The sequence below is a fragment of the Periophthalmus magnuspinnatus genome, chromosome 9 (assembly GCF_009829125.3).
Source record: "Periophthalmus magnuspinnatus isolate fPerMag1 chromosome 9, fPerMag1.2.pri, whole genome shotgun sequence".
Classification (NCBI taxonomy): domain Eukaryota; kingdom Metazoa; phylum Chordata; class Actinopteri; order Gobiiformes; family Gobiidae; genus Periophthalmus; species Periophthalmus magnuspinnatus.
Window position 1 is genome coordinate 12,290,251 of NC_047134.1, and position 144,179 is coordinate 12,434,429.

The following is a 144,179-nucleotide window of genomic DNA, read 5'->3' on the forward strand; positions in this document are numbered from 1 at the left end:
TTTTTTTTTTTTTTCTGAGCGCAGACAGCTTGTAAGGATTTTGGTGTCTCTGTACCCTTGAGTTTTATGCTTACTTTACGTGTACATTAATTCAGCATTACTGCATTTGTTTCTCTATAGACTAAATTCTCAGTATTCTCAACAAATATAGTGTGCACTGGCAAGACACTGGTTAAATAATGTTACCAAATAAAAATCTAATCTTAGTTCTAATGTTCTTTGCTGCATTGTATTAAACAGAACATTTCTTTCTGCACTGTGAAAAAACAGCTAAATTAAAGTGATTTGCTATCATGCTGCATTGATATCTTATATTTATGAGGGATATCCTGATTTTAGAGTTACAAATACACAACATTTAGCATTTATTCATAATTATTGACACCTCGACCGAACAACAGTGGTCCTCAACTACATGAAATCGAACTTTCTGAAGAATAAAGTGAAGTACAGATGTCCCTCGCTATAACGCGGTCCACCCTACATGCAATTTTTCAAGCTTTTTTACAGAGTATGGACGTGCATTGTGTTCTGCGTCTCCTCCGCGCCGTGTCTCCTGTACAGTACAGAATGTGTTCAGACAAATTTACATAAATGTTGGATCGCGGTGTGACTCTGAAGTGCTGTATGTTTGCAATTTGTTTTCTCCCCGACAAAACCCACAATGTCGATGAAACGTTCTGCACCGACAAAGGCGCCGACGAAGGTTTGAACTTTGAGAGCGTTTAAACAAGAGAGAAATGTGAGAAAATGTTAATGCCTGTGTGAGAAAAGTGTATAAAGTTCAAAGCGTTTTACAGCCTTAAAACATACAATAATTGTTAAAAATAAAGCTGATACTTCGCGGATTTCACCTATTGCGGGTTATTTTTAGAACGTAACCCCCGCGATAAATGAGGGACCACTGAAATGTAAACTGCCAGATTAAAAGCACTTTATATGTAGCTTTAATTTTTTGAGAATAACTGAATGGAAATCACATTTTACTTCTACAACTGTCTAATATTTATTAAAAGTACTAATGCAAAAATTACAATAATGATTACTCCACTGACTGCTTATTCTTTTCCTCTTCTTGTTCCTTCTTCAAACTCAAAATACTAAACCTGCAGCCAAATAAGATATCACAATATTTTCGCCATCGCTTTTTAACACCCCTAATGAATGTCCATTGGAACTTTCTATACGCTCTCCTTTACTGTAAACACAATTAATTGCTCATGTCTGTTGTGTGGTGTGGGTGTGACAGTGTAGCTCTGTCAGATGGTGCTTCTGTGTGTGTGAATGTGTGCGTGTATGGAGTGGGCGTGCGTGCAGCGTTCTTGTGCGTTTGTGTCGCACCTCTCGGACCCCCTGCTGTGTCTCCTGCCGCGTGCTCAGGTCCTGGATGCTGTCTCACTATCACCAAGCAGGAAAGTAGGCGTCTGGCAAACGGAGCACTCTGATAGAGCAGTGATGGACAGCCGGGAAACTTTCTCTTCCTGTTGCTCTTTTACCCTCCCCAACCTTCTCCCACTACAAACTACTCAGCCCATCCACAATAACACGGTAATGGTCTTTACATGTGCTGCTTGACAAAAGTGGGGAATTTGTTACAAGATACACAAGATATAACTTGATTTCAGGTTGGTTTTCAACTTTTTGTGTCTACATGGTTATTTCTTAGCCTGTAATGTTCCACAGCATGGTATTAAGCTTGTCTATTTTGCACTTACTCAATTACAGGCATTTATATTGCTAAAAATAGATTCCTTGAAAAACATTTGATCACATTTGAAAGTGGGGTTGGCTCTCCACCGATCAGACTTGGCCTGGTGGGTCACCTGGCAAAGCTTTTAATGGAAAAATGTAACATTTTTGGGAGCAATAACATCACCATGGAAACAATAACAATAATGGCTGAATCAGTATTGGCCACTTCGATCTCCATAGATGTGTCTTTGGGCTCTGGTGCACTAGTTTACTGGGGCCTCCACTGAAGATCCAACTCCTGGTGTGTCTGAAAACATCTATCCATAGTTTTTCACCCGTCTTGAAATAATCTCGGGCTACATGACTTCCCGATACCCGTCTGAAGCTCTGCAGTGATGTTTCTTCCAACCTCAGGCTCCTGGTCAACTGGTATCTATAATCTCCTCTGGATACTCAACTGCTGAAGTGTCTGGTATCTCTTGTCTTGTCTTGTCATCCATCTTTGAATGACAGTTGACCTCAGTGACTTTCTGGACAATTTCTGGAGCTTCAGTTTGGGGATCTGAAAAAATTGGTGCCATGACAATCTGCCGTGATGCTGAACTTAACTTCATTTGCGTCCTGCCTCTCCACCTCAGGAAGTCAGTTTGAGTGTCTGTCTTCCCAATGGCCTTCACTTCGACTGTATTTCAGAAAGACTGGGTTAATGACAGAGGAATCTCTTTGGTTACCATGATGCGCTGCCAGTTGGATTTCCAAATGGTCAACTTTCTCATGTGGTTCCTGTCATTGGTCATGATATCCTCTACATGAGCTTGGAAATCTGATAGTGAATCCACACTTACCTTCAATAAGGACACAAGTTTGACCTCTCACCTTTGGTTGTCCTCGCTGCTCCACACTGTTATTTAATCCATAATCTCATAGAGCGGTGTATCACAGAAGAAACATATCTGCCTCACTGTTAACTTGATATTTTATGCCGCTGGACTTATTTTCTCAGCTAAAGCGATAGAACCGCTGCACGACATGTAAACAAACAGTGTTATGTGATGACGTCACCGGGCTGTGGTTGTGCAGGTGTGAGTGTGGGACATAGATGCTCTGCAATCGGCACGGTTCAAAAAGCCTAGTGGGAGTAGATCCTAATTGTCAATGATATGAGGTTGTGAACTTCCCCTCTGAGAGTAAAAGCATGTGGTTTGGAGCAATGTTGAGACTTAGGCAGGGACTCATTAGTAAATAGTTAATTACAAGAATGGGAGATCTCTTCAGTTCTCTTATCTTCAATAGAACTTACCCTGGAGCTCTGCAGTGATGGTTATTGCAGCTGCATTTGAATCTGTGTATCCAGTGATGACATGTCCATGTATTGCAGTATCAATCCGAGACAATGATATATAGTAGTAAATCATGGTGGAAAAAATGATGAATTCCAGTAGTGGAAGTCAAAGGTCGACACAATGAACAGAGCGTGTTGCATTACTGTTCAAAGCTGTTATTTTCCTATAATCACTGACTGTAGATTTTGAATTACTATCCTCATTTACTTGGCCTTTCTTTTTCTTTGTTTTCTTTACAAGTTTTGTCTGTTCTCAATTATTCCACAAAGCTTTAGTGTGAACTTGAGTGGCCAAGTTTCAGTAGTTGTTTGCCCCTCGCGCGTGCCATGGCATTCCTTTATTCTTTATACTCTGGGTGGCCTGTGGGGGAAAGGCTAATGTCTTGTGTGTCAGTTCACAGCATGGGACTTTCAGATCTATATAAGGTTACTCATTGCACAACTGATTTCTAAGAGAAAAAAAGGAATCCATTATTTATGAACATATTCCCAGTCCATGGCTAATTGTTTATTTTCTTCACAATTGCTTTGATGTAACCAAAGAGACTTATAGAAGTCTGTCGAACCATGAATATTACACTCTTACTTTCTAATTATTGTAAGTCATTGCACAAAGTTTGGTTTAGCGCAGATAGGATTATGATGTCATTTTTACATTTTCTTATCTTCAAATATAAATGTTTATTTTTTCAAGGTATTGTTCCAAAAGAGACTGGTCATCCTAACTTTATATCCTAGCTTTATTGCCATTAAAATAAATATGAGGCAATAAGTGAAAATGTATAATTGAGCAGTTTTTTGTGGTTATTAATTAGCACAATAATTAGCTGATGGCATGTTTTCTGGGACATTGCATTTCAAAGTTGTATGATTAGCATTTAAAATATAAACTGACCATGAAGTCATTGAATTTTACAGAACATGAATTTATCTTCCATGATTTCTGACCACAGTGAATACTAACAGCTATCCAAATTAACTATATATTACATTTTTAACTGCTTGTTCATCATTCTGAAACCCATGAAAAGGCCCATAGTCTTTAGGAAACGTCCTGGACAACAGACACTATACTCAGTAGAAAAGACAGTAACCTAGTTTTGAAATGTTTTGGTGTTTTACAAATTTTAATTCGCTTTAATTTTCATTTTTGATACAGATTAACAGATAATGACCTTTTTCATCGAGTTTAGTCCTCACTGAACGTGGAATTTGAAATTATAGTTTCATTCAAATTCAAATCACTTCAGTAGAATAGTCACACTATTTAGCACACTCAATCTCCACGCTGTTTTCTACACAATCTCAGGTAAGACTCTTGGGCTTCATACCAGCGCTGAACCTGTCTAGACTGAGCATTCCCACATGGAAGCCAATAGGAGAATGGCCCTTTGCACCCGGGCTTTACAGGGAGCCATGTCGTTCAAATGCCAAGGTGCCCGGTGGCAGGATCGTCGACTCTGTTCTGGATATCAGCTTTCATAGGATCAAAGCACCGACAGCGATATCCCTACCCCCTCATCAGTCGAACAGCCCCGCACACACCCGGGGGATATCCAGGGAGGCGAGGCAGAGGGGAGGGGGAGACAGACAGGAGGGGGCAGGGGAACGCCAAGGCTCCTTCAGCTGGTTGTATTGTGATGGGGGGTTTAAGCGAGAGGATGGCAGATGAGAGCGAGCTTAAGGCCTGCAGGGCCGGGCACAGGAGATGGTTGTTAGGGATGTTTGAGGAAGACAGAAGGGAGAGGGGCACCACAAGGGGGATAGAAGGACTAGCAGAGGTACTTTTAGAATGTATAGAAGAACTGAATATAGCAAGGAAATTGTTTATGTTGGTATATAATATGTTTTGCTTATTTAATATGCATGGTCCTACAAAACATAAAACCAACTGGATGGTTTATGTTTTATGATTGCAAAGTGTAAATGCCCCGATCAAACCCTGCATATTCTATATTTTTCAACGTTTTCTCCTACAACAAAATATAGAAACATGTATCTTGGTGGATAATAAGTTGGTATAACAAGTTTTGCTTTTCGTTGGGTAAGATGTCATTATATTATCCACTTCTCAGTACAGTATTTATTGCAATATTACAGAAATTCTTACTTCTGCAATCTTGACGAAGACATTTTCTCTTTTCTAATGAACTACGCAGAAGTTGCACTCAATTCCTTTCTCCAATTTTTGTTATTACAGAAACATATATTATACTTTTACCTGTCAACATTACATCTCTCAAACTTACATACAAACATATAAGACCCTGAATATGTAGATCACTGATCCCTAAGCACTGAATTCCCCCACAGCACATCGGCATCTGCATCCCCTCTTCACCTCCACCCCTCCCCACCAGCCTATACGCCCAAGAGTCTATTTACTCACCCGCTTGTTTGCCGAGAGCGACAGCACCCACCCTCTGCACCACCCCCACCCAGACTCCCCAACTCCCCCTCCTCCACCCTCCCTATCCGTTCTATCATCTTCCTAAGAGATATGAACAGCGAGGTGCAACACTTCTCTCTTCCTCCTCTCCTCCCTCTCTCCAGGCACTTTTTGGATTTCTCTCTCTCTTTCCTCTCACCTTCTCTTCTCTCTCAATCAGTTCTTCTCGCTCTCTCCCTCCTTTCATATCCCAGTGTGCCGCTTTTCTTCTGCTGCCTCGTCTCTTCCGATTGCGGCTCCTCTCCTCAAGGTATCAGTGTGTGGTATGGGGAGTTGTGGCGGAGTCTGTTCTTAAAAGTGCTAGCTCATTAAGGAGTGCGAGTGTTTGGATATGCGTAGTTTGTATTTTTAGTGTGTTTGTTTGTGCCGCCGTGCCGGAGCTGTGTTCTCGGTGCGCTCTCCGTGTGTGTCCCTTTGTGTAGTTGTGTGTACCTTGTGTGAAATGTGTGTGTGGCACGTGTAGAGCACAGGTAGGAACACTGCTGACTCGGGTTCTTTCTGTTCCACTGTGGCTTTTGGGAAGCACAAACTTTTATTCCTGTATAGCAATAACATCTGTTTACAGTGTTAAACATATCCAACACGAGGCGAGGTGAAACAACAAGATGTTTCAAACTAGTAACTGCATAAAGCAAGGACGCGCAATACAGTAGACTATGTTGATTCAAACTTACTTTAAAAGTGTTAGGATTGAGAATGATGGGTGCTTGTCCTGACCCAATTAAAAAGAAGCAACTCCCAAGTTAAATTTTTTTTTTTATAGTTTCAGAATTCTCATCAATGTTTTTCCCACTTAAGCCCATCGCTGGTGGGATTTGAACCCCGGCTTTTCAGATGCAAAGGAACTTGTTCATATCAGTTTCCATTGGCTCCATTGCTGAGGTGATCGTTAGGGCGGTTGGTAAAATTTTAGAAAAAGCAGTTTTACATGACATTATATTGATTGTGTATTACTCTGCTGCACAATATGTATTTATCTGTTTCTTGTAGAACAGATGCTTACTAGTGTAGGGATGCTCTGGGAACAAAACTAATGGGATAAAATATTTCGATGTTTTAAGTCTCCAAAACATATTGTGTTTTCGTGGGAATGTTGAATTGTTGTCATGTGCAAATGTCCTGTTTTCTTTTTGTTGACTCAACAAGTTGTGTCCCTGTGTCCTTCATAATGACTGAAAAATTATATGGTTTGCTGCCTCTGTTTAACCACACAGTTACGACGGGAAGTATTTTTGTCAAATGCCGTCAAGATTTGGCACTATGATTTTTTATAGCAAGGAAAAGTGACCGTAATGTTTTGTGATTATAGCAATAATTAAATACATGGAAATAAATTTATGCAACATATTTTTTTATTGTAGTGGATGAAAAAGCCATGACAATTCTGACTCTGCAGCCAATGTATTATTAAATATACATTATTTATTGTTCTTTTCCTAATGTTCAGTGTTTCACTATGGAAATCACCTTGACCATCCACAGAAGCTCCAATGGTACCACACCTGTCTCTGACAGACAGGATGACTGTATGTGGGGCTTTATTCCCTCGAGGAAGCCACAACAATAGCTCCCTCTGTGCTTCGGGCCAGTTAGCTGGCTTCTGATTAACAGCAACAGTTGCCGGCTTTGGCTCATATGCTGGGTAAGTTCTCACAAACTCATTACTAGTTAATAACGGTAGTTATGGGCGAGCTGCTCTTTTTCTGTTATTCGTGCAACAGGTCAGTTGGCATTTGGGTGCTGACTGTCCAAGCACGTTACACTTTGCTTCGTTAGTTAACATTATTTTCTTAACTTGTGTTTTAATCAGGCTATCACGTCAAAGGAGGCCTTACCTAAGTGGTTAGCATTAATTTGTTGACTGGTTCAGACTGGTGTGTGGCTCTGCTAACGTGTCACAGTGAGCAGACTCCTCCAGAACTGAACAGCCTGGCTTAAACCCCAAGCTTTGGTTCTCACAGTCGTGTCGCGAATTGTGGCTAGACTACATACTACATTCTGTCTGGTTCTTCCCCCTGTCTCAGGCATTATGTCAGCTCCCATCCTCGCCAAATGGTCCCTCCAAGAAGGGTCCATGGAGCCTGTGCCCATGTGGGGCCACCATATTGGACAAGGACCCTCATCCAATGTGCATTGCTTGTATGGGTGCAACAAAGCTGGAGAAAATATTAGAGTGAAGTCTCAGAGTTGGGACCTACAGAACCCATGTCAGAGAGAGGCCATGCCTAAATCCACAGCCGCCACCCAACAAACACTAGCTGCTAAGAACTGGGCGGACATCTTGGATGATTCCACTGAGATGCCACTACTGTTCAAGGACCTACTTGCCATGAAACCAGGTGAGGATGTAGAGGGTGACGCCTCTTCTGACTTCCTCAAGGCTGTGGATATGGAAGATGTAGAGGAAGACTCCACATTTCCATCTGCCCAGTCCACACCTCCCAGTGCCATCAGTGTTATATCCCTGTGGATAACAAATTGTATGAAGTGTGCAAATGCACTGCAGCTGGCCTTAATGTGCCCTGGCCGGCAGCTGTGGACACAGATGGAGGGGAGAGGGACCTGTATGATGGCAAGCAGGTCCCACCAGCCCAACCGCCTCCTCCTCCCTGTTGTACCTGTTTATTTGGAGATGAGGCAAAGAGATTAGGTGCTTCTGGACCCAGTTCAGGGCTATTCTCAACTGGAGATACATGGCTGGGGTTGGCTGAACCCTCAGCGTTGGAGTCCTCAATGGCATACCACCTACATCACTGTGCCACCTCAGCTTAAAGTAACATTCCTCATCCTAAAAAAAATGGACATGGTCACATCCTCCATTTTACAGCCATGTAAAAATGTACAACACAGAATGAAAGTGCACTGAATACTGTGTCTTTACTATCTGGTTACTAGGGGGAAATATTTGAAAAAAATTGGCCAACAATTGGACTTGGGGACTGATCAATATGCAGAAAACAGAGGACATGGAATGGGCCTATGACCCCATCTGTTCTTCAGGTGGGGTCATGGGTCAGCTCTAGAAAAAATTAAGGAGACTAGCACCCTCCATAAGCAAGAGGATGAAGGACACCAGAGCGGGTGGGCTGCAGTGTGTCACTTGGCGTGAATCAACTCTGTGCGTCAACACACACTGAATGCAGCACCTTCATGGTTTTTAAAAAGGCTTTAACACAAGTCTTGCTGTTTTACAAATTACCATTTTATCTGCAAATTACTTATGAAATGAGAGACACTGCGAAAGGACAGGAAAGGAAGTGGACTGAGGTGGTTATAGTGAGCTTTTTGAAAGATGAGAGTTTTCTTCCACTCAAAGTTTACAGCGCTCCTTTTGTCGGTCACAGAGCAGAGGCGTAGGTCGTCATCGCAGGAGTGCAAAAAACATTTTTCAGATGTGGCACCGCGTCCCAATTCAACAAACTTCAATCGAGGTGTGGGGTCGAGGGCCGCCGCGCCTGGTGTGCATGTGTGCCCACCTAATGTAGGTGGCAATTGTGTCAATTTTGCGGCGCATCAGAGCATCTTGCTGTGCAATGGCCTTTAAACTTATGGCTGCCTCGCAAAACTGACTTTCCATCCAGTGCAAGCCCAGAGAGGGCGCCCACTGGTCCAACAGGCTCCAGGGTGTTCAGAGCAGACACTGGGCCACAGAAGACCGTCGGCGGCCTGGCCAGCAGTAGTGGTCAGGCAATTCCAAACCATGGAGCAAACACTCCTTTGCAGCAGCTAAAAACCACTCCTCACTCCAGAGGAGGGAAAGAAGAAGCTCACAGCATAACAGTTGTAACCTTTCACTGTTCACATTGCTCTAAAAAGGAGAAAAACAGAGTTGAACCCCAGTTCAGGACCCTGGTCAGTTTAACAGACACTCTCTTCCATTGCGTGTTGCAGGGGATGAGCCAAACTAAAGCCTTCATACTCCAGGCCACTGGCTAAGAGTGAGCTCTCTTTCACAAAAGATAATTCAATTAGTTTTGAATTCTCCTCGGTCTTCGCCACAAGAGGGAGTTCATGCTCTTTTTCAGGCAGGTGTCATTACTCCTGCCGAAGGAGTGACGCCACCGAGGATTGTCATGGGATCACTCACTTCCCAGGTGAAGACGCTTTGCTTCTTCTTTTGACATCTGCGAAGTCTGTTAGTGAACTGTAGGCCTTGTTGGTTAGCCCATGTTTGCAGTTTGCCCCTGGGATGTCCAGAGTGTGCCTGCACCTTAACCTGGCTTTGTGCTGTGTGGATATGGCCTATAGCTCTTCTACTTTCCATCCTTGGCGTTTCTCCTTTTCAGAGGACTGTCAACTTCACTCCCTGTCCGAGCATTGCAAGTGTATGTTGACAGAACAGCTTCTGAGCTTCTCCTTGTTGAAGCCATCTCCTTGGCTTACACCTACAGCGGCATGGAACATCCGCAGGGGTTGAGGGCACACTCCCCCAGGGGTGCAGCTACTCCACGGGCCCTGTTCAGAGGTGTACCCACCCAAGATTTATGCACTGCAGCCAGTTGGGCTCCACTGCATCACCTCTGTGGCACAGGTGGTCCTACAACAGAGGGTATTCGGCTTTCTTTAAGATCACTGTCCTGCACAACAGGTACCCACTGCTTCAGGAGCTTTATTTTCAATCTGGGAGTGGGCCATATCTCCTATAGTGAAACAATGCTATAAGAAGAACTTAACATGAGTGAGATGTTTCACCTTCATTACCCACGGTAAGAAATTGCTTTAGAATGATTACAGTAGGAGCCCGAGATACAGTCTTCCTGTCTGAGACAGACGTGGTGCCAATGGAGCTTTCATGGATGGTCACACCTAAGGCGATTCCCACACCTCACTCTGATATCAAAGAACTAGGGTTACGTTAAATAACCTTGAGGATTCTTCTGCTGACCATTCCACACTATTAGAGTTAACAGTCTGTCCTTTAACTCTGGAGCACACAGGACACCCCACAGTTCCCTTTGTGTGAGCAAAATTGGGATAAGTCACACAATATGGAGTGTTTCAGCCTTGACCCAGTTCTCAGTGTTAGGGATGTCCTGTCTTTACCAGGGGAGACATAGAGTCACTTATTCCAGGTGGTTTACTGAGTCACTGTGCACTGTGCCTTTTCAAAGACCTTCCACTTAATTAATATGCAATCACAATTATCCTCAATGACTTCTAATACTGTCCAGGCCTACCGAGAAGCAGAGATTTGCACCAGCGTAACAGCTTATATAATGCTGCTTCTTGTACAGAATACAAGATATATTTTTATTAAGATTTTCTTAAATAACACTGCAACACAGATACAGTTTAAAAAAAGTTTACTGATATGCAAGTGGTCGAAGAATGTGCACTTTGTTGACACATAATGGTCGTCCGTTTTGTTAATGGTTGTCAATTTTGTCGTAAATTTTGTTGGTTGTTTTATAAAACTCAACATAATTCAGAGGGTTTCATTTTTGTTTTTTTTAACACAGAGGAGTTGGACTACAAAACAGCTGATCCATATGTTTTAAGTTCTGAAGAGCAAAATATTCACAATTATTCAAAACAAACCTAAGTACTTGGACGAGAAAACATAGTAAATGATTACATGTAAAAACTATGTATGGTGTTTTCCCACTTTTTCCCCAACAGTCTATATTATTGTGTCCTTGGGCAAGACACTTCTTCCAGTGTTTGTGTAGATTACTGTATGACTGTGTGGGTGTTTTTGAGTAGAGTGAATGTAGAATAGGACTACGGATAGAAATCAGAACTATAGGCTACAATTTGATGTAGCTGAACAATTAGGTAAAAATAACAGTAGGTCCTAATTGTAGTAGCTGTAAGAAAACTCCACAGGCTGCAACATTTCATAGTTTGCCCAGATCGATCTACCTTTCTACTTCCTCTTCCCTTTATGACCACACTTTTTTCCTTTTTTAGTTTTATCAATCTTGAAACTTCAATTTGAAGGTCAACTGTACAGACTTACCTTATCATGTCTGATTGTAATTAATCTAATTTGTCCTGAATCCACACTGTCCAACATACAGATGAAGTAGGGTACTGCACATTCAAACCTTCAGATCCCTTAAGGTGTCTCCTGTATACTGTATGTAGTCTTCCTGGAAAGAGGAAGGTAGCAGTAGCTGGCAGGCTCACAGCGCTGGATCGATACAGGAATGCTTTTACTGCTGTTTGTGGACGCCTCCTCGCTGCTGTGTTATTTTATCCTTCACTGAGTCCTGTTCATTTGTTGTTCATTTGCTCGGTCGTGTTGGTTCAATAAATCTTATATCATCTTTGTTTTCCCCTATTACAAATACAGTAGCCGGCTCTTCACTTGCCAGGACGGCACAGTATGTCGGTACTTACTGTCTTTCCAGCATTATCCCTGTGGCCCATCTGTGTGTGCTGTGTGGACAGATTTGATGGAAATATGTGATCTACAAAGGAAATTCAATTTACATACCACAATTACACATGCAAACAAGCGCCACATGATAGCAAATAATACAATGCATGAATGAAAGATAAAGATGCTCCATCCCCCAGTCTGCTAATCCACATCCACAACATTATTGACTTTAACTTGTATCTAGTTTACCCTACACTGTTTCTGGCCATAGTGGTGTTGTGTTATTCAAAAGGAAAAAGGTATAGTCCCTGTCCCAAGCCAGAATAACTTTTAACATTTACATCAAGCTCTAAATTGTCAAAATATTATGTCTGAAATAGAAATTTTTGCCTAGAGCCAGACTAGAACCACAATACAATTATGTATGAAGAAACACAAAAACTAAATCAATATATGCCTCAATCCAGCGCACAGTTCAAGACAACAATTAAAATGAGCCCTATTACTTTTACTGCATTCAGTCACTTGGTCATCTCTCAAAAAACTAGAGGAAAGGTTCGATATTCTGATCTCACAATATGAATATTTTGAAAGCAACGTTAAGCAATAAGCCACAAATATAAATTTGATTTTATGTTGTCAATAAACCAAGATGAATTTGATAAAAATGTCTCCCAGGGGAATGCACTGATTGTATTTTGTAGGCAGACGAGAAGCCGAGAGTAGAATTTCTGTCCACCAGACTTTGCAACAGAGGGTGCCATGCAGGCCTGCCAAGGAAACTGTCACCGCTCTCACTCCTGACAGCCATGGTGCCACCCGCCTCTGTTTGTGTTTTATTCCACTGCTTCCTTGTCATGGCAACCTGCTATGTTCTTTCTCCACCTCTCTGTCTTTCTTCTCCCGGGCCTCTCCCTCCACCTCAAGCCTGTTTTCTCCATGTAAAGTGATTCTCCAGGTGGATGGTGGCCATTTAAAGGGCTGTGGACTGGCAGTTGGCTGGTGAGTGGTTTCTTTTTCTTAGCCCGGGCTCACCCGCGGGACTGAAGCCCAGGGCTCCTCTAGCTCAGTGTGGCTGTCATCCAACGTCTCCTCAGTGAGTAAGACTATGGCCAGGCAGGAGGCTCTGCTTACAACTCCAAACAATACATGGGCTTCTGGTGAATACTGTCCAAATGAGTTTGGACAATAGGCTATTCCCCATATGAAATCTGCCATCTCAACAATAACATATTGTTGAATTTTATTATATTTGGCAAATAAATGGCATCTTGGGCATTTGTCAAAATATAAAATTACAAATGAAATATGTAAGAAAATTTGTATCTATGCACATTATATTTATGAGCATCTTAAAGGCCACAGTTGCAAAATAAGAAGCCAATGTTAAGAGAGAGTATTAAAAGAAAAACAGCAATTCAGCATAATTAAAATATTTATAAATAAATATTTGGATAAGAAACGGTGTTTTACATGAACATTTTTATTCATGCCTTTATTACCAAATGAGTGATTTTCTACTTGTGCACTATGGTAAAAATCTGTTCATTTTCACGGTGCGTGTAAATGTGTGCAGAAGATCACCTTGACTGTGGCCAGTCGGAGAGAGCCGTGGGCACTGAAACAGAAGAGGTGGGGTTCAGTCTTTTCCCAGAAGGCCATTCTGTTCCGCACAAGCGTCTGCGCTCTCTGTCTCTCATTTTCTCACACAGGCACACAGACCCCTCCAGCTGGGACGTCCCCAGAGGTTCTGAGCCTCACTGACTGATTAGGTCCCAGGTAAAGCACTGCCCGGGAGCCTGCTATAAAGCCAAAGTCATTGACAACACTCAAGTGAATACAGCACACATGCAGCACACATACACTGCTGCTGCCGCGTGGTTCCTCGCTTGGACCTACACACACATGAGAAATGTGCCCGCCTACTGTCTCCTCAGACAGCTGCTTATGCAGACAGCACACCATTGGGGATTCCCTCAATTGTATATGATATAATGATATTATTCTCCCTATTTTCCGAGTAGTTAGGCACAGCGCCAGGTGGATCGTTCATAAAATGGTGTATAAGCTCAAAGAGGCTACAAGACAAGTCTATTCATCACAGCACAATCTTGAATCTCTTCCTGCTAGAAATGTACTATGCTTTTTCTCTTAGAACAACATAATAAAAGGGTTTAAATACCTATATATCCACATTTATGAGCCATTCACCAGAGTCCACAGCAGGAAGTATACAGACAATGCCAGGAGCCTCCACCAATCCACATGCAGTAAAACCATCGCAGTCTGTCATTCTGTTCTATGAGCATTTTACACTGTATCCGCCTGTGAGGAGCTCTGTAGTGAAGCACAGACCGGAATACTTGAGTGCTATTTCCAGGCCTTCTCTGAAAAGCCACCGTTGTAGAGGTCTAATTACAGGCCTTTATGTTGTGCTTAATTCTCAAACAATAGGGTATACTTTTACACAAGGACATGAAATTACTCTCATTCAGAACATGTTTGACAAGACAACCGAGCTCTACATGTTCACTGGACAGTGAAATAGAAGTAAATGCAATGTTTTGTTTTAAATATTTCCTTTAAACTGATATGAATCCTGTTTTGATAGGAATATCATGCAACATTGAAATAAACTGGATACTGTTAAATATAACACCATCCATGTCTTAATTGACAGTGACCTTACCTCATACTTCACCACTCACCACTAACCACATTAGCTGTGGTTCTTCTTTTAGTGCGCTATTATGTCATACTATTACGTCTTTAATAATGCTTTCCAACTGCATTTCTTGTATTAATTTGCTTCCTATACATTGAATGCATGCCTTCTATTCTTCACCTCATGCAACACAGCACACAAGCCAAATGCACACTTAGCGATGTTCCACATATCATGATGTTTGCTTCTCTTTTAATACCTTCCATTAAGCAAACATTATGATAGGCATACAGGCGCGGAGCAAACAGCGTGTTCAAACTGTGGTGACCAGCGGCTCCTGCCTGTCCGGGGTCTGCGCCCTCAATGATCCCATTCAGCAGCAAGACGCAGGACTCTTCTCTGTCAACACGGCCCCTCATTCTGGGGCTGTGTGTGGACATGCACTGTTGTTTCAGCCAGCACTAAGATGCACATGAGGAGGTCACGTATTATGATTTGATCTGCCCATTTCTTTTACTATGTTATGGTTCTTTTATGTAAACTGACTTTGCAGGTTTTGGAGACAATATCTGTTATCCCATTCTGGCCGTTACTATTTAATTAAACCTCCCCAATACAATGCATGAATGAATAAAGGCAACTTTTCTTTCATGACTGCTGGCTTGTAGATTCATCTTGTTCCTCATTGTCACTGGGTGAAGAAAGTTATTAATATTTTGGAACATGCAAAATTCAGAATTTAATTTGTAAAAAAATAAAAACAGGATACCATCACAAGCACGACTTAAACCAACCTCCTTCCTTACACAAAATGGCACAGAGATGGTTCAAGCTTCATCATTCAGTCCCTGAGAATGTCAAGATAAATGTAGAATCCAACTGAGACATATGGTATAGGCTTTAAATCAATACTAACGTGGTTAAAGACACTATTTTAGTCGATTTCACTGAAAGGATTTGTGTTCAATAGTTTTCATTGATAATGTTAAAGTACATGTCCTTGGAATGCACTTAATTGAAGTCCTAATTTTCCCTTCAGCCTTCTGCTGCTGTAATTGAGTGTGACACCAGTACTGATGGGTGTATTTTTACAGTGTCGACAACAGCATGCAGTGGTCTGAAGCCTTTCCACATTCATGGAGCATAATTGGTGCTTAAAGTCTTAAATTATTTATTATTGTGAGATCTGACAGCACTGCTCAGAAGCAAATTGGGATCATCTTCCATGACCACCAAGGATTTGCAGATTGGAGGCAGAACTAAGTTTATTTCCTGCGCTCTGCTTTTATCCCTGCAAACCAAAGCGTTTAAACGGATCACTCGAGACAGATAACCGCGTTACTGTACAGACGGAGAACGCCGCTGCTCTTAAGATCACCCTTTTTTTCTTCCTCCTCACCCAAGTCTAATTGTGCCGATGCTCTCCCTGTGGGTTTTAATGTTTGACACGGAGGAACGCTCTTAAATCCTCCACACTAGACTGCCACACTTAAGAGGGCCACTATCTTAAAAGCAAAAAAGGATGTATGTCTAATTCACAAATTTATCACGTCACAAAATGATGCATTAAATGAGAGGGGACACGCGCCGATTTGAAATGCTGACTTTAGAAAATAAGTTGCGCTTTAGCTAAATGAGTTTGGATGGGTTCCCCTGTCCCCCCACATCCGCCCACTGCCTCCCACTTCTGTCCATGTTATATCACTGGCTCTTCTGTGAGATTGGAAGGCCACACAGCTTTGTCTACAGCTCCTGCTCACTCCCGAAGCTTAAGACATCATTTCATGTTGTCAGTAAACGATTTTATTTAAGAAATCCTTAGACAGTAGCCCCCAACAGGCCTGACTGACCAATGAACTATTAAAATGTATGTTTCAGAGTCTGACGAAGGTGTCGAATGACCAATAAAAAAGAAAGAACAAAATCCAGTTGACCTAATAATATTCCAAAGACAAGCTGACCCATTAATTTGTTGGATTATATTTAACATCACAGCATATTAAAATGTGGTTAGCGATTAAGTTCAACCATCTTAACTTCAGTGAGTTTAATGTATCGCCAGACATATTCCTCGAACGGCAAAAAAACTCTGACACAATATGGTCACTTCAGTTATTTACCAGGTGCATGATCATATGGTAACGCAACATTCTCTTTTTTATGCACGCACAGGAGTAGTAGACGCACATACATATGCATTAGTGATCAGAACTGGGCCTACTTCAAAACATGCTTTGTATACATGTTGTTTTTTCTGCATGTGTATTGGCTGTGCGAGGGATCCCAGAGGGTACATCATAGTCTGTGTTGCAACATTGTTTTATCTCCCATTGTATATGACTCAAAGATGGCTGTTTATGCACCCCTCCCTCATTAGAAGAACAACAGAGTAACGTACACAACACAGCCCACACACACACACACACACACACACACACCCCCACACACACACACCCACACACACATGCAGCTAACATATATTAGCGCAAGGATGATAAATAAGGCTGTCCTCTCCAGGTTCAAGAGATAAGCTGTAGCAACGACAAAATACCTAAAACTGGAATACTTTCACATTTTTTTCCTCTAATTTAAAATAATCACCAATGACCCACGTTGAATCAGTGTCTTTGTGCATTCTGCTTTAAGTGTAGGCAATATACCGGTTCCGATATCGAAGTGTTTCCTAGATATCAGTATCGTCCAGTTGAAAACGTACCTGCAAGTTTTTCTACGCTGCGCCAGTCTCCGTGTGTTTATACCCTTATTTTTAGCGTTTTTTTTATTGTAAATCACACGCTTGATACTCAAATCTTGCATATTTTCAAACCCCCATTCATTACTATTGACATTTTGATATTCTACCCACCTCTAATTGTGAGAACAAGGGCCCCTGCGTAGAAACATGGTATTTACCTGAACCGCATGCGCTGAATGTTATAGATTTGCAACAATTCCAGCCAGATGGTGTTTTCTCAACTTTATATCTGAGATGGAAAAAAAAAAAAAAGAAAAATCTATGTGCATGTGCAAACCCAGTGGGTATAGGAGCGGGTGGGGGTAGAGTTTGAAGCGACTATGGAGGTGAACAGGTGAACGCAGAGATGTAGCTTTCTCCTGCCACCTCTGCCCCCTCCCCACATCCCTGCCTCACCTCGCCTGGGGGGGCTCCAGCTACTGCTCTTGATGGGGGGGCAAATGTTCTCTCTGTTCTCTCTCTCGCAGCCTCCGGGTGTACTACCGACTCCGTGTTACCCTGGCGATCTCAACACATCTCCGTACTTTCCACACACACCTACAGCAAGGAATTTGAACTTCTCTCTCTTCGCCTCTGCCTCTCATCTTCCTATGTGGGGCTCTTTGTAACTTCCACAGCCTTAGCATGGCGTGGAGAACAAAGTCGTGGAAGAAAACCAGAGGAGAGACGGGATGAATGAGCTGAAGTCTTGCTGGTGGCGTGGCGTCGTTGGGTTTTGTGTGTTCTTGGTTGATAGGAGGAGGTTGTCCCCAGCTGCGATAGAAGACAGTAGCTTATAAGGAGGTGGTGGAGAGTCTAATTAGGCAGGCCTAAGTGTGCTGAACTGTGGGAGAACCCCGGAGTGCCAGAAAACAGAGAAGGGAGGAGACCAACACCGTCAATAATTACAACGTTTCACAAACCAAGCAAGACACCTCCGGGAAGTTTTCAATCAGAAAAAAATCCTCGCTGCACTCAGCTGGGAGCGTGAAGAGGAGATGCATTTCATTAGCCCTCACCATAGGCAGCTTTTAAAAGAAGCTCAAATAAGCCGTTACAGAGAGGAGGTCATTCTGTTAGTGTTTTATAATGTAATACCGTCAAGTGTGATTCAGCTGGGAGGATAAAAATACGTGTGCCGCGCTACAGACAAAACAGGAGCTATAAATTACATAATGGAGTTTTGAATTTGTAGACTTTTGTACTGATAGGGCATGTGGAGTAACTGATAAGTGTAAATGTGTACGCAGCCCAAATCTCAATAGCATTTAAATTGATCGTTATAATAATTAGGCACTGAATAGTTAAATTGTACCAAACCATCCTTAAAAAAGGAATCTGTAAACATCACTTTTTCTCTCTTCATTCATGATTTATAATTTAAGTTACAACAGAAAACACATTTTTTTCATTTTTGACTTTAAGTATATAAGTTTGCATTCTCACACTATTTGTTTTTAAGTCTCAATTGCTCAGTAGCTTTCCCCAAATCTTAATTTTTGTGACAGCCGTGCCTGAGCATCCTCATCTAATCCCGACAGGAAAAGCACAGATTAGGCAATTTGGTACCTGCTTAAATAATTCTCTCGACTACACCTGAACTGATGCCAAAAAACACAAAAAGTGAAGTGGATTGACATAGTGGAATGATAAGGAGGACATAATTATTCCTTTCTCGTTTAAACGGAGCGATGTTGTAGTGGGATAATTGATGCAGCGTTGCTCCTCGCACATCTGTTGGTGACACGCACATTGCAGCATGCATGTGTATCTCCGTGTATGTGTGTCTAAGATTCGCTCTTAACAACTGCAGACAAGAGACGGGGCCTTCACGCTTTCAATGTTTGTGTCGCACTTCAACAATACATAGGCTACTGTGTGTCAGGAAGTGAAAAGAAAATGTAATGTTTAATATACAAAGTGAAATTAACATGTTACCGCCAAAAATGTGTTGTTAAAGATCAAATCAAACATGTGTATCAGGTAATTTAAGTGTTTGCAATATGCCTTTTAACTTGATATATGTACAAAATGTACATATAATGTACATCATTAATTTACATTTGGGTTATCTCAACTGGCATGCTAACGCCACACTGTGTTGCCAAGCGGATAATGACAATAGGACTCAAGCGTATCTAAAAAAATAATTAATATCAAATGTATTTAGGTTATCCATTGCTAAAATACAGGGTGTTTGCATGTTAATATCACACATTAAAACACATCCCTGCAATTCAATTACTGGTGAATATCATTAAAGGCAGCAAATTTACAGTCTAATCTGAGCGCACTATTTAAGTCGCTGCAGAGACACACAATCCCTTTCCGATGTAAGTGGATTAATTAATTTGAATCAATAATGTTTCAGACTCCCAACATTTGTGAGAGAAAAATAACTAACTCCATGAAGCCTTATCAGCTCCGCGAGAGGTTCAGGGCCCGGAAACAGATCAAAACTCTGCAGAGACAAAGGAGGAAAACTGTCCAGATGCGTTCTCCTCGTTCATTTCTTTGTACAGTACGTTTGAATGAAATATAATGTGTTATCTTTAATTTCTGACATTGGTTTATGACATAAAACAACACCCTGACCACTACTGGTTGCAGAATTTAACTATCACATCGATGTTTTGGCTCTGTCTGTGCATGTTCTTCCACTACTGAGCTGTGTTCCACCAAACCCTCACATGGATTAAAGACACACACTAAACACTTGACAGATTTTGTGCTAAACAGCAGGAGACGATGTCGCTCTGTGAGTCACTATGACGACCATGCAATGTAAGAATCATGCAAGGAACAATATGCAGCCTCCATGTGTCAGCTCCCAACACTGGCTTTCCTCTTTTTATGTCATTTTATGTTTTTTTGGATGAGCATAAACATACCGCACGATGTTATGACAGAAGCAATGGTTTCTTTAACATATTTTCCACTCTGTAAACTAGTAAAAGGGATCATTCATGCTAAAATGGATGTTGCTAGTCAAATAAAGCTTCAGTGCAGCTGTCTGTGAGATTATATTTGTGAATTTAATCATAGTTCTAGTCCCGAGCCAAAATTACCTTTACTTGGGAAGAGAATTAGAGTACTTCATCCACATTACAGTAGGATCAGTGGCCTGTTGTTGCAGAGTTGTAGCCAGCTGTTGGTGTTCCTGGTCTATCTTTAGTTTTTGCAGCACAGAAAAGATGGAAGTCTCAATGTGTCAAACGCGCTCCTTGAGACAGACTGGAAAAGGAAACACAGTTTTTGATGAGGATGTGATTATTTAAGTGATGAGCTTTGTACACAACGGCCCCAGGGTGTGTGTGTGTGTGTGTGTGTGTGTGTGTGTGTCACTCACTTCTTTCCTCACACTAACACTGTTCGAACACTTATTAATTTACACTTGTTTACCTTGATTTAAACATGTATGATATCAGTAGGATTTCCAGAACAAATACAGTTGTCATGCAGTGAGGTAAAGAAGTACTCCAAATATTGTTAATTGAAATACTGCAAATATACTAGAATAACTACAATATTATACTGTCACTGCCACATTTTACCACATATGTTGCTAATTGTGCTAATTGCTCATACCCTCTAATAAAGTGCTCTTGATTTTGAGGACTTTTCCACATTCAAAATATATAAAATTGTGTTTGTAAGTTGTTTATCGCTATGTCAATGTTTGTAATTTTTCATAATACTGAAACCCATGAATATTGTTAGTACCGTCAGCTGAATATTTTCAAAAATCTAAATAAAAGCCTGAGTTCATTACACAGAGACAGATGGCTACAATAGGTAAACATTCGCATGATGATATCCTGTATTACCTTATTTAATTACCACATCTGCGTGCCACTCCTCCTGACATCTCATCAAGATCAATAAAGACCTGTTTAGAGAAATCTTACTAGACACCATCGCTGCCAACCTCCAACAACGCCAGAGAACAAAGCGTTGGAGCATTATCCCTGACAGGTTATAATACAGTATTTATAAAGCTCACAGCGCCTCACAACAACTAAGACGTATCATTTGCTTGTTATATTTGTGTTATGCTTGATTACAGCAACATATTTCCTAATTTTTGCATTGTCAAAGAAATTTTCAGTTTGATTTTTATTTCTGGAATATATTTCGGCAAACTCTCATGACCACAGAGATCCAAATAAACATCCATTGACTCGTGTTTATATTTTATACAGTGGGAGGTGCTCAGTAACCCTGCGCACAATCAAAGTGTTAATGATAAATCAGTTATTGAAATGCAGAATATAATTTTTAAATAATAATAAGAACAACAACAAAAAACTCCAGGTTCCCCCTACTCCCCTCAGAGGGATTTTAGAGCCTGAAGAGTGATGTGTAGTTGAGCACTTTATCCCAAACACCGTAAATGGGTGATGCATCAGTGCTCCACCGGCACTCCATATCCATCTACTCCGACGCAAAAACCAACCTCAACCACAATGCCCTTTAAAAATGCTTTTCTCTCCAGTACCTCCACAAAAGGACCGGCAAAATTACACCAAATCTATACTTTGCCATTTGGGCTCCTCCAAACTTCATGTAATTGGTTTTTATAATAGGTCACAATAAGTAGCCAGTGTACATCCTTTTTCTGAACAAATAGAGCAACATGGTGTCTTGGGTCTCTTGGCCATCCATTAGCTGTATAGTTCGAAACGAGGAAGACTTCATTGTAAAGCAGTTCGATGTTTTTAGTAGTAATGATGTTAAAAAAGTACAGGGTTGTAACGCATACGTGGAATTTAGATGCCTGCAGAAACAGAAAAAGTAGTAGCCAAAGCGTATTCCACTAAAGTGCATTTAATATTCAATAGTTATTAGTGGCGCTAGAAACTTCAAGCAACTTAGCATTCAAGAAACTCTTACTAATATCAATTTTGATGACCACTGCTTTCAACACATTTTTTCTCAACACTTTAGCCGAACTCTCCTTCAAAGCACTCACAACAGTTTGGAGCCGTAACCCAGCTATAGGGAACTTCCAGCCGACATATAGTGCAGTATACGTGGCCCAGTGCGTCTCCATCTTGGTGGATCCGTGTGTCAGTCTCGTCTGGTGCTTTGCTGCTTTATCTGGCACATCTGACAGCTCCACGCCCCAGCTCGATTAGAAAATTATACAAATGTACGGGTGGAAAGGTGTAATTGAAGATGGCAAAAAGGGCTGATTGGGGGGACGTTGAAATGATTATTCTGCAGTGTACAACATGGAGGGCGTGGAGCGGAGAAACGCTTTGAAATGATTAGTGCTCCTGACAGGTGCTGATGGCTCTCTCCCTCTATGTCTGTGAGCCTGTGCGTTCACTTATATAGAAATATGAGCGTTCCACTATATTATAATGTATATCAGTGGATGTAACCAAGTAGAGCTGTGCAAGTAGTCACATTTCAACTACAACAACTCTTTCTCCAATTATTTCTAAACATTGTAGGATAAAAAAATAAACAACATTATTTATTAAATCGTGTTCTGAATGATAAATGTGCTCCCGCAAGACCAAGACAAGATAATGACAAACTAATATGTCGTAATAAGCCTGTGGTTGCATGACAAGATACACTTTTATAACACATAACACTTTTAAATGTACAGTGGACAAAATCCGCGAACTAGTCAGATTTTACAATTATCATATATGTTTTAAGACTGTAAAACCCCTCACCACACACTTTATACACTTTTCTCATACAGGCATTAATATTTTCTCACATTTCTCTCTTGTTTAAACACTCTCAAAGTTCAAACCTTCGTAGATTATCTCCCTGTTCCTCAATTATCGCTTTAAATATGTTGTTCACATGCCTCTGCTCCAGCGGTGTCCGTAGAGGCGCTTCTCCGTGCACAGAAACACTTAAAAGTCCAAAGTGTTTCTGAAATTTGTCAGTGCAGAACGTTTCATCAACATTGTGGGTTTTGTCGGGGAGAAAACTTGCAAACATACAGCACTTTAGAGTCACACTGTGATCCAACATTTCTGTAAATTTGTAAAACGCACAACACAATGCATGTTCATACGCTGTAAAAAAAACAATTACACCAAAAAAATCTGCGAAACAGCGAAAGATGAACCGCGATATAGCGAAGGACAACTGTACTTCACTTAGGAACTCAAACTGATTTCTTTTCCGCACAATAAAACAATATCGGACAAACGTAAAGACCAATAACAATGTGATAATTTTACGATTATGTGGACAAAATGTGGACAGAGGCCTTCTGTGAACTGCGGCCTAACCTGTAACTCACCAGACAGCGCAAATACCTGTCATTTTTAGAGTAAAACTAACCCTATGCAAAATATTACACTTAAAACAACAGGCCATTTTACTGTACAATAAGAGCAGACAGTTTCATAAGAGCACCCCAGGCCACTTCAAACAAGGTTAAGGCTACTGGTCGGCTGTGTGCGTGGCAAGCGTACAGTACTGGCCACAATGAAACAACTGACTTATGAGTTTTTCCCCTGACACAGTGAGAAGCTGTCTATCTCTGTGCTGTGACTCAGTCTTGTGTTCTGTCATGTTAAATGCAGTTGACAGAAGAGGCAGACTACACCCTAAACCTCCGGCCGACTGTTTTCTCTGGGCATCAAAGTCCTGAACTACGGTTTGGAAGTTACACACGCCGGCTGACCTAGTACACTTATTTTAATCTGTTATGTCATCATTTTGTCATCTAAGCTTATTTCAGTGTGGATCTGGATTGTCAAAAGTGCAGTTTCTATGGTGTAAAGTCTGTATCTTGTAATCGATTCGGACAGATCGGTAGGAGTCAGAAATGTTGAGTGAAAAGAGTAAATCTGTCACTTTGAAATGAACAAATGACATATTAGACACATGCATTTATAATTGCGTAACAGTGACAAAAATCAAAACATAACTACAACTACAATGTCTTCAAGAATCTACCAGATAAAATTCAACAAATAAAGTGCATGACTATTTCATTACTTACTAAAGGTGGCAAGTTACCTCATAGATCCTGATAAGGCTCTGATCCAACAGGCTAAGCATTGTTGAATGATCATACCCCACAGTGCTCTGCTGCTAAATATAGCTCCACTTTGAAAAACACACTAATAGAAATACGCTTGGCTTGATTTCAAAGAAACTTGGGATCATGCTGTTATTTAATGTGGCATTATCAGTCCACAAGAGCATGTGCGAGTGAAGTTCAAATGGCATCTTAAGTTCATTTGTGTCGCACTTCTCGTCGACTTTCAAGTGAAACCATCCACATGAAGTTTACAGAGGGCTTAATAACCTCCAGGAAAATGGGAGAGAACACTGCATTTTAACTGTATAATTGATTCATGAGAAAGTGTGACTTAATTATCCCCTCATGACTACTGTGCATCTCTCCTGTCGACGTTTTTGAAGTGACTAATCTAGAAGGATGCCCGGGCCTGTCTCATTTTTCATTTTTTTGACTTTTTACAACAGCTAAATCACAGTTCTCTATCCCTACGCTGCGGCCTTCACCATAGATTCAACCGTAAACAAATGCTCAACTACTGTGAGTCTAGAATGCATGTAAAAAAGAGAAAAAATACATTTCGAACATCCACAGACAGCAAACAAGTTGTCAGATTAACAAGTGAGATATTTCAGTTTGAGATTCAGACTTGGATCTGTGCATCAGGCAGTTTTACCGTAGCGCAGAGGTACACCGCTCTGCTGTGTGTTGGGATGTTCTAATTCGGGGTTAATGCGGTCCTCGGAAACTCAGGAAAATGAACTTTTTTTGAACCCAGGAACTCGTTTCGACACCTGCGGCCTGATTTTCATACTGGACATTGATTGACATTGCTGAGACGGTTGATTTGATTTGTCCTTTTATCTTTAACATTTGAGCTCTTTGTCGTTACTACATTTATGGGATTACTCAAGCTGTCCATGCGCACGCTTCTGACTCCATTGACTCTGGCTCCGATTAACTTTCTATTGAAAAAACGTCCTCTCTCTGTATTTGCAGCTGTGAGTCTCGTCATTTTGGTGATACAATGTTCGTATTAACCTGCTTTACATGATACTCGTGTTTTTACTTCACTATTTAGTTTGTAAATCAATAATGGACAAATCAAGTGCCTTCTTTCCCCAAGGTCCCTCCTAGAACGGTTAACAACAGCTTTGTAAAGCTAACCCCTGTCAAACCAGCTCTACGAGTGGGAAAGCAGATTACGTTCAACAGCCTCGCTCCGTTTTGGCTGTTTGGTTTCTATGATACTTGCCGTCGGAGTTCCTAATACGAGACTCGACTGCAGATTCACCCCTATAAACGCTAGCCTCGATGAGCTTCATCTGGCTGGAGCCGAACTCGATCGGTGACGTCACACTCCCTCAGTCCACGTCTTTATACAGTCTATAGCTCTATTAAATGCTGTTTATGAGCGGACCCATTCATTTTATTATTGGTGACATCAAGAGATAAAAGCTTATGAACGCAAACAAGTTGGAACTCCGACTTCTCATCTCGGAAACGCAAGGACCACATGAACAAACTAAGCACATTTGCGATAAAAATACATAACGCACAGCTCCTTATTGCTTAATCCTTACGTAATACACATTCAAATGTTTTAACTAACCACTGAATATCCCATTTTTTTCAGCTCATTTGAAAGAGAAGAAAAAAAGAAAACACGAGGTAGTTCCATGTATTCAAGTCAAACAGTGTGCAAGGTTAAGTGCTCTGCTTTGTTACCATGGTCACCTGAAAACGCATTGTGCTTGTCTGGTGCACAGAGCATGTCCAGGTTCATGGTTGTCTTTGTGTTTAAATCTGAAGTAGACCACAAATTGTGACCTGTCAAAAAACATATCCTTGCACAATAGCAGTTTTTATTGTTTTATGTAGAAAAGCAAATGCAAAATCCCCAGAAAACATGTAGTTGTAAGTTAAAAACGGCATATGTTGTTGTTGTTTTTTTTTTTTACATGTGTAGATTATTATTTTACATATTGTTCATTGTAAAATAACAAAAATAATTAGACATTAGAAACAGGTCCATAGACATTTTAAATAATATGTCCTCTTTAAACTCCAGTTATCTATTAAAAATATGAATCTCACATGAATGAATAGCTAGTTATTAGTAATTCAATTGATTGGGTTTTGGTTTCAGTCACTCTTGAGCTCTTCAAATGCCCTGTAATCGGAATCTCATTCATGAAATCCTTACTATATTCCACATTGCTTATCACCATTGTTGCGCAGGTCTAAAATGCTTTAAAACTGCACCAGGTCAAAAGAAAATATCTGCAAGTGGACTTACAGAAGGAACAGTGTGGAACAGCATCAGCCAAAGCACCAGTCATAATCCGCCCTTCAAAAGAGCCAGATGGAGAGGCTAAGGTTTCAGTCCAAATATTGTTTTTGGAATAGGGGTGCACGCTTGCTCACTTCTTATTGCTATGTCTTCATCACTCTTTCTTGCTCCTTCTCTCCCTCTCTCTGTCTTCCTCGCTCTCTTGTACACTTCAGCCTATTTTCCTATCATTTTATCAGATTTTCTCTCCGGGGGCGTCTTATAAAACCAACACAAGCCATCAGCAAAAAGGCCCAGTTTACTCAACCCTTCCTAATCCACTGTTTGAGAGGATTGGGTTAAGGCCTTCGCTTGTATTTGTCGACCATATCTGATTAAAAGTCAGCACTTCGCGTCATTCTTCGTCTGAGCTGATTCTCGATGAAATAAAGGTTAAGGGTATACTTGAGTAGTGGTCTTAAATCAGCAGTCTGATAAACAGTGGAGCTCTGGGGTAGAGAGGTATGCGCTCCATTCTGAGAGGCCAAATTCACACAGAGGGACCTTGTTTGCAGAGCAGGGCAGGCCAGACACGCATGCTGTGCACTAAAAGCAATACAAAGGACATAATAAAACAAATTTCTCGGGACAGATATTTACCATAACGCATGTAAGTATAGGCAAGGGAAAAATAACACATGATACATACACGCAAGAAGAAGAACTTTAAAAAGGGGCTAAAACGTGTAAAAATTTCAGGGTAATCTTGAAACGATGCTAACTTTTCAAACCTAATTTTAATGCTAAGGAATAGGCTTGATATTTGATACCATGATGATAATAAAAATGCACTTATTCTTATGTTCAATTCAAAATAATTGCACTTTCTTTATGCTATCATGTCGTCTTATACTAGTTCTTCTTCTCTTCTGGGGGCAACAGTGGCTCAGTGGTTAGAGTGTTGTCCCCCAACCTGAAGGTCGGAGGATCGAGTCCCCCTTGGACCAAGTTCTGTCGTTGTGTCCTTAGGCAAGACACTTCACCCACATTGCCTAGTATGAAAGTGGTGTGTGCGTGAATGTAAGGCATTATTATTATAGTTCTGATAAAGCAAAGGTTAAAGTTGCCAATTAGTGTCTGATTTTGATGCTTTTTGCACTTCAGTAGAGCCTGAGAAAAGGTATATTCTGGAAAATGCCCATTTACTTTTGACATAAAGAGGGAAAAACAGTGGTTCTCCAACAAGATAAGACAAACAAGGGCCCAAAACATCTCTGCGACACATCTAACCGCTGTTTAACACCCTTAATCAAGTTACAAATTCTACTAACATGATACTGTAGCTGTCAGCAGGATGTTTATACCGGGTTAACAAAAATAGTTACGTATTGAGCAAATGTAATGGCCTTTTCTAACATGGCAACAACGTATATAGTGTTTTCAGTAAATTTTTCAAGTCAAAATATTCACAAACAAAAAGAAATATTAAAATAAATCAACACAAATGATATATCTTGGCGATTGTTTGGTCCCTGATCCCTCATAATTCACTTTTCCTCTGCCGGGATCTGTCCACCCTCACCCAGAAACCAGAACATTCCTGTTGATGACATCACTCACATTCTCACCACAGCGAAATACGGTGGAGCAGGTAGAAGAGGCTTTTCCCAAAATACTTAATTATCTGAAGCCCATGACATGAAAACAATACAGACAAATCAATATAAATGACATTTTACTCTCAGACAAGTGTGAACACAGTGTCAAGGGAATGCTACTGAAATTTATCTGTCAGATGTATTCTGGGAAAATCGACTTATATTTCCATAATATGATCAAAAGTTTGATTCGAGATTTTTTTTTTTTTTTTTTTTTTACTGCAATTGTCAAATAAAAGAATAGGCTGAATTTTGAAAGTACATGTCCACAGTTGCGGCTTGAAAAATGTAAAGACTCTTGGCAACACTTAGTACGATAGATCAATCATTTTTAATTAACCAGGAAAATACTTTAGGTCTTTAGGTGTTTGACCGATACCACAATGATTTATGTCTTTTATAAACATGTGCAACTATAGACGTCATAGTAAAATTATCTTAAAATGAATTCAAATGCTTTTAAAATGTTTATTCCTGATTAGCATCTATGCGTGTTTATGAACAGGGTGTATGCTGCGTTATGTGCTATGGTCCATTTGTTGTGCGGTACACTAAGTCAGCAGGTTAAGGAAATAATGAGCTCCCTTCTCACACAAATCACGTGTAATATGTGTCAAAGGGTTCTGACTCATTTACACTTATATTTTCATTTGGAAGAAACGCTGACACTGCACATGCTAACCAAAGCCACCCCAAACACCATTGGGTCACAGCAAAATAAAGTTGTATTTCGTTTTATGGACACTGTACGCAATAAACAAGTTGGAGAGTGTGGGGCTCTGTGAAGATGGCAGCATTCTTGTGGGGGCAATAATCCAGGGCACTGCTGACAAAGGTCTAAGTCTGTGCACTGGTGTGTCTATGTTTGTGCGTGTGTGTGCTTGTTTGTGTGTGTGTGCGGTGATCACTGATCCCCATGAGGCTATTTTTAACAGGAGTGACTGGAGCAGGTGGACCGGGCTGGGACAGTGGGGAGGGCACAGTGCTGGACTGGACCAGACCTGGTTTCAGTTCAGATAGAGATCGGGGGCAAACACACTCAACCCAAATCGGGGTGTTTCTATTCAAAGCCAGCTGGTCTGGCTTTAGTAAATGCAGGACATTTATTTGTCTCTTTTTTATTATTATTTTTAAGAGTTGGGCCTCAGCTGGTGCTGTGACTCAGAACTTCCTGGAGAAGTATTAACGGCACAGGTGAGTTTTTACAAGATTTATATCTTATATCTTTATTTGTAAGTCTTTTGTAAGATATTGAGCCATCTAGGGTCACATCCCATTGTATTCTTTATGCCACTCCCATGCCTGGATAGACGGAAAGAGACTGGTCATAAAAAGTCATAAAACCCAAGACTTGGAAATAACAACAACATGTCAGGACGCTCGCTCTTGGATAGAAAATATCATGTGGAAGCACACAATAAAAGATAAAAAGCGAAAACAATTTAACACATACATTTAATGTATGCTAATTTATGCATTTTTTATTACAAATATTGTTTGATATTTCAATGATATTTTGAACTTACCAGAATAAGCCACACACCTATGAAGGCGACTGATACATTGACTGATACATTTTAGTGCTGTTTAATTGGAGTTTTCCTTGGGCTTGTAAACAGCAGTGAACTTACTCAGTGCGTCCAACAGGAGGAGTCAGGTCCCAGCTGTTACGATTCAGGAGATCGAGTTTACAATTAGATCAACATTTTTATTCCTTGGAAGCTTGGCAATTGGTCTGAGATTGTGTAAGCTCCATGGTATATTGTGTATCTTATCTGTTTGTAACTCACAGTCACTTCAAGTTACTGTTCCTGTAAAGAGAGATGCCACGAATATTTCATTTTGCAAATGTTTACCAGAGGATGGAAAAGAATGGTGCTAAAATACTTTTGGTTTGGAACTACTTTGATTTCTGGATGGTATCCGAAGGATGCTTGGAATTTCAATTTCAAGCAACACACACTGTATTTTGAAGCAGATACATTATATTGGATGGTCAACTGCAGACTTTTCTTTCCCAGTTTGATGAAGCTTTAACCTTTCACTGAATTTGAAATATTATCCATCCAGTCTCTTGTGTGACATGACATACAGGCGATGTACATTAAGAGAACAGAAGATATAACTTGGATTGAAAAATGACTATATGAAAAGTGCAGCAGTTGCAGCATCATTTGGTTCCCCTGGTTTCCCAGAGTTCATTGTTAATCCAGACGCTACTCTGCAAGAAAATGGCAGCTCATTCTGTGAGTGATTGAGTAATGGATAAATTTCTTGTTTATTTCTGTGAATTAAATGGATTTCTGAAGCATCTGATTTGTTTACATTTACAAATGAGAAAAAATTTTGTATGGTTTTGTTTAATCCAAATGACACAGTGTAGTACTAGTAGGCTTGATAGAGTAATGGGGGCGTGGGTGGTTGCAATAGTAACAGTATGGGCCATAAAAAGCAGAGACAGCACCCAGGTGGTAGTTTTTGTGACTATCTAGAATTGTGGATTTCAGCTTCAACAGTACAACATTTTGAGGACTTTTCCTATTCAAGCGATATAATATTTTGTTTAAAAATATGAACTGCTATGACAACAATCCCGATTTTTCATCACTCTAAAACCCACGGATGAAAGTTGAGGAACGGACTTTAAATAGTTTGTTTTTGTTGCACAGATTTACTAAAATTCATAATATTTTAACAGTCTATTTATTTAACAACTGGCTTCGAATACTTTTAACTTCTGGCAAGTTCTACGGCGGTAAATTCTGATCTCCTGTCTTCATTATTCAACATTGGCATTTATCTAGCAGCTGCCTGGGTTTGTGTGTGTGAAAATCTCTCTCCATCTCCCCCTGAAGCACTGCTGAGGCCTGTACACAGTATGACGCAGTGCTGCCACTACCCAGCGCCTACTAGGTCCGCCTAAAACCTACAAAACACCAGCGATGGCACGAGGCATCGCTTTGATCTGCAGCTAATCTGGGCTGCCTGCATCCCCTCTGATCATGTCTGAATAAGAATGAGTTGGGGTTATCCTAGAGGCACAAAGCTTTAGACTGCGCCGCGCGTCTAATCGGCACATGCGGTGTAATACGGGCCTGTAGTCACTAAAGGCCTCGCCGCACACTTCATTTCTTCACAATAAGATGCGATCGGCTGCCTGTTGAGAGTGTGGGAGAATTTGCAAGGCCGTCCTAAGTGATCTTTAATCGTCAGGAGGATTGGGGTGAGGTCAGCAGCTGTGACAGGGTCTGTGTGATAGAGATATAGAAACACGTTAACAGAAGCATGGAAATTAAGAATCACCTTTGTACAACATGTATTTATGAGGCATGATGTACATATGGCTTGTCAAAATAAACATGTCATCTAATAAACAAAAATTGGTTTACTATAATGTCTAATCATATCTAAACTCCGATTCCCCTAATTAAAATCAACATTGTAATCTGTAAAAAACAAATATTACAAATGAAATGAGCTATATCTTGCCATTTTAGTTGAATAAAACATGATATACTTAAGTTAAAAAAAATTATAATTATGCAGTAGCGCAGTTTCCACACTGAATTAACTGGGTGCATCGCTCTATACAACCAGCACATTTTCTAACTCTTTTTTTCTACTCTAAGTAAATCCTTTGTGTGTTGTGAGTATAGATGTACATTGAGAAGGAGACAGAGCTCCCCTACAGGCAGCACGCTAAATTACAGAGCACCAGGGGCATCATGAGTTTGATTTATTGTGCACTACCTACAAAAAATAAATAAATAAATAAATAACTACATGTAGAAGTTATGGGATATTGACATATACATTCAGTTTACATAATGACAAATAATAACTTTGAGTATCTGTAACAATAACACAATATAATGCAAAAAATATATATATAACTTAACCAATATAGTTTATAATTAAGTATTTGCTCTTATGGTTGAAAAGTTCTACCGTTACAACAAAAAGAAAATGTTGTTGGTAAGATTATAGCTGCATAAAGTTTTGAAATGAAATATTTATGGTCATACATAATTTGTGGGGGGCAACTACCCCTAAATTGCTAATAAATAATAGAGTAAACTATCAGTAATCATGACTACATTGTGTGCTGTGCGTGCAACCGGCATCTGCACTACGCTCTTCCCTCCTTCACATGTCAAAGCCTAATAGTGATGTCCCATGAAGTTCAACAGGTGTGATGGTACAGAGGCAGACACCGTGTTCTCGCAGAGCAGGCAGGACCAAAGAGCTGCTCCTGTGATGTAACAGGAGCACCAGGAAGCACAAAGGCACAGCTTGTTGTTCAGCTTGTGCCTAATGAATTATTCAGCAAAGGTGTATGACAGAAGCCTGTTGGTTAAACACAACACATGCAAATCACCAGCACTCTCTTCGTGACATGAGAGAGGGGTTATTAGGCTGAGAACAACATTTTGACAACCGTAAGATTTAGTCAACTCTATGAAAGGCCTTAAAACTTGAAATAGGTGTAAATATTTTCCAAACATGTACAAAACAAAGATTTAGTGTCATACAGGATGCTTTTACTGTTTACTTGGGCGTGTGAGAGTAGATTGGTACAAATGGCCACTGGGTTGTGACTCTTCACCTGTGTCTTTCAACCTAGTTCTGAGGTAAATCCAATACAATCCAATTTGATTTACAAAAAAAACAAGAGTACAACACTGAAGTTTGCTCCACATAGACTAATAAAGCTAATGTAAGCTCAGAGGAAATACTAGAAAAGCTCATTTGAAAGCACAAATAAAAATCTCTGGAGGATCGCAGAAAATTCTTTGTTTTTTACGTTTTGCAATATGAGTACATATGAGTTAATTAAAAGTGATTTCCCACCTTTGCTCCCCTAATTATACTGTACACTGGAACAATTCCTGCAACTGTAATTACACATGATATTGCCCTCTGAGTTTCATTAGGAACCTTATTAATAAGGAGCTCCAATTGTGAGTAATATAACACACCACATGACTTATGCAAAGACCAAATGCCACGCTGCTGGAAAATGTCTTGCATCTCACAGGAAAAGTGAAAATTTGAACAGAATAGTGAGCGCACCAATGTTTCACAAGGAACCTACACATTTGGGCTGACCTCAACATGAGTACTCCTTATTGTTTTCTTTTGAACATTAAAAAGTATAAACTTATTTCAAATTTAAATTATCTTTATTCATGTATTCACCTGTTATACTATCTGTTATGTTTTCTTACATCATCTTAACAATAAAAACACTTAACAAACCATGTTCAAATCATATAAAAAAGTGGTTTAATTTTCCCATTAGCACGTCTCGGTTAGCTGGATACACAAGTGCAGAACAAAGATCCATAGACTCCAGCTGGGCGTGTGACTCTAATTGGCCCGTGGCCCTGACACTGCCCCCTGCGAAGACTTTGGTAATCACATCATGTAACATCAATCCACTGTCACATCTGCGAATCCTTCACCAAATCATCCGGGAAAAAGGACAAAAACAAGGGAGTGAGTGAAGGAATGAAGAAACAGACTGCAAAGAGATGCTATAATCGTTGGATAATTCTCAAGAGTAGTAGTGCAGGGCCTGACAACATCATGTACAGTGACAGGCAGACGGTTTTCCACATGATTGACGACAGATTGCACCCAGCCCTTTTTGCCAAAGAAATGTGTTTGTGTTTATTAGTTGCTGGAGAGGAGGACTGCACTGCCTTCTTTAAAACATTTGGGTTCTGGTGTGACACATGCTGTGAAGGGACTGTGATGACAGGTTGAGTATGATCAGTGTAGCAGACAATCTGTTTAATCACAGCATTAATTCTAGGCTCGCATCAAAATGTGGTCACTTCTATGTAATGTACGATTCAGAGGAAAAATATTATTGCTTAGGCAGCTGCAGTATCCTAATAAACAGCTTTTTGAAAGGCAAAGAAACAAATAATATCTAAAATCCAATGAGGCACGCCATGTTGTTTTCACTTATACTCTGGCGTTTTGGACATTATAAAAGAATAGTATTTATATATATATAGTGTACTACATCAATCGGAATTAGACAGAGAAGTCCTACAAAACAGCATATTCATCAGTGCAAAAGACAGATACTCCCAAAACTCCAACTAACTTAGAACTTAGATGGGAGACTGCTGGGAAATTCAGGTGCCACAGTGGGGCGCTAGTGGCAAAATGTGTTGTTTTGGTGTTGTGTCTTTGGGAAGACACTTCACCAAAATTGCCTAATATGAAAGCGGTAGTCAGAGGGGCTGATAGCGCAGAATGACAGCCTCGTTTTCATCACACTGCCTCAGGACAGCTGTGGCTTTGATAGTAGCTTACCACCATCGAGTGCGGAGGGAAGGAATAATGCACGAAACTGTAAAGAGACTTTGCATGTCTAGAAAAGCACTATATGAGACTAATGCATTATAATTATTAACTCACTCCATGCCCTCTCCTTTCTGTTGTCCATATAAACTTCATTGACTAAGACACCATCGACTGATTAATCAACTAAACAGCTAAAAGTGCACAACCACATCAATGTCTATGTAATATAAATAGTAATGCACTTCCATTTAGTGCTCGCTGAGTGTTGGCTGATTGTGGTAACAGTATTGTGGTACCCATTACAACGCAATAGACTTGACCTATTGCCACATAAGCTTCGATATCACACTTTGTTAACTCGAAGATTTAACCTTACATATTAATCTTGGCAGGCAGGAATCAACACTGCAACTTTGCCTTACAGCTTCACTATGTCCATCCCTGCAGACAAGTCAGACATGCATGTATGAATATGCATGAGGCTATGTTTTCCACGTTTAATGATTTTATACCATTCAAATATATTCAGTCCACCTCCCCCCGTTTTTATCCCCCTGCATTTTCTATGGCTGTTTAACACACACTTATACAAAGATGAAAAGTCCATGATGTACATTATGCTAGAGCAATTACCATTTTGCTGGCAGGTTCTCCACTCATCTCTCCTCTCCTCATACTCCTATATGTGTTACTTCCTGCAGGTGCCAACCAAGACAACCTCAAGACATCGCTAACACTGCACGGACCTCTCACGCAACTCGCTAACGCAAAGAAAGCTACGAGACTGAAGAAGGAAGACAGAAAGTGGTAAGTGCAAATCTACTGTAGATGTCAATGCCAGTGACACTTTTCAAGCCACTCTAAAGGTGAACGTGTTTTGCTGATATCTGATGCTATTCTTACTCGCCATGTTGTGATCCCGTGGCCTACGTGTCAAACCAACGACATCTACTATCGATTATTATAGAGATCAGAGGGGCCAGAGGAAATGCTATTAAAGATTAAAAGGTCAGGTGATGTGAAGGTGGTATCCCGAGTCACCAGACACCAGCAGCTCGAGTTACCAAGGCTGAAATGTGCATCCGTCAAGAAGATTAGCCAGCTTGATTTATTCATCGACACAAATTTATTAGTGCATCAGTGGGGGGAGTCAAGGGGTACAGTGAGTCCAGTGATAAGAAAAATATTCACCAGGATCAATGTATTGTTGACAAAATATTAAACAAACCTGCTAACTTCATTACTTTTTAACATGGTAGCGAAGTATTTTTACATGTTATAGTCAAGTTTATTTACCTAACTAACATCTATGAGTCTTTAAAAGTAATTATACCAAAAATATGATCAGGTATTAATGCAAATGTATCTTCACAATGTTTATCCTATGTGTATAACCCCACATCAATGACAGACAACTATCCAAATGCAAACAGTCTGTTGTTATGTGACACAACTTTTCATTTTCACTTTTGTCTTTTGCTTCTTCTCGTCTATCTGCTGAATTTACTAATAGAGCATCCATACAACAGAAATCTATAACAGAAGACGAGCCATATTACAAGGTCTATCTAGGACTCATCTCCAAATATTAAGATATCCGGCGTCTTATCTGAAGTGGCAAACTTGCTGCTCTAATTGTTCTTGTCACAGTGAGAGTCAAGTGGGTGTTTTGAAAATCATTTGGTTGGATGGATAAAGGCCTGGTAATTTCCCCCCATGCATGGTGTCTCTGTGTCTGTGTATAGCGCTTATCTGTATCTGGAGATAGTCAAGTCTTGGAGAGTGATTGGCGGCATGCAGCAGGAGGTTGGAGACAATGGGAATTTGGAAAGCAGATAGCACTTGTCCTGTAAAGACAAGAAAACACACGAGAAATCACTGCAAACTGTTTTGTTTTGGTAGAACTGATGATTGAACTCACTTTTGGAACCAACTTTATGTCTTCATTTTATTAATAACTGACTAATAACATAGACAAACAGGAAAGAAATATGCTTCTATTGGTGTTTTATTGCATTATCAGAAAATAATGTGTGCGCAACATGTGCGTAAAAGTAAAGAAAAGTTTGTGTTAAACGTGGCACGAGCTGCGTTTTCTGGGCTGGCTGCTCAGAACCAAACTGTGAGTCCACTCTACCCTGGGCTGGAGCGATAATAAAAGCATTAGTGGCTGTGCCTATTTCATTAAGTTGGGAAATGTTAGCCCGCCCCCTTTTTACAGAAGCCAAAAGAAAAAAAAAATCGATTACTTCTGCTTGCACGGGGGAGAGACGAGAGGGGCTCAGGCGTACAGTGTGGGTCAGGAATCAGGACTGTGCAGCGGAACAGTGAATAGCAGCCCCCCTGACAAACATTACCACGAGCTCAAGACGTCCGGCAGTTTAGAAGAGCACCACCTTCAGCGAAGCACACAGCGAATCCCTGCGCAGCGCTCACCGGCGACCAGTCCACACCAGACCCACACCTCAGCGCGCACAAGGAGAGAGAGAGGCAGACGGCGACACAACAAGACACACAGACTTTTCACGCAGACAAACTAGCTCACACCATAGCTTACTTTTTGCCAAGCTTGCTTTGTTATAAGTTGCGCTTCTGGATTGTAAGTGCGCCTGTGCCAGAAGTCCTCCCTGCCCTTCAACCAGCGGCTTCTTTTGGTTCTTGTCATCCGCCCGGACCGAACTGCGGGGCGGACTTCTTGTTTTACCTTCACCTCAGCGTCTTCTTCACATGAAATGAAGTAAGTACACTCACTTGGCACGCACTTTTCCACCGACACTCGCAGCGACGTGTGTTTTTTCACGGACAAACTTAACGGTTGATTGTGGGGAGCGCCGCTTCCTCTACAAAGTACAGTAAGTGCGTCTATTGATTTGTTGTGACCCCGATCGACTTACGCCCGTGACAGCTATGTCATATAATTACACGCTGACATCAAATAGCTCTTTATGGGCTTTTAGGAGAGTCAAGGTCTGCCTCCTGTCTTACCTTATTGTGGCGTGTCGACCTTGTGTGGCTTTCTCGTGTCTCCATGAGGCGCACACAGATCTGACAGCAGCGTCCTGTTCATCATGTGCTCTGAGATTATCAAACTACACTAAACTATAAACGCAGACATATGTGCTGATTAGGAGTCCTCAAGAGCTGTCTAAATAAGAGCAAGTCAGAAAGTGAAAGTTCATTTCACTTTCAGTAGTTTTAGTGTCAGGAGCCCAGGATTTAATTAGAACCTAATATAAGAACCTTATAATAATAAAACACTTGTGTCTTGAAGCTCTTGTGCAGATAACTGTTTGGTCTTAGCTACAATTTGGAAACATGCATAAATTAATAATTAGCACTTTGATTGAATAAGCAGTTTATTACAACTTTTTCTGCTATTCACAAGTTTTTAACTTATTTAATTTCAACTTGATTAGAGTTTATACCATATTTTATAAAACATTATTTTTAGATATGAAGCATTTAAGACTTTAAATAATATATTTTACACTTCTAAAATATGCATAATAATATGTGTCAAACACAACAACACCATCGAGTGTGACTTAAATTTTCACTTTTTGCATTTAGAATGTTTCTTTATTAAACCTGTTGCAGATGATTAATCGTGACACCAATTAACCTCTGTCACCTTTCAAAGGTGACATACTTAACAATAAAACCACACTGCATTGTTTCTTATTAAACACAATAAAATCATCTTGTGAAATTAGACAGAACAAGAGGAAAGCTGCCACACAGTACTTTATAATTTACAGCGCCTGTGATACGAACTAATGTTTACCTGTATATGATGTTTGTACACGGAGGCTTTAAAAAGTAAATAACTACTAATAACTACTAATTACCGTAGTGTACAGTTCATATGTATTAATTTAAATTATGTATTGAGGTATTTTGTATTTATTTAAATGCAAAGCAAAACTATTTGAAAGTTTAAATGAAGAAGATCGTTAAACTGTGTTCTGTTCATTAATGCATTTATTGACTTTTATTCACGTTATAGATATAGGACATAAATATGAATTTATCTAAATTATTGCCAATTTATAAAGCCCGAAAAGACATAGTATTACACTACATCTGTAGAAGTGTAGTGCACTTTGATACATCTAAGATAGACACTTTTTAATGTACATTTCTTCTGGAGACCAAGCCCATTGCCCACTGTATTTAATTATCATTCTACACATGAATTTACCCCATTATTTCCTAATGACTAATTAGTTAGGTTTCTACTGAAGTAGTTGTAGTTCATTATGCGTTTATAAGAAAGCTTTCACACTTGGCCTCTCCCCTTGTGCCTATGGTCAATGAAGCTGTTCTGTGTGGCCTGTCTGGCCTGTTGCTCTCTTGGGATTTAGTGTTAGGTTAATCCGCTCAGAGGAAGGTGAGCGCTCCTCGCATGTGGACCTGCCTCTGCACACACACTTACACACACGCAGCAAACTCAAATACATTATACATATAAAACTCTAGTTCCCTGATATAATGGGCTATTGTCTTAAGAAGTTTTCCCCCTCTTGACAAATCATTTCGGATTATAGGCACTGATTCACAAAACTAACAGTGACAACACTCTTACCCTTTCTTACAGAGGGGATTTAAAGGGCACGTGTGGCTGTGATTGGCCCCAGCCCTGAGCCGATTGTCAGGGCACTTTGCTGTACACGGGGGGCTAAGGGAAGCTTTACTTAAGTGAGGGGAGGAAACGCATCGAGCCATGTGAAAAGAACGAAGGCTAATATTTGTGATTTAAATGTCTATTATAAAGGGGTTGAGAAGGGCAAAGACAAAAACAAGTTGCCTCGGGCTCCACACTTGATCGTAAAGAGAAAAAAAAGGAGAAGGGATTAAAGTTTCGCTAAAGTCATGCGATACACTACACACGCCAGATCTGTAAAAACATCTGAAAAATGTCAAATCTGTAAAATTTACATCTAAGCAAATAATTAAACGCTCCCATTTTTTCCAGCACCTTCTTTTCAAGCGTTTTTTCTTTCCACTAATGGTCTCAAATATTTTCAGAAGGGTTTGCCCAGTTTGCACAGTTAAACATCAGTAAAGTGCTCATTTGCAGATTGCAGGTTGGCGAGATCGGGCCGGTAAGATATTGGAAGTAGTGTAATTGGACTTCATGCCCTTTGGCTCAAAACGAGAAGGTAATATAAAAGTCAATTCTGGAAAATCATATTTACTTCTTAGAAAAGGGAGCGCATAGAATCAGTTAAACTGTCTGGAAACATTATTGTGTATCAAGCAATTTAGACTATGTTTAGACTCAAGCTCTTTGGACACAGCAGAAGTTTAAGAGTTTACTTTCCCTAATTTTTTGACAGATTTGTTCGTTAAGTCCTAAATATACATTTCTTACTGTAATTTTTAATTTGATGGAATCATAAAGCTTTCCTATTATCTTGTCTGCACCAGTCCCATCACATACACTGCAATATCTTAAAAAGTAATGATCTAAAGTAAATAACATAAGCAGTTAGGGAGTTGCGGTGGATAGAATGCATACATTTGAATACGTCTTGTTTTTTGCATAATGATGAATAGATTTCTTCAGTCTCTATCGAGTAATTAGCAGTGACGTTGAGCACTTATATGTGCGTGTGTCTGTGAGGATGTTTGGGGCTTGTACGCTGGGGTGCTAAGGATCACAGAGGAATATACCCCTCTTTGATGTTTAATTGTATTGTAAAACACACTTTAGAATATTTCTGCATAAAGTCGACTTCTGGCTGCGCTGGGCTTTGTGTTTTCTGGGTTTCTTTGTTAGTTTGTGTGTGCGCGCGTTTCCCAGTCTCTTGTCTCTCTCGCTGTTTGTGTGGTGGAATGTTTATGCCCTTTTTTCTTTTCCGAGTTTGTGTGAGGTTGTTGCTGCTGTATATTGATATGAAAATGTTTTTTTGTTGTTTTTTTTTGTTTTGTTTTTTTGTGTTTGCTGTTGCTGTGATGATAGGATTTGAAGTGTTGAATGATGGAACAGTCATAAAACTCGAGATGAACACAAGCTAGAATACTGAATACAATGCTTGAATAACTTCCATACAATAAAGAATATAATTGTTTAGTTAAAAATAAGTCTATAATAAATCTATTGGTGTCTTTTGTTTCAAGTCTGATTTACCCTAAATAGTAAAAGAACAGTAATTCAGTAAAAACGAAACATAAACAGCATATAAAACATATACAAACGTGTGCAGATATTCTTCTACTCCTTATGATGTCATGATGGACAGGATACTGCGGGCCCTCTTTCTACTTCCTGTTTCCTACTTCCTGCCTGGCCTGTAGGTCATCGTAGCTCCAGCTGCTGGGTGGTCTGGCTCAGTTGACACCCCTGACCACACAATGCTATCGTCAGCTGTGGCCCACCTAAAGAGACACCTCACCAAACTTTGAATAACTTTGAGGCCTGCTCCCAGAAATATTTGGAAAAGGGGAGAGAAATCTATGAGTCCGTTATGAGCAGCAAAGTTTGGAATGATAAGACAAAAAGAAACAGGACGGATAGGACCTCTTTGTGTAAACATGGAGCAGGATGAAGGCCTCTGCGTGAATTCTGTTTGAAAAAAAAAATGTATGAGTTATGTGTCGCTTTAAATCTGTCGAAAAGCGAAACAGACTTATTGCAAAATTAACATTAAGTTTATACTATTAAACTATTCTAACTAAATTACTGCGCAAAAGGTTGTAATGCATGATATGAAAACAGAGGTACTAAAAATTACCAAAAAATATAAATAATAAAAAATTTTTCCTGTAAAGAAAGTTTAGTTTCCTTCATTGCTTTAAAAGTTTTTATAATTTAAATTTTTTTGTATTTATTAATTTTTTTAATTACAGAATATAACAGTTCAAATTAAAATAAATGATTTAAAATGCTCTCAATTTCTCACGCATAACTAAAACCTTTGGGTCATACGTAATCGAAATAGTTTCAAACCCGTTTTAATTCATTTCTGGGGTCACTTGAGGGTAAAAGCGTTACAGTATCGCCATATATTCAGTTTTAAAAGACACGTGTCGGAGAACTACTTAATCTTAATATATCTTTTCAGAAAACCCCTCTCCTCACCTCCCCTTTTACATCTCTTTGGTGTGGCACATTTGGACTACACCCAGTGGCCCAAAAAAGCAAGTCAAGGAAAAGGAGAGAGAGAGTGTGTACCGTGTGTTTAAAAAAAATGTAGAAATGTTTTTCAGTGGCGGTAATTTATCTTTGTCACGGCAGCAACATAGCCTAGTCATTCTGCAACATGGTCCGGTGAGATGCACAGAGGTAGTACTGTGCTTTGGCCTCACATCCATCTGAAAGCCCTGCTCACTCACAACCTGCTGCTGCCGCCGCCACGCCACTCTCTGTATGTTCTTGGTATTTTTAGCATGTCTTCACACTTGATAGGGAATTCTACCCAGTCACACTCTTGTAACGCGCTACAAATAATCTTTTTAAAGCTTCTGTAAACGTCTGGTTGATTGCGAATGTTTGGGCCTATAATGCAAAATGCTACAAACGCTGTACTTTTTTCGCAAAATATGTGGCAAATTTTTAGTTTTAGTTCAATTTCACGCATCAAATTGACTTCATATATTTCCGTGATGGACTTAAATCTCCATTTGACTTTTTGTCCAACAGTTTTGAGAGTGAAACAAAAAGGCAAAAGCTTAAGGTTTTTTTTTTTTATTGGTCTTAAAACATATTGTAGTGTCTTTCAGGTCAAGACAATACATTATGTTGACCTTTCATTTTCACCATTAAAATGACGTAAAAGCTAAAGCAGTTTGAGTATAAACATTCACTTAAAACATAGGAGATCACAGCGCTTTTTCTGTCATCTGTGTCATTCCCACGTGATTCTTGAGAAGAATGCTCCCGGGACAGGCTCAAAGTTCCATACCACTAAATACTTTAATCTCTTCATTGTATCCAACCTGTTCTTTTCCAATCAGTGGAGGGTGAAGGAACGCCCCCTCACACCCCTACTCATTTCTTTCCTTTTTGGCCAGTCTCCTTCTGCCCTGTGATGTATGGCTTTTTCCTAACAGTGGCTCTTCCAAAGTGCAGCTCGTGATGTCATTAATTTTATTCATACTTTATGGATGTTCTGTCTGGAAAAAAGAAAGAAGAGAGAGGGAGAGAAGAGAGGAGATGGTGTTGCGGAAGGAGATTTTCAGTGCAGTTGCATGTATAATGAATGAGGGGGCACTTTGTTTGAAACTCCAGCCCTCCCGATTCACTTCAAGGTTTGCTGGGCAAAGTGGGGGCCTCGTGATCGCACACCGCGCCACACTCTCCTCTCTCGTCCTGCCAATAGATGCTTTCACCTGGCACTGTGATTCGACCCGCTGGAAAAACAAATAACCTTGTGTGTATACAGGGCACGCACACTCGCACACACACACACACACACTCACACACACTTACAATGGAGGCTGGAGAGTTTGTATAACAGTGGGAGCGGTGCAGTGACGCCCAGACGATACTGAGGAGAATACTGGCACCCGGCCCACACTTCCTAAATAGTGCTCTCTACAGAAATAGCTCAGCCTTGATATTGACTTTTGTCTGCTGGGTGTATGTGTCTATGCGCTCAAAGACAAAAGCGCTTGATCACTGTCGAAGGAGGTTTTAACTTTGTTGGTCTTTGTAGTTGATTTTCTTGATGGATATTTTGAGCCTTTGTGTTTCAGCAGCAGAGCATTAGAGCGTTAGTGAGCTGTACTGCCGCCTTTCATTATTTGGGATAAAAATGGACTGGGTGTTATTTCTGGCCCCCGTGCCGGACTTTATAAATAGCTGAGGAAGTGTGGGGGATACCTGTCGTGGCTCCAGTCTTACAGCACAGACCTACGTCACTTCCATCCTGCTCCAGCCTACGACAGAGCTGGCCTCTGGGCCCAAAGAAAACAGGAAGAGTCCAGAGACTTGGAGGGTCCAGAGTTGAACTTTACTGACACTTCTTCAGTTTGAAACCAAGTGTCAAGGCAGCACAATGGAGCCTTCAAATCACAAGTGTTTTTGCAACACTTCTGCTCAGAGTGTAAGGTCACAAGGTGATTTTCGCTCCTCTTTGCCATCTGTATGCCAAGATGTCTTGTTAATTTCATTTCTGCCACTCAGACATCTGTCATGTGAACAACACGCCAAGTGTTAACTTGCTGTCTTTTCTTCACATTGTCTTATCCGACTAGGCATTGAAACCAAAAATCAAAACATTTTCTCCATCATATAAAAATGTCCTTCCTACTCAAACATCCAATCATCAAACTATTAGTTTTTTCTTTCAAATATGAACATTATCCATACCTTTGTGCTTCATGCCTCCATAATCGCATTAAGAATCGGGCAGAGCTGTAAGAATAAGACCACTAAGAGCTCTATCTGCAGTAGAGGACTACCTCTTCACACATGTAAGAAATCATTCCCTTTTACCAGTGTGCTTTCTCCCTCCACTCGTCGCTATAAAGGGAATAGTGCCTGCCTGTTATTAATGTGTTTTTGACAGCTTAATTTGATAAGCGGGCCACTTGTTAAAGAAGACTGGATTGTTCTCATGGAAAGAACAGCTCTTTCTCTCCCATGTTCTTCAAAATGCTGCCGCACAGTCTGTTGATGACCCAGTTCTAAGAGATGGTCGAAAAACAAGGAAGAGCAGAGCAAAAACCCCAGGGGACAAGATGCGAAGGAGAGAAGGCTAGAGGGTAACAGGAGGAGAGGAGAGAGACATAGGATTGAGGTGTACACTGTAAGTACTTATGTGATAGCAACTTATACTGGCTCTACTTTCTTTCCTCTTGCTCTCGTCTATTGCTTTATCGGGAAAATAGAGGAAGGATAACTAGGATTTGCTTCAAGTCTTTGCCAGCGCCCTTTAGTTAAGCACATGTGTAATGAGTTGTTTATTTGAATAATGCTCTGTAGGTGAAGAAGAAGCCTGTGTTCAAGCTACTGCTGATTCAGACAAAACACATTAAGCACAGATGCATTTAACCTATTTTTACCCCAGTTTTAGGAACATGCCCTTATTGACAAAAATAACATGGTGGAGAAATGGCAGACTTTAGGATTGAAGTGTGAAATTTGGCAACTACAGCTACAAATTATTTCTATGAGGAGAGAGTTTTGTATATTCTGTACATTGCACATTTTTCTTTAGACAATAGAGACACCTGTGTACAATGAGTCTGTATGAGATCTGCCCTCTCTTTAATACATGGCCTCTATGACCTCCAGCCCCTTCATTAAAAGCCTTATCGCATATTAAACAGTTGCGTATATGCTATGAGCCGACAGCTGAGGAACTCAAAGCTTACATGTGCAGGTAGGTACAAAAATATGCATTCACACAGTGGGTTGTGGTAGGAACACAGCCACCAGTCCAGCTTCCCACACACAGCTGTGATACAGGTCACTTGCTGCGCAGGGTTGTACAGAGGGGAACTGTGTGTTTGTGTGTTACATTCTCAGGCCCGCGCTCGTCATGAGGCTAGGGGGATTTTTCTCAGGACAGAGGCATGGGGGAGAAATTGAATGATATGAGAAAAATGAAGAGAGGAAAGGGGATAGGTTGTGCCCACTAGTTTGTGTCCAGTGCTCGCTGCGGGTTTGTCTATGTAGAGTGCATGAAGTGGAAAAAGCTGTTGCCTTGTATAGGGGACGTGCTCTGCTATCATTAGCTTGGGGGAGTGGGAGGGGGCAGGCGAGGTTATGTGAACGGTGCAGCTGTGCTCGCTGCGCAGGGAGTTGAGTGCTGGTAGCGCTGGTGGGGGGAACTCCAGGCAGCCAGGTCCTCCTCTCAACCAGCAGCTTCTGAACCAAACATACTGCACCAAGAAAGGAACATGTAACCAGGCCCTATGAACCCCTTCCACCCCCCACACTCCTCCGCTCCATTGCTGTGGCCTTAGACTTCCAAATATGAAAATAAATAACAATTGGTGCTTGATGCCTTGGATAAGGACGAGAAGGAAAAAGAAACATTCATGATTTATCAATAGATCATGGTATGTTCTCCATTTGTGGTCTCTATTTTAATCCCTGTTATGGATTTGGAAAAAAAAAAATCACTTCTCTTTTTGTTTGGGGGACTTCCCCATGACTTGATGCACAATTCAAAAAATACTCAAATTTGTTTAAAGCTTTTCCCCGCCTCCTTTCTTCACCTCAGTGGAAGAGTCATAGCCATATGTATGGTGAAGGATCGGCGCAGGAGACAAAGAGCCAAAGATGCGTGTCAGGCTGTGTGATCAGCTGCTGTGGAGAGACAAGGCAGAGGTGGCTGAGAGACGGCACTACACACAATACCATCATCGTGCACTGCTAATGCATTCAGCCTGCCACCGAATGCAACAACAAGGCAAACTATCACACAAGTCACTTCACAAGATGTTCCTACAACAACAACATCCCCAATAACAGACATGCGCATGCACTCGAACAGAGACGACGCGCTCACCAACATGCATAAATAAGTACACAATGGCAAAAACCCACCGCAACAAACAAAGATTTGAACGCAAACAAACAACTCTGAAACTTGTATGCGATCTTGGAGAAAGTGTAAAAAAAAAAAAAAACACACTTTGGTTTCAACAAATGGCTTTTTTACCAAATGCATCAATCATTTTTAGAAGATAATGTAAGATTTCCAAAAGGCTCCTTCTATGATGGCCCTTAAGCCAAAAATAGATTTTGATCAATGAGGAGTGTTGTTTTGGTAATAGGGGTCATCTTGTGTGATTCACCGGCTTTTGCTGTAGCCACATATTGAGATGTGAGGCATCCTGCCAGAGCTTAGTCTCACAGTAGTAATTTAATATTTGTTTGTCTATTATTTCATTCGCTCGCTCCATGGCTCTTCCACTCTCACTAGCTGATGGGGTTAAGTAACAGTAAGCTTTATCAGATTACTGGGGCTGAGGTCTCTCTCAAACCTCTCTTTGCCATCTTGATTTCATGCAGCTGTGCAGACTCTTTAATCATACGCTATCTTTTTTCACTCAGCCTCCCGTCTTCTCCTCCCTTCTTCTTGTCCTCCCTCCTCCCTTAACATATGTTAATTGGCTGCTTTCTGTGACAAATTACGAGAGCTCTCTTTGATGAGGTCAGGTTGTGATGGCGCTGGGAGTGGAGTACAGTGGAAGTGCCAGACCCTCGCCGGTTACCCCTTAACCACTCCAAAAAGCAGTGCGGCAGCCGGCTCATGACTAATGAGAGGCTAGGCCTGGCTCTGGCGTGGCTCTGGCCTTGGTGGGGGCCACTCCCCTAAACACAGGCTCATGTGTAGGTACTGTATGCAGCCACACTCTATACAACCTACTCCTCTTACACCCACCACTCCTTTGGAAACTTGAACCTCTGACTGCAACTCTGTGTTATTAACATCAAAATGGTATAGTGTAATTTCTCTGAAAAAGCCAAAATGCATGAATAAATTCCAAGATTGTTCCTAGAATTTGTGCACGGAAATCATGGAATCTTTCATGTCTTGTTTGTGGAATAGCAAACTGTAGTCTTTAGGATTCATCACTGTCTTGTTCGTTTTGTCTCTTGCTCGTCTATGATCTAGGTTACTTGGTTTCCGTGGAGAGCACAGGGACCAGAGACAGTAGAAAAAAGCAGAAGGTCAAATCAGTGAAGGACATCCCTGTTCATTTTGCCTGCATTACACAGACAGAGGTGATTGCCAGTAGGCATGCTGTAGTTGCAGGTTTATCTCAGTCAGTGGCTTCCTTTTGTATGTTTTGTGTGTTTTATTTTACATATTCATTAAAATAGCACCGCCACTTCCTCTTGAACTGTGCTTATGTGCTAGTGTGGACAAATTCTGTTTTTATGTCTTCCCCAAAGTTTATTTTTTTCTGAGATATAGCATGTTATCTTTAGTGCTGTGATCTGCTTTTAGATCTGACAACATTGTAGAAGTGTAGGTGTGCCCATACCCAACACAACTCTGTATCCAGTCCTTTATCCACAGATATTTTCTCACCAACATCTTCTTGAAATTGTTTTCTTCCCATCAGCAATTACTGTTTTTACAGAGGCAAACCCGATAATAAAACACAAAGTTCATCTGAGCTTAACCATTCTGGTTGGTTGACACAAAGTACCTTGTAAGCTAATGGTTCTATATGGTTAGCCACATTAGCATTAGCCTGCGGCCCTCAATCAAGGCCAGGAGGGAGCATTTAATAATTGCTGTCAGAAGATCAAATTTAATTCTCCTCTCCTCACAGCCACCACTGCTGTAGGGGTAGAGTGAGACAAATTGTCATCAGAGATTTCTAAATGAACAAAGCTTTTAATTAGGGTGATTAGAATGCCGTGGCACTGGAAAAGTGTAAGGGATGGGGGGAGTCTGTGACGAGATCATCAGTGAGATTGTTGAATGCGATGTCTAGAACTGATAAAGTACAATAAGGGGTAAGAGTAGGCCTGTGTACAGTAATCCTAGATTATCATTGTGCATTCACCATATTCAGGACCTCGAGATACTGAATATAGTACAAATTTACTGTTTGATAATTGTTTGAATAATGCTTCCTGCAATATTTCTATAAACCAGCGTGAAAAACATGATAAAAATGGTATTGCACATATTGTAATCATAATTCCATTTCATTTCTTCTCATGTATTTCCTTCATTGTGGACATACCTAATATGAAGAGTTACGAGGTCAGAGGGAACATTCTTATAGTGCATGGATGCAAATATACACATATATAGGCAGTAATTTGACCCCTGACGCACACATCCATGCCGGCCTTCTCTCCCATCAGTGAACATTGCTAACATCCTGAGACATTGTCATACACGGCAGGGAACATAATTGGGTGAATATGTCAGTGCTTTGTGTTCTTAGTGACATGACTCCCGGCTGTTCCTGTGGGGGCAGGGTACAGTCACCCAACGGCTTTTTCTGCAATCCCACCGCATGCTTTATCCTTCATTATTGTATTTTCTATTTTTCTGTTCATAGAGTATAAGTGGGGGTGGGCTTAGTCATATAGGTAGTTGACAATGGAACGTATTTTTTATAGAGGAATATAAAATTGAAGAAGTGAAAGTGACTATACTGATAAATGAAACTTAATTTCAGCTGTTTTTGTTTTACCATTAGATGTCTACACTCTCAGTGAAACCACTTCCATATTCCATTCAAATCTTAGCACCTTGGGTCTTAAATTGGTACTTTGACATAGCATGATAACATTTTTTGTTTTGTTTTGTCAATTGGTGTTTGAAAAAAAAAATGACCAGCATTCAACTTGGATTTTTTTTATCACTCCTGCTACAGTAGCTGCCCTAACTCTCATTACCTTCTACCTCGCTGCTTCTGTTTGCCTGCTTTGCCCTCTTGTTGGTTGGTTTTGGCCTGAGCAGCTGCAGCCTCACAAGCCCTTGGCCTCATTTCAAAGGGGGGACTTGATGTGTCGTGTCAAGTCATTTTGTCCTTGGGGGGGAAGTCAGCAACGGGCTACGGAAAGATTGCTCTCACCTGCCTGTGCGCGGGCTCTGACTGATGGCTACCTGTCTCCATTGCAGCTCTGAGGGCCTGTATGCTGGTGCTGAGTGAGGCACGCAGCTGCTCAAACCAAGGGCACGCACCACATTTTACATCCTTGTGTGTCTGGTCAACCCTTGATGAATACACACGATTAGATTATGACAACATATGAAGCATCCATGTTTTTTTTCTTTTCACTACCTTGTATCTCTAGTTCAAATATTTTATGATATCAATTGACACGAGTTATCCAAGATTGTAGGGAGATTCATCAGTTAAAATATGCACATATCTAAAATACAGGACATAGATCTGAGGTTCAACCAAGTTTAATTGACATAAAACTACCATATATTTACGTTAATTTAGTTCTGTAGCAAAATGACATAATTATATGTACAGCAACAAGAACCACTAAGTGACTTCCCAAAGTTGTAAACAGGAAAGGCAGACTTAAAATGACCATAGTAATTACATATTCAAAACAAGTTCAGTGTGCTTGCTTAATGTTTCAAATCTCTGAAAACTGTTCTTATATGGCCTTAAAATGTAAAGCCCCCTTCTCACCTTGTTCTTCATGTTAAGTATACTTTCTTTATTTTTGTCTCCAGATCCCCAGGACACAACAAAACAATAATTAATCACATTGAAAGTTCAGATCTGAAGTCACCATGGGCTTCTTTATTTTGTCAATCGCACTTATGTGGGGCTTGTTAGAATAGTGTCAAATAGCAGTGCCAAACCGTGGGGCTATTGGCTCGGTCTCATCCTCATCAATAGGCAGGTGTGTCTGTTCTAAGGCACTCGGAGATTGAAAATAGAATACACGTGAAACGCTCGCTGTCTTGCTAATGATCCGACTAAACCTTGAGCTAATAGAGTGAGACAGGTGAGATGTATCCTCTAACACATAGAAGACACACATTTTACATTCAAGTTTAGCCAGAGAGCGAGAGAGAGAGAGAGAGGCAAAGCAACATTACAAGATAATCCACCACTATCACTCTAATCCCTGCATGTACATGTTGCCAATCCCCTTAGCTGCTAACATGTTAAATTAGCTCTAATAGAGAAGCCACTGACGACCACCTACAGTTGGGATACCACCCAGCGTTCGGTCACTCTCTTGCCTTAAGAAGCAGACATTAATATGTGTGGGACGAGGGGCGTGTGGGCTGGGTGTAGGTGGCAGTAGGGAGTAGGGATTTAAAGAAGTATTGCAGTGATAGCCATTCGTCACCCTGCCTATCTCGCCATGACAGATGGGAGTGCAGTGCAGCGCTACCCAAAAGAAGACATAGCCTATAATGACATTAGGGGGCACAATACAGTATATAAGACCATATTTTCTGTTCACTAGCAACTTGGTGGTTAGTGATTTTATACTTACCCCATACTTTCTTTTGTCTCACAACATTTATGCTCATTGTCAAAATAACTTTTCCAATTATATATTTGAATAATGCTGCACTTTGCATGTTTTTAACAAGCAATTGATAAAACTTAATGATAAATAACATGATAAAAGTCAAATCTTTGTTTCTGGAGCTGGTCTTATACTATTGATCTCACAGTAGTTCAGGGCTAAATGCTTTCCCATTTAACATATCTCACATTATAATGATCTGTATCAGTTAATCAGTCAAACAAGTTAAAGCACGGTGATAATATGTAACAGTACATTTTTTTCACAGTAGTGTAGATCACTGTTACTGATTTTGTGAACTATATTAAAGTGCTTTTTCATTGCTGTCTACAAGGAAACGTGAGTTTATTTGAAAAGAGACTGAGTTTATTTAATGTACCATACACCTCCTAAAAGGTTTACCCACTGCACTGTAATATGTTATTTCAAAATCCTCACCACCACATTTCCTCTGAGGATAGGGGATACTTGTGTTTTCTTATATTTTATGGGACACATGCTTTAACTGAATGTGCTGCAGATGTACCATGAACTGGGTAGGGCTGCAAACTAGGTGGGGTTCTTAAGAAAAATATAGATAATCCCTTCGTGATAACCACCTTCCCCAAATTGGCTGTTGCATGAAGAATTGGGACTTGAGAATATCAGAATCAGCAGTATTGCACACTTTTAAGTGAAAATGCACTTCCTCCCAATTCTTTGAATGGAAGATTTTTTAACCAAAGTTTCTCAGAATTTGAGTTTCATCTAATTCTCTATTTTCTCATTAAAAAAGCTGCTGTTTTTCCAAGTGACAGAAAAGTCCCGAGCATGAGTCAAGGTAAAGTTCCTCTTTGTGCACTGTGGGTCTGCCTCCAGTGTCTGTCCTCAATAACAAAGCCACATTAACAAGCACCCTACAGACTGTCTATTAGAATGTGAAAAAGCGGCATGTGCTGTATATTAGTTTTTAGTGACTAAACACTTGGGAGAGAGGCGACCTAGAATCACGCCTCATGGTGTGCCGAGTCTGGATGTTCCCATCGTCCTCTCAGCTCCACTTTTGAGACAGAGAGAGAGAGAGAGCTCATTACATCTATGTGCTGCTGAATCCTCCCCCAACCTCCATCCTCCCTCTCTTCTCTCCCGCTCTGCCTCGCTCTGTCCGTCTGCTTAACAGATGGGAGGGTCGTGGGTACCGCTCTTCCCCTCCCCCTGGAGAGGCCTGGTGCCTGTTCAAAACCCGCTGCTGCCTGCTATCTTTGCCATCTTCATACTGTATTTACTCTAATACTTTGTTTCATTTCAACCTCTTCAAAGAGTAGATACTGGACTTCAACTGTGTATTATGTTAAAGAACCACGTCTGAACTTTCTGGTACAGTCCATTTTATAAAAAATACTTTTACTGTGAATAATCAGTTTGCTTCTTACTTTGAACAGTATCAATCAGTAATGACAACAACAATAAAAAAAAAAATAATAATAACTGTTTACCCTTCATAAGCAACGTTGAGATACTTTTCTTCATCTTCTTTTGCCAGGGCACTTATTCAGTTTTATTAAAATGCCCTTTTTCCTCTTAGATGACATTACAGCTCTTTTGCCCTGTCAAGGTCAGAAGTCAGTGTCAGTCCCTTGTGAGAAATTCCTTGCTGAAGACTATTGCCCTGCGCCACTTGACCACATTTACTAAGCCTACAGTTGTTTCACTCAGTTTCTCCATGTTTCACTGTCTTGGCGTCATGAGGCTAAATTGGATTGGAATGAATCAGTGGTAATCGGTTAAGTTAACCAATGCTCTATGCAAAACCACTGGGGGAAAGGGAACATGGGACGCGTGCCCAGTGAGGAGGTGGGCAGTCTTTATCCAGAGGCTGCCTTGGCATTTGTGTCGGGCGGAGGCGGTGAGAAAGTGTGGTGTTGGAGGCGGGCGAGGGGAAGACAAGTGGGGACTGAGAAGATGACACATAGAAGAAATAGACGGGGCAGGAAACGGATGATCAGATTTACCTGTGTGTTGACATTTCTTCTACATCTTTCTAGTTGGCATTTTAGAACCAACCACTTTATACATTGTCCGAGCCTTAGGGAAGAGACTGGGACTTTTCAAAAGGTTCTGTTTGTATAATCAAGAAGAAAATGTATTTTAACAGTCAGTGAATTATATGCAGGGTGATTATGTTGAATCAAATCTTACAGCTACGCTTCATCAGCCTTTGTCGGACCCTTAAGGACTCTGGAAAGATATTCCTGGAGCATTCGATGATCCATAGACAAATAAAGGGGTGTTTTGCGGATGTGCCTGGGCCTGAGAAGCAGCGGCAGCAGTGGCTCACCTCAGGGTGCGCTGGGCTGGAGTTGGGAGCCAAAAGCTCGGATTAAGTGTTCAGGACACGGGCTTAGACTTAGCATTTCTGTTACGTAAGGCCCGAGGTGTTGCCCCAGTGGGTGTTGACATTGAGAGGTTGAGCTGTGTGCACTGGGCTGAGAAGAGGCCAGAAGGCAAGGATCACAGAGGTAACTCCCCCTTGTTTGGACCCGTGCCCGGGCCCTGTGTTGTTGGGAGAGGGGGGAGGGGTGATCCTGTCAGCCTGTGATGGAGGTGCTCTGTCTTGATTGATATCCTTGTCTGGCTGTCTTGTGCCAAGCGTCTTACTGTTGCCTTGTAATCCGAGTTTGTCTGACAACATGCCTCTTTGTTTTCTTCCAGGGGGCAGCTCTTTGTTTGTCTATGGATGGGTGTGTTTAGGCGCAGCTATGCTAAAATGTTTTTGGATTGCCTCTTCAGAGCTGCCACCAAGTTATTTTAGATCTTGTTGTTATTATGATGACACACTCTTGCTGTTGTCCAAACTGCCAAATGATGCATTTATGTTTGTTTTATTTCCGCAAAAAGTGGGCGTATTCTGAGCCATCAACTCGAAGAAGTTATTGTCATCTATTGCGTTATTGTTCTCATTGTCTGGTACTTTTCTCTTTTGGATGATGTCAAATAGAAAACACACACAACTTATGTTAGTCAAATATTGTGGACAGTTAGACGAGACAATTTGTTTCTACCGTGTATTGATTCTGCATAGTTTTATTTGATAGCAGATGCCTTTGCTGATGCAGCTCTTGTCTATTTATGTAGGCATGGGGCAGGTACAAAGAAATCTGCCTTGTGATCGCTTATGTCTAGGTTTTGCTTTTGTCTCAAGTGTCTTTCATTATCTATTTACTTGTGTTTGGAGGTAGAGTCCATGGCATGTTGTTGACAAGTTCAAGGGATATTTCTTGCTTCTTGGAGCATGTCACCTCTGGTTCATCAGGAATCAGGTTAGAGGAACAGCTTTGAACAAGAAGAGAAAGCCTGGCAAGTGCATTTATGTGCAGGAAACTATGCAATGACGGAGTGGTATAGAGCGCAGCGGTTGGAGAGAATACAGCGTGAGAGTGATAGAAAGAGAGAGTGAGACTGACATGTCTTTTGGTGAAGCAGTGTCGTCTTCCACATTGCCGTCTGATGCTTGTGCTGCCAGGTGCCGGAAATCTGGTTCAGAAAGGAGAGATGCGAGAAGAAGGAGAAAGTCGAGGTAAAAAGGCAACGTAGATGGAGTTTTCTTTTTTTCTTCCGTTTTTTTTTCATGTGACGATGCTGACAGCTCCCCTGCATTGCACTGAGCTTAAATAATGGGTTGCTCATTTGCATAACGAGGGACGTTATCACCTCTACTGTCAAAAGAAAACACAACAACAGTTCTTCTGCTCCTCCCTGAGATAGATTGGGTTGGCCTACTTTAGCACTCTGGAGAGATGCACTGGAGCTCGGGCTTAGCCAAGCTCACAGTCCAACACACACCCATACATCCAGTACAGCACAGGCTCGCTCCGGACAGTCACTCACTCATGCAAACTTTTTTGTGCAGCTTTTTGCACATGCAGCTCTGTTGTCTGCTGCGGCTGGCTTCTTCTCCTTAGTACAAGTAATCCACTCGGCTTCTTGTTTCCAGATAAGCTTGTTATAAGTTAATTTAGCAGCATTTTGTTTTATATCTATCGCAGAAGTTTTTCAGAAAGATTAAATGAAGATTAAATGAAGAGGATTAGTGAAGAAAATATGCCAAAACGAGACGCAAATCACTGTATGGTGCTGAATATGTCCATGTAAACAAAATACATTAAGGGTAGACTTTGTGCCAATGCCAATTCATAACATATAGAGATGGTTTCATCAGTAACATGGTGTCTCTGGCAGTTTCATTATACAAATAATTACTTAGATATGACTCACATGTTGTGGTAGCTTAGGCCAAGTGTAAGAATGATATGTGTTACATAGGAGTGTAATATAATACCAAATGATTTATAGTATTGTGAATGTTGGTTTGAAAAAGTGTATGAAGTGATAGTTCTGTAGAGGGATATTTACAGTCCATTCACATTTGTCTGAAGCTTAAACCTCAACTAATACATTTAATGACACACATGATGCATTTTGGATAGCCAGAATATTACCACTATTAGGATTAGGATGTTCATCAATATCACCTACCCCTGGCACGCAGTACTGTTTTTGTTTGACTGTGGTTTATGTGATTGTCGTGACATCTATGGCAGCTCCTTGCTTGTTTAGAGATGTGCTAAGACAAAGTTAAAGAAAAGAAGCAGACTCCATTTCCAATATAACAGCAAGAAACAAAATGTATTTCTCAGTCTAAAGGTAATGTTACAGTGTTGATGATTAGAGCATTTAAGTTAGCGGCAGTTCCAAAACACTGTCAAAATCTCTGTGAACGAGGCAAGATCCTGACAGCACTGTCTCCTCTCATAGTTGCTACCTGAACAAAAAAATATATAAAAAAGACAAGCGAATGCAAAAAACTGATTTGCATGATATCGGCACTGAAAAACACAGCACTTCTTACAACATTGTTGACAGATTCTTTGTCTTTCGTCGCCCTCCCTTGTGGCTTCCATGATGCCACTTTTATTTTTTTCAGTATTTTGCCATATTTCATTTTATTTAATGCTTCCCTTCCCCCTCTTTTCTTCTTTCTGTTTTACAGGTACGAATGCTGGGATCTTTGAATTGATTGGAACAAATAGAAAGCTGAGACAGATAAAGAAAGAGCCAGAACAGTGACAAGAAAGAAGAGAAAGAAAAGAAGGGAGAGAAGAAAGCATAAAGTTCTTTGGAAAGAGGAGAGATAGAGAGAACGACGGGGACGATGGGGAGGAAAAAGATTCAGATCACGCGGATTATGGATGAACGCAACAGACAGGTAAGCCCCAGGGGTACGGCACGATGGATGAGAGTGAGGGTGGGGGGAAGGAGGGGGGACACCCTACACCCGACATAGACCTCAACAATGACGGTCTACTGGGAGTCTGGGCAATATCTGAACCAGGCACAAAATACAGTGGTACAGTGTGCAGGGCCGTTATTGCCCCGGGTAGAAGTCTTACATTGGATGTAACAGCTGGCTGCTTTTGCTCTTGGTTATAATGCACTGATTTAACTAAATAACACGTTAAAATATACGTATCTTGAAAAGAGCAATCATCACAAAAATCATCAACAGCAATAAATCAAATAGTCTGTTTTGTAAATTGAATAGAGATGCAATTTACGACTACCATTTCATAGTTTAATGAATCAATAAATATTTTCACAGTTAGTCAAAGAAAAATGTAAAATGCATAATACATTTTCTGACTCATTGCAAATCTCAGTATCATTTGGTTTATTTTTGTTTTGAGGGGGTGAAATCAGTGACACACAACTCCATCGTACAAACCATAAATGGTGTGCAACATGTCTTGGTCAGACACAGCGCTCTGTTGCAGGAAGCAGATAGAGACAGAGCTGTCTTACTGCCCCCCAGGCCCACAATCGATCACATCCTGCAGCGCAACTGACCACTAACACTTTGTCAGCTTCCTGGCAGTCCAATTGGATCCATACGCTGCTACTGTGGCCCCTGGTTCACAGGTCACACACCACACAAGGAGTCTTATGTACACCATATCCTTTGGCCCTTTCTCTCCTTTTAACTTTGATTTTATACAATGCAGCACCAAAAAATATGATGAGATTTCATTTTTCCATGGAGATGCTATTGCTTTGACCTGGAATCTTCCACATGGCATTAAAGGGTGTTGCTACTTGAAAAAACATGGTTACTATGAGCAAGGTCAACTCAAAAAATCCATCTTCCCGCCCGTCTCCATGGAGATAGATATGTTTAATCCCGTATTTTGGAAAATTCTAGGTAAAGCAATCACATCACAAACAGGTGGCAGACGCTCAATCAGAAAAGTTGCATATTGTACCTTTAACACTGAGTGTCTAATTAAAAGTCTGCATTGTTCTTGTATTGTTCTTTTCCTCTTCATTTTGCCAAACAACTTCAAGTGGTATGAAGAAAAGCAGATCAGAGGTCACCAAGTTTTGAGAGAAAGGATTGTGGCTATCGAGTTGCAGCAGCACCCGCACTTCCTCCTCACTGTTATCTCAGCCCTGCGCTCTCTCATCCCAGCGCAGACCAGGCCCACCATTTGCACTAGGCACTCCGGCTCCTGAGGATAAGGAAGGGAGAGGGAGACAGGAAGGACACCTGAGGGGAATCGATGCCTCAGATATCCGGGCTACACTGACGGAGGAGAGAACGAGGCGGAGGAAGGAGAGGGTTCAGGGAAAGGCAAATCAATAAATAACCTTGTTGTTCTATCATTTAAAATACATAACTGTCTGGTTTGTGTCAGTTCCACCGTGCTTCAAATGATGAAGTCACCAGTGTAGAGGAAGACGCATACTACTATGGGACACTATGAGGCATTCTGTGTCATTTAACCTCTGACCCACAATAATGACATAATTTCAGATGTAACAAGAGGCCATCACACAGAAACAGACAGAGGTGTCTAATTTCATCTTTACAAAATGGAAAGAAAACAGAAGTTTTGGCTTTGCATATTTTCACTTCCTTTTTGAGGAGATCTCCCGGCAATGCCAAAACCAAATAAACACTAACAATTTTTGCATACTTTTAACGTTTGATTCTTCTCATACCATTTGGTGTCTGGTTGGCTGATTTGCAATGGTCTGAAGAACATAAAATAACCCAAAATTGTACAAATAACTGTACACTGTTTCCCCCTGTCAGCACCACTTCTCTTCTGTGCAGCCTGCGTATGGAGTGGCACCACTCTGTGTGGCTGTCAACACCACCTTGCTACCTACAGGGCAGCTCTGCCCGTCTGGACTTGGCCTGAGAGCATGGCAGACTTGGACACGGGGCCTGGCTCTCTGGGCGGCCACTTTGGGCTACCACCTCCAGGCCTCAGAAACACTTCCCCGGCGCAGGGCTACAAGGGCCAGGCCTCCCTGCCGTTGACTGGCTGCCCAGAGCTGTGGACAGTAGACAGCAGTGTGTGAGCTCTGGCTCCAAGCCCCCCGACCACTCAGACCCACTCCCAGCCCCGGGCACATGAAAGGGCCCCCTGTGCCACGGATTCAGGGCCGGCACATAGGTGCACACACTAGAACCACCACTCGCAGCCGCGCTAAACATAGGGACATGTTCTGTACAGTGTGGTTTAAAACATACCAGATTATCAACTCATTTACACATATGAAGCATGTCCACCTCTCTGGAGACATTTTGGACAGAAAAGATGAATTCTTTTGTACAAGTAACTAGCCTTGCGCTGCCTGGTATTCAAGTGGTCAAGCTGCAGCTCATATGTCGGGCTCTGGTTGATTGATTCCTGGATCTCCACTCTTTATACTGTACCTTTTTCACACTATACTGTCCTGTCAAAAAAAGCCTATGAGCTAAAAAAAAAAAAAAGACAACAGCCTTTTTTAACTGTGACACAAACCCTGTGTCTAATCTAAGCTAAGGATTTAGACACATGTAACATCATCATCTAGAGCCACTACTTGCTCTTCAGAAAGTAAACTCATTGCACTCATTTTGGGCTAGTTGTTTTTAATCATTGCTTTCTGTGAGTTGGACTTTGGGGGGAGGGACATAAGGGCCAAAGGTTAAACAAGGATCAGGTCATCAGCAACAGGAAATAGCAAGAACTGGATCTCCAAACTCTTCCCAGACTTGTCCCACCACTCTCACACAGTCGGCGCAAAGGGAAAAATCTAGTTTTATGTCATATTGCAGGCACCTCACCATGTTAACTGCATGGAAACTGAAAAAGGGGTCTTTTTGTTTCAACGCCAAAGCACTCTTCTTTCCAATCAACAGCACTGGGGTGAGAAAATATGTGAGTGAAATTAACAGCAGGAAAATAATGAGGCCCACAGGGTAGCTCCTCACCCCTGCACCCCGGCACTAATTCCCTGTTTCCCACCTTCCACTGTCTGTGTCTCTTCCCACAGCAAGCGGCGCTGCTCGTCGTATGTTCTGCTGTTAGACCTCACCTGAAAAGGGCTCTCCAGGCTCTCACCTCCTCACAGATGTATTTTTTAAGTCTTTTTTTTGCTGTTTCCACTTAGTGCTTGTTATGTTTTGAGTTCACGTGTTTTTTTTCACCTCTTTTTTTTTTTTTTTTTTTTTTTTTTTTGATGACGTTTAAGGGTCCATACAATTTCCAAAAATATGGCACAGAATTGTTGACATTTTTATAAGATGCTGAGAGTTGCCTTTAATCTCCCCAGCTCAAACATTAAAAATGCTTTTTTTTTTTTTTCTCTCACTGAATTGACTTAGGTCTTGTCCCGTCTCTCAAAATCCTTATGTTATATCAGCAATATCTGAACACTATATTTTTGTAGAAGACAAAAGTGTTCATTTTCATATATTATAGTTAAAATGATCGTCCCAACAGATAAATACACTGATACATTTATTTTACTTAACACATCTAATTATTTTCTACCTTACTGTGAATGATGTCTGTTTTTCCTGTGGAAACAGTTAAAAATAAAAACAGAAAATCTATATTTGTCTCAAATGGAGGATGGTCAAGTTATTTTTGCCATTCCGGCCACTAGCTGTGTGACATCCACTTTTGACCAGTGGTTCTGTCTTCCCCCGCTTGAGTGTTTTTCCATAACAGGAACATACAAAGCATCAGTGTAGTGAGTTCAAATAGTAATTCATTGAATTGTGATTACATGGTCTTTTTGGAAAGTGGAAAAAAAACAACAACTGGGCAATATTTATACCACAATTTACCAAATAAGTTAGGTCATGTAGGGTAATAAGATCAACTCCTATGCACTTCCAGGGCACTTTGTATACATTGTGAACTATGTGAAATATATTTTTATATTTAGTTGTTGCCTTTGCACACATATGTATCTACATATACTAACTAGTGGTGTTTGGTGCCCTCTCCTCCCCCTCCTTCTCCCCCAGGGATTCGGGGCAGGACGAGGGAAGCAGAAGCGAAGCCATTGTGAAGGGGAAGCCACCGGCCTCTTCCTGTTATGAGAGGAAATGCATACAAATGTGCTTCCTGTGCGTCTGCCCCCAACTCTTCAACCCTACCTCGCCAATTCTTCTTCTTCTATTATGTCGTCTGCTCTGTGCGCACCAGTGACACTTTTATATTGATGACGAGGTCGTACTATTTTTCATCAGAAATATAGTATGATTTCTGATTAATTAAATCAGTTCAAAGAATAGTTACATGTTGACCATGTGCAACATATTCTTAAATAGTACAATTTTTTTATGGAGTTAACTTCTATGTTCTTAGGACATATTACATACCGGCAAGCACGGATTTCCTGGTTGATTTGATGAAATTCCTGTTTGGAAGGACAGTATAACTTATGATTCGCTAAATACTGGGCCAAGAAAGAAAAAACCAGTAGTACGACTGACTGTTCAGATGACAGCATTGTGAGTGTCAGTTACTTACGATTAGTTGGCAGAGATGACACTGTCTGTTAAAGTGAATATCAAGCTCAAATATAATAATATAACATTCTACATGGTGTGACATTAACATTAGCACTTGAGAGCGGCCATTTGTCCTTACTTATCTAAATCTGTGCATGGCGTCAGTGCTGTTATACACATATATAAATATATATATATATGGGTTGAGGTAGCAGGTTGTATGTGTCAGGTGGAGATATGGGGGAGGAGTGTGATAATTATGTAGGTGTTATTATATGGTCAGCTAAGGTTTTCATAATCATGCTCATTCTCTTCCTGTGGTGATGCCAAAGTCACTGTGAATCATAACAAATAAAAAGTTTCCCCTCATTGTTCCTCATCCAGTTTTCGACTATCTAATTTCAAATGCATATCTGTTTTCTGTGGCGTCATAGTGTACAGTCAAACATGGATTGATTTGTCATCCAGTAGGTTTAAGCCATGATGCCCTCCTCCATTCAACCCTTTCATTTATTCATGCTTAGTACGGCCAAATTATATACAGTCTAGTGACTACTTAGCCGCTCTAACATCTTAATAATACAAAAAGAATATGAAATAAAAGAGACTGCCTTATTTGCTGGTTCCTATAGAGCAGTTCTAACATAACTGACCTTTTTAGTTGGCTTTCACTTTTGGAGCATAATATATCTCAAAACAAGGTGGATATGACAATTAATCTTATTGTCACAAGATGCTTTTTGATCTCATAAGAATCAAGCTTGTTTTTTATCTTCACATTTCAGCTATGGCTGTGTAAATGTCAGCATGGTATTTAGAGCCCTGGGGAGTCGTATCTCCGTATGTTGTGTGTGAATGAGATGAGAGTCAGTTTTGGAACTAACCTTGACTTTGCACGTGCATCGTGAGTGTACAGTGCTACGCCTATGTCTCAGGCTGGTTTTTAAGGTAATAAAATACATTAACCTGCTAATAGAATATGTCATTAAAATGCAGTGTCCAAATGTATAATAAAACATTAAGATCTGTTTGTAAATCTAAAATTAAAATGGTCATTTAATTGTGTGACAAAGCAATGCGTGGTTTGGCTTGAGAAGAGGAGAGAAAAGCTGGAGGCGAGGGGTAGTTTCATATTCAGTTTCCCTGGTGCATCCTGGGAGATGTAATTTCAGGAAATCCAAAACTATCTATCAATATCCATTTAACCTTATATCCTCTTACAGGCCTTGAAGTTGTAAGGAGCTCAGAAGAATATGTGAAGGGCAGTGGATAATACATTCACAATATTAGTCTTTGTGTGGTGTATAGTTGAGACCATTTGCTTTAGAGGGTGTTAGGCTGTGTATTTTGGCTCACAGAAGTGTCAGAAAAAGAATAGACAAACACACAGATAATCAACAAATGGGATCTTTAGTTACCAGCTGGGCACAGTTTTGGCGCATATTCTCTTCTAAAAGGCATTGTTAACGCAGACGTCCAATGTAAACGACAAAAGTATTTTAATAATTAAGTAACAGATTTGCTCCAAGAGGCAGCCTGTCACTGACATATTTTCTCTTTCTTAGTTTGTAGACGACTGTGGAGTCTAGACACATGGCTTGGAAGAAAGCACAACTCTCCAAAATCATGTATTTTCAGTGCTTTCGTTCAGATCCAAACAATAGAGGAATAAAATCTGTTCCTTTTGAACAAAGCAGGCACTCTTTGTTTTCTAAACGAGCCTTTTTACTCAATAACCGTATACACACTGAAAGATGAAAAGGTTGCCATTTCTGGGGGTTATTTCTGCTGTTTATCTGAGCACACTGATGCTATTGGAAATTACATATTGCCTGTGGCATGAATATTGGTAGATGTTATGATGGGGGTATGTCATAGACTCTATATAAGAATATGTACATTGTATATACACAAAGAGGTACATACATTTTCCTTCATAAACATCACTGTTTAATATACTGCGGCTTAACAAGACTAGTTTTGAGTTGACACGTGTTCCATGATGAACCACTGTGCTTTGATCTACATGCATTAACTGGTCTTTTTACCGTTATCTGTCTGAGACAGAGTGTTTTCAGTTCCCTAAATGAAGCGAAGCTTCTTTTTTCCTGGTATAGTGGATTGTTTGTTACAGTCAGAAAGTGCTGAACCATCAAAAACAGCCTCGTTGCCTTTCTAAAAGAACTCAATGTAAAATCTTTTTTTCACTTATGAACCATCTGGTTACCCTTTAAGTTTTAGCTCGTTTTCATGATGTCCTTTTCTTCTTTTTATTCTCTGTTACCAGGTGACATTTACAAAGAGAAAGTTTGGCCTGATGAAGAAGGCGTATGAGCTGAGTGTTCTGTGTGACTGTGAGATTGCCCTGATCATCTTCAATAGCACCAACAAGCTGTTCCAGTACGCCAGCACAGACATGGACAAAGTGCTGCTCAAATACACAGAGTACAATGAGCCGCACGAGAGCCGGACCAACTCCGACATTGTGGAGGTGAGTGTCCCTGTCTCATTACTGCACCATATTCTCACCACTCTACACCTCTGTTATTGAGATCAGTCTAACAAGCAGTACAAACAAAATGTGACAGAACCTTTATTTGCATTGTAAAACCTCCTTAACGGATCCTGCAGGGTGAGACAGCAGCTGAGCGTGTGTCACCTCTAAGGAGGATGTTGATCTCACTTGTATTGGACACATGCAGTCAAGGCTAAAGGCCATGTTAAAAGCCGCAGGTAGATAATGTAGGAAATGACGCTGACAGCCTCCTCCGGCTTTAGGCTCAACGTGAACCTGTTACATAACCTCCTGACGACTGTCCAGGCAAAACTGTCAGGTCACACTCGGACATGCACTATTTCTTAATTAGTGTTTACCACTGCCTTTGGTGCACTTACAGAAAAAGAGGAATGCAAAAAACAACAGTATGGCACGCATTTCCTCACAGTATCAGGGTGTTGCTGGGCTTGTTGCCCACACACGGGTGTAAAGGCCCACAGGGAGCGCTGCCATTCCAGATGGCATGCTGGCCCAGGCTGGATACATTAGAATGTGAACTGTAAAACCACATGTTTCTCCTTAAAGATTTGACCTTACATTATCCTCCTCTGCTTCCTCTTGATACCATTTTAAAGGTTAAGAATTCACAAATTAATCTGGAACATGAAACATATTGAATTTCCGTAAAAGCTGATGCACCGCACTGTGTCAATGTAGCAATAAAACATACTGGCCACAATGATCTGTAATGGAAATGAGAACAGATCCAAAGTGATCATGAACCATACTTATTTTTGCTCTCTTGAAGAATATGGGAGATGTGTTGCTGTACTGGTGTAACAGGGGGCTTACCAACAAATAAGCATAGTTTTCCTAGCTTTGTTAAGTTGTATAAATAAAGATAAAGGTGCATACAATGGAGACTGTGGTCATCAGTGATGGAGTGGCTATAGGTTAGGGTTACAAGTAACACTACAGAAGAGGGAAATACAAAGAGACTAGTGATGCACTAACTACACTGTTATCCCTGGAGGACTGAGTCACTGAGGAAAAAATTGATCTGAAGAGGCCTTTATCCGTAGCTGCCACGCGCTAACAGGATTGACCACACTGGCTGACACTGGAGCGTTTAGCCTGGGTGGGTAGAGGAGCATCGGAGGTCGTCGCCTCTCGCCAATCCATGTATGTGGCTCCTGAGCTGTGTCACAGCTGCAAGAACGTAGGTGTCTCGTTCAGTTTGAGGGAGGTGAGTGCCGGAGCGAGGCGGACTTCCTGTTTTGTATGGACAAATGGGATAGAGGTCAAGAACTTGATAAAGGACTGAATTTAGCGATGGAAAAGCAACCTAGATGTCCCCAAAATGTGACAAATTTTCTGTGACATATCATATTTCATACACTTGTCTTTGGAGACTCTATGAATAAGTCTGCATTTCTCTGGCATGTTGCTGCTGCGCCTGAAGGTGTAGTGGGAGGAGAGCAGAGGTAGGGGAGCGGAGCTTACAGTGTGGGCGGCTGGCATACAGGCCTGCTACATTAGCAATAAAGCTCTGTGTAATTAGCATGTCTTTGGTTGATAATTAGCGTTGTTGAGAGAGTGGCACTGAGAGCGATGCACAGCCTCTCTGCTACAGCATGTTTACAAGAGGCTGCAGGGCTTTTCTCTCTCTCTTCCTTGGACTATTTCTGTCTCAGTACTGCTGTAGGTTGCGTATATATTGCAGAGCACTACACAAACTAATATTTTAGCAATCGAAATGGTGGACATTGACCAAATACAATTTTGTCCACTTAAAATGAGCTGATTGTTCAAAGAGCCCTTGGAGGCCTCTGCTAAAGCACATGGACTGTGTACTGTCCTAGCAGGTTGCATGCATGTCATGCTGGCAGCTCTACAGTGCAGTCGAAGGCTGGCTGCAGATAAAATAGTCACACACGCACATAGATTTCCTATACTCGCCATTTGCCAAGCTGGTTTCCTGGACATGTGAACAGCATTAAAGGGGAAAAGGGAACTGGTGTTGGGAAATGACAAGAGAATAGATTTGCCTCTCTGCCTTTATTCCGTGTTAAGAAAAATCACTTTGAGCTGTTATTGTTGATTTATTATGCAAGTGCTAGGCAGCTAATTACACATGAAAGTGGTCTTTTATTTCTCTTTCCGAATGGTTTCAGATCAGGTCCAAACGTAAGCACCAGCTGCTCAGTACCCAATCCCTGTTCTCACAATGTGTTTGTAATCCCCTATTTTACAACAATGAACACAAAGCGAGTAGATGTTATTCACTCAGATGCTCAGTCCAGGATTACATCAGAAAGGAGAGCAGGCACTGATATTATTTCACTATCGCTATGTTTCAATATTTTTTTTTTCACATTTTACATTTTTTAACTTGGGATAACTACATCTTTCACAGCACTCACATGAAACTGCACATGTTTTTTGGTCTTGAGTTGACCGGGACACCTGCCTGTCTACCTGGCCAAATGAAAAGGTGTGCATCCAATCCCATTTCCAAAAGATTAACCTAATCTGAACATTCACCTTGCTATGTAATCTCCAACATGGGAACACCGCCTGCTCCCTTACATATACTCTTGCCTTTCCATAGTTTCTGTATTTCTGAAAGAACTATAGCACATAAAGAGGGGCAGGGGAGGGACAGGGGAATGGATGAGTGTGAGAAGAGAAGGAGGGAGAGAGGAGGAAGGCTGGTAATTATTTCCAAAGGTCATTCTGTTAATGACTACCCGCTTGGCTAATGAGATTCAGCAAAGCTCCCTCGCCATGTTTCACCCTGGCTGCGTATGTTCAGCCGTGTACGGAGGAGATGTGAGAGGAGCACAGGTGTGATTTCAGCCCTATGACAGTCCGACTGGAACAGAACAAGAAGGTATAGAGCGGCCGGTATATGCAGAGCAATGTAAAAGGCCATGCACTACATCGTATGCTTTGTTCAGTGTGACTGTAGCAATTAGTTAAATAAAAGTACAGAGGGCAAGACGTCTGGTCTACTGAGTACGTTTTAGCTTGACGCATGACTAAATAATAACAAGATCCACTCTCCAATGAGTCAAACATATGTGTTAACTAAGGCTGCACATTACAGTGTAGTGCTAATAGCCTGTTATCACAATATCTCACAGTACCAAAGAGTATTACTAAAACATATTGTTCTATCAAAATCACGGATACATCTTTCAATGCTAGTAGTGTAAACACAACATGATCATTTACAATATAAACTTAATTTCTCAATCTTATTCATATTTTGTTATATTTGATTCGATTTTCCCAAATAATAATTACAATATTCCAATCAATTAATTAGACATTCATCTTTATTTTACAGTATTATTGTTGGATATATTATTTTGGACTGTTATTTGGATTTTGTCACTCTCTAAATGCAAAACAGGCATCAAACTGCAGCAGCCAGAGCACTGGCCTTGAGGAAACAATGTAAATGATCTTAACGAGGATGAGGATTTGAAGATATGTGTTAAAATAGATTTGATCAACTTCATACACATCCTCCCATAGAAACAGTGAGGTAGCTGGTTTTCCGCTCCCTGTCCCGGGCCGTGTACACTTGGTGGGAAATGGAGCAAAGGTTTGAGGCGGGACAGTCACATGAGCACAGTGCACGAGTGAGTTTACTAATGACAGGCACATCAGCAACCTGACTGATTCCCTGTGAGCTCAGGATTAAGGAGTACTGGTGGATAGAGTGGCTTTGACTGGCTAAGTACATTAACCTTTGACCCCAGCTGGCAAGGGTATCACTGTCTTTAAAAAACAGGTAGTGATGCTACATGTATTTACACTTGTTTGTATAAAATGGGCATTACCAGTACTGTAATACATTTGACTTGTCTTTCTAAATATTCCAATACATTAATATATTTTGACGGTGAAAATGCCGCACTTAACCAGTTTTAGTTACCACGATCGTAAATTATTTAAAGTTTTAATACCCCCCCTTTGTTAAAATTCTAAAAACAAGACAAAAAAAACTTCAGTCTTCTAAAAATAGTGTGTGGTAAAGCTAAAAATAGTCTGACTGGTGGTTCTTGCTGAAAGAGTTGAAGAATAGGCTCTCCTCCTGTTTAATTTGAGGGGGTGGAGGCTGTTTTGAGACGTACAAGTGTGTATGTGTAGTGTGGAGTTTTCATTCATCTGCCTCTACCATAAAAAAAAAAGAAAAAAGAAAAAAAAGACACCCGCCCCAGGCAACTACACATCTAACTGTCAGGCTACTAATATCCTGCTCTCTGACTTCTGTCTTAATTTTACAACTTTAGAGAAAAATCGAATGTTTTATTCTGACGCTGATGAATTTTCAAGCTCCTTTTATCGAAAATTACACTTATTTCTATATCACCTTAGTCTAGTTCCCCATTTTTATTATTTCACCAACTTATTTTGTCCCATCAGTGCTGTAAAATACTAACTTTGTGCCCATTTTCACACTGAGACTTTTAAATTGAGGGTTTTGTTTGGGATTTGATCATTGTAGATACATAATCATCGCGTTAGCCAAACAAGAAACTGGGTAACATTTGGATGCCGGTCACAGCTGTTTGTTAAGGTCAGTATACTTGCAGAGGAAGTCTGACTTACTCACAACAACAAAAGGAGCTTTTAAAAATAGCCTTGTTTGAAATATGCCAATATGTGGTCCCTGTGGTGTGAAGCGGTGAAAAAGGCAAGCCACTTCAGAAGCCACCACGCTCTAGCAGAAGGAGCCAAGGCTTTTCCACTGCGCTACCCAAAACAATTCATGCTCGCTATTAAGATGAAATGATGCCTTGTTCTTTGAAACTATTTGTGGAAAATTTGGAATAATGAAGATCTATTTTTGGAGATGGCATTCCCTGCCCTCTCTCCCCTCTGTGCGGCCTGTCGGTGTTATAGGCTGGGTGTGGAAACTCAGGGTCGCAGTACAGAGGTCGGGTGACTGGTCATTGTTACTTGTGACCTCCCTCGGGCTCCCTTTTCCTGCTATGGCCCCACATGATAAGACTCTCTGGAATACTGGGAATACTGCAGGACAGCGTAGGATAGGCGTCAACAGTAGCGGAAACTCGCAAAAAATCTATCCGTAAAATGAACGAATATCCTTTATGTTTGTGCGTAAGTTCAGTGTTAGAGTTGGGATTTTTTAGTCTCGATTTTGCTTTTTAAAGTTTTGTTTTATGGGCAAGCATGGACCAGTGTGTTCCTAATTCAAAAGGGACAAAAAGGACGCAACAGATTTTCAACACTTTCTGTTTTTCCAAGCGTAGAAGCAAAACGTGCGAGCACCTTTGATTGAAAAACAAAAATATCAATTAGCATTACTGTACCGCGTATGACGAAGATAACATGTAGTGACTTGTCGATTTGGATTGTATCGTATTATGCAAGGGGAGAGCAGACAGGATGAAACATTAAGAGATGGTACAGAGAGGGCACAGAGATGAGTGCCCCCTTTATCCAGTCTAACTGAGCTGGCATTGTGCACTATAGTGTCTATCTGGCTAATTATACACTGTAGTGACTGGCCTGAATGACCACTTTGTTCCTAGGGCCGGGATGCTGCTGTAGCAAACAGTGTTGGATTCTGACATGTGCTTCGAGTGTGTCTGCTCCATATGGGAAACACTGCACCATCTGGTAGTGTGCTGTGGACTGGCTAGCTCTGTATTCATATGAGTGGGCTTAGTGCTGTATCGGCCTCTCAGCTCAGTAGAGATTTTGCTATGCTACTATTTGACCTTCTTCTCAGCAGTATATATAGAGTTATTTTATTTTCAATATTTGATACACCAATCGTTTAATCATACCGCTCCAAGGCACTAGTGAAAGTGCTGAAAAAAAGTTGAAAAAAAAGTTAAATCCAGTGTTAGTAGACAGGAGACACTGTTTAGTTGGCTTTGTTTCACTAACACTTTGGCACAGTGCTGTATATCAAAAATCCCAACAAGCAGACAGGACGCCACTGGGGTATAGTTGCCCTAGGCTTCACAATGATAACCTACAAAGTCAACCTTCTCACCCAAATGCTTGCACACACACACACACACGCACACCGGCCATGGCCATGCAGTCATCATCCATGGACATGCCCCTCGACGTGGTCCTGGCATGTTCGAACCACGCTTCATATAACTGTGGCCTTCTTGCCTTTGGTCTGCCATCTGCTTCCAATAAGCTAAGCCAGCCTGATCCCTCTGATGTTCAACTCAAATGCACAAAGAGAGTGAGGGGGCAAGTACACGAACCCTGACTGACAGAAGAAGAAATGGGAATATAGTACTAAGTAATGTGATTGTGCGTGTTGTACAGTGACCATTAATCGGCTATAACTTAACCACCCAGACCTTCTATTTTAATTTAGATTTTTTACCAGTCTTCTCCCATCAAGGTGCAACTTTTTTCATTTAGATTTGTCAACGATAATTATATGAACAAGCTCTGAAAAACTCCATAATCCAAAATAGCTCTAACTAGAAAGACTGTAATATGCCTTACAAAACTGCCAAGCTAATTAAACATAAGTGTCAGAGTTGAGTTTTTTCCATGCTCACTGTTGTATAATTTTCTCTCAAATATTAAAAGAAGCTCCAAAACCTCAAATTAGATTTTTTTTTTTTTTTCTTTCAGTTACACAATTATTTTTTGTGAGTAATCTGGCCATACTCCAAAAGGTTGATTATGAAAGTGCTGTTTATGAGACAGTCCTGCGATGGGTTAAAGGCGCTGGGACAAAATATTGAACGTGTCACACCCTAATGGTCAGCGATGGCACTTATTTCTAACAAAACTTGAAACCGTTTGTGTCCATCTAAAGTGAAGACGTAACTATAGCAATGTTTTTGTTATCATGGAGATGCCAGCGCAGAGGATAAAAGTGGAGAGCGGGGTCATGGTGACACGGCGACTAGCAGACTGAGACACAACTATGGGGTCGGAGTAGACGGATGGGGACAGAGAGGTTGCATAGGGTGCCAGAATGTAGAGCAGAAGGATCCTGGTGCGCTGCGAGCTTTGGGCGGGCGTCAGCTGCTCCTCTGCGACCCCCTGGGGCCGCTCGCAATTCAAACCAAAAAACAAAAAAGTTATCATTGTTGTTACAGATATCAGAAACGTTTAGCTCACAATTCAAATCTGACAGTTTTTTCTACGCAGTCAGACTTAACCTGTAGAGAAAGTACTGATTTAATATAAATTAACAGTAATGTTTTGTGACACTTTTATATAAATTTGATGACTGGCTTTGCTGCAGGTTTAACGAGGCAAAACGAGCACAGATATCACTCTGAACAAGTTATTCAACTGTAGTTTCGATTACAAAATGTTCATTTAATTGAGCTATAATTGAAATAATGTTAAATTTGACTAATTGCGCAGCTCTATCATACACTACGTTTACGATAAAACCTACCGAGCTGGCCCAATTCCTCTGTAATTTGGCTACTTAATATATCTAATGTTTCCCCGTCTCTCTCCTCTGAACACATCTTTGAATACGCTGCTAAATCCCAGGTCAGCATTACTTTAGGTTACTGTATTCCACCTTTAAGCCCGGCCCAGTCTGGACCAGCTTGGCAGTACTGTATATGAGGCGAGCTGAAGGGTACAAATGAGATGGTGGTCTAAGTATGTAGGACGCCATGTCTGTGCTGCGCCTGCTTTCACACGGGCCCACTGACAAGTCGAGTCATGAGGGAGCGTCATGAAGAAGGAGTTTAATTAGGAGCACGCCTCCGAAGGGACCAGAGAGAAAGACACCGAGCCAATGCTGCACGGCACTGCACAGAGCTCTTTCACTCTCGTCTCACTCTGTTTTATCATGCAGCACCCCACTAACTGTCCACATGCTGAATAATATACTTTTACTACAGTGGACTAGTTTCACTCTGGACTTCTACATATACAGTACTGTGCAGACTTGGGTTATTTTTAAATATAAATGAGAAGATATAGGTGTAGATTTGAAATTTGGAATCAGTAACATGTATTTCAGGGTATTGCGGTCTCTAAATATCCCGTTTAAGCATTGATTAGCTAAATTAATTCAGCATACAGTCAAAAACAATTGACTTGATTTATTTTGTTAATGTGTTCGACAAACTTATCTTTGGATAGTTTGTATTCAAGTAAATATCCTCTTACCAAAGTCATAAAAAGAAACGTTATTTGTATTTTTACATGTGAATTGTGCAATAAGCTGGTTTAGAAATCATAAATTGGACACAAATTGGACACAAGTTCCACAATCTTTCACTGACCACTGTAAAAAAAATATATATATATATCAGGTTTATGTTTGTGTTGTAACATGCAGAAGCCTTAATCATTAAAAGTTAGCTGCGCACATTTTAGGTGTCTAAGAAAATGAATTTATTTGGACAAAAGAATCATTCGGGACATATTTGTGCACTAAATTCTTGGCATCCATCATCTACGCCAGTGTTTTTAATCCGTATCCTATTAGCATATTCCCCAAAGACCCCATTTCCGTGCCAATGCCTCACATCCATACTAGTGTTTTCTTTCAATATTGAAGTATAGCTCTTATTCCAGCATATTGAATTTGAATTTAATGTCTTTTGATGTCTCTCATATGTGGGGAGGTCACAGAATAATTTACAGAAGCCTGGAAGTTACAAAACAAGTCTGGAGATAAAGCTTTGGCGTATATGGGTGGTAGATGGAAGCAGGGTGCTGCAGGGAGGAGGCCTTGTATGGAAATGCTGGGCACCCAATGCGTGTGATTGGTCAGTCGGTGGTACGTTGGGCCTTGGCAACAGGTGCGATGTGTTTAAACAGGTGGGCATAGCCGGGATGAGTGGCATTATGCCCTTGCACCGCACCCTCCGAGTGGAAAGCTGAGCCGCGGGCCAAATGCTTTCAAAGTCATATAACACTAGCAACACCCCAGCACAACTTCGACCGAGCCACCAGTGTGTTTGAGAGCACTTAGTTATCTGCTTCCTGTTATTTGTGACAATTTTTTAGTAAGAAGGGGGTTCCCTTTTAGTTAGAAAACAGGGCTTGAACGGAAAATAAAGGCCCAATCTGATTTCTTCTGACTATATACAGATACACATTTATAGTTTTCATTACAAATAGAACATTTTTTTAGTTTTCTTGTTTGTTTTGGTCCGTGCTAGCCCATAAACTAAATTCTAATTTTATTAACATATACCGACATTGAATCAATCATTTAATTCAAGAAGTGTTCCAATTTATTTATATTTATGGCTGAACTCTGCTCAAAATTACAGGCTTTTACTGACAAAGGATAGGCTTTATACCTCTTGGTTAAAAAGCCCCAACCTTCTCATTGACAATTTGATAAAAATTCAATTCTTCGCACAGTCCTACTAATAATTCATCATACTGTATAAGGAAAGTTGTCCAGTTTCTCCATATGGCCGTTATTGCCATAGAAGTAGATGTCTTATTGGTGGTAGGTGGATTTATGAAATCTATACAAGTCCAAAGGAGCTGTTGTTTTGTGTATGCGTCCTCATGTGAACAGAAGGGCCACTGGTTCACTTCTTGTCAGCTCGATATGATGCATCGCCAGGCGCAACACAAAGAGAAAAAGTTTTACATCTCACGCCTTTGCTAAAAAAGACAGCGTGCTTAAACCTTTGCTTTATCTGACTCATACACCTTAGACAGAAGTACAAGAGTTGCCCGTTCACTCCGGGATGTCAGATCTCCTCCATTATTTGGTGTGATTTCCCGAAGACTGTCAAAAGATGTGAGTGCTTTCAAACACATTCTTGAATTCCAGATTTCCAGTGTGGGGGCCAAGTGAGGATTCGGAGGGGAGAGCCAAACGTGACTGTCGATGCGCTTAGTAGAATCAAACGGTTATCGCTCTCACAAAAGGAGCCCTCTAAGTTCACTACCACACTCCAAACGCGCTCTTTGTTGTCTTGACATGAGAGATGACTGGCTTGTTATTTGTTTTCTAAGCAAGCAGAACTCTTCCCTGTCACTAGCACGTGTGATGGAGTAGCTAGCTTTTCCTGTGAGTGAGCGCTGACAGAGACAACAACAAATGAGATGCTGAAGTTCAACCAAGATTAACTTATCGTAGCATCTATCATCCTCATCTCCCTTCTATTGCTCGTTCACTACTGACTTCCCTTTCTTCAGACACCCACTCGCCCACACCCACTCTTTCACACACACACACACTTCACAGACTTGATCGGCATCAAATACAGGTTGTGCTAAAGTAAATTTAATTACGTTTGTCTGATATGGAGCTCCAGATGAAAGCGGGCGCGCGCACTGAAGAAGCTGTACGGCAGACTGCAGCGAGCCCGTGATATTCCTCCTCTAGACTAATCTCCCTTTATTAAAGCCAGGAGGAGAAGTGAGGGGGGTCTGAGGGGGGCGGGGAGGAGGGAGGAGAGGAAGGGGGCCTTTGATGAGAAGTGTCATATACTGTACTTATTTTTTCTCCTTTGTCTGATGAAGTAAATGAAGGCAGCATGGATTCATCGGAACATGCCAGATAATCACCAGATTATTCAAAAGATTATACTAAAATTTACCATATTTTTCAGCTAATCAAAATAATTTAAGGGGTTGTTCCGTTTGACTTGTAAGTCAGTACTGTGCAAGCGTGCAGTCTCTGCTGGCCTGCTGTGTTCTGGACACTCTAATGGGGGCAGGTGGCCATCAGGTGGCCAAAACAGAAACTGCCGTACACAAAATAACTCCACAGTCAGGATCTGTACCACTTCCACTCATGTTTGTTTCTTATTTAAACATATCATTTTGGTTTTAAAGTGTACAGGGCATTTTTTCTTCATGTCTTATAACAATGTTTGTTGTTTAATGAGTCTTTTAACTTAAAGGACTAACAGGCTCACAGTTTTTGCTAATGTTTAATTGTAATCGAAATTTTGACTCTGTAAGTGCAAATTATGTTTAATATCTTACATTCACATGCTGCTGCAATTTTCCTGAGGGTCTGTGTAATAAGTACCTCCTTGTTGCCATCTGCCCCACACACTTGGTTTGGGTCACAGTTCTTCATCCCAAATCCCTTCAATTTGTGTTGTGCAAATGCTTTGTTTACAGACATTGAGAAAGAAGGGCCTAAATGGCTGTGACAGTCCAGACCCCGACGCAGACGACTCGGTCGGCCACAGCCCCGAGTCTGAGGACAAGTACAGGAAAATAAACGACGACATAGATCTGATGATCAGCAGACAGAGACTGTGTGTAAGTACATTTCATAAAGCCCAGCCTTCCTCACCTTTCTCTCCTTTCCCTTTTCTTCTGTCTCCTCGTCTGTGCCTGGTGTCCATCCCTCCATCCTGTCTGTGGTTGTTGTGTGGGACCTGACAGGCTTTGAACAAGAAGGAGAACAAAGGTGGTGAGAGCCCAGAGCTCGAGCCCGCGCTCATGCTCACTCCACGCACTGAGGAGAAATACAAACAGATTAACGAGGAGTTTGATCACATGATTAAAAACCATAAGATACCTGTAAGTACTGGGTGGACTTCTGGCTGCATCCTCTGTGAGCTAAATACTGTACTGACAAGCTATAGCTCTAACCCAGCTAAGCCTAATGGTGCAACAAGACTATGACTAATAACATAAAAACCTATTGTGTGGGAAACAGGTTTGATTTAACATCCGTGTAAGTGGTATAAGCTTGTGATCTGCATGGATTTCTGGAGTGGAGTTGTTTGAACACACTATTTTGAAAAGAAAGTTCCCAGCAGGTTCATAGGCCTTTGTTTTTCACTGTGCTTTGTCTTTTGCCACGCCATAGCCAAACCATTTTACTGAACTGTAGACATCATATTCTACTACAAATAGATAAATATATGTTTCAATGTAGATGAGATAATTTAGTCAGTTCTATCTCAGGTGAATCTGCAGTACTATTCAACAGATAGATCTCTAACAAATGCGAGTTTGCACCAAATGAATAGCTGCTGGTGATGCCAGTGCAAAGTGCTCTAGCATGCACACAGCAAGTGGCAGTTCAGTGTGGTCAGGGTGGCTGCCAAGAGCCCTGCCTCCGGATTGCAGGGGACTGTTGGAGAGACCGCTGGGTAGATGAGTCAAAAACAGGAAGGATGAGTCTAGTTAAAGGACTGTTTAGTGAAGGAGCCCGACTGAGTGCATGAAGCCAATGTCTACTGCGCACTGCATTAAAAAGAAATGCCATAGATTGCTTATTCTGAGGTCTGCTGCTAATATAGAAACCATCTTTTCCACTGTATGTTGTAAAAATATTTTGGTTCTCTAGAATATTAGCAGAGGTTAGAAAATTGAAGGTGGTTCTTCGGTTGTAATTCACGGAGCCAGGCTGATGTTGGTTCTGATGAGCTACTTATTGCTTTAAGACACATGGTAGTAATTTGAGGGTATATTTTCTACTTCCTTAAGCTAACAGGCAGGAGCAACCACTTCCAGGGCACTCCCAAGGTTAAAGCCTTTTTGCCAAGTGACACAATAAACATGACAAACTAGCCGCCTCAGGGAACCGTGCAAATCTGCTCCCGTTACTGACAAGTCGTTCGGTTCAAATTGAGCAATTAAAAATACTATTTGTTTTGTTCTATGAGACGGTTTAGGTAAATTCTTCCTCATTTTAGCCATCTTGAAAGACTTGGTGGTTTGAGTGAGGTGAGGACAAGATGACTTATTGAATCCACTTCTTTAAAACAGCGGGACGACTTTGACATTATTCCCAGAAGTTTTATTGAGTGAACTCAAAAAAAAAAATTCTGGAAATGTGATCGCAATGCAGCATTTTAAATTCAATAGTTTCAATGAAGTTTCAAGTTGTTTTTTTCTTTGCAAATATAAACATAGTATTATAGTTGTAAAGTTGCCATCTAACACTAATAATATACCCATCAGCTGTATATTTATTCAAACTGTTCACCATCTGTCTCTTTGTCTGCTCTCTCCCTTTGTCCCAGCAGGCTGTGCCCCCGTCCAACTATGACATGCCCGTGTCCATTCCTGTAAGCAACCAGAACAATCTCATCTACAGCCATCCCGGAGGTTCCCTAGGAAACCACAACCTGCTGCCCCTTTCACACCACGGACTCCAGAGAAACAGCATGTCCCCAGGAGTCACCCACAGACCTCCCAGTGCAGGTAACACAACAAAACAACTGGTATCGTGTGTGTGGGCTTGTTAACTGTATGTTGCAGTTTAGTAAATATGTTATCTTTTACATAAATCAAAACCTACCAAAATCCTGCAAACCACATTTTGAGCAAAACTGTGATTTGAATTATCTCCACAATTAACTATCTTGAAATTTCTGACAACTTTCAATTTCTTATAAAACTTATACTCTTTTTTGTTCACACTTGCACACCATTCACAAGTGCAAGACATTTTCAGTGACAAAGCAAAGTGTTCCAGATTGGCCTGGCTGGTTTGTTATTGTCGTCAAGTCTGGTTCAGCCTTTTGGATTCGAGTCCACTGCCCACACTATGGTCACCCTGTCATTACTTCTGGATGTTAGCACTAGCACATTCTAAATAATAGTTTTGGCATTGGCAGCATTCGTACAAAACCACAAATGTGGGTGACGCTCTCATTCTTCCACCTTGCCTATTTTAGAATAATAACGTGCCATTTTACTTTTAGGTATAGGGCCAGGTTGCGTAAATGTCACTGTGACAGCTGAGCTAAGTTAAACAAATACAGTGTTCATATGCACTGATCTGATAACAATCATTAGTAAATGGAATAAAAACTGAGCTATTTTTCTTACTACACTGTGCTCGCATTGCGCTGGTTAGAGTACAGCTAGATGCACTAAATGGCTGAGATAAGGTAGATGTGTGGGTTGTAATATTTTCTCTTTTATCTTTCAGGGGGCCTCATGGGTGCTGACCTCACCACCGGCGCAGGGACCAGTGCTGGTAAGAACTCCTCATCGCCCTCCTCACACATGACACCCACTCATCATTGTGGAGCCATAAAATGCATGACAAACCGTTAGTCAAACCCAAACTTACAGTATTTATCCATTATGTGTTGATGTTAGTGGTCTTGGAAAATTTTAGCTGTAGTGCAGCAGAGTCAAGACAGCCTTTCTTTCTTAAAACTAAAAAGATACATCTAACTCACAATCTTAGTAAACACAAGGACAAACTGAATGACAAGCTGTCAAAACAGGACAGCTTGTCATTCTTTTTTTTCATGAAGCAGGGGACCTGCTTTATGAAAAAGCAGGTCCCCTTTTTTCTTCATAAAGGACCCATTGCTTAAATTTGGAACAGCATCTTAACTATTTTTAGTTTCATCATTGTAACTATTCATGTATATATCCAACTAAATGAATTCAGTGTTATTGGTGGCCCACGATATAATAATTATGTAGAGACTGTAGTAAGCCAACATGTGCGTGAAATCATGATGCGTTGGTTTCTGTGTGTCAATGGTTTGTCCCTGGGGACATGTCAAACAAGTTTATGGCAAAGAAACTTTCCTTTAGAGGGCTTGTATTTTACAGGCTCAGCGTACACTACAGAGTGAATAGAGCAGATTGGGGAGGGGCGACGGGGCACAGCTGGGCAGCCCAGTCTGGCCTCTAGGGTTTCACAGCAGAGGTCAGTGGCTGGTTTCTCTGTCTGGTCACTCATCATACTCACAAACACACACGCACACACAACAGAGCCAGTTGTTGTGGCGTGTGTTAAGTCGATTGCGCGCTGTAGACAGGCATCAAATGTAGCCTTTGTGCCACCGCAGAGAAGAACAGAGGCTGTCTGTGCATGGCTCAGCAGCAGCAGTGAAAAACACCACATCGGGAGTCATGCAGGAGCTTAAAGATTCCATTTAAAGTCTTTACGCTCATCGAGAGGCAGGACAAGAGCTGGGTGGAGGGGACACTGAAGAGCATGCACCGATGAGGGGAGCGTGTGTGCTCCTCTCAAACAGTGGGAAACACAGATGGAAGTGTTCTCTCAGCTCGGGCAGACGTTTAAATGATGCTGCTCGGAGTGGCTCAGTATGGGGCGATACCACAAAGCAATTCAGACTGTAGGTTTAAGCCAAACTGTTTTACAACTGCCATCCTGCTGACTGCACTATCTATAACTGACCCAGTGTAAGATCTAATGAGATATAACTGCGGGAATGAGAACTTGGGTTGCTCCCATCCTTTGATTTTACATCTCGCAAGAAATACCATCTCACTACAACAACACGTTTTAGTTGCCCTCCAAATAGCATCTCACATCAGATTATTAGACGCACCAGGGTGACTTTTCAGTTGGAGAACTCAGGGCTGAGTGCACGTTTGGCCAAACCGCAACGGAAGAGTGTGTGAATGGGGAATAGAATGGAGCGCGCCTGTTAGACCACAACAGGACATCAGAAATTTGTTCAGTAACAGTAAAAATGTACACAAGTTTAACCACACCCTTATCTGTGCAAATGTGTGTGGGGGCTTCACACGTGTCCGGGCTTCTTCAGTGTAACCGTGAGGCCTTTGGAGACACTTTTATTCCTTTATCTGAGCATGTACCTCTACAGTCACACAACCCAGATGCAGAAATGATATCTCAGTTATACAGATGAATCTCAAAACATAGAGTAAGCCTAATTTTGGAAGTTAATATGGACAGTTTGTCTACACAGTATCCCTTATATTCATGGGTCTCCGCTCCCTGTTAGATGCTACATTTTGAGGACTTTCCCCATTGAAATTTTTAAATATTTTAGTTATTAATCATGAATCATTATGACATGAGTTCTTTTTCATCATTCTGAAACCCATGGGTACTGCTTATCCCTCTACCAAGGTTAAAGCACTGTGTAGCTTCTGTACAAAAATACAGTCATATATGTCATATGTCATACTCGCCATGAAAACTAGACATTCAGCAATCCAATCTTTGTCTACAAAACTGGAAAACAGACACAAATGTACTCCCTCCTTGCATGTATTCCTCATATCCTTTACCTTTTGAGTTTTGAACGTAATATTTCCAATTTCCACCTCAAACCGTGCCAGATTTCAGGTCACTTTTTCCACTTACCTAACTTGTTTTGCTCATTTTATCATTAAGGTGCTCAAGTGCCGTCTCTCGCCACTCACGATCAGCCTCATCTCGCGCATAATTGACTGGACGTAGCCATCTCCACGGGGTAGCCATATACACAGCTGTCTGATTAACTGTCACCAAGATGGAGTCCATGTCTTCTTGACCAAAGCGCTTATTAATGCCTCTCGTTAGCTCCGTCTCATTTTTTTTCATCTGTACAGAAAACACTAATGTACTTCCTGCTGGGTTATTTACCAAAGTCTGTGTAAGGATGGATGCGTGTTTGTGCGTGTCTTCATTCAGCCATCTCCACATGCACCCACTCCATCGCACAAAGGGCCAATGAGGAGAATGTAAGAGCGGGAAACTGAAGAGGCAGCTGGCTCTTTGCGGAGATATTGCGAGGGTCCGATTCAAAAACCACACGTGCATCTACAGTATATAGCTTGGTAATGATACGGCGTGCCCAAATATGTGTCATTTCTATATGTTTGACGGCAGTATGGGCATAAACACCCAACAGCGATATTTTCTTTTTGGTTTTTTTGCTAAGCCGCCTCATTTCGCTGTAGCTCGCGGCCATTTACTCGTCAGATTGTTCAAATTGAGCTTTTGAGACTTTTCATTTCCAAACAACAAAAACCTCACTCTCTCAAATTAAACAAAGATCGGCGAGGGAAATTGCCCAGGAAGACATCTGTGACTCATTTTCCCCTCGGAGTATATGATTAGGAAATTCATGTCTAACGTATAATTCCTAGTCTTTCAAGTGGGGACGTCCACACAGTGCCCAGTATCCCAGGCTTTGCGAGACGCAGCTTGTAAGATCGCTTGACTCCATTGAGGATCTTATATTTTTAATGGCAAGATGGATGTTGCACTTGCCCCCGCCCCATACTCAAGTAAATTTAGATTTAGAAGCAACCACAAAACAGGGGTCTTTTTGTCTGGGGGGAGCCACAAGTGTTTAGTTCTGATGGCGAAATGATAGGTCCCGTGCCTCTGTGGTCGTCCTGCCCATAATTAGATGTTTGTGTACGATACAGGCTGTCGCAGGGCGTGTGTTGCCTTTAGTGACAGTTACAAAGGTGATTGAGTTCTGCGTGTCGAGTGTGAATGTGAATCGAAGGCTGAAAGTCAGTTTTCTTTCACTGGGAGCAAAGGAGGAGTTTTTATAATATAAGAATATAAAAAAGCTGACATTTCCTTTAGGCCCAGTTAATACAGATGTGGACATAAGAATTAGGTGAAACATAAGAATTTATAAGCAGTGTTTTTGTTCTTTTGACACTTACTAATCCAGACTAATACGCTTTTTCTCTGTTACTTCTTTTATAATTATTTGAACTGTGGTTTTATTACGAAAATCTTTGAACATCCATCTATGCACAATGTATAGTACAGCAGCTGCGTTATCTAGTAAAAAAAACTAGTAATGAAGCCAAAGACAAAGAAGGTGTGAGGTGCAAATGGATTCCTGTAGTTCCTAATTAGCTTGTACCACCATGGACAGACAGATTCCCGAGATTCATTAGAGTTTTATAAAAAGTTTAATAACACGGCTCTGCTTTTTTACTCATACGTATGAACTTATTACTTTTTTTTGCAGGAAATGGATACGGTAACCATCGCAACTCACCCGGTCTGCTGGTCTCACCTGGTAGTATGAGCAAGAGTATGCAAGCCAAGTCTCCTCCGCCCATGAACCTCGGCATGAATAACCGCAAACCTGACCTCCGTGTACTGATACCTCCTGGCGCCAAGAACAACATGCCCTCTATTGTAAGTTACCTATGGATTGTTCTTCCATTACACGCTTCAGCTACACTTTGGCGCTTATAAAAAATAATGCAATAGTGGGTTATATCTTAAAGTCTAAAGGTTTTATATAGTTCACCTAGTATTAGTAGTATTAGTCCTTATCTTTTAGCATTTCCTTCCTAATCCTAGACTCCAAAAACCTGATTTTTTACGAATCTTAATCCAAATCTGACTCACTTTTCAATGCGACCAGTCTGAGGATGTTGATCTGCTATTGGTGAGTTACATTGAAGTTAGAATTTAGAAAAGTAGTCAACCCAAATTGTGCTTCTGTGCAGGCCACTGTCGGAAACAACAATTTTATTTAGTGGTAAAACAGATGTAAAACAGATTTGTGGTCAGATAAATCAAAATCGGTATCAACTGGACGCGCTGCTTTTGAGAAAGTCAGCCCTTCTCCAGAATAACTTTCACCTTTATTGTTGCTGACTTTGCTCAAAACAACCCAATGTCACCTCTTTAAACCCGCGCAAAGGACACACACTGCCATCCAGTGGTTAGGTGGGATAAAAACAGCCTGGCCTCCTTTCGGTTTCTGACTCCCCTTACCAGAGGATGTTAGCTCACAAATTTTAAGAGCGCCTTCTTCAGACTGCTAAAATACATAATCTGCTCTGAAAGTTTATTTGGTACCAGGCTGCAGTATTTATTCAGCAGACCCTTCCCTGTGTCACACTGAGGAGTCGCTCATCGCCATGGAGACTATTGGTGTTTCTATAGCGACAGTGGGTCCTCAGAACGAGTGGTAAATGATAGGGTTGGCAGGGTTCAGTCGTGCCGCATGTCAAGTGATTAATTTCCCAAGAAGTTGGCATTCACATTTATTCTCTCAGCATCTGTTGTGAAAGAAAGAAAAGGAAAACAATTCAACTTCCCTGTGTTTATTGCATTTTTTTTGTTTGTTTTGTTAAAAAAGAATATCATGTGCTCAAATCGCTAACGTAGTTCTTTCTATTATTCTTGCCATCTTGCTTTTCTCTACGACAGAATCAAAGAATAAACAACTCTCAGTCTGCCCAGTCATTGGCCACTCCTGTTGTATCAGTAGCTACTCCCACCTTACCAGGCCAAGGCATGGGCGGTTACCCATCAGCCATCTCTACTTCTTATGGTACTGGTAAGAAACACTGCTCTTATTCCTTTGAGACACACATATTACAATTGTATCATTTCTATTAAAATATAAATGCTAGAATAGTATGAGGGCTGCTTTTTTATATACCTTTTAGATAGAGAAAATTCATATCGTCAGCATTTTCAACCCCAAGCTTAATTTAAACTTTTATTAAACCATTAATCCAATTTAATAGAAATAATATAGAGAATTACTTTTTTTTTTACAGGTAGTCTGACCTTATATTTGTAGTATTTACAGATTTGTTGCTCCATGTTCGTCTATGTTTACATTATTTTCTGTGTGGATCTAAAACATTGTAAAAGGAGGAGCTCAGGCTGGAAAATTCTGCTGCATTTAAATCCCTTTTAAAGACGTGCTTTTATATATCCTTATGTGTATTTATGGGATAGAGGGAACCATATTTCTGAATTGTGCTATAAAAATAAAGGTATTGTCATTCATCTATTTAAGTAAATATTAGTTTTCATGGCCAACTCCACTAATGAGCTTCTGTGCCAGTGTGGATGTCATACTACATTTAAACACCAGAGGGTGCTATTGTCTTACTGTTGGGCACACTGTTTTTAAAGGCTGTGGGCCCACTACAAACACACATCAGCTGAATTAACCTATGTTTGTGTTTCCCACAGAGTATTCTCTGAATAGTGCCGACTTGTCCTCGTTGTCTGGCTTCAACAGTGGCAGCTCCCTCCATCTGGGATCCATGAGCGGATGGCAACAGCAGCATCTTCAGAACATGCAGCACTCTGCTCTAAATCAGCTGGGGTGAGAAACACTACTCTTTCTGTATGGATGCATGAGGACACTTCAGGATTATGTATTAGACACACAGCCCTTTCAGTAGCACATAGCCCACCAATGATACTTCTTTAATCTGGTGTTGACACATTGAGGATGTACTTGTTTCTATGTGGAAGCATGTTTGACTTTCACTTCTTTTCTCTGTTGTTCTGTAACCCCTCTGCTTTTCCTTTCCTTCTACAGAAACTGCTCTAGCTCTCACTTATGTCAGGGTTCAAATCTGTCCCTGCCCTCTGCTCAAAGCCTGCACATCAAGTCCGAACCTGTTTCTCCTCCTAGAGATCGCACCAGCAACACCCCGGGGGGTTACGGTGGCGGGGTACCACCTCCCCAGAACCCGTCGTCCCGCCAGGACTCGGGGCGCTCCCCTGTTGATAGCCTGAGCAGTTGTAGCAGCTCCCATGAAGGTAGCGACCGCGATGAGCACAGGAATGAGTTCCATTCACCTCTGGGACTGGGCAGGCCCCTAGACGAGCGCGAGAGCCCTTCCATCAAACGGGTGCGCCTCTCCGAGGGCTGGGCCACATGATAACCCGGCCCTCCAGAGTGCCCGGGTGGTCCTGAGCTCCAACACCTGGCATTACTACGCCCCCTGCTCCTCCTCACAGTCCCTCAAACCCTTTATCTCTTTAAGGAAGAAAAGGGAACCCATCATTTCTATGATTTTGTTTTAAATGTTCTTTTCCTTGCAGAGTGTGTGTGCTATACATATTGACTTTATATAACGCTGGATGTTGTTTTTGGGAGGGGTGGGTTGTTTGGTCAGGATGTGGGGTTCTTTTGTTGGGGATCTATGCATACATTGTATTGTGTGTGATTAAATAATTCACATATGCATATATCTCCACACTCGTCTGTGTACATATATGCATATCGACAAATAAACAAAAAAAAAGCCAGGTACTGTTTCATAAAACATGCTTATATTTGCCTCAAAACAAGTAAAAAATAAAAGACAAAAAGATCATAAACTTGAGAGTGAGTGTGTCCAGCGGCACCTTAGCACTTGAGTTGATAAAACATGTACAGTGTCAGTTTTCATTGCTATACCTTCTCTGCGGTCCCTTGCAAAAATGTGTGTTAACTTTAGATGATGTCATGTTGCAGGTTCAACGTATTTATGTAAATAAAGGGTCAGAAGGGATGGGGCAGGGGTCAGACGTTGCCAGACATTACAAGGTTTATTCACACATGTGATGAAAAGTCAATATGCAACATTTGAAGGATTGTACAGGTAAACCGGCAGACCCAACGCTACCAGGTGGAGTCTGGCTCTCACCGCTCTTTTTAAGACCAGAGCTGGGCCAGGACCACTCATCTGAGTGCTATATTAGTTGTCCAAAAGAAAACTCAATTCTGGATCTAGTAATAACTATTCAGTATTATTAAATTAAAAAATGAAGAAAAAAAAATAATTGTACGATACTTGCTTATATTTTCATATGAAAGGAATACAATGCAAAGCATTTTGTGGCTTTTTGTAGTTTCTATAAGCCAGAATGTGTTTTTTGATAGCTTTGCTAATAAGGGATTGAGAGATGACCCAGGAGGGAAACGTCAGGGCACAGGAGCCCTAAGCCATGACAAACAGACTGATATCCAATGCTTTGCTGAACTGTTTTATCTTTGTAGAGGTTTGTTTTTAAACGTGTATTTCTAATTAAATATAATAACGGTAATATTAAGATTCTTTTAAAAAATCTGTGAAATTAACATGCTTGTGTATAGCTTTCTAATATATAAATATATATAATAACATTTTTGTTGGTTTCTTAGTGGAGTTTTTATGTGCAGTTGCACATGTTGTCTCATTTGTTTTTATTGAGCCCTGAGCCGTTCGGGGTGTAGTCCAAACAGCCAGCTGAATGCAGTGCCAGTCTGTCGGAAAGACACACTGAATGCTGTTAGTGCAAAATGTCACCGGACTGGGACGAGGGAGGACACAGAAATACATGGGGTTTCATTATACTCATGAGGAGATATGACTGCTTCATAACTATGGACAATTCAATGTAATATGTCATTGTTGACCTTAAGTATGCCATTTGAGTTATTTCCTTTTGGATATTATCATTTTTCTAATCTCTGCTACAAAATGTTACAGTTGTCACCACACAGTCTGGACAATATTTATTACAAATATATGATGCTAATTTCCTCAAGTTATGTACTTTCCCATGTATTCTTCCATATTTCAGGACAGACTGATGGCTCAACGTCACGGCTCAACATACATTAAGCTCCGTTGTTGTGGTATAAGCAAAACTTAATACCAGTTTTGTCTTTTAACAATGAAAGTCCCACATATCTCTCTGCCTCCCACTCCCGTATCTGCTGTCACTAGTATTATATTTCTATGTGCATATTTGATGCAGGTTCACTTTGATGTTACTGTATACCGTCTGTGTAGTCTACAGGGGCAGTGCCTCTTAAACAGTGTTCTTCTCTCTCTTTTGTAAATGAGTACATGAAGGTTGAGAGAGTATTTCAGGCAGCATCAAGTTTGGAGAAACCAAAGCCAGTGGCATTCTGTGTTGTAAACCCAACTTTTATTTTATTATTCATTTATGGTTTTGCAAATATTGACAAACAAGACAATAAAAGAATTTGTTCAAATACAGTTGACTTGATACTTCAATTTCATATTTTATTTGTCTCTTTGATGCAGTATTAATATTCAGTACATCTAAGACTTCACAGTAAGTACATGACATTTACAAAAGGATTGACAACATTGCAATTTTCACAGTAACTCAAACCAAAGACATGGAGCAATCATGTTTTATTTTACTAATGCTGATACACTCACCTCTGGCAGTACTTGAGAAAAGCACCTGCAGCGTAGAGACACAGGCTCTGGACACATGGACCATGAGTAAAACCAGGACACAGCTGAGCTCCAACTGTGCCTGGGAATTCTCTGATGCTCCACTGGACTTTGTTTAAAAAGGTGACACATTTAAAGAAGAAAACAGCTCCATAAACTGGTGATGCTCATGTCTGTGTCTGTCATTTAGTTTGAGGGTTTTAGTTACTCACTTTCGTAGTTAAAACCACGTGACTTGGTGAGCTGTTGAAATTAAATAAAATGAAATATCTGACAATAAAAGAAGACAGAAACAACAATGATTGTAAAAAAAAAAAAAAACACCCTTAATGACAATTTAGGTATATAACAAAAATGGAAAAATAAGAGGCTTCCGCAGTCTCCTGATCAACTCTAAATAGAAAAGTGGCCCCAAACATTGCGCACTTTACCTGTTGCTGATTGCAGATGCTTCGTGGTCAAACTGCGTCATTTTAGCTGCGCAAACGCACTGGTGTATGTCTGTCTAAAAAAGAGAAAGAAAATAAAGGAAAGGAAAGCTTAAAAAAGATTAGCAAAAAATAAGTGGAGCCCGTGCTGCGCCTTCAGGCCCACGAGGCGCACGTGGCGCGTGCACAGTTCACTTAAAACCAACAGTGGCGCAGATTCGTGCGTTTTCTGTGCAGAGCGACGCCTTTAACCGCGGGAAGAAATGGCCAAGTGACGAGATGTTTCCCCTATTTAAATAGAATTAATGTGATTAATTAGACTCGGCCTCACACCAAACAGTTACATCAGATGAAGAAGAGGCCACGTCTTTACACATCTTTACACATGTTTCCACGTGTTTCCCTTTGCGCAGTGCGAACAAACCGCAAACAATAGAATCATTCACATCTTTGAGAAAAGCAAATTTGATCATTTTTGGAAGCTAAGCCACAGTTCTGCCTTTGTCACATCTTTAAAGTTTAATGTGAATTTGTGCCCGTGAAAAGTTGCTTTCTTCATTTCTTCTTTTATCTGCATCAGTGTGCGCCCCAACACAACCACAACAGAACTATCGTTTTATTTTATCGTCGTCTATCGTTTTATTTTATTCCATTAAGTGATGTGATATATATATATATATATATATATATATATATATATATATATATATATATATATATATATATATATATATATATATATATATATATATATATATATATATATATATATATATATATATATATATATATATATATGAAACCTGAAACTCCTCTACCATGGTATTGGATGGTGAAATGTGTTAAATTCTTAGCATCTGTAGTTATCATTATAATAATCATTGATAATAAAATTTATTAAAATATCTATGAAAACATCTGTGCATATTTGGGGCATCCTGTTGCACACGGCTCATGCTCCACGATCATTTCAAACGCGTAACGATAAAATTCACGTTAAGTCTGTGAGGCTGGACCAAACTTGAGAAATAATTGAACAGTGTTATTCATTTTTTTATTCGGGGTGTAGAAGGTTTGTGCAATTTAGGTAACATTTGTATCAATAATGAGCATGTAGCCTCTTTATTTGTGTTTCACTGCAGGCCGAGACTCGAGTCTTAATCATTCTGCGCTCCGCTCATGCGCCAGGGTTTTACTGTGGAATCTACGTCAAGTTTTAATCGACCCGCACGATCATGTGACTCCATTCATTAGGACATTTTAAGGGGGGTATTTGCGGAATATTACACACAACATTTGAGTAGACTCCATCCAGTGCACCACTCACTGCAGCCTCGTTAAAAACTCACACACGAACAGACGGAGAAAAGGCAGATCTACAAAATAATTAAGAATCAATCAAATATTTGTCGTGAGAAAAAAATAAACAAATATAAAGTGCATTATGTAGCAGAAGAAGTGGAGAAAAAAATCAGGTGTAGAAAGAAATGGATGATAGGCTAAAGGAGCTGTGTCCAGGTGAAGATAAACGCTATGGAAGAGACAATAAAAATAACTGTAAACTAGAATAGATAAACTAACGCGTTGAACGTGTTTAACAAAGTACTTATTGGTGTGTTGTTTTTTGTTGTTTTTTTTGTTATTTATTTATTTATTTTTTAAATCCTTGGTTTCCATGTAGAGAATAAACGCGGGGCTGTCTTTAAACGTCGGTCCTTTTTGTGCATTCTACATTTTGACCACAAGATGGCAACATGTAGTCACCCAACACAGAGTCCTGCAGGTTTAGTATTTTAACAAGGCCAAACTAATACTAATACTGATACTAATACTAATATTGATACTAATTCTAATACTGATACTGATACTACTACTACTCATACTTCTACTACTACTACTAATACTAATACCAATACTAATACTAATAATAATGATAATGTTTCAAGAAAATGGCACCAAAATACCCTCACGTGTCCTCAAAACTATTACTTTGAATCTCGCAGTTGTTACATTAAAACAAGGAGCAGAAAGTCCTTGTCCTTGGTCTCTGTTTTTTGAGACTATTTCCACAATAACATGATCTTTGTAAGTGTATGCAAAATGATGTATAAACGTCTTTGCGCCTTTTCTTCATCATTGTGTCCTTTTAAACCACGTGGGCATTGCACGAGTACAGTAGCCTACTTGTGGTTTTCAGGGTGAGGCGTTCAAGCATTGGTGGAGTAGTGACAGACTCCTGTGGCTCTCGCAGTGAATGTCTTTACGCGTCAACTCGCCTGACCACTGGAGTTGAGCCACGATCCGCTTAAGAGCAAGGTTCAATGACGAGGGGAGTAGCCTATAGGGAACTGCATCTCCTTCTTTGCCTGTCGCCACATTAAACTTGGCTTGTCTGGAAAACATCCAAATGAGATTATGAAATAGCGAGTTTACCGCATTGTAAAGCCGAGTGACAGCAGCTGCGCTCATTTTACGCACAGGTAAGTGGAGATTTAAGCGCAACTTTTCTCACTCTACTTGATAAAAGACTATTGAAGAAGTGTAATTACAAAGAAACCAGCTCAATCCACCATCGAAGCTTATTCTTACGCATCACATAAAGACTTTTTTTTTGGCTCTTAATCAAGGCGCGCGCTCATCAGTGGCACAGCTTTGCGCGCACACGTTGGGCACAGATTAGAGGCAGAGTTTTGTGTCTAAAGTGGATGTGAGTGCTGCGTCACTGTCCCAAATGTGCGCAGGAGTCAAGTTGGCCGTTAGTTTGGAAGAAATCCCATGTTTAGACTTCGAAACCGAGTTGTTACCTCTTACCTGCGCCAACACTGAGGCTTTCTATTGTTTGAAACCAGTGCCACCGAGCTCTTTGTCCATGCACGCGCCCCATGACTATTCAATACCGATTTACATGATTATCACATCTGCACTGGATCAGCCGGTACACGCTTTAAAACAGAAATAAGTTTAAAATATTCGATGTTAAATGCTGAAAAGGGGGTAAATTGTCGCAAATTAGACTAAATTGCAGCACACACTGGCGACGTTTTTCACTCATGTACAACAATGACAAAACAGAACAAAGATTGATGCTAATGTGACTCCTGAATATGCATCAATAATATAAATAATACCAGATTTTGAAGAAGCGGATCATTACGTATTACGCTGTTCCAGGCAGAACCCGCCGGTCCTCTTCTCTCTGGCATTTCGTCCTATTGTCCCGTTCAAAAATATCAAAAACAAAACTAACGTAGTGGGTTGTGAAAGGCAGAGAGCAGTCGCACAAATGTCTGAAGCGTAAATTAGTCCGACCGCTGGCGTGCGCACTCGGTAGTAAGCGGGATTTGCATATTTTGATGCACTAATTGCCTTGATGTATTTAAATATGGCTGCACGTAGCTGATATGCTTGTATACGTCATCGAACGTGCCCTCGCTGTTAAGGCACAACGTGAATCCGCTCGACTCTAATGGAAACGCCCGCAATTAGGCGAGAGGGGGCGAGGGCGTGAGAAAGAGAGTGCGCAATTCGTTTATTGACTTGATGTTATGTAGGACTATTTATTTCTATTTGTTCTCTCCATAGTTTATATTGTACTTGAACATGTATAAATGTATTTAATCCCCTGGATATTTACAGGCTATTACAGTATTTGTAAATAATGTTCCTTATAGAAAACAGGCTTTTCCTTTTATTGACTGGAGTTCCTAAAACTAAACAGATTTTTTGTTTGTTTTTTTCTAACTGGGGTGCCTAATTGCATCCAAAGGCCTCAGTGGTTCACTTTTTGGTATTTGGCTTTTTTCTGCCAATTATATTTTTCAATAACCATGTTTTGTAGTTGGTAAATAAGTGTGAGAAAGAATTATTGCTTTTTTCTATCAGTCTCTCAGTGCGAAGACTTGAGAAATTCGCTCATTTTGTTAAAGCATTTGTTAAGTGCCTTTGGCAATGTCATAACTGGGTCCAACTGTGGCTGGGCGACATGGAGGGACTGGGACGAGATGGCACGAACGAGCTTCAAAACAAAAAGAGCATATCCTCTGCAGAAAAGTACTACTTCAGCTCGTGTGCCTAACAAAAGAACCGAACGAAGTTGTTTAGATTCCTGAGCACGTCCCCCAGTTTATAACTTTATACATAAAGCCCATCTCCGCCATCACCCCATCCTCCTCCTGCACTTATGTGTCCTAGCCCAAAGGAGAAAAAAATGCACACTTTATATTTGGTGGCAGTATGGGAAAGTTGTGTCTCTCTCCTCCTCTCTCCTCCCCCTCCTCCCTTTGGCCGTGTATCGTGTGCTCGGGATACGCTCATGCTTTAGAGCAGAGCAGATGATGCCTGTAACACCGCTACACACTCACAGGACGCGCCACTTTTAAAGCCTGGTGCACATACACCCATAGTCCGATCAGAACACACTCCTGGGATAGCTGCGCTGTTTCTCAAGTGGACACGGGACAATGTGTGGCTCAAACACATTTTCATTTCCTTTTTCTTTTTGACTCGCAGGGAACGACACACATCCACGAAGTAAGTGCAACTTTTTAAATGTGTTTTTTCTTTGTGCCAAAAATGAAAAAGAGCTAATATTTTACCTCTGGAGATCTGATAAGAAATGACTTATTAAAAACTCTCAAACCAATATTTTTAAGCATGAGGTGTTTGACTTAAGTCTTTACATTCTCGTATATTTTTTGGTTTAAATGAGAATATTTAAAAGCTCTTTAAAGAAGAAAAATATTTTTTAAAAGTTCTCGTTGCTTTTATCAAAGACAATTTCCGCTTTGCATTTTCTAAAACACATCTTTAAAGTGCTGCTATCTTTTCAACTTTAAATAACCTTTCTCAAAGTTAAAATATTAATTGCACGTGTGGTGCAAATGGATGGCTATTTCCTCAAACAAAACCACATTTTGTGCCACACTGTGGTGAAAGGCTGCACGTGAGCTCAAGGCCCATGGATTTATCCTTTATTTTAACTATGAGCAGGTTGTGCGTAAAATCTGTGCTATTTCCTCCACCTGAAGACACAGTTTCTATTCAGAGATGGACAGAGAGACCATTGGACCAACCATATTTCTAAATGTAGAGTGATGACTAGAACCAGGACATGAGTGTGTGTTTTTAGCAGCTAATTGATAAATCAGGGGCCTTGTGCTTGTTTGCTCAGAACCACTTTACGTGGCTCCTCCCACAGATTGAAACAGGGTAAACTTGGACAAAAAGCTGTTGCAAGTAGTAAACGATACACCCAAAATCTTGAAATCGCTCTGTTGTACCTGGTGCGAGCAGGTTCATGCCAACTACGCACCATCTGAACTAGTTTGTCTATAACCTGCTCAGTGGGTCTGTGGTGCGAGCAGAACAGAAGTTGCGCTTAAGGTGCAACTTATGTGCAGCCCGCAGCTGCAGGCTCGTGCGCATGATCCATCACATGCCCAGTGGCTGTTATTGTTGACTCACTTACAAAGATCCCATGTATGACCGCGTTAGAGCAGGGCGTCGCGGTGCTGTGGCGAACTCAAAATCTCCAGGACACGCACACGGCGGAGCGTTTGGCTTTATGTAGCAGAGCGACGCGGGCACGCTGTGTGCGAGGACAGAACAGCTGCTGCTTCAAGCTATACAGGCAAACCTGTGTGGATGGATTGGAAGAATTTCATCTCTGAATCAAAAGTAGAATAGCTTGTCTCCGGTGTACGTTTTGCGGTGGAAGCGGTAAACGAGCCGATCGCGTGTTGAGGATAAAATTGTAACGTCCACGGGATACAGACTTTATGCCACTGGATAAGCGCCTTTTTATTGTGCCTTTATTGTCTCAAATACAGCACATCTCTCATTAAAATCACTTGAAACGCTTTAATTCCACGTGTAAAGTGTCCGCTCTCGTGTTTGTGCGTGTGAGACACAGCGTGGCGCACGCAGCGCGCTGCACTGAGGCGGACATATTCCACCGCGCTGAGATAGATGGAGATGGAGCATGGGTAGGAGGATGCATATGCGATTTGTTCTTATGACATCACCACCGCTACATGCTCGTGGTCCGAGGCCTTTGACCTCACCGGGGTTGGTCCATATTTTGGCCACCCCCAGACCCGTCTCTCCTTGTGGGATGGCCCCTATTTTGCCACACTTTTCACAGCGAACGAGCGAGCGCCTGTGTTCCCTGCACTTGCGGACTCTTTCAAGCCTCTTCAGGATGCGAACGGACAACTTCATGCTCCTTGCCCCCTTTTCCAAAAACAAGATCCTGTTTTCATAATCCGATACATTTGCGCCGTAATTCCTTACGCCATTATTGCACTTTCCACAGGAAACCGGATTTCCCCTGTCTCTTTTTCTCTACTGTGTTTCTCCTGCGCCAGCCTCACAGGATATCTATTGCTACTGCCACGACGACTTAATAGAGGCGAAAGAGCCTTTTGTGGGATTGAAGCTATTTGCATTGCAAATTAGGGCCCTGTGCAAGGATGACTGCACCTTACCCGCGCTTTCAAGGCCTACTCCAACTCAGTAATATTGGTTAATGTCAAGTGAATATGACATTAACTTTGGGATTATATGTCATTTTCCCCCAAGTATTGTCGTTTCTCTGTACCTGCGTTAACACTTCGTGTCTAGAGGCCCCCAAGGGTGAATATGCGAAATATAATTATAAGGATTATACATTTTGACTCCAAATGGACAGTGACTGGCTTTTCAACATCAACTTCATCCTCTCAGAGAGCCGAAGAAGAAAACACGCGTGGATCAATAAAGATGAATGGGAAGTGTGTTGTTATCTTTGGTTATCTAGCTGTATGAGTGTTCTGCTCGTCATAAAGCTAGATAACCGAAAGTAAAAACTACTTCCAAACTCGTCGAGAACTTAATGGATCACACTTTCCTAATGACCTCCTGGGACCTTAAGCACAGTATCATTTTGTCAGTGGTGCACTGTGTTGTTGTTTTTCGTGTATTTATTATTTGATAGTTAAGATGGTGCCATTATGCCCTTTACGCACGCGACTGTCCCAACTTTTTTTTCCATTTAGGCCTAATTGTATTTACATTTTTACGTTATACAACATAGAATTAGCCTACACTCTCATATGATGCTTTATAATACAGTTATTCTGCAACAATATACAAGCAAGCCACACATGCCAGGGTTTTATTGTCATACACTCGTCTTTTTATTTATTTATTTAGATTTTTGTTTTGTTTTGTGTGTATTTTTATTCTGAGTGAGGAATGGACGCGTTCGGCCAGGAAACGGCGCTGGCATCCCAAACAGGAATAATTAGGACGAGGTCTAAGTGACAAAAGTGTGAGAGGGGTAGAGAGGGACAGAGTGTGGGGTTAGGAGAGGTGGGAGGAGTGTGTGTAGGTGGGGGGGTCGGCCCTTCTTAATTGATTCCGTTAACCGCAGTGCAGGATATGTGAACGACTGGACGATCCCATTCCCACGCTCGGTTGGGGCAAGTGGCAATGCCATGCCCAGGGCCGATATGATAGACAGAAACGGCGTTAAGGGCCCGGGGTGGGGGCTGTGCCTGCGTGTGTGTAGTGGTGGATGGGAGGGCAGAGGGGTCATGAAAAGACGTCAAGTGCACCAGACTCATCTGCATCCCCAAAGAAAGAGGCGACGTTTCCCAGCTCCTGCCGACGCGCACGCCCCCCCCCCCCCCCCCCCCCCCCCCCCTTCCAAAAGGAGAAAAAAAAACTTTGAGGAGGGCCAGTAACGGTCCTGAATGCGTAATGTCTTAGGAATTGTGCTCATAATGAGGACTCGGGCTCATTATGTTAAAACTAAAGAGATGTAGTTCTGCCGTCCATGGCCCCACGCGCTTCACTGCGCGGGACCCAGGACACTCTGGGAGCACATTGTTGCACTGAGATGTGTGTGGCAGGGGTATTGTTTGTTTTTGAACTTGACCATGGAGTGAAAGCAGATGTTAACAACAGCAGCTGTTTGGAATGAGAAAGAAACTCCACAACCATAAACCACTAGTCTACAACATTATTATTACTATGATCTACTTCAGGCATAAAACTCTGTTCTGTGTGTTTATTTTGATTCAAAGATTAGCACAAGTTCAGAGATAATTAGATGTTTCAGCTTCTTCTTGAGGCCTGAGCCTCATCACTGTCAGGCCTGAGCTTAAGCTTCTGTACAACTGTTTATTCTTATTGTGATCTTTCATTTTCTGATGATCTATGATTTTAGCTTTTATTCCACATTTTATTGTTTCATTGTCAGCACATATTGAGACATTACATCCAGTCCCAGGTCAGACTTATTTTGTTGGTTGGTCATTATAGGGGATCACTCAGGTGTCCGTCATTCTCTCTGCGGAGTCTAAATGTAGAAGAATGTCATTGTACTGGGCCTGATATGAAATAGACTCCATGAGTTTAACTGACTGAACTTCCCTCCAGCAATGTTAACATTGTGTTTAAATTCCCTGGCAGTGATTTTGGTTACTTTTTAGACATTGGTGTGGTTTACACATCTCCATTGTGGCTTAAACCGTTGTTTATGTGATTAGTTGAGAAAGAAAGTCACACCAGCCAATGAAAATGTGTTGATTTTAAACCTCTCATCTGTCTGGCACTGAAACTATGATTTCTGTGTGTTCTGATGTGTGTATGGCAAGTGCAATGGCAACGTTACTTTGCATATTCTCTCTGGTATTTTTTATGGGTTAGTAGTATATTATAGTATATTATACTATACTATACTGATATGAGCTTAGTTATTGTTACAGAGTAATCATTGTGACTGGAAAGATGTATTTTCAATTAAAGAACAATGAGACAATCAGAGAAACAGAATTAGCAGCAGCCAAGGCTTACTGAGCAAAGTATTATGTCGTTTTGTGTAACCAATTAGAAATCCTGCATCATGTAGATGAAACTGCGCCGTGTGTGTGTCTATAACGTCTGTTTCACTTGTGTTTGTTGTGTCTCTTGGACATGAACTTGAACTTGAGACAGGCAGCCAGACACCATCTGTGCAGCAGGGCTAATGAATTCAGTGCATTCATGGCTGTGGAGTAAGCCTAGGCCACCATCATCCATTGACGAGCAGATGACCCCTATAGTCTGTGTGAGCTCCTCATCACCAAAAAAAACCTCAACATCAGCAGCTGCCAGTTTGTTTTGTATACCCTCAAAGCTCAAGAGTTAGCAGCAGGGTTTGGATGATTGTGGTGCAGGGGTGATGCATGTATGTCTCCATATTGTAATGTCGTCATTTGTAAGATATATACTGGTAAAGGTAGATGTAGTCTGGTGTTGACTGATACATGTTGTTTACATCAAGAGCCTGCTTGGCTACACATGTTAACAACAAAGCTCCAATTAATGTATTGTCTCAACTGAAAGGGTGTAGTAGGTGTAATGTTTTAAACCTTAAAAAGCCATGCGGGTTCAGTGTGTATTCCTGCGGGCCCTCCTGCTTCTAGCCTCTGTCACATACACGGCGCATGCGCTCTGACAGTGAAGCTGTTCCTTCTGGTTGGTGTCACCACGGCAACCGTAGGTGAGATCACTCTGCGCATGGCAGTGTCAGTCTGTGCAAACGCAGTTCCTGGTTTTATATTAGTGCAATTTTATTCACGCAGTATGTCAATTATGTCACAATAATTGATGTTTGTTCATAAAATTCAGTTTCTGTCTTGTTTGTGGAAAGGAAATTATATTTATTCATATTTATTGATTATATGCAATTATGCAAGAGACACAACCAGCGTACAGTGTATGCGAGTGTAATCCTCATTCAGGAGCATGACCAGTACAGGTCTTTGACCATCCTCCCTTTATAACAGTGCAACAAGCCATAACTTTGTAATAATCCACAAAGGAATGTCATGGTTCGGCCCTTTTTAATGACATCATGCATGGCCACTTGAGCATCTTGTGGAGAGCAGCGGGCATGCTGTGCTCTGCCATGCCGTAGGGCCCTCCCCCATTGCAGAGGATATGCACATCACCTTACTGAACCCATTTGCACTGTAGTACAGTAATGTTTTTTTTCTCTTAAATCCCTGAAGTTACTTACTGAAAAATCACCAGACCATAAAACATAATATCAATTATAACTTCAAAAACAGTAACACACTCAGAGTGATATGACACCATAAGGTAAAATCATCTGTATGGTGAAATTATATATATTTTATAGGAAATAGTATGTGCATTAAACATGTAGCACACTGACTATAGCATTTATAAACAAGGACATTTTGCAAAAGAACAAACTATTTTATTATTATTATTTATTTTAGTTTCTTTTTTTTTTTTTTTTTTTTTTTTTACAAATGTAACCATCCAATTACAAACTGTGTTTGTGATTAGGTGACTTACTAAGTTCATGTAAATAAGTAACTTTACAGGATTATGTTTTTATTTGTGTAAATAATCCATGAGGCACAGGCCTGGCCAGAAGTGACAATGTCACAAATTATTATTTTTGTAAAATATAAAAACATGATATTTTTATACTGTACTAATGGTAAATAGAAATTTTACACATTATGTGTTACTACACAATGTTGGTGAGCTGTAATACGTTACAGTAAAGGCACATTTGGAAATGCTAACGGCCGACCTAATATATACATTCAAATGTGCCTGCAGGATTAGATACTGTTGAGCAGCCGCAGAGCATAATCACAAGGTGCATAAATGCATTTTTTCACGACATGTTTAAGGGCTGTGCGAGATATGAGTGCTCCGCTGGCTGCGATTATGCAAATTCCAGGAACTATAAATAAATGAGTAGAATTATATTTGAAATACTTAGAATTTCACATGGAAATGAAATTGTGTAAATAATATATTTTGTGTCATTGTATTGTTGATATTCTATTAATTGTCTGTCGCATTAAACAGCAACAGACAGTAATTCAATTTGAACCAACTGCCACTTGGCTTGTCTTAGCGCTCATGTTGTCATCTGAAAGGATTTACAAACTATAATCGGCCTTCATTTAATACTTGAAAGTCTGCTGTTAATTGTAATGGGAGACATAATGTAATAATAACCCAGAATCTTTGTACTAGAGATGTGTGGTGACTTACTAAAAGATGTTCCCTGTATGTTATAAAACCCAGTGTGTTGAGACCTAAGAGCATTTTGAATATAGCGAATCATTTGAAAAATATATGACGGTCAGCAATTAAATGATATGGGCTCCTGGAGCAGAGCAGCAGCCACACCACATATAGCATATAGCAGTGGTTGCTACACTTGCATTAGCATCTGGCCCTTTTATGTAAATTTGATGAGAAAGGACTCATGCATATACGCCTGGCTGGGGTGTACTCGTCTAATATCCTTATTAGAGAAGGGTGAATTAAATATTTATTAGGGGGGCTCGGGGTTAGGAAGGTGGGCCTGTCCTGTGTTGGGCCCTGAAGTGGGAGAAGGGGGAAAGGGAGGAGTGTGTCTCGCTGCCTCAAGGTGCCACCATCTTAAGGCGTTTGGCAGTAGTCAGAGTGTGAGGAGGGTAGACCTAAAATGTCCGCTGGCATAGACACATGCACGCGTTCATATTATTGCATACAAATGTTGGTGCTGTACACAGACAGGAAAGCCCAGCCCTGAAAGCCACTGATTCACTGACTGTCAGCGGCTCCTTTGCATGCTGAGAATTTCATTTGCATGTATTAATTTCCTCGATTACAGTCGCCGGAGAACAGGCGTTGTTCGGCGACCAATTTTCACACCAGTAATTGCATGCCGTTAACTATTTTTGATTTGCCATTTGTCACAGTGTGTTTTGATATAAGTATCGTCTCATTTATTTACGAGATGCACAAATGTTATGTTGTGTGAAATTTGATTGAAGTTGTATAGGTGAGCCACAAATGTATAATCAATATAATTATAAAACGTATATTTACATCATACACAGCCAAAATGAAACAAATAAACAATGTATAATTTACGTTTAACTTATATTATTCTTAACGGCACATAAGCACCATTACGCTGGTTTCTCGTTTCCGTTAATTACCATAATGTACGTAGTAAGGTGGCACACGCAAACGGCCAGATAGACACAGTCACAAAGTGTGCAGCACATCAACACACATTGTTCAGCCAGATTCAGACGACATTAGCATTTTCTTTCATCCTCAAGTGTTCCTGCGGCAGAGCATAGTAGGATGTGCAGGAAATTATTCAAAAGGAATTATTACGCACAACATAACCTCACATTCGCACAATATACATTTACAGAATAACAGCGTTTTACCCGGCGTATAGAGAGGGACGTCACCTGAGATATTTTACTATTAGAAAATGGGATTAAATTGTCAGTGTGTGTGTCAGATGTTTTTCTTATAGAATCCATTGTGTCGCCATAACAGAACAATTTATGTGAAGGAAAATTTGTGCTGCACGTCTATGGGTAGTGCTCTCCAGATTGCTTTTGCATACATAAGATGCATATGATCTTTGTTGTTCCCTCCTCCCCATTTGCTTACAGTGGTACGCCCCAGTTTGCTGCGGAAGTGAGAATAATTAAACGGCTGCATGTTTTGGAGTCTGGTGTTTTCTAATGGATTGTTAGGAGGGGATGGCAGACAGGCAGCATGAGGGAGCTACTGTGGTAAGACACTGAGCAAACTCCACCGAGGCTAAGGGTACACCTATTATGAAGAAAATGCTTTTGTTCTTTGGCCACATCTTTTTGAAGCATAGGTAGGTACTTTTATTGGCAGCGTAGGGCATTTCTCAAATCAATGCCTGGCACATGTTTCGCCTTTTATTACGTGGTGGCTTGATATTAAAATATAATATCCATGCATGGTTGTTATTCGCCTTCCCGGTATCGTACTCTGTTGCATTAGACAAGAAGGGTTTATCCTTGGCATTGCTGTATCCCCCACACCAGATGCAAAGTGTATGTGGGGTGGAGTAGTGAAAAGGGGGGTGATGGGGGTATGCTGGGGTAGAGGGACAGAGGGGTAGAGGAGAGATGGGATGAGAAAAGCCATACAAACCGCAAAGGAACCAGAAGAGAATGCTACATAGTTAGCTTAAACCCTGCCGTAGGGATAAGAGAAGCCACACACATGGGTTTGTCACATTACCACAAGACACACACTGCAATGCAATGGTGGGTTTGAGGATATCATTAAAGTCACTGCATTTGTTTTAATGATATATTGACTGTGTCTTTGATTTCTTCATGTACACTGTGATGTGCTGTATTTAACTGAAATAAAAATAAGAAAATGCAATATTTTGTTTAAGTGTGTTTTGTTTGTATGTGGATCTAACTGGCTCTTTTTTTTTACTATATTACACAATTAGTTTGGGATGAAAGGAGAAAATAGTTACAAACATTCAAGCTTTAATTTGCCATGGAGTTCTGGAGAGGCCAAAGTCCCAAATGATTCTATAATGACCTTAAATGGACTTGGCCTTTGACCTTTGACCTGCCCTGGCTGAGTTTATCGGAGGGTTACTAGTGACCAAGTTCAAGAACACAGCTACTCACAAGTAACTGTGGACACTAATTTAACATTTGAAAAAGTTCTTAAATAGAAGAATAAAGATTCTGCTTTACACATTTAACAAATAAACAAGAGATAAATGCATTTCTGAAATATTGTGTTGAAAGTGTAAACAACTATTAATAAGGTAAAAATAAAAATAGATAGCTGTGTATTAGTAAGTGTAATTGAATTTAATGTAATGGTGTCCGTTGTATTTTATTGCAGTTTGAAAGAGTGATGCTGTATCTACAAGGACGAGGAGGGAAGTCAACATGAAGGTGGTCTTTACTGGTCTTGTGTAAGGTGAGTGTGTGCTAGTGTATGTTCTTCTTGTCCCAGTGAACGTAATTTTAAAGCCATTTACACAAGTTGTGCTATTATTGTCATCAAGTGCCACAGTATCATCACATTAGATATGACATCTATATGTCATATATAGACGAGCTGTTTAATAGACGTCTGTTTAATAGACGAGCAGCATGAATAAAAAAGAGACCTATAAAGTGCGGATCTACATTTCCGTTTAAGTATTAGTCCATTGCGCACACACTTGAAATGTATATATTTTTACTGCCAAATGTATTGTATACTGTAGAGTTTTTAAAGGCTTAATCACAGCGAGCGCTCTGTCTCAGGATCGTTGATAGCAAATGAAGCAGTAGCAGTGACATTTTTAACTGTACACCATGTTTACCCAGCATCACCTCATTGCAGATGCTAAACTCATAATACTCTATCAGGCTTCATTTTGCAGTACAGCTGCTCACCAGTCTGACAGCAGGAGTAAGCATTTATAATGTTGCTCCCAGCCCTTGTGTTTGAGCAGAGCTAGCTCCTAGCCATTAATGAAGTCATCTCCATGTGTCTACATGATTAAAGAGCGCTAACACATTTGTGTGTGTCATCTGCGCTGAGACAAGAGCAGAGAACAAAGGAAGGCAGCATGTGGAAAATATTTACCAGTAAAAATGCACACAATTTTATGGTCAACTTGTATGGTCAAAATTAAACATGTATTATTCCATCATTTCCAATACATTTTCAGTGGGTTTAAATGTATCTTTTAAATGATGTCACATATACTGTCCAGTGTGGCCCCAAATTTAAGAACATATAACATGGTCATAGAGTAAATAGAAATAGGTCACTTTTAGTTTTGCAGTATTAAACACACTGTGTGGAATAAGACACATTTATACAAAAAAACTAAGGGGTGGAGACTTACCAAAGATGTGTGTAGTGTTAGCAAATAGCTAAACGTGGTCTAAATGGAAACCTGCTTTCATATCCGATGGTGTGTGCATCAGGGTTAGTGCATTAGGCACAGGCAGAACAGTGAGTGTGAATATTGTGATCGCATCACCAGCGAATATGCAGCAGCCCGACACCAACCACACACACTGGCTGCAGGTGTCTTTGAATCCAGCTACTTTCATTTGTGTGTTTCTTCACAACCCACGTCAGCTCGCTATTAGAAATAATAATACATCTATAGTCTGCTCACATTGCAAATAATAAAGCAAATCTATATATTAAAGAAGAAACAGAATTGTTGTTTGTCAAAATAATCTTGTTTATCACTGTCTAGATAAGGTATATGCACCCATTAAAAACAGATACTGTGTTACTGGAATCCAATTGTGAAAAACGTTTCTACAGAATTATCACATTTTCTATAACATAGATGAGGAGTAACATGTAATTTTAAACAAATACAAGAAAGCCATGGATGTCACTGTTTTTGCATAATTTAAATCCTATTTAAATTGCACCACCCTTTTCAGACACACAAGCAGACTAAGCACAGACACAATATGTTAGCAGGGGGAGGGCTCAGGCAGACAGTCACTATTGTGCATAATGATGTTAGCATTCCTGCATGTCTAATGCTAGGGATACTGAGACCGACTCAGGCTTGTCGTGCTGCATGTTGTGTGGCTCATGGCTGCATAAGCATGTTTTAATTGTCTGTCTGGGCCCTGGTGACTGGGCCCCTTGTCAAGATTACAGCTTTGAAACCAATGCCTGACCAATCGCAATATTACATATACTTTATGTAAATAATAAAAGAAACACATCGGTAGATTTGTATACACAGCCACTCTCAGAAGATTCATCCAGATTAATTGTCACGCAGACATCCTGTTCTAACTCATCAAAGCTTTAGAGCAGCATTGCAAATACAGGGCTCAGTAATACAAATGATTTTCCTGACCAGGTAGTCACAAACATGTGGAGGAAGTAGAGCGAGGGGGGTGCATTTGAAAATGGAGGCCGGCATCATAAAAGATGGAAACAAAGAGGGACATACGGCATACAAGGAGAAAGACAGGCAAAAGATGAAGCTCATTTTTTCCGTGGGCACCCAGTGGTGTCTGCATTGCAGATCACTGAAATCCCCTCGAATGCGTCCCTGAGCTTATGGGGGAGAGGGGTGGGGAAGTGTACCACGGATGGGTTTATGCTATCTCTGCTTTTGTACACTTTGTGTTTTTTTCTACCCCCACTGAAATATATTTTTTCTGTCTGCATCAAATGTCAAGTTAATTTCCTGGGTGCTATGAGGGATGTGTCCTCCCCTTGGGTGCGTGTGGCATGGAGGATGGTGGCAGGGGGCTGCTGTGTTTGCGTGTATGTGTATGTGCGCATGTGTGTGGGTGGGAATTTATCACATTGTGAGGACTAAAATCTTTATACATTCAGACCTGCCTCCATTATGGGGACAGAAATATGGTTCCCATGACTGAAATACTAGATATTAGATCGACAGGGTGGTCTAAGGTTAAACTATATGTTCATAGGTTAAGGTTAATCAAGCATTATGGTTAAGGTTAGGATTAGAAATTAATCTAAATCAATGTAATGTCCTCAAAAACCATGGAAACCCAACATATGCATGTGCACGTGTGTGAGGATGAATGGAAGAGAGAGCCGGGCATGTGAGCAAGGTGACAATAGTCGTCCAATGCAGAATCCATAAAAAGATCATGTATAAAGGGCTCATGTTTACTTCCTACATTTTGTTTGCAGAGGATTTATTATAATGGTCACTGCTGAAACTGTACTACATATCTGAAAGTCCATTTTAACATGAGCCTAAAAAACAATGTAGTAATTCATTGATGTGTACAAGAAAAAGCTCAAACAAAAATGCCATACCCTGAGCCATTTCTTAGCAATATAACCAACAGAGTGCTGCCAAATTTGCCCCATGCCTCTGATCATCTGCTCTGTTTCCTGCACTGTATACAACAACATCTCATTATGGACTGATGGCTCGTAGCAGATGTTAAACATGGCTCCTTTTAACCTTGTTGCTCGGCAGTAGCAAGGCTTGTGTCCTTCTGCTTCTCAAGCCTTTGATTATTAAATTAATTTTGGGTTTCCTCCACAATTGAGTAACCCTGGGCCTTTTATGTCCTCTTTTACTGTACTTTTGGATAAATCAGAGCTCCTAAAGCTTTAAAAGTCCCTTGGTACTCTTTTTCCACACTTGTTTGCTCCCAGCTTCTGTGTTCAGTTCTAATTGATGGGATGTCCTCTTTTAATGAATGTAATAGCCTTTTTTTTGTTTGGTGTGAAACTGGAGATTGTTTATAATGCTTTTACCATCACGCTTACTGATCTATCTCTCCCTGAGCAATGTCACATCCTAAAACACAGAAAAATGACACCCAAAGTCCTTTCTTTTACTTATTTCAGTTAGTCATCAGGCCAGGATCATTGTTATGTTGAGGCTATTTGAGAAGAAAAAGATTTGGCATTGGTTTAAAATGAACTATATGTACATTTTTGATGTTAGCAGATTGGGAATATCATGGAAAAGAAAATATATTGCATAAAAAACAGTAAGTGAGTGGTCTAGATTTAGTTTTTAGTTTTCCATTTTTAATTAACACGCTGCAGAACTTTTTTTAAAATGTCTAGACGTCAGATTCTTCTACACAATGAGAGCTTGGAAGGTACTTGTTTATTTATTAAAGTATATGCAAAATCATATTAGTATACAGAGGATTTTGATGCACTGCGTTGTGGCTCAGTGGTAGAGCTGTGAATATGCTTGCTGCTTACCTCAGCACTGCAAAAGGAAGTTGAATCTTATCGGGATTATACAGAGAAATACGGTAAAATAAGTGAATTTCAACCCATTTATTGCGTCTATCTTTTTAGCCTACACATTTTAAAGGTGTCTTTGCCTCTTGACTTCATGTCCATCTCCTATCACATTTTCCCTACACTTCCTCGTGCCCCTGTACACCTCAGATTCTTCGGCTTTTTATCGTTTGTTCCTTCCTATTTTTTTTCTACTCGGGATTGAGAATGACGCTTTGGCTGTTCTAGCACCTTTGCATCACCTTTCCTATCCAGTGCAGAAGAGAGTTGCAGTGGGAATAGCGGCTCGGGGTGAGGGAAAGGAGGATGGAGGGAAGATATAAAGAAAGAAGAGGCGAGCCAAATGACAGGATCTGATTGTGTCATAGTTTAATGACTTCCAGCCAAAGGCGATTTTAATAGTTACAAACAGATTACTACAGTGAATCCTGGATCAAGCGCGGAGTCGTCTCAAACCAGCTGTTATCTTGACCCGTTCTACACCATCAACGCTAGGATTGCAGCATTAATTGCAATCGAAATGAATTAATAATAACGACAGTCGCTATTAACAACTATAAGACTCCAAAAAACAATTCTTTCCATCCAAAAATAAAACCAAAAGACTGCCAAATGTAGATTAGACCTCTACAAACATGCTCTGACCTGCATTGGATTTGTTTAACATTTCTGTCTGTTAATGCATCCAGATATGTTTAAAACGTGTCCTTTGAGCAGAATCCAACTAATAAAACATAAATCGCAAACGTAATCATAATCCCAGTGTTAGATATGTTGCCAAAATCTTTATTCGTTAAAGAGAAAACCTAAAAAGTCCCACTGATATATAAGGTTATTCCAAGTTACCATTGTCAATACAGATAATACCATACCTTATGCATACCATACCATACCTTACCGCATTTTAATCCAATAATGCCATTTTCTACCATATGATCTTGATTTTCCTCTATTTTAACTTCTCGGTCACAAAACTACAACTCGCTCCAAGATGAGAATCAAATACGACTACATGTTTGTGAGTGACACTGACAATTGCACGCCGAATTGTCACTCAAGTTTCATCAGCAATTCATACATCGGTTGAGTGAAATTCCTTCATCCTCTTCCCCGCCATGTTTTCTTCTTCGTCTTTTCCATGCCAGCTAAAGGAATTGCTCAAGATAATGGCAGCAATCTATAGAGTGAAAGGGGGAAGCAATGGCTCTCCCCTATAACACAGGCGCAAATCGTCTCTGTCTGCTTGTGGATGTGTAAAGACTGTGGTGATGACGAGAAACACATACTTTTACATTGAAGTGCCTCCGTGATGCAGGAAGGAACAATGAGAAATGGGGGAAGGACAGAAAGAAAGACATATATTAAGAAGATGGCCCTATTCTGGAAATAAGCAAAGAAAGGGATTGGCCTTGGTCAGAGAGTTTTGGTTGTTGTTATACCTTTGCAGCCGTTTCGTGATGTCTCGGATATGAAGAATACTTAGGACAACCAAAAGCAGATTTTTCAGTTGAACTATTATATGTGATTTGTGTTACTATTGTATGCGATTTATGTTTGTAAAAGTAAAAGGATTTCAAGGTTTTGAGTTTTTAAGCTTTTTTGTACCTTGACTGCCTGTACAAACTATTTGAATAAGGACTCAATGCACACAATAGCAATGCATTTTGCTTTGTCCACTTATATTTTCCATCATAAACAAATAACTATTAAGGTATGTGGATTTTTTTTTTTATTATTCCATACAGTAGCAGACAAAAACAAACACTGTTGAATTTGATTGTGTTCATTATAAATCGTCTGAGCTCTTTTTTAGCATCCTATATTGCTTTGTTTATGTTGTCCTCCTGATCATCTCCGGCACTCTCGGTTGGGTCTCCTTGTTCAGGTAGTCATGCTGTTGACATTTGTGTCCAAGCCAGGCCTGGTGACATGGCCTTTACCACCACATGCTGATCTCCTCTTGACTATCCCAGACCCCCTACTGCCAGTCGTAGCTTACAGAGTTCTTATCATTCACCACAGCAAAGCCCGATGATGCAGGTGGGGCCGTCCTGTATGACAGCGTGTTTAAGTTGTGTCCAAATCGGCCAGGTTGGTGGTTACATGTGGCATATGTAGTCAGCAGGGAGTATTGTGTCGAGCAAGCTTCTTCGTTTACCAGAGAGTGAACCCATTTGATTTTTTACAGCCAAAATCTTGTTTCAACCATCTTGGATTATACAGAGTGGAGACCGAAACAAAACAAACCCTCTGCATTTGAAGCTTTGAAGCTGTTAAAAATGTTGCACTGTTTTTTCCTGAACATGGTGCATCAAACCACACATATATCAGTGTTCCCATTGTCTTGGTCCCAAGCCTAGGAAAAAAGAGAGATTTATGTCAGGAAGGGCATCCAGTGTAAAAAAAAAAAAAAAAAAAAAAAAGGGGGGGGGGCTGCATAAACCTTCACAACAAGGAGACAATTTGAAAGAAAAATGTTTGAAAGCCTGTCTGTCTTCACAAACAAACTGTAAAGCTGTATTTGCTGCTCCTAAACTTGCACACATGCATAGACCTACAGACAGGCTCCGTCCCTGCAGCCATGGGAATGGAGAATACTGAGGTTCAAGGTCATTTCAAGAATTCAGCAGCCTGGGGCTCGCTATTGTTACTGCGCTGCATCCTTTGCTCACATATGCACTCAGATCCACACACAAACACACTGTGGTGTCTGTGGCACACATACACCTCACACAGGGCATGGGCCAAGAAAATGTCCATCAGGTGAAGATTAGACGAATCTCAGCACTGACAGAGACAGATATACTAGGAACATAATAATATTACAGTTGTATAAATTACTCTTAAGGAAATGACAACTTCATAATATCTTTTGACCCTGGGTCACTGATGTAGAATAAAGTGAAGTAACCCAAGAGGTGAAGAAGAGGCATGAGGCTGGAGTTCTAATGCAGAAGAAATGTATTTACCATCAGCACAGGACCCAGAACTCTCAGACATGAACCTTCAAGACATAGTGATACTACTGTCCAGTCCAGTCTAGTCCAGTCTGTCTTTACTTCCTTTGTAGGGAGTAGTATACCTCGGATGATAACAAGGAATGAGTTGGCAGTGTGGGGCTGGCACAGCACAGAAATGCTCCATCTCTATCAGTCACTGTGGTAATATATCTGCTCTGGTTTGTGCCGAACCCAATGTGTACAAGGCCTGTAACCCCCAGTGACTGATTTATGTATTTACCTTGGTGAATATTACACATTTGGAATAAATATGGGTAGGATATTGGATACATAGTGCTGATTTCTGTGATATTTTAAATACATACTGTTGCTTGTGTAAAAAAGAGAAAAAGTGCAGAGGGGGCACAGACACAGCAGTGGAGGGTGTGATTAGCCCCTTTGTTGGAGGTCTGTTGAGCTTCATTGGCTCCAGAGAATAGGTTTCTAATGAAGCCAGCCAAGCTTGGACCAAACTTTGTGTCGAAGACAAACTAAGTTATGGTGGTCCGGCAGGGCGCTGGGGGTGAGCTGACTGATATACAACGCCTGGACATATGGTCCCCCCATCAGGGCCTCTCACAGCCACTTTCTCAGGTCTTGCCTCTGTCGACGAGGATGGTTTAAATATGTTTGATCATTTATTGGAACTATAACAATATTATTAATGACCACATACATATTTTTGTATAATCAAAGTGGTTTCCGTTGTCAAAGTGGCGTAGCAACTTTTTGGATAGTGGTTGTTAGCATAAAATTCAAGTTATACCATAGTAGTGAATGATAGGTTCACGATTCAGGGAAAGCTTTTAAACGTTGATTTAGACCTTTAATTTATCATTTTTCAAATATTAAAAAAATGGCTGTTTCAGAGCAATGGGGGTGGGAAGGTTGGTTGATGCGCAGCAAACGCGACAAAGGCGACAGAGCTTCAGGCATTGTCTTTCCAGTTGACCCCAATACTGGATCTTTTCTGACACATCCTAAAGATACAGAGTAAGTCAGTAAACCAGGCCAATTTGGTTACGGTCCACTGCACCATAACAGATGAAGAAGTGGTTTAGATCAAAAAGCACACCGTGACAAACCTCAAAACAGCCCTTATTTTCATTAATAGCAACACACTACAAATTTACAGTTAGTGATTGATAGTTTTGATTCATTTACTCTGTGTTTCCACTTGTTCTGTATTGTAGAATGAATTAAGTAACCCGAGAGTGTAAAGAGAGACAGGACACTGGACATCTAAGGCGGGGGAAGTTTATTTACCATCAGTACGGGATGCAGAGGCTTGAATTGTCGACACATTGTGATATCGTCCATCCTTGCCTGGTTATGCTTTCAATGTAAGGAGTATTATCATAACCTCCAATGACCTAGACCAGATAATACGAACTGAGCTGGCAGAGTCATTGTTTTCTCTATTATCCTGATTTGGTCCTGTTATATCCATGGTTTAGTCCAGGTCAAGTTCAAGTTTAGCTTAGCAGTGAACACACCGTCAGTATCGGTGCTTAAGATTGCTTCCATTCATACCACCACTGCTCTATTTATTTTATGAATCATTTGACATTTTTGGCTAAGAAAAGTAGACTATGCAGGTGATCCAGACTGAGCATTGAGACTAATTGGGAAGGTCAGGGTGTGAGTCGAGGGAAGGTGGACCAGCCTCTTGGTAACTGAGCCGCAGTGGGGAGAAAGAGCCCGCTACTGGCCCACACAGGAGGCCCAAACAACACTTATTCTACTGGGCAAACTGTCAGCCAGAACAACTTCATTGTAGCCAAAATTGGAGTTGAAAGCACGGCATAGACGTTTGGAAGGGTTTTCTGGAGTGGGGACTTGGGGGCGCAGTGGCCGGGCTGGGGTGCGTGTGGGAGAGCGAGGGGGTGGGCGGGGGGCGTGTGGGAAATCGGGGGGACTGGGGAGAGGGAACGTGTGGTCCCGGGGATGAATAGGGTCAGACGGTGTGAGTTCATTTTAGTGAGCACAATTCCCATAGATCGCACACAAGGGGCAGCAAGCCAGGAGCAAGACACTGGACAGAATAGAAATGTATTAAAATGCATTCGGGGAAGGACAAAAACAAGTGCATTTTCACATTCTAGTGCCTGTATATACCATCGCTATCTTTGTGCCTTACTCTTTAGAGGCATCAATGCAGCTTTTGGAAACACGTCATCGTAGAGCTCGTTCCCATCCGGTGCATTCATTGATGTTACATTGGTTGGTGATTGTGTCTTGGTCATTAAGCAGCGTGTGACCTATATTTTACGTCTTTACAGTGATTCATTTTTTCGCAATACTAAAAATTTAAACTCAAATTTGATGCTAAGGAAAAGGTTCAATACTCAATATGCATTACTGATTTTTATACAATTTTTAGACAATAGACTGTAATTTTCAACACATAATAAAGTATGACAATGTGGTTTTGCACTAGTTTTAGTAACCATTCCAAAACTATTTAGGACATGTCCAAATGTGCCCTATGTGATGTTTTTCAGTGTTGATACTTGATCTATTTTCAGTGCTAGTTTTAATATCGATTAGTATCTGCGTATAGACAACCAAAACACATCTTTTCTCACACAAACTTAAAACAACCAGGTGGCTGTTGATGAGAAATCGACTAAGACTAAGTTTAAATCTGTCAACTGGACAAATCGTTGCAGGAGTTGCTTGTTGTTTGTCCAATTGACAGATTTAAACTTTGTCTTTTGCTACTAACGACTGGACGACTGAGGGATTACACAAAGGGCATTAATATTTATAGTACAGTATTGCATTGCGTTTGTTTCTTTCCTTCTTTCAATTACTGGATAATGCCAAATTGAAAATGCTAATAAGAACAAATACATAAATAACTTTTAATCTTAAAGTTAAAACGTATGCTTCTATGCTTCTATCTGTTTAGATTTTTGGACAACAGCTCTGTGAATCTAAACATGGATAGTGCTGTATCTTCTTGACTGTACCCCCTTTGCCCTGACCCAAAAATCTCACCACTCTTTGAACTATGATTTGTATTGTACAAGAAAAAAAACACTCCCTTGACAGACGGTAAACATTTTCCCCCCACACTGATTTACATTACTTTCCTTTTCTCTGCTGGCTATTTCAAATTCATCTCCCTTGCCCTGGGTAAATAGAGCAAAAGGGTGAAGAAGTTTACTTAGTCACACCAAGTTTAGGGCGCTGAAGAAAGTGTGCGATTGTGTAAAGCAGCCGGCGCTCTCATATGTCAGTGTAGCAGTAGAATAGACACACACACATACACACACACACACGGACACACACACACACAGCGCCCTGTTTGATCCAGCGCTAGCCCCGCAGCTCCCAGAGTCTCAACAAAAGGCCTCCTCTATCCATTGTACGGGCTGCGCGTTTCCCAGGAGAGGGTTAGCCGTAGCCAGAGAGAAGGGCCCCCGATCGCTTTCTCTCAACGTCCATATTTATTCGCTCTATGGTCCGGCAGAAGATACAACATCCCTCCAAAAAGGATCTGACCTTAGTAGTTATGATAGTTTTTTTTGGCATGAGGAAGAAAATGAGAGACAGACAAGTCAGACAGAAATAAGAATGTTTCAGGCCGTTCTGTGGTGTTATATTTGCTCCTTGTCTTTACACAAGTCAGCCTTGTCAACCTTGTTCATGAATGTAGATCCGCTTGGTGGGAGGGGGAAGATTTTAGGCCTGATCTTGACAAGTCCTCCCATCCCTGACTGCATACTAATTCTCAAAAACCACTGAACCAATGCAAAATAAATACAAATTGTCAGGTTCTTTAGCAGATAGTGGCTGTCTTTTATAGCCGTGTGGATAATCAGATTGTCTGCTTAGAAGGGACATTGCGTGTAAGTTAGTATGTGATATCTTAAGGACTCTGCCAGTCTGAGGCTAAAATCCCAGTGTAATTTGTGTAAAAAGTCACAGCCATTTGCCAGTCAATTAAAACCACTCAACATGATAGCTCCCTAGTGAAATAGATACAAAGTTTTTCTGGCCCGGGGATATCTTTGAATCTATTCTGCACCCAGTGGATGAATGTAGTAGGTTATTGTTCACATATACTGATCAATGGAGCTACCAAATGCTTTTCATTGACGGATTGCGCCGTTTTATCCGACCGTGATTTGCAGTAATAAGTCATCATCTTTTCTTCTGTAGCCCATTTCATTTTTGTTATATTTATATGTCTAAATAAATGGATCTGAAAAGTTACTAATTCATACAACTGCTGGATTAGATGCAGCTTATCTTGGTTTAAACCTGTTCTTTAGGTATTCTTCATTTTGACTGAAAATCTTCTCCCAAAACTGCAAAGCTATACAAAACATATATTCCATTTCACATTTATAGACTTAATTACTTCCTTATTCTCTCCAACCAACCGTCAACACTGATAGGCTAAGACTTGGTCACCTTTGGGCATGACTGCGGAAGAAGAGTTGAAAACAAACATTTGTAGACTGATCCATCTAATCTGTCAAACACATTATCGTCTAAGATATCGCTACACCCCCGTCTGTACCCAGCTGTACCTGAACCAGGCTCCCTCTCTGCTCTTTGAGGTAAAAGCTTGTGTGTCGTACAGTCCCTGAATGTAACTCTTTGTTATAGTGTAACTGGACTCTAGTGCATGATGTTTGATCCTGCTTTGGCCTGAAAGCCTTTTTTAAACTTGAACCTCTACATCAGCTGAGAGCGTCAGGCGACATCTAGTTTGTAGAGTGTGTTTTTCAGTTTCTGCAGATATACACCTCTGTGAAATCACTCGTATGTTATATCAGTTGTAATGCAGGCTTATTTGTGCTATGAAAGCTATTACACACCCTTATTCTAATGTTGTTGCCCAGGAATACATGCAAAATCAGGACAAATTCAGGGTGTGAGAATATGTTTTGTTTGATTTTGTTTGGGACGTGTTCACTTGAAGTTCTAATAACATTTTTGTCACACAGGGAGCTCCCGTTATTGATACAGTACATTATAATAAGTGTTATATTGTGCACATCTACTATGTCTTCTGTTCATATTGTTCACAGTCGTGTGTTTTAAGAGTATGAATGCGTTTTATACTTTACAACCTGCATGCTTTTTAATGTTGTGAAATTGTATGCTGACTTGCACTTCTTTTACCTCTGTGCCAGTTTTTGCTTTGTATTTTCAATCTGTGGTCTTTTTGGTGTATGTACTGCGGACATTTCTGCATAATGTGCATGCAAATAACCTGGTCCCATTATAGCAGCTGTCTTTGTGTCAGCTCCCCTCTAAGAGGTGTATGATGAGCGGGTGCAGGGGGGTCCAGTGTGCTGCATGTTTTCTTGCTTGATTTTTGCACACCCCCATCTGTGCCTCCATGCTCATTTCAGATGTGAGAAACTGTACCTTCATTTGCATAAGAATAATTGACACTTCAAATTAGGTCTCCAATCAAAGAGGATTATTTTTCCTCAGCATATGTGCGTCCAGCCAGCTCTGCCATCCCCAAGAATATGAAAGGGAAAGCAAACGCTAGCACGGGCACGTCATAAAGCATTAACCCTTTCAATTCGTCCTTTCTGTTTTTGATGTGCCTGTTTTATTGCAAACATAACACAATCGGTAGTAAAATCGACTTTTGTGGGGAAATAATAAATGGCTTCACCACTAAATCAGGGAATTCTCTCACTTCCTGGTAGTGTCCCTCTGATGGGCCGTTTTACCTTTAAAAGCTCCCAGGTGCTAACTGTATTAAATGCACACGTTTACACATCCACGGCATTGGGAGCGGGCCAGGAAAGCTAGTGCTATTTAGTGAAGTGTGTCGATTTAACATCTGCGCACATCTAACCATTAGTGCAGTGTTGAATTATTGATAGTGGCTAATGAAAAGGATCAGACCAGGATGAACCAAGCATAGTCCCAGGGCTATGGCACATATGCACTAACACGTAGCATCATTAGCTTCTGCTGTTTGACATCTATTTCATTCAGTACAGGCTGCACCAGATGCCTATAATATTAGAAAAAAAAATCAACTACAAATATCTACTTGAGGGGGTATTTGGTTTTTTTTGCTAGTAGAATCAATTCAATTTGGGTCAGGATTAAATACAGACACTTACTGGGGATTAAAACGAGACTTAAGACTGCTAAATTAAACCAGGTCATAGCGGAGATTTAGGCAGCTTTCACACTTACTCACAACCTGGAACCAAACTTGGACTACTAGACCGTAACTAAGCAAAGACTAGAACAGGACCAACAAATCTAAACTGGGAACAACAGGACCAAACTAGGATAAGCGTGAATGAAGCTAAAGCCATACAATTTTTACATACATGAGCTCCATATATTTTCACTTTATAGCTGTTACGTCACTATATATATTGCAAGTACTACCCAATACTACCCAACATCAGTTTAATCTATATAAAACTGGATCTTATTAGAACTTATACACGCATCAACACAAAAGAAAGTTTCCAGTGTAGTAAAATGAGGGGCCATGGTGCGATACATTCAGTTTGTTCAGATTCGGCTCACTGTATCTTGATAACAGTGAATTTAAGTTGTATTGTGCAGCCCTGCATCAGCTCCAGAAACCACCTCTGTTGTCTCTTTACTAGGAACCTATTCGTGTAAAGCGCGTGGGGGCCCGGACATACCATCATATCGAGATCACTGTGCTGGTGTGTGGTTAAAAGCACTGATTTTTAGCTATAGAAGTGGGTTAGGATAAGAATGAGGCTGACTCTTTTGGGGGGAAGGGACAGAGGACTGGTAGTGAGCGTTTTGGGGAGGAGGGAAGACTAAGGCGCCAGCCCCACTAAAGCTCTCAGCATCCCCCCACTTATGGGATGGCGGATGTGTCTGGGGGTATCCATGACAACACCGCTGCGTGCCAGGGACGTGCCTCGGCAACATGGCCAACCAGCAGCTAGAGTGGTGTTTGTGCACATCCAGAAGGGGCCACATATCTGTAATATAAATATTCACCAGCCTGTCTATTGTTAGAGAGGTATAACAATATTGGAAATAAAACCTTCTACATAGCCCTACCTTGAAATACTCAAATCAAATAAAAAATGTAAAGGTAGGAATTATTACTTGCTTCTTTAAAAATAGAAAATACAGTTGCATTTATTTTAAATTGAACTCGACTTTGGTAAGATATTGTTTAGTTCCAGCCATCATGAACACTTTCTGCAGTATTGCTAAGTAGCCTTTCTTATTTCTTGGTTTGAGATTGTCTGGCTATATTTATCTGGACCATATATTTGTCTGTAGTCTGGAAAAGTAGAAGTAGCAGCTGTAGTTGGTTTCCTTTCGAACAATCAGGAGTCCACTTTTACACTTTGACACGCTCACAGTGGCACAGTCACACTCATACCTACTGCACAGATCAAGCTGTGTTATAATAATCCCATCTGGGATTGGCCTGGATTCTCACTCAGGAAGTAGCCCTATAATGATGCACTGATGAGTGGAGAGTGTGTGCGTGGACAAGCGAGGCTGTTTGACAGAAAGAGGCAGAGAGAGAGGGGGACTAAAGATGTTTCATGTGTCGTGGGTTTTATAGGTTACTGTTTTATATTTTAGAGCTCACAGCACACACAAGCACATATCCGAGGGGAGTGTATTTTTAACCCTGACTGCCTGTGCTTTTGCTGAGGGGTTAAAGGGCCCAATGGTGAATCACGTAAATAATTCACAGTAGCTGAAACTCTTTCAATGTACCTTCAAAATGAAAGGGGGAGGGCCACCTAAGAGTTTTATAATGGCACATGATGGTTTATGTTGTGTTTTTGCTAATAGTGGATTGTTTTTCTCTTGTTTCTTAGGTTGACTGCTGACCTCCTCAGTTCTGGACACAATATTATAACGGCTGGAGTCTTTAGGCTGAGGGCAGTGAAGATCTTATCAGCTGATCTCAGAGGTGACTGCTTTACTGTTTCTGCCCTCTTGTTATGGACCATATTTCATGAGTTTCCTGCTATGGACCAGCAGTGTCTGTGTGCCTTTTATCTTCCACTTCTATATGAAAGTGTCTGTAAGACATTTTGAGTGACGTTGCTTCTGTCAAATGTTTGATTGAAGGAGACACAGAGAGAAATGCTGTGCTAATGAAATGGTCTGACCCACATCCTTTAGAGCGATCCATTTCTCCAAAGACACAGAAAGGGCATTTATACAGGTAAACCATGACTGTTCCCTCAAGTGAAAGGGGTTTTTTAGAAGGAAGCGCTACATCCATTATTTACTATACTGGGGTTGCGAGACACTTAGGAGATAATGCAGTGCTTCAAGCATACAAAACATAGAGGCTCCAGTGTGCTGCCAAGGCCATTGTTGTGTGTTTTGAACATGTCTGTTTCCATCCATACTGACAGATGAAAAAATCTGTGTCTCCTCTGGGTTGAGAAGCCTGGGCAGAGACAGATGAAGAGACAGGCAGCATGGTGAAGAGCTGTGCTCTGTTTGAGCTGCCCTGTCAGTCAGGCCTTTGTGAAGTTTGCTATTCACGTCTGTGCAGATGTGTACATGTCTTCTTGTTGCCCCCAGCCTCTATTCTGTATCAAGCGCTACATTTCATGCCAGAGTCCAAAATGATATCATGTAAATGAGTGGTAGTGCAACACAGAGCAACTCATGCCTGTGTATTTGTACTTGCAGATGCATATTTCTGCCCATTGCCTTCAGTAACTTTGACTCCTGATAGGACTGAATGGAGGAGTATAATTTTGAGCACATCAGCAGCTACATCAGTGGCTCCTCATACAGTCAATGGCTGTGACTGCGGTCTACTGGGAGTAGTTAGCAGGGATAGAGCCAGGCATAAAACTCCTCCACCCTCTTATCAGACTTATGGCAACACCAGGGATTTCTGTCTGCCTTTGTCAATCCCCCAGAGGTGCTCCGACATCAAGTCCTTTTGTGGATGAGGAAGGCCACTTCCAAGAACATCCAGTATTTTTCTGCATAACTGTGCATGATGATTGAGAGGAGTAGTGCTAGTTCACATGTACCAAGTCGCTCAAGTCGGAATTCATGACAGATTCCATATTTTTTTTCTGCACCAATCTCCAAATACTGTTTTCAAAACCAGTCTTACAAAAAGAGATGATTGAATATATAATAAAATCCCTTAATTATGTGTTCTGTGTAGCATAATGAAAGATGTGTACAGTTTCAGTTTGGTGACTTGTAGAATGGGAGGGTGTTTAAACTAATGCTAGCTCTATTAGTTTGTCGATTCTTCCCAAAACCTCAGAAAGTGAGTGAAAGTGTGAGTGAAAGTGTGAGTGAAAGTGTTCCCTTGTGCGTGTAGTGCGGACATCAGCCTTATGTAGCCCTGTAGAAGTGCAGTGTCAGCAGTGCAGATGAGCAGGACGCACAAAGCCTTTGCACATGGAGCTGTGAGTGAGATCAGCTGCCTCAGACGACAGGCCCTGCTCTGCTCTCTGTGCCCTTGAGGTACCACTGCAGCACAGTGTACACTGCCTTCATCTACTGAAGATGGGCTGCCGATGGCTTAGGAACATCAGCCAACTCTTATATACTGTAAGACATACAGAAAAGCACTGTTGTTTGTCTGATTAGAGCAGTCTAAATTACTCTGCTAGTTACTTTGTATTATATTTTACAAGTATTTGAAAAAAAAAAAACAAGATTGCTCAGTCATTACATGTGTACTACACTAAATGTACTTATGCATTGGACAAATTATGCATTGGACAGTTTTGAATTATTCTTGAGTAAGTTAGAAAAAGTCACTTGTAAAAACTGTAAGAGAATAAATGTAATCTTAAGTGTATCTCTTATTTTACTGAGGTCCATATCACTGACCATTTTTACAGTCAAAAGCAATAATTTAGATATTATATACCCAACTGTGTAAAACTGAGTGCTCATATTACCTGTGTTACACCTGTATATTTGTGCAGAAACATGATCCCATAATAGGTGCAGAGGAAGGGCGTGTCTGGTATGGCAGTAATGGAGGACAGGCTGGTCGCTCTGGTAGTCCAGTTATAGTTCAGGTATAGTCCAGGTTAGGCGTTCCCCAGACCCCTCCTCTCCTCTCCTCTGCGGGGCCGAAGAAATAAGCAGCTGTAACCCTGAGACAGCCTTGTGTCCTCAGGTACAAAACATGCGGTGGCCATTTTATCAGGTTCTAAGGATACGGTGTAAGACAATACATGTGAGAAGTTCAGCGGGGACAATGGGAGGAAAGTGCACTGTGATATGAGGGGGCCGGTGTCAGCTGCTATTGTCAAAGCTTTTGTACACTCCAAGTACGCTGGAAACTCACTCTTCACCAAACTCCATTCTTTAAAAGAGACATTTTTGGTGCCGTTTACACATTCGCGAAGAAGGACTGCACACACCGGGAGCTTGTCTGTGTTTAGAGTGATAAAGTAGCAATAGAAATATGTTTGAAATACACAGATCCTAGCAGTTTTGTCTGATCTTTCACACTTTGATGCTTTGACACATGGACTTTTATTTAATACTGTTTTTTTCTCTTTTCAGGTAAAGGAGGTTGTATCTGGATTGGGGCAAAAGACATCAGTTCCAATGGCTGCAGTTGAAATTGTCTGTATTTTATTATAGTTGTAAGAAAATAAATAAATAGTGTTACAGCTAGGTCGCATGCCAGACAGGTGGACAAGAATGTGCTATCTAAACCATAAGCTTTAATGGACAAATCAGCACAGTACAAAGGAATAAAGAGGAATTAAACTGAATTCAGGTATTGTTAAGGTTTCAAAATGTTTCACAGTGATAAAATGTTATTGAGGCAACTGTCAAAAGCTGTTTCATATGTTGTAACTGATTGTAACTGAATCTATCAAGTATTTCTGACAGAAAAATAAAGACATTGTTTTCGCTAAGTAATGCTTAAGAGTGAGTTTCTTCGGTTCAGTCTTTGCCAATGTGTTACAGCTAAAGAACTCGCAACTTGACATAATTGGGTCCTATTTGCCAATGAGAGGAGCATGCAGGCTGATAAAAGCTGCTGCAGTGATCAAAGGGGTTCTGATCAAAATCTTGCACCTGACACACTTGTAGTTTACCCACACTACGCACTTATGAAATCTGGAGAAACATCCTCCTTGTGTAATACAACCTCAATCCACTGATGATGCCAATCCGAATGTGTGTGTGTGCACTGGCAGCTCAACAATTAGGGCCATGTCATGCCGGAGCATTGTTAGATGAAAGCAGGAGTCGAAACTTTCTGCAAATTTTATCTCAATTTCTCTGAGAAACATAAAATAAAACAATATATAATGTGACTTTTTTGTATAATCGGGCTGTTATTTGGCTAAAATGATGCACAGTAAGCTGAAACACTAATGAGCATGACCACCAAGGAGAACGTACACGGTGAATTTTGAATATTATGATGTTTAATTATGACTTTAAAGATGCACTATGAAACCTTTCATGTAGAGAGCCCACTTGTCTCCATAGAAATGTAATGTAATTCCCCAGTAGGGCATTAAACATATCCATATTGTGATCATTTAATTCCAATTTGTGTTTTTATTTGCTTAAATCATGCATTTTTATTGAGCGGGCTTGCCTCTCCACAGATCTAACCACTATCCTCCTTTCTTAGTGCCATATAACTGCCCAAAAAGGTTACACGGTGCATCTTTAATAAACTGTTGACGTTGTAAATGTGAAATCTTAGTAATAAACAGGACTTCATCAGTCAGTAAATCACAGTCTAGAACCCATTGCTAATTTATGTTTTATCAATCTCCCGTTTCCATCCATCTTTCTCTCATCTTCCATTACTCCTTCATCATTTTGGCCATATTAATTTTATCCCTTCCTTGTTACCATCTTCTTGCACGCCTGTTCATTTCCTCCGCTCCTCTCCTCTTTCCTCATCCCCTCCAACCATCTTTCACTTTCACCACACACTTTTACCTCTCCTCCTCCTCCCTCTCCGAGCCTCGCGCCCTCTTTTCTCTTGTCTCTCTCTCCCCCTCACATGTCAGATCATAGTCGGGCCTTCCGCTTGCCTTGTCATCACATTTTTCACACAAGCTCAAACCCTTAATTGGGCCTGTATCATCATATCAACATCATGTAGACTCTCTGATCAAGGCCTTACATCAAACATGGCCGCCACCTCTACCCCATTCACAATCCACATTTCCACACAGAAAAACAGCGAGCACATTGAAGATAGCACTGGGACAGGGGAATCCGAATCTGTGGCTTTTTACACCTCCTGTTTGCACCGAAATGTCGACTTGAGTTTGACAGCCAAGGTGATGTGTTTCCAGTGTCCAATGATGTTTGTATCTTGCGCTTTTCTTTGGTGATGACACAAAAGATGCCCTGGAGCCAGCCCATGTCACATCTGCAGGTAACTAGCAAATATCAAAAAGGCAATGAATAAAAAAAAGCGTCTCGGGAGTGCTAAAATAACTCACAATACTGCATGTGTGTTGTCAGTGCAAAGGATGCAACACAAACAACATTCCCAGTGTGGGCTGCACAGTCAATCACAAGGTGGAAAAATACTTCAAAATAAAGGTTGTCATTGGAAATAAAGAAGAATAATCCAGTGTATTTCACATCCGATTTTATAATACAGGCAATTTAAAGAGGTTTGTGGGAACTATGTGCTCAGAATTGTATTTCCATTAAGATAAACAACAAAATAAACTCAACATTTTTTTTTTTTATTTTTACTATGGAAAAGTACTATGGGTTCTATCGTATTGGTATTTGAGTTGAGTAGGTGCTAATCGTATTTAGCCGTTCACCCCTCAGGCCAACCACTGTTGATACATAAACATTATGAACTGAATGTAAACAGTACTGTGTTATTACTGTGGCTCTGAAGTCTCGAGAGGACATATTTATCTGATTTATTTGTATTTATTGAATTTTAATTTATTGTTTAGACTCCGTGGCCCAGCACCAAAGTACATCTCCGACATGTTAGTGCCATATGAACCATCTCATACTCTGAGGACTTCAGGGATCGACCTCCTGCTGGTGCCCAGAGTCAGGACTAAACATGGAGAAGCAGTGTTTCAGTTTTATGCAGCTAAAACCTGGAACAGTCTTTTTGAAGATGTGAGACAGGCCTCTACTTTGACAATGTTTAAATCCAGGTTCAAAACGGTTCTGTTTAGCTGTGCATGCGACTGAAAGGGCTTTAATTCTGCACGCTTCTCTTTTCATGTCAATTTTATGATGATTATTTATGTTTTGATTTGTTTGTATTGTGATTTTAATGTCTTTCTTATTCTGTCAAGCACTTTAAATTACTTTAAGTACAAATTGTGGTATACAAATAAACTTTCCTTGCCTTTTTTTTAATGTTAATCCCTCACAACAAGAAGGTTTTGGATTTGACTCCTAGCATGTTTTCCACATCAGCCTAAAACATGCATGATAAATAAAGTCCTATCGTGGTTCTGACCAACACTAGAGACCACTGCCCGTCACAGTTTACCCCTGCAGGACTGAAGGATAAAGTACTGCATTCTCTCATGGTCTACCAGTGTCAACCTTTGATTTATTTAGTTTGTTAAGAGTATCATTAGCAATTTTCAACTATCAATCTAAAACCTGCTAATATTTTCATCATTGCCAAGTTTATATCAATGAATGGACATATGAATATTATTAGTTCATTCTGGTAATTTGGTCAATCAGATAATCATATTGTATTTGTCAAGTAATTGGTAATCTGCTCATGTTAGTGTGAAAGATGTGATGCCAGTCTAATCTCTTGAGAGACTAAATACTATAGGAGTGGCTCTTGCAGGGTTATATGTGTGCACACAGTTAAAATATAAGAAAGACTGTGCCCCAGGAACATGACCTTGGAAGTAGCTTTGGGAAAGGCTGTGTGTATAGAACTTCTAAACTCCATTATGTGTTAGAAGTTTCCTCTCCTCTCTTTGTCTCGCTCCTCCCTCCTCCAGCAGACGGCACAGTATTTCACTTTTATCTGCAGATAGCAGGACTTGGTGTTATCTTATTTTGTTTGGGAGAGTATTCTCAGGTACCATCCAGCCAGGATCCCAGCAGACGACAAGATACAGAACTCCACTACTCTTCATAGTGAGAAAAATGAGCTTTTACTGAAGCTATAGAGCTGAAGTGTTTGCATTTATGTACAGTATTCTGGCCTGAATAAAGCTAACACTTGGTGTCAAGACAGTAGAAAGTCATTTGCATTTTTGTCACTATATCAACACGTGAAAAAAAAGAATTATATATTTTTTTTAAACGAGAGAGAGAGAGAAATTTAAGGCATAGAGCATCCAAACCATACTTAATATTCACAAAGAAATGAATGTTCCTTTTAAAATGTATTTAGTTTAACCATGAAATGCCTGATTTAAAAGCATACTAACATTACCTTAATCATGATCATATTTAGTCTGAAATGAGTATATTTTGTAAATTCTATCAAGATAATGTATGTTCACATTATGGTGTTTGTCAGATTGAGACAATGACAGTAACATTATGAACAGTGCATATACAGATTCAAAACACAGAAACTTTATGAAAACATTTTTGGCCACAAAAAGCCATACAGGTGACATTCAGAGAACACATGCTATCTTTTGTGTGCGTGTGTGTGCTGAAAGAGTGCTCTCATACTGGCAGCTACATGAAATAATGTCACCATGTACTGTGACCTATAATTACACCAATATACAATTTTCTTGGATGTATGTAGCCTGTGTTACATCTATGATTCTGCCATATGTCGGAGCATGCATGATGTGCAGTTTTTCCAATGCAGCAGTGAAGCAGAGTGATTGATTTCGAGGCATCTTGACAGTGTGGGGCTTTCCCAGGAGGCCGAGGTCCACTAGCCCTGGTTCCCACCTCTGGCCTTGCTCATTCCGACACCTATCCCCTTTTCAATCTCACTGTTCCCCTATGCTCCCTCCTCTTTGATAGCTTTATTGATATGTAACATTGATATTTAGGAGGTGGGTGGGGATTCTTCATGTCTGTCAATACGTGTTGAATGGTTTGCCTTCTTTGCAGCTGATGAGGCCTTATAGCACTGGAGTACATAGGTAAAAGGAAATTAAATGGAAACGTATTGGTTCTCTCACCCATCGCTTACAATACAGAGGTGTGCCTATCTAAACCATATAGACATTATATAGAAGTATGAAATAAAGTGGTTGTGTATCCAGATGAATCCATATGTGCTCCTTCACCTTCTATCAGCCCCATGACTGTTGAGGCATATGGAAATATAGGTTTCAATCTCCACTCATAAAAGCCATCATGCCGACAAAATTAATTTAACCTACAAACCAAAATGGAAACCCAAGATGGAAAGTAGTGAGTTACTCCGTTATTTGAGTAACGTGGAACCATAGACTGGCTTATGAGGCTTTGAATATAGTTTTTCTTCACTTCTGTTTACTATCATATTTTCTGAATCCGTGTATATGTTACCAAGGTATTTGTATGAAATCCTTAATAAAAAGGTGGATTGTGTGTTTCCCTGTGTTATTTTATTATAATTTACTTTTGTCCATGTTTGGAGATAACACAACTTACTTCTATTCAAAATGCTTTATTAATATATTGTAATAAAAGTAGGTTCTTCACATTAACACCCTTTAAAAAGTTTATTTGTAAAGCCTACGTTTAAAGAAAAAAAAAAAAAACCTCTTGCCAACTTGCTAACAGTGACGCTTGCTTTGATTTTGGCCACCCATCCTCTCCTGGATACTAACTCTGAAGAATGACAATATTGTGAAACCAAAAACTAAAATAAACCTGATTTTGGGAGCAGCACCCAGGAGAGTGGAACATCATTGCAAACTTCACATTTGAATTTGTGGATTTGCCAGTGCAGTAGGTTGAGCCTTCCAGTTGTCACCACGACTAAGGGTAACAAAACAGAAGCCATGTTCGCCTGTGCTCCGCCATTAGAACTCTCATGTCACCCGCTCCTGGGGCACCGGCTTTGTTTTCCCATCATGCCCCTCTGCTGCCTGCTGCTTGGTTTAAACAAGCAGTATTCTTCTTCTTCAGCCTTTCAATTATAGCATGCCCTGCAGCAGCACCCGGCCCGACTCCACATTCAGAGGAGGCAGCCGAGACACGAGGAGGTATTGATTTGAATCTGATGTCTAATGGCTGTTGCTCTGCTATTGGTATTGTCACTAGTTTGAATCCTAAATTGTTTTAAAAGATCATATGTTTTACAGTCCAGAGTGACACACCCAGAAAGGTCTGGCAAGTGTACAGTTTGACAGTTAAAATGAAAACATACTTCAAAAACACAAAAATAAAAAAAACATAGATCTATAACTTATAATCATTCTGTCAATATCGATATATTATCTCAACTTGTGAATATGTTGTTTTTAAATGTAAATGTGTGTTTTTTAATGTGATGGTAAAAACACAAATTTACAACGAAGTTTATTCAACAAACGGAGCCTTGTTCAAGAGTAACTGAAAGGACCTGCTCCGTTTCTTTTTGAGACGAGAGTAAACGGTGCTGCAAAGCGAAACATCAATGGTCATTCACAATGACCAGAGATGACTAATTAGGATGTCATGATTTGCATGTTTAACTGTAAGTTTGTCCATGAATGTCCTTTCTGTTTGAGAACGGTACAGGACATAGAAACCAGCGGGACTCACTGCAGCTCCGCTTTATAATGCACTGCTGAACTTTACAACATGGCTGAAGTAAAACATACATCACTTTGAGACTATGTTCCGAGTTGCTTTGTGTCCCTGTGACTCTCATCTCTCACTGTCTTTTTGGAGTCTCACGGCTGTAGGACACGGGTCAAGTTCTCCCATTGAAAGGGTGAAAGAAAGGCTGAAACCCTGCGACCATAAAAGCACGGTGTCTAGACACGGGCCCCCAGTCCTGACCCCAGTTACACCCTGTCCCCCAGGGGCCTATAACAGCTTTGTCTCCATGTTGATCAATTCCACTTCCTGTCCTCATTGCTGTTTCACAAACTCACTGACACCTAAACTTCTCAAACTATAACTTCAGGCATGCACGAGATTATATGCACAAGATAAGAATCTATGAAAGAGGAGAGAGCCTGAAAAAAGTTATATTTTTAAAATATCTTATTGTATTACAAATATACAAACAGGATTGTTTACTGTTATTCTTTTGTGCTTTATTTTGAAAACAAACACTTTGCACTACAAGAATACATTTATTTATTTATTTTTGTTACAATAAAACAAAAAGACAATATCATGTTACAATGTGAATATCACAGACATTTCTAGTGACACGAGTTTGTGTCATACAATAATTATGTGATGTCGATGGTAAAGAGCATTTACCCTTTTAATATGTATATATATTTTACCTTTGAACCAAAGTCTGGACTTTATTATTCAAACAGTTATTATTTTTGGTCCATTTCTCTTCATGCAGGCCTATCTTTCACTCAACATTTCGCTTCATCAACACAGTTTTCTAATGGAAAATATCGCTCGTCTTTAGTGCATCACTATATTCAACAAATCATGGTGGATTTACATGGAGAATCGCTGGATCCTAAACACGTGACGTCTGCCTTTTGGGCCAAGGAGCTGTTCTGTATTAGACATGCATTATCAGCTATAGTCTCCGTGTGTAATTAGCCTATAGGCCCAGACTGAACACACAGGAGTCGGACACTTGTGTTGAATGGGCCACAGGGGACGTCTGCACTGCACAGGCCCTGCTTATGGCTAGCTGCTATGCTAATTAGCCTAGGTTCCCAGACTGCAATATTTCTCACATGCCTAAACATATGACAATTAATATCTGAGCAGCAGCATTCAAAAAGAAGCCTTGAGAGAAAAAAAAAACTCTGATTTGTGCAGCCATTTGTTTTACCTCACAACAAACTGAAATAAATAAATCTTGATTATTCACCAGTAACAATTTCATGATCAATTTTAAGTATTTGTCACTGTTAAGATGTTTAGGATCAGTAAAGTTTATCTGCAATGAACGTGTCAAAGTTTGATTTTTTTCTTATTTATGCTCTTATTTACAGTCTGACATCACATAACAGATCATAACTTTTTTTCAGTATATAATAACGAACCATAAAACCTGACAAACAAAACAAACACAACGAGGGGGAATATCCTTAAGGCATTGTGTATTGGAAATATTCAGTTCTAGTATCAACATAAAAACTTGATTATTGATAATTACTGTATTTTATTGTTTTCTCCGCAGCTTCATCCATCTAAACCCAGAGATTACGTCATCCAGATTTACAGTACATGACAAAGGAGTCTATATTTAGTAAACGCCAAGAAGCACGAGGCTTGTGTATCATGTGTATGAGCGAGACTTCTCCACATGCACAAACTCTAAAGCTTCTGACGTCCACTGTCCCACAACGGACTCTTTTCTTAGTGATCTGGCATGAATCAAGTCAATTGAAGTCATACTAAATGTGCGAGAGCGTCTTCACACAGTCCAATTAGTGTTTTCTGACTCGTATTGTGCCTTGAACAATACGTACACGCAAATTCTGTAAATGCTCTAGTCATAAAATAGAAAAATACCACAGTACAGTACAGTACTCAGATTTCGAGGGTTAAGCACAAAACGGTCTTATAACGATTGAATTCTAAACGACTGAATTACTCAACTTGAACTCAAATCTAATGCAGCGTTTCAGAGCCGCAGTACAGTGTTCTTTTCGGTCGAGTATCAGAAACAAATACATCTCCCAATTGTTGAGCAAATTGCTTGTTCTACTTCTGATTAAGTCCATGGTCACGTCTGAAAATGCTACTAAAGCTTGGATCTAAAATTATCTAACCACATGCGACCACATGTGACTACATCAATAATTTACTCCTTAACTGGTTGCATTTTAATATTAAATCTGTTTTATTTATTGGAACCGATATACAATTGCATTTCTACACTTACTATAATAAACCTAAAATGTAAGATTTGTCAGAAATACTGTGATGTGATTTTACCAAAATTAGAAAAAAAAATTGCACATTTTTTTAATTAAATATACTCTTAGAGCACTTGTTATTTTCCTATTGTTCAGACTTAAACAGACACAAAATCTGTGACTGTGTTTAAGTACAAACATTTTAATAGGATGCAGTAAGCCCTTGTCAGTCCTCCACAGAAAAGACTTTTGTTGCGGGTGGGAACGCAGTGCACACAACAACTCCTATCCTGATGAAAGATGGGGCATATTGAAAACTATATTAAATTACCCTGATTAACAATTTAGCCACGATCAGGGGAACCGCGGGGGAGCTCTATGGGGAGGCCCAGTCACTATTCAGCGCCACAGCACCGGGGTCGAAAGGTGCCTCAAGTTCACATGCTCCACGCCTTTGTTATGCTAAAAACTGCATCAGCTGCCCTGCTTCACCCACACACAAGCACTTCACTGCGAAACTTCACAAGACACAGTTTTGACTTTTCAGTATCTATCTAAACATTCCATGAGATGTTTTATGGGCTAAATTATAATGCAGCACATCACAGGCGTATGCAGACACTAGATTATTTTTAAAAGTATATTTATATGTTTATGGTAATGTCGTTTAGAAAAATAAGAAATAAATCCGCAACAAATTCATAAATAATTTTCACCAGGTACCAACATCAATAAATGACCTTGAACTGACCAGTCTATAACACTCATATTATGGTTCAAAGGTCAAATGCTGGCTAAACAACCTTGACCCCCAGAGGTCAAAGTCTTTAGTGTGAACATGACATTGCTGCACAGTCCCAAATCTATCGCGTCTATCTATGTAATTAAATACAAAAGAGACCATGTTCATATTTAAGTTTATTATAGGCCGCAGTATTTTGAATTACATTTAATGAATCCTTTTATCACAATCACAACATTGACAAATCCCACCAAAAGACAAACTGGGTGTTACAAATAATTTGATATAATTAACTATAAAAGAAAAAAATACAACAATTCGACATTTCAAATATTTATAGAATCATGCATTTGCCATACAAGCCATTTCTCACTCCATGTCGCTCAGCCGAATCCGCAGACCTTGAAAAAAAAAATACTCATCAATGCAAATGAAAGCCCCTAACCTTGGGGGGGCTCGGCGGCTCACATCTTTTTAAAAATCACATGCGTTTATCTCCGCATCATTCTGTAATGTACGTTAGTCCATATTTATACAAAATAGTTGGTTACATCCACAAAATAGACTCCTGTTCCCTCACAAAAATGTCTCGGAGCTCGCCCTGCCACAAGAGAAAATAAGGAGGCTTCTAATTCTGCCAGCATAATTGCCTGATTATAATGAGCTTCTCTATCTCTCTCCCGCTCTTGCTCGGCCTTTATTTCATTCTCACTGTGTGTGTGTGTTGATGTACGCACACACCAAATCTGGAGAGTAATTTTGATATGATAAATCAGTCTCAATTTGAATCAAGGCCAGACATTGTACAGTAATACTTTTTAGATTGGCAATAGTGGGAAGTAGCATAATAAAATGCAGATTTCTTCTAGGCTAAGAACAATGATGTTCAAAATGTCAGTCGAAATAATTTGGTTCTGAAAGTTTTGTGTTTCCGAACGGCTTCATGGATGGAAACAAAATTTACATGTCTGTCTTTTTATTTGACTTAATGTGACCAATCCTTTGACACAAATGAGAGTGATAAAAACAAATACCAAATGAATGCAAGCAATATTTTTGAGAGCTATTGTCCTTCTACCAAGGTGTGTAGCCCTGCATTTTGTAAGTCACTTGTGATTCTTCTTATGGGATTCAATATATTTTTATTGTTGTCATTTTTGGCATAAAAAAATGCTTGAAGGGTGTGGTGAAACACCCAAAGCAATGACAAAAACAGGAAAACTTTTCTTTAGTTGATATTCTGTGTGCAGTGTTTTAGTTCTAATCGTGCAATGGCGCCGTGTTCCACCAGAATTTGCCCCTCCATTGCTCTAAAGCCGTCTGAGCCCAAAACAGATGCAGCCTAAATGAGCCTGCTACTCATGAATGCTGCAGCTTAATTACAATCGCTGATGGAAAACGCACAGAGGGAACAGACAGACACAAAGTGAGGCGCTGTCATCTCTCAGGCCTCGTCTGTGTTACAGTGTGTGTGTATGTGATGTATTATTTTTATTGTCTTTATGGCAGTGCCGTCATTTTGTTGTATGTTTTGTAGAACATTATTATCCACATGTATTAATACCTTATTAAGATTGTATTAGTTGCATCAAATTCAGCATAATCTTATAATAATTCTTCAAGTCTCACCTGCGTTTAAGTGTAGAAAATGGATTTTACATGGTACAAGATCTATGGTGCAATGCTGTAGTTAACATAATGTGGGTTCACAATGCCACTGTACTCTATTTAAGCAAAAGCCCCTGGTTTGTGTGAGGAAACACTAGACTAACATAAATTATTCAGAAGTATTTGCATTGTAATTTACATTCTGGTAGATTACAGAAGGAGCGGAGCAGGCGGCACTGCACCAAAGAGAATTATATTCTGGATATACTGGTGAGAAGCTGACACACATTTTCCTCTATTTTCCCCTACTGCTCCAAGGTATACAGTTGAGATAAGTGACACACATTTCACACTGTTGTTTGATTAATAAAAGACGCAAACGCTGTATAATGCACACTAACACACATGCACAAAAAGCCCTGCCATTAAATATGGATATTGACATTCAAGAATGAGCCTTTGATTGACGAGGCTGAAAACTCACTGTAATATTTCCAGTGTCTTTTTTTATATTGTAGATCTTGAGGAGAAGCTCAAAAGCTGCAGTCAACACTGAGGAGATGTCACATGGATTAAACACTAGGAAGGGATGTGGAACTCTCACAAGTGCACTGAAAATTCTGACTATTATGTTTCATCTAAAAATAACAAGCCCCACTAAAAGGAATGCACAACAATGAATGAGAATAATAAGAGTGAAAAAAAAAAAAAAAACTCCAGAGAAGCGGAGTTCAAACGACATCAGTGATAGTGCAGTGCTATGAGCACAGTGTACAGTACGAGACTGCCTTCAATTATAAATAAAAGACACTCAGTGGGAGATGTGGAAACAGCAGAGACAGTGACACACATCCAAAATTTCTCTGGAGCCAAATTTGTGAAACTATGTCAAGCAGCTTGTATCAGGACCTTCTATAAATTAACAGTACTTATTGGTGACTTTGTTTAATCAGCAAGACACATCATTTCACTTGTAGCAGAACAAATAATAGCAGAATTTTTTTCAGAATGACAATTATACAATTATATAGGCTAATGTCTTTGTGCCATGGAGGGCTGTACGCTGTAGGGGGTTTGGCTGTGAGGAGGTGTATGAGCCTGCCTTACTACAGGGAGTATTAAGGTGAATGCATATAATCGCGTAAAAAAAAAAAAAAAAATGAACACATTGGCTTTAATATATATATATATATATATATATATATATACTTTGAGATTTGTTGTTCAAATGTAAAGTGCGTTATAAATAATATATATATATATATATATATATATATATATATATATATATATATATATATATATATATATATATATATATATATATATATATATATATATATATATATATATATATATATATATATATATATATATATATATATATATATATATGAAGAAGTTACAGAAAAATACAGCAACTATAACAAGATTTGTTTGGGGGGGGGGGGGGGGGAATTGCCCAGTCAAGGCAAATATACTTCAGTGGTTCGGGGGTAGATCAGTTGCCCACAATCAAGATAAACCCACTTTGCCATTGTATGAATCTATCTATCTGTCTGACTTGGTGCATTCTTTGCGCAGATTGCCTTTTTGCGCAGATAAGCTGCCACACTTACTCAGTCTGCCAAGGGCTGCTGTGGCTACAAAAGTGCAGTGGAGTAGATGACAGTACAGAGGTAGCTAATTGTGAATGATGAGTGCATGAATAATTAAATAAATGGTGAAGCAACCTCGAGTAGAAAGGCCTTAAATAAGATAAATGCATTATAACAGCTACTATGACCTATTGATTATTATTGTAAGCTATAGCAGCAAGAAACATGTGTAATTGTGTGTTCCTTTTAAAACGATATGGAGATATCCGACTGCAAATGTATAAAAACTAAATGTGACCTAAAACGTTCCATTTAGGCTTAAATTCAAATGGGATTTAAGTCCATGTGTATAACTAAACAAGCCTACAGTAGAGAGCGGTCTCTTTTCTCTTTTGCTCTTTCCCAGGGGTCCTTACAGTTGCTTATTGCACCCATAGAAAATCCTGTAGAAAATGTGTAAAATGGTCATTGTTATGCTGTTTTAAATCTGTTAGTATATTTCAAGATTGCATTAGTTACACTTAATTTACATCTGGTTCATGATTAAATTTTACTGAGCGACATATTTGAGAGAAAAATAACTTTATCATACTTTATAAACAGGCATATCTTAGGCCACCTTTTCCTCAGTGTTTCAGCGTGACCTCTACTGCAGTTAAAAACACTAGTGTGCGGAGGCTGTGTTCATTGATTTTTGACGATGTAACACATCTTCATGTTACGGTGATAAGGTGAAGGAGAAACCCTTTCATTTTGTAAACATCGCACTAAGGGCTTATGTGCTCCTCGCCGTTAGATTCCCGACGAGGGCTGCTCGGTGTTGCCAGGGAAGAGTCCTTTTCAGCGGCACTGCATAAACATGGTGAGTGAGAACGAGCCGCGGAAAGCTTCTTTTTATGGTACCTCATCTGTTATGATCCGACACGCAGTTATATATCAGCATTTAATGAAGACATGGTGTGTATTTTGTATATGTTCATCTTAAACACCGCTTATTTCCTAACGGTTTGGTGTTAGCTTAGCTGTCAGTGCAGTGTAGCCTGCTAGCTCAGTGGGTTAGCTTTAATGCTACATCTGCATTTGGATGGAGCAGGTGGATATATCTTAGTAATCAGAAGTTTGTATTTTTAAGTGGATGATAAAGCCAGTATTGCATTATTTAATCTGGTCCAAATAAAAAGAGATGTGCTTTGTTAACCATCACAGAGTAAACAGTGTAGCTTAGCTGTTTGGGTTTGGGTAAGGTTTGTTCACCTTTACCACTGCTCAACTGACCTCAGGATGCCAACAGAGGTCATGCATAATGGAAGTGCTATAATTATTTGGTTTACTCTGTTATTCTCATTTGTCAGCATCTTTTACTAATCATCTGGAGAACTGTTATTCATGTCTTACTCTTGGCTGTCACTGTGTTTAGTACCCAAAACTTTACCTTTTATTTGAGGATAAACCACAGTGTAACAATAAAAGTATACAATGGCGTCTTGTAAATCAAAAACCTGTGACTGGTCTTAAGTTTAGAGGGACTTTATTATAAATGTATGCAGAGTAGTTAATACAGTTTATTTTTGGTACAATTAAGATTTCCTGGTTCTACATTTTTTTGTGGTGGATGGCTTCTTTGCTCGGATATACACCTTCAAAGTAAAATCACAGTCGGGTAATTGTTAAACTGTTGTGCTTTAGTGGGGGTCACTTATCAGTTAACACCGCAGCTCCTTTTCTCCAGGTTCAGATTTCATTTGGTTGTTCAGTGGAAGGGGGTCAAGCAGACTGGTGCAGATAAGAGAATCCTGCTGGCTCAATTTCTCCTAGGAAGTCGATTGGAGAAGGTTCCCTGCTGAGAGTGGTCAGACTCTACCAAACTTGGAACATGTGCTTCTGACCCATTTATGGTGACCACTGGCAGGTTCAAGTGGATGGCACTACTTCCATAACTTTTAGTAAGCTAGTGGAGCAGAGGGAAAAATTGGCAAACTTCAGATGATTATTCACTCTTGATTTGAAAGTTGGTCCACGCTGAGTGACATGGTTTAGATTCATGACCAATCTAAAATAAATCTGCTGTAGAAGATATTTCTGTTGAATCGTTTTATTATTATTTTTTTGTTAATTAGTGGGCAAATCTATATAGGGTACGGGATATATGTTGCCCATTTTATTACGACTCAAAATTACTTGTATAGATGGAGGGCATGGTAGTGTGTTTTGACATGATATATTGGGTTAAAAGAATTAAATAAATTCAAAAAATGTAAAATTTTGAATTGCTTAAGTGTTATGTTTATGGATGACCATCGCAATAGCTTGAAACCCATGAATGCAATCAATTTACTTGATAATGAGTGGTGCAAATTGCTTATCTTGCTTGTTAAATTTGGCTTTCCTTCTGCATTACATTGTATTATGTGACTTGTCTGTAAATATCTGCTGACAAGAAGTAGATATTTCACACCACAAAACATAAACAAATTGTCATAGAACTGATCCAAATAGTTGACAATGGGCCAACAATCTAAACAAATCATAATTGAAAGTACTATGTAACTTCCTTGGTGGAGGGTCGACCAATAATAATTCTTTTCCATTAAAAAGCCATAATAGCAATACATTTGCTAAATATATTGTATATTTTCTTTTGTTTGACTCATTTTTATTTTAAGCTTGAAATGTCAATGAAACTTGCTCTATTGGAGATTAATTGAGCTAATTGGCTCTTTAAGCTCAAGTGTCTGCAGGGATAGATATCAATGGATCCCACTGCTAGTTAAAAGGATAGGCCAACCACAGCCTCCTGCTAACCTGAGTGGATAAAAGCCCGGCATGATGGAAGTGATTCTGGCCCCTTAAGCTTAAGTGAATATTGATCTAAGCGAGCTGCCTGATATTGAACTCCTCGTGCTGCTGCTGTAACTACCCCAGGAGTGTTGGCTGTTCACTCAGTGCAATCACGGAGGTCACGGCAAGAGGCTGTCATTTAGGAATAGATTTATAACAGATTTCAGGTTATAAAGATTAGTGGTCATGGTTAATATCACATTTATTTGTGTATTAATATGTAACTAAATGCTGCTGGAGTCTCGGCAATACATTGGCATTCTTGAAGAAATAAATGTGTCCAAAATTAATTTAGTTTGGTAAGGCCCTAAATCAATATTAATTATTAGAAATTATACTGCTGATAAATTTGGAATACATTTTACAGCCTGAAATAAAGGTAAAAATAAATAAATAAATAAAAGTTTCAGTATCAACAATCATTATATTATATTGTTTACATGATTAGAAAATTGAATTTATTAAGCATGGATATGAAAGTGTTAGATTTGCTGTAAATGTGTACAGGGCCTGCTTTGTGTCATTTCTAATTATAATTTAAATGTCATTCTGAACTCCACTTCTCTTCCCACAGGGTGTGATTGGTGTGCAGCTGGTGGTTACCATGGTAATGGCCAGTGTAATTCAAAAAATCATACCTCATTATTCCTTCGCAAGATGGCTACTTTGCAGTGGCAGGTAATGCACAGCCCTCTGTCCTCCCTCTGTTTGCGGGGCTTTCTTTCTTAGTTTGTTCTGAGATGAGCTGTTTACATTAAATAGTCCTGGACAATGGTTGTTTGTTTTGATGGCAGAATGTTAAACTGGGTTGAGGGAGAAGATGAAAAAGAATGGTTAAGTTCCCCTTCAAAGACTAAAGGCTATCAGAAACTGGGTCTGCCCACTGGGATGTCACATAAAATAAACAACATCACCCAATTTCCACTAATTAGTGCCACACACATGTTTTAAGTAAACAGCGCATTAATAAAAAATGTTTTCTTTCCAGGCAAGTGAAGCTTTGCCCAAGTTTAGGAGTATAGCAGAGAAATGTTTACTAAATACTTTTAAAAATCAGCTTCTTCTGTGCCCCTCCATCAAAAAAACTAAATGAATATGTACAAAAAATATATAGATATAGAACTGGAGATCTAGCTTATTAAGTCACAATAATGTATAATTATAGTTATTATATTGTCGTTTATATCATTTAAGCCTACTTAAATGCATGTCTGTGACATAAAGGTATTCATGGATTTCAGCTTCTTGTTATAGGTAACATTTGGAGTATTTTTCACCATTTAAAAGATTTTATTTTATTTTCATTTAAAAATAATCGTGATTTTTTTTTGTTTAATTATTATTTTTTTGTATATATCCTTCTGCAACTCTTGGATACAGATTTAGTCTGCATTATTAAGCTCACAGTTAAATTTCACATTTGTTTCTATTGTCATTGCCTTTTTATTATAATTAATATGCAGTTTCTGTACGAAAGGTCAAAATGTGTTACTCCACTGCATGTCCATTATAAACTAATCGAATGCAGAGTTGTAGGTTAATAATATTCTCCTTTGAATGTCCATAACCCCACATGTATTTTCTTTGTCTTCAGTCTGCGGTGGTATCAGCACCCTACGGAAGATGAGTTGAGGAGCTTAGCAGGGAAACAAAAAGGACAGAAGAGGAAAGACAGGTAGGTAAAGGGGGGGTGGCTGGAAAGAAGCAGGACTATTGTTTGGGGGTTGGGAAAATGCTATGGCACAGAGGAGGTACGGGCTTTCATCAGAGGGGAGAGAAAAGATGAGACGCAGGCTCTGGCGATGGATGGAGACCACAGACATGTCAGTGTGGAGATGAAGCTGATGTGTTTATGTGGCTCATTTAAGGCCTGTTTGAAGTAAGAAGACACCAGTTGGCTGTTGTTGTTTGCCTCCTTTACGCTGCTTCATTGCAACTCGTCTTAGAAATTCAAGAGAAGTTTGTCCTTTTTCCCTTTGGAGCCAATACTATTTAGGCTATTTCAGGGCCTGACAGTTTAAAAGGCTTTTCTCCACATCAAATCAAAGTTTCCCAAACAGCATTACATCTTCAAAGTGGTCAGATGTCAAACTTTGATTCTGGAAGAGGACTTTTTTCCAGCTATACTTATTTTTCCATTAATACAGTATCCAGTTTTTGAGGTGTCTGTCGGTGGACATTTGAACCATATGTCGAACACATGAATTTAGTGCTTTTCCCCCTTGTATCCTTTTTATGAAAAATGAATAGAAAAATTGAAATAATCCTTATTCTTTTATCTGCTCTCAAGTCTTTCTTCTGACCCGGTATGAGGCAGGTCAGGTTTCTCTAGTGCCACATGTTCTGTAATCCCTCCAAGAGAAAGTTGACCAGTGTTCTTTTGCTAGCTCATGCCATGCAGCTCGGATCCCATTGTTGGCCGTCTGACTCCTGCGGTCAGGGGTGAAGCTGAGCCCCTTCTCTGCCTATCAGGAGCCTCAAAGATGAAATCTGTCCCGGGCATGTTTGGCCAGAGAGTCTTACAGTGTGGTATTGTGCCGAGGATCCAGCCAGTGCACAGGGCTGAGCAAACAAAGCCCCCCAAAAGCAGGGAGGCCTAGCAGACTGTTCCCCAAGCCCAAAGAACAGCTCAGTGTTTGCCTGCTGCCAGTGGGTTAGCGCCGCATGGCTACTACCCATTGTGCCTGATGCATATTATCAAGACCACTGGCTGCAGATAGTACAGAATACTGTAGTGGAAAAGTGAAGGGTAGTATTAGGGTCTTGGTAAGTTCAAACAAGGTAATAGAAGTTTCCTATAAATTCTGGGAAAACTTACACAGATCATTTTCATTTGAAAAACTGAATATCATCTGTGTAGTATAACTTTTGCTTATTGACTATTTTCAATCTTTAAGCTTTTTTTGGCCAGTAGTCACTTTGTTGCCCATTGTATTATCTTTGACATCTCAAAGTGCAATATATCCCAGATTAAGTTTAGACTATGGGACATACCAGAACATGGTTTCTTCTATTATTATCCCTCTATCTATTATTGGGAAGAACTGATAGAATATGGGTTCAATAATGATAATATTGTTCAAAGTTTACATGGGCTCTGTGGAATCATCATAACAACATTAGTGCATGTAAATTACTTTATTAGATGAGACTTTTAAACCTCAATCTGGAATGTTCAAAGAAGAAAAGAAAAAGAATGTCTAGAAAATATAATTTGATCTTTTTACTAATGAAATATTTCTCTCTCATCAGGAAATATAATGGTCATATTGACAACAAGCCTTTAACAGTTCCAAAGGACATAGACTTGCAGCTGGAGACTAAATGTATCACAGAAGTGGACACGTTAGGTAAAAACTCAATATTCGTCACATGAATAGTCTACTTCCTGTATTGTGACCAAAGCTTAAAAATATGTTGCCTCTCCCTCTCTCCCTCTGTAGCGTTGCACTACTTTCCAGAGTTCCAGTGGTTGGTGGATTTCACGTTGGCGGCGACTCTGGTGTATCTGATTACGGAGGCGTACTACAGCTTGGCCCAGCCCTCTACGGAGATGAACATCAGTGTGGTGTGGTGCCTCCTCGTCCTCGCCTTTGTCATGTATCCTTACCACTGCTCACACAAGGGTGGGCCATGTCAACAAAAATTCAAATCTCAATGTTATTTTTTTTTATTTCTTATACTTAATATACCCATGAATGTCTTAGTATCCATTCTCACATGAATAGAATAGATAGGGCAGAAATATAACATTTAGTTTGGAAGATTACAGTAAGCCTTTGTGCTCTTTTTTATTTTTTTTATTTTATGGTCACATTGTAGTTAGAGCTTACTGTAGCCATAAGCATGTCCAGAAGTATATACATTTGACTGCATGTGAAGTGTTTATTATTTCAAATCATGTTCTATTGTTTTTCTTATTGGAATAGACGGGAAAGATAAAAAGACTGGCCCTTCATTCACATTTCTATTTTCACACGCTTGCTTCCTCCGCTTTATGTCATCTATTAACATCTGTTTATCCATAAGAGACTCCAAGTCATTCCAGGTTGATTGTGCAAATGCAGCAGTAACTGTTAGAGGCTATAAAATGACCCATACTAGCAGCGTGCACCTTTATGGTCCATGGCTACCTGCTATTTGCCACGCTGAATGACGGTTAAATAATATGCATTATCCTCACCACCAACCCCAGGGATCTATCTTTGCACCGCTCCTGCTCGGGCCAGCTCCCCACGCGCTCACATGGCGTGTTATTTCCTGCCCACACTGGAGATTGAAGGCCCACTTTTCTGAGCCGAGTGCAGAGACTGGGGTAAGGACAGACTGGGCAGCAGATGATGGGGTGTACAGTATAGATGGAGACTGGAACAGGCAGTTTGGTTTAGGTCTGTGCAATGAATCAAATTTTAATTAAGAGAGAGATTGTCACTACAAAGCCATTTTTATCTACACAAAATAGAATTTAGACAAGATCAATACATTTAAGGATCTTTTTTGTTCTTCCTCGGGTGTTAATTTGTGTAGCTGTGTAGTAGTCTAATTGTAAATGTAAGTTAAAGGTAAATGATGCATAATTGTCTTGTATAACACTGCTTCAATGCAACTTAATTCCTAAATAATTTTTTGCCTTAACCTACTGACAGTAAAACCCTCTTTTCAATCACAACACACTACTTCAAATTGGAAGAAGGAGGCGAGCGCTCTCTCTGTATTACATTTGGTTTCTTCTTCTTTGTTAAAGCGATGGCCATCCTCATAGTTACTGAAAACTACTTGGAGTTTGGTCTGGAAACAGGTACAAATATTCAGTGTTAAATCAGGGTCAAATTAACCATTTGTTAAGTGTTTATTTTGACACTAATCATGGCATGTTTTGTAGGTTTTGAAAACTTTTCTGACAGTGCTCTACGGTTCCTGGAGCATCAGGGCTTGGACTCACAGTAAGTTCACTTCTGAAGTTTTCATTGTGACGTTTCCTTGGTATTTTAAATGAACTTAACTGTATCTTTTTCACAGGGGTCCAATATCTAAACTCACATTTAAACTCATCTTGGCGCTGCTCTGCTCTCTAATCGGAGCATTCCTAACATTTCCTGGTCTGCGTTTGGCTCAGATGCACCTGGATGCTCTCAATTTGTCTCATGACAAATTTACACAGTAAGTTCTCCCAGACTAATTGTTTTTCTATATCAAATATTGATCCATTTCTTCAACTGTTGAAACATTAATTGCATTAAAGTGATAATAAATGAAGGTTAAATATTTAATCCTTAGTTTACATATGGTGATATTTGGTTGTGCTAAATTTTAAAATATAAAATTAGATAACGATGCACTTCCTTATGTCTTTAGGACTCTGCTTCATATCAACTTCTTATCACCGCTCATCATGGTCTTATTGTGGGTGAAGCCCATAACGAAGGACTACATAATGAACCCCACTTTGGGAAAGGAGAATGTGCCTTTGTAAGTGCCTGATTTTTACTACAGTCTTTATAAGTGACTAGAAATAGATTGACCGTTTTTCTGTGTTACTAGAATGACTGAGCAGGCGTTTGATACTCTGAGACTGTGGGCCATCATTGGGCTCTGTGCTCTGCGGCTCGCTATGATGCGCCACCATCTGCAGGCCTACCTCAACCTGGCCCAGAAAGGAGTGGATCTGATGAAGAAGGAAGCGGGCCGCATCAGCACTGTGGAGCTGCAGAAGATGGTGAATGGAGACACACAAACTGTTAGATACGGCTGCACTGGCTGATCATGTGTATAATAAAATTTGTATTTGTAAACATCACTGCAGGATACCAAATGCTTCAGGATTATTTATATTTTAGGGATTTAAGACTTGCGTATTTGGTCCTTTAAGGTTTGTACAAGGTATAACATTTATTTTATGATACTTTCAGGTTGCGCGTGTTTTTTACTACTTGTGTGTAATCGCACTACAGTATGTGGCTCCATTAATAATGTTGCTCCATACTACATTGCTGCTAAAAACCTTAGGTAAGTTTAAACATTTTGAAAATCTTATTTTCAAATAGTTTGAGCTTATCATTTCTTACTGTGTTGCAGGTGGACACTCGTGGGGGGTCTACGCTGAAGAGGAGCTGCCTTGCACCCATGACTTGAACTCTGGTGCTGCTGTTTCGGCGGCTGCAGACCCCATGGGGCCCACAGCGGACGCTGTGTTAGAGACTGGAGCTCGTGCCTCTGTAGTTCAGCTGTCTGTTGCTTTGGGAGGCTTGAGGACTGTGTTCAGCCCATTGCTTTTCCGGGGCCTTTTCTCCTTCTTCACTTGGTGGATCGCTGCCTGTCTGTTTTCCACATCCCTCTTTGGGCTCTTTTACCATCAGTACCTAATGGCAGCATAGCACCAGCAGCCTGAGGACAATCCAAGACACAAAGGCTTGTATTGGGGGCAGTGGAGACCAAATATTCAACCTTCAACTGCTTCACTGACCAAGACTGACCATATCACTGGACCCATCGGTTCAACTACAGTGCTTCCTTCAGACTTGTTTTTATGGCTGCTCCACATCATTTTGGAGTTTGATTGAAAATTTATACATTTACAAGTTAGATTTACTGTAAGTCTCCGAATGGTGCCAGTGGTTATGGCACTGTTCCAAAAGTCAAGTTTTTATTTGACATCTTAAGTGCTGAATGAAATTAATTAATTGGTGTCAAACATGCAATTACTGTGTGATTGGAAATAATTTAATATAACATTGTTTCAAAATATGTTAGTTGATTATTTTTGACATTTTTCATCCTTTGTGTATGCACATTATGGGACCAAAACATTGGGATAATTATTCTGGGACATTATAAATTCTTAATTGTATTACCAAGTTTATTTTGTATAATTTTTCACATTTCGACTTTTATCTGTCAAATGAAAAATTAGCACAGTGAGCAAGTGCCCTGTGGTCAAAGTCTATTTATCAATCGCCTACATGGTCAGAGAATGGACTCCCATTAGAGTAAACGGCCTCCAACGAGTGACTGATCCTTGCCATATATTGTGTTCTTATAGATTTCTGCATTTGTATGTGTAGATTTACCTGAGCCATTTGGAACATATTTGGAGAGGAGGATTTAAACTCTTGATTTAAAGGGATAGCAGTGTTTAGGCTGGGGGCATTGTCAACTTAAGATGATGTCCTACATATTGTGAAGTTAACGCCTTTTTATTTTGACCCAGAAGTTGCTTTTTACAGCAGCTGTTTGAATTATGTTTTGTGATTTTCAAATGGTGCCAAGTGTGAATGTTTGTCTGGATTTTAATGCGACTGTTGTCTCAGTTCTTTCAATGTTTCATGTTTTGTCATACAGTACGCACACAAAGCCCAATGTCTGCTCACGTGAAGAATGTAAGACCATAAGCTGAACAGACATGGATCAGGCTAAAAAAGACCACCTAGTCTTGCCCCGTATGCAACAGACTGATCTGATGTTGTGACCCAAGCTATCGAAACCATCATTTATGTCTTTGGTAATTTGAACAACAACTTAAACCTCAATATCAGCCTTTACTTCACATCAACTGTCTCAAGAAAGGTTGTGGTGAACCATCGTAACTGACTGCACACGCCAAACTAGAAGAGGATGTTCAGGCATACATATATTTTTTCAATATGCAAAATCAAATGACAGGTTTCTACGTAAACTACAGGTTAATTATTTTAGTTGTTACAATCTCCATCCCTGTTGACGCATAGGTCACACTTATGGCATCTGACAATTTCTTTGCATTTTTTTCAATTAGTGACGACATTCAACCAGTACAGCAGCACTGTATCACATTTCTAAGTCTTATCTTGTTTGTATGTCTGGGTAATATGCACATAATGAATGTATTAATTCAATCTAATTTTTCAGATTCTTTACAATGTTATGTTCAGCGTGTTGACCTGCACTTCCAACTCTCGTCTACTACCTGCTAAATGTGTTCTAGGGAATCTTTATTGGAACATGTGGGGCATGAAAGCTTTTCTGATGATTTTGATGTTTGTGTTGACCTTAATCATTTGTTACTGATCCTTTTCTGATTAACTTGTTTAAATTATTGGAGAAGTAGCTGGCATACTTTGCCTTTAATGGCCCAGCCGGGCGTAGATCCGTTCATCACCACAAAGTGTTTTTGTTCATTGTTGATTTCATGAAGTAACACACTGTTCTCATTTATTTATTTCTGTTTTAGACTTTTAAATAAATTATCTTTTAAATTACAGTTTTGCCTGATATTTTCTGAAATCCAAGGTCAATTGAGGAACAACTGTTTGAGTCCAGTAACCAAGAAGATTAAAGAAAGAGAACTAGACCCAGTGTGCGGGACATGTATGAACCAATATAGATCGTCAATATGTTTTATTAAAGCATATTTTATTCACAATAGAGTTGAAATATGTTGTGTGAGACATATTTACTATAAAGTTATTTCTGGATTGAATTACTCTTAGCATAAACATAACAAAAATATGGACAGAGGAATAAATTATCTGAAATTTTGCAACTAAAGAAACACATTCAAAAGGTTTATCAATGACTCATTTAATTAACAAAATTCTCCTTTTCTACAAAATTAAAGTTTATAAAAAAGGAACATGTAAACACAGCAAAGTAGAATTGTAGTTGAATATTTTTAAGACTCTTTATTTTTTCCAATAATGTAATACTGTTATGGCAAAGGCTGTCACAATCACAAATTTTAGGGTCAATAGGTCAATAATTCGCCATAGAAGGTACTTATTCAACCTTTTACAAAAATACCCCAAAACTCCCAACTTTTACGAAGAAAATGTACAGACAAAACGTATTATTCCAGATTTCGATATAGTGTTTATTGTGACAGGCCTAGTTATGGCGTCCAAATCCAAATGTTGAATTGACAAAACTTAACAATTAGATTTAATAACCAAAGTTGAGATATTTACCCTCACGTCTACTGAAAGAACTTGTGATTTCTCAAAGGCCACATTCTGCGTTCATGATACAATTACAACAAGATGTAAAAAGCGCTGTCTGGAATGTTAATTTACACATACACTCCAGTAAGGTCAAAGGTGAATTGCAAAAATGGTTTCCCAGAATACCTTTATAAATACATATCAATAGGAGCATGTTAAACCAAAACATTCCCTTCTATGTATTCTGCCACATTCACTGGATAATGTAAGTGAAAAGATGCATTTAAATACACGGTGTACAGATATTTGTGCAATTTAGCCTTGACATGTTTTCTATTCAGTGTGTTTTCCAAAAAAGTAGGTGTGAAGAGCTCTGTGAACTAGTTGAGCTGTAGCCAATAGCCACATTTAATCTTATTCACTCACAGCTGATTCTTAGCAGATCCTGACAAAAGCTATGGAATCATTGTATTTTGGTCAGTCAATGTCAATATATTTGCTTGAATTGATTGAGTAGACAGAAATTAACCATTATTATTATGTATATGTATATGTGTGTCCAAAAATGTTGTAGATTATCAATGCTAGAAACATGTACACAACATTTATATTGATATTTAACCATAATTACAAGTGGTTTACACATTACTGACTGAAGTGAGCGATGAGTGAGTAGTGAGTGTCGTGTCTTACCTCAGAAAAAAAACAATATATCTGTAGGATGTGAACTGATAACACTCTTCTTAGGCTCGTGCTTAACATACTACACCACTGCAGTGATCCTATTAAGAGAAAAACAATTGCAACTGAAAATGTCCAATCTAATGGGGGAAATGTTTTTACTTCATGCTCTCAAAACAATTCGAATTGCATCTTCTAACCTATACTTGAGAGCACTTGGGGTGATATTTTTCGGCATCAAAGAAAAAATATGGCTGCTCATCCAGCTGGCATTGATTGGGACCGTAGATCTATAGGGACGGCTAATAGCTATTGGAGAAGGAAAAAGTGTAGTAACAACCAACTCTCCAGTTAATACACAACAAATAGGCCAGTTAATACAGGCCTTGAGTGTCATTGTTAGGAAACTCAGCCAGTGCATTCACTTCTAAGGTAGACAGATCAATAAGACAGCTTCCAAAACAAACCAATAGAGAGCTCCTATTATATCCTTCAAGTGGGCCCTATTCACTTGCCCTAGACCAGTCCGAGGACCCACCCCTCCTCGCTCTCTCTCTCTCTCTCTCAGTCTGTGCATCCCACTGCTCCTGTGCCAATGTGGAAGAGCTTGAAGAGCAAAAAGACCATTCTCCATCGACCACACAGCTTCTCCAGTCACCTGACCTTGTAGTTGGCAGATGACCTAAAAAGAAAAAGAAAAAAAACATGAACTATTGTTAAAATCATGCTGTATTTGCAGATTCAGAGGGTAAAGAAACAGTAAATGTTGATTTCGAACAGGATATACCATTATTAACCCTTGAATGAATGCACTATTGAGTCAAAATAGCGCAGATTCATTTAAAACACAACAGAAGCTTAACAATGAGATAAATAAATATGTGAAAATACATGTACAGCATAATAAAAACAACATTTTGTACCATTTACTTTAAAACACTACACTCACACTACGCAAAACTGTATAAAAAATCTCGCTAAAGTAGAAACACTCTGACCAAAGAGGGCGTATTTAAATGCGGTCAGCGTTTATGATTGAGGTCCAGGTAGTAAAAGCAGAAATATGAAATGGCTGAGTGCTCTTGTGGTAATCACTACTTTTACATTAATTCTTGTGCAGATGAACATTGTTCCTCTAGGGGTTCCAGCTTCATTGTTGTAGACCTTTAATTAGCTCGTCTGTTATGTTCCCTGGTAAGTTCACATTTAAATGAAGCAAAACTGTCAGAGCTTCAATCGTAAAGCAACAATTATCAGCGTGTCTGTAATTACATCTATTTACTAGTTACCGGAATGTATTTTACATATAAGGATGAGAGCTTTAACCATAAACGCCCATTTCTATTGGTGGAACTACACATTTTATACATTTTGAAAACTTAAACCATAAACCATAATAGCGTAATGAGCCAAAATTATAAATCAACCCAGGTCACAACTATTTGGACAAGAAGAGCAGACACTTTCAGAACACATTTTTGGTTGATTCTTCCATCATCACATTGCGAGCCCGAACCATTGCCTTGTCAGAGGTCTACAAGTTTGTGTATCAGTATATATTCACGTGTCTTTGTTCAAAATCTTTCCAAAAATCTGCCTTAGTATTGCGCAGTGTATTCCCGAACAATGTCACAAATCTGAATTACGGGAGTAGCACATCATTTTAGGGTTTCTGTACAAATTAACAGCATCTACACTTGTTGTTCTCTCTTATTACATTCATGTCAACACTTGCCTCCCAACAACAGAACAGACTGCCCTCTAGTGCTGCTGAAGACACATGACACCACAGCGAAGGGGGAGGGGGTTTGCTTCTGCTTGTTGCTCGCTTTAGCAGAATGCCATGCTTTTTCTGTGCCATCCAATCAGAGCGCTCCTGCCTAACACTTCATACACCCATAGCAGCGGAACAGGGTGGTGAATGCAAATGCTCCCCCCAAAAGATCAAGGTTTTTTTTTTTTCCCTTCTTTCCTTGGCAATGGTGCACCACTTGTTTCTACGCCTTTCATGTGGGTCTGATGATGGTGATAATAAGAGGGGTAGGACGGGCCCGGATTGAGCCAAGGCACAAGGCAGAGGCATCAATGAGATCTTTTCATATGGAATGCTGCATCACATGACATTAGTGTCATTCACGGGTACAGTTTGACTGACAGATTATTAGAAAAATTGTGAGAAATGCGCCATTGTCTTCATCCATTTTTCATCTTTGAATTGCCGACACTTTTTGCCAGTATGTGCATAGAGCGCTGAACTGAGACAAAGGAAGTCGTAGCCTATGACAATAAAACATTTGATCAATTTGAAGATAATGGTAAAAAAGAAATGAAGCCTTAGACGGTGTAAATGCTGAAATTAGGACAGAGTTGTACAATAGGCCTACTCTTGGTCTCATATCTGATTTCATTGCCAAACAAATCTCCTTACGGTTACATGTAAAATAATCTCAAACATGAAGGCTATTCACAAAGACATACGTTTCAAAA

The 144,179-nt window shown here is 40.2% G+C and overlaps 2 protein-coding genes and 1 long non-coding RNA gene across 10 annotated transcripts; all 3 read left to right on the forward strand.

Moving 5' to 3' along the window:
* Positions 1 to 29,140: 29,140 nt before the first annotated feature.
* Positions 29,141 to 85,164, forward strand: mef2cb (myocyte enhancer factor 2cb). Of its 8 annotated transcripts, none has more exons than XM_055224522.1 (11): positions 29,141 to 29,334; positions 35,163 to 35,268; positions 55,434 to 55,649; positions 62,524 to 62,727; positions 73,831 to 73,974; positions 75,693 to 75,873; positions 76,607 to 76,654; positions 80,394 to 80,566; positions 81,593 to 81,722; positions 82,373 to 82,508; positions 82,728 to 85,164. In XM_055224522.1, exons 3-11 carry the CDS (start codon positions 55,596 to 55,598, stop codon positions 83,071 to 83,073), a joined length of 1,416 nt encoding a protein of 471 aa, XP_055080497.1. In that variant the 5' UTR covers positions 29,141 to 29,334; positions 35,163 to 35,268; positions 55,434 to 55,595; the 3' UTR covers positions 83,074 to 85,164. The 8 variants fall into 8 exon arrangements, with proteins under 8 accessions (XP_055080497.1, XP_055080500.1, XP_033827866.1 ...); XM_055224525.1 differs by lacking the exon at positions 73,831 to 73,974 and adding an exon at positions 74,101 to 74,238 and having other exon boundaries at positions 29,148 to 29,334; positions 75,696 to 75,873; positions 81,593 to 81,716; XM_033971975.2 differs by lacking the exon at positions 73,831 to 73,974 and adding an exon at positions 74,101 to 74,238 and having other exon boundaries at positions 29,149 to 29,334; positions 75,696 to 75,873.
* Positions 85,165 to 90,118: 4,954 nt separating this feature from the next.
* On the forward strand, positions 90,119 to 117,286 carry LOC129456550 (uncharacterized). The gene is made up of 3 exons (XR_008648834.1): positions 90,119 to 90,329; positions 99,519 to 99,596; positions 114,235 to 117,286. It is a non-coding gene; the product is annotated as an uncharacterized LOC129456550 (long non-coding RNA).
* A 12,598-nt stretch (positions 117,287 to 129,884) lies between these two features.
* tmem161b (transmembrane protein 161B) lies at positions 129,885 to 140,335 on the forward strand. The gene is made up of 12 exons (XM_033972822.2): positions 129,885 to 130,123; positions 132,674 to 132,777; positions 133,694 to 133,774; positions 135,352 to 135,449; positions 135,543 to 135,699; positions 136,746 to 136,897; positions 136,982 to 137,042; positions 137,119 to 137,259; positions 137,455 to 137,568; positions 137,641 to 137,815; positions 138,009 to 138,105; positions 138,175 to 140,335. The coding sequence occupies exons 1-12, from the start codon at positions 130,121 to 130,123 to the stop codon at positions 138,471 to 138,473; spliced, it is 1,482 nt and encodes a 493-aa protein (XP_033828713.1). The 5' UTR covers positions 129,885 to 130,120; the 3' UTR covers positions 138,474 to 140,335.
* Positions 140,336 to 144,179: the final 3,844 nt, after the last annotated feature.

Bases quoted from the DNA above. Each gene is read 5' to 3' on its own strand.
- mef2cb (XM_055224526.1), top strand. From the start codon at position 55,596: ATGGGGAGGAAAAAGATTCAGATCACGCGGATTATGGATGAACGCAAC. The intron at 55,650-62,523 runs GTAAGCCCCAGG...CTCTGTTACCAG, and splicing joins TGGATGAACGCAACAGACAG to GTGACATTTACAAAGAGAAA. The intron at 76,655-80,393 runs GTAAGAACTCCT...TTTTTTTTGCAG, and splicing joins CGGCGCAGGGACCAGTGCTG to GAAATGGATACGGTAACCAT.
- tmem161b (XM_033972822.2), top strand. The intron at 136,898-136,981 runs GTACAAATATTC...CATGTTTTGTAG, and splicing joins GGAGTTTGGTCTGGAAACAG to GTTTTGAAAACTTTTCTGAC. The intron at 138,106-138,174 runs GTAAGTTTAAAC...ACTGTGTTGCAG, and splicing joins ATTGCTGCTAAAAACCTTAG to GTGGACACTCGTGGGGGGTC.